At 56.9% G+C, this 132700-nt stretch overlaps 3 protein-coding genes across 3 annotated transcripts; 1 reads left to right on the top strand and 2 right to left on the bottom strand.

Moving 5' to 3' along the window:
* Positions 1–1012: 1012 nt before the first annotated feature.
* On the bottom strand, positions 1013–81379 carry LOC119105404 (nuclear hormone receptor E75). Its single transcript, XM_037228870.1, has 8 exons — positions 81133–81379; positions 18047–18135; positions 15013–15157; positions 11167–11405; positions 8318–8524; positions 6400–6978; positions 5841–6300; positions 1013–1191 (listed from the first exon to the last, which is right to left on the bottom strand). Exons 1-8 carry the CDS (start codon positions 81377–81379, stop codon positions 1013–1015), a joined length of 2145 nt encoding a protein of 714 aa, XP_037084765.1.
* A 6518-nt stretch (positions 81380–87897) lies between these two features.
* LOC119105405 (putative protein phosphatase 2C 21) lies at positions 87898–100423 on the top strand. Its single transcript, XM_037228871.1, has 11 exons — positions 87898–87979; positions 93580–93699; positions 94236–94488; positions 95173–95355; positions 96046–96305; positions 96396–96448; positions 96503–96655; positions 97054–97225; positions 97794–98028; positions 98718–98941; positions 99220–100423. The coding sequence occupies exons 2-11, from the start codon at positions 93589–93591 to the stop codon at positions 99403–99405; spliced, it is 1830 nt and encodes a 609-aa protein (XP_037084766.1). The 5' UTR covers positions 87898–87979; positions 93580–93588; the 3' UTR covers positions 99406–100423.
* A 654-nt stretch (positions 100424–101077) lies between these two features.
* Positions 101078–121406, bottom strand: LOC119105406 (vicilin-like seed storage protein At2g18540). Its single transcript, XM_037228872.1, has 14 exons — positions 121363–121406; positions 115994–116161; positions 114695–114860; positions 114254–114372; positions 113200–113214; positions 112693–112768; positions 109807–109891; positions 109402–109489; positions 108377–108391; positions 106751–106766; positions 105841–106150; positions 105137–105241; positions 104763–104785; positions 101078–101238 (listed from the first exon to the last, which is right to left on the bottom strand). Exons 2-14 carry the CDS (start codon positions 116144–116146, stop codon positions 101078–101080), a joined length of 1332 nt encoding a protein of 443 aa, XP_037084767.1. The 5' UTR covers positions 116147–116161; positions 121363–121406.
* Positions 121407–132700: the final 11294 nt, after the last annotated feature.

A 132700-nucleotide genomic window follows, 5' to 3' on the forward strand; every position in this document is an offset into this window, starting at 1 on the left:
AATCCACAACAAAGTCAACAATGCTTGTAAATCGGCCAGAGCCAACATAAATTTACATGAACATAACGTAGGTACAGGGGTGTAGTCACCTATTCAGTTGGGGGAGGGGGGGGGGGGGCTTCCCCCAACATGGGTTTAAGCTCCACAGCTTTGGGAAGAAAGTGAACAAAGTTCGAGGAGAACCCTGTTTGTTGCCATATTTTGGGGACAGCTTGAGTCATTTTTCGCTGTTCAGCCACACGAACTCATTTTGCGAAACTACGCCCACCGTTAGCAGCCTGCGTAAAAGGATCCAAAATTCGACCACCAAAATCCAGTCGACCGTTCGGCCTAGTTATGACATCCCCCTTGGCAATGACGGAATGTATGGACTGGCCGGGTTCGGAGCGCGCACTTCTGGTGGACCAAGCTGTTCTGTCCGTCGCGGTCGGAGCGGCCGATGGCGTGCGATTTGTTTCATTCTGAGAAGCCTGGCGCCACACTGGGACTGGGCTTGGTTTTAAAAATGAAATGTCATATTAGTTGCGAATATTAGCCAAGCATCTGACAAACAGAAAACAATATGAGGCAATAAGTGGATGCTATTTTCCGTCTTATATCCCACATGGCGATAAGATGGACACGACGGACAGGAATTGACTGTTGCAAGGGACTTTCTTACGGCCTCGTGGCCACCATGCATGCAGAGCGAAAAGACAACCGCATTCTAAATTTTTCAAGGCTCCATTTCTCACAGGTGCATTCAGTAGAGTTCGCCTGGTCGTTCCGATACGCTGTAAAGACCCAAGCTTCGCAGTTCAGCTCCATTTCTCACAGGTGCATTCAGTAGAGTTCGCTTCGTCGTTCCGATACGCAGTAAAGACCCAAGCTTCGCAGTTCACATATGTATCATCTCTCACATCAATTGCTTCACTACGCCCATTACAAACGTTTCCAGAATGGGTCCGGATCTTCTCCTACGCCTCTGTCCAAAACTGCGCACAGCCACACAAGCTGTTTTTTTCGTCCTCGCTTATCGACTATTCGAAGTGCGCAGCAACGGCGGTCCTATGGTGCGCAGCCACAGCCGTCCTACGGTGCGCAGGGACAGCGGTCCTATGGCGCGAAGCGACAGCGGTCCTATGGTGCGCAGGGACAGCAGTCCTATGGTGCGCAGCGACAGCGGTCCTATGGTGCGCAGCCACAGCCGTCCTACGGTGTGCAGGGACGGCGGTCCTATGGCGCGAAGCGACAGCGGTCCTATGGTGCGCAGCAACAGCAGCCCTATGGTGCACAGCGACAGCCGTCCTATGGTGCTCAGCGGCACCACTGCCGCTGCCGGCCGCCCACGCCGCTCGTCCCTCTGCGGAGAAGCCTCCTGCGTCGTTCCCGACGGTGCACCGCGGTCGGAGCGATGCCGTTGTTCGACCCGTCCCGCCTGGCTGCGCGCTCTGATGACGTCACTGCCGCCATTTCCGGAAAGTGGGAGCGGGGCGGCCGGTCACCTGGCGCGAAGGCTCTGATTCTCAGAGACCAGGAGACCACCCGGGGGGGGGGGGGCAGTATATATATATATATATATATATATATATATATATATATATCAGGAGACTGCTTTGAGGGAACGGGTGGATAAGCTTGGGAGGCCAGAGAGATCTCTTTTGAGATGTGGGAGACCGCTCCAGGGAGACAGCTCAGAGGACCCAGGTAGAGAGTTGGATGAGACGAGAGAGACCGCTCAGGGGACCAGGGAGAGCGCCTGTTGGGGCTAGGCAAGTTCTTGCCCAGACTGCTGTCCGGACATGGAGTTCGTTCACCGAACTCAGCAGCTGATTGCCCAACAGGCGAAAGTTGTACACCGCCACACGCACATACCAGGCTCAGTGCGGGCAGCATGCGTGAGTTCCCGATCCACGTGTTTTACATTCATGACGCTCGGGACGGGCTTGGCCGCCCGCTCAGCACTAATACCGAAGCAGATGTCGACAGATGGGAACGATGATCATGCGCAAAGCCTTTTGCGTTCGGAAAACTGGTTATCCGCGGTTACGAGGAGCAGTCCGGAGAGGCGCGATGCGGGGGTCCGATAAAGTGACGATAAAAAGGAGGGCGGGGACGGCCAACGCCGCTCTGTTGGTGAGCAAACCTCCACGTATTTCGTGTGATGGCCTGCATTGCATGCTGAGTTGTTACAGCGCATCATGGCCCTTGTGTAAGGTGACAGAGGTCGTCTTGTTCCTGGAGATATAACTTGACGTTATGCATGTCGTACGCGTCGGCGTAATCTGGAATTTCGAGACGGAAAAACTGGGCGTTCCAAGACATGGGACGCCCAGAAGGCCCAGCCCATGGCTTTCCATTTAACTGTTGCAAGATTGCCGTAGTGTCATGTGCCTTCACCTTATGGGAAAGAGTTCACTGCACGTAATCCTCATGCGTCGACCACGTGGTTCTCAATCATTTCAAGCACGCGATTCATTCCGAGTACGTTCTCGGAAGATTGCCGGTACCTCCGAGCATGCGCCGGCGGACGCCGCGGCCAGCAGCGGCGATCAGAGAGCCATCAGTGTCTTGATAAGGGAGGCCATGAGGGAGACCTTCCGTGAACAGTTCTCGTTTCAAGGACGGAGGTGCAACAGCGCGCACGTTTTGGACAAATACAAAACAATGCAGCATCTTGTGCTGCAAGTGCCGCAAAACGCGTGCCTTGTGGTAGACGTCACGATGTCATGATGTTTAGATATCACCATTCAGACAAGTGAGACAAGCACCCTGTGTCGACAAGTAGATTGTAGCAAACGGGGAAGCTGTTGGTCACACATCAGCAAACTGTTTGAAGAAGTTTCTCTTATTTTTCTATTGTCTCTGAGCGCTGTGTGTTAAGCTATAACAAATGTCAAATTTAAAAAAAAAATAATGGATCTTTCCTTTTTTGGGTAGGTCTTAACGACTTGTAGAACTAACTGCTCTAACTTAGAAACGTCTCAGAACTAGGTGGCCGACATCTGAAGAGTTAGAGCGGCTAATTCTATCCTATGAGGCGAAAACGTATCACAACAGCATTCATCATTTATTTGAGCATCAGACGTACGACGGTTACACTAAACATTATGTACTCGATGTATTCAAGCTGTACTTAAAGCCCCAATGCGCTTGTGGTGTTCCATGAATTGGTCTATTTCTGTTAGGCAATATTACCGTTTCTGAAAACGCTCGTGGCCTCAATTGCATTTCAAGGGGCGCCCAACGTTTACAGTCAGGTAGCGTAGTGATGATCATGTTGCAAATATCATATGAAACGCCGTCCGCGTTACGTGGAGCACCTAACCTTACCTCAAATGCCAGGTTACGCTAAACGCCTACGACATGCATGCACACGGTGCTTGCCCACATTGCTCGGAGCGCTCCCTCCACGCCGCCGACCACGCGACCCGATGATGTCAGACCGGCTCGGGACCGCAGCCTTCAGCTCAGCAGGGCAAAATGCCGACCCCCGGCCGAAGTGCTGAGCACCGCTCGCCGAACCGGGCTTCGCGGGGCGAGATCGACCGATCTCCGGAAGCTCTCCGCCCGTGGGTGGTGCAAATACCGACCCCGGCCGAAGTGCTGAGCACCGCTCGCCGAACCGGGCTTCGCGGGGCGAGATCGGCCGATCGCCGGAAGCTCTCCGCCCGTGAGTGGTGCAAATACCGACCCCGGCCGAAGTGCTGAGCGCTGCTCGCCGAACCGGGCTTCGTGGAGCGAGATCGGCCGATCTCCGGAAGCTCTCCGCCCGTGAGTGGTGCAAATGCCGACCTCACCTCGCTGCGAGGTCAGCCCACCGGGGCTCTGACCCAGAGCGGTGCGCTCCTGACGTGCGTGCGGGAGACGCGAGGGAGGGGGGGGGGGGGGCGGCAGCTCATCAGCGCCACGGGCTGACGAGGAATCGGCCGGGTTTCCCAGTGAAGCACGCCGCGCCGCGTGGCCGCCAGACCTCGCCACGTAGCATGGGAAAGACCGGTCTGGGAAAGAGCTGGTCACTGCTGTTGGCTCGAAGCCCTGCTCCAGTGGCTTAGATGCCTGGGAATGTAGCGTCGTTGTACTCCACACGGCTGCGGGGGGGGGGGGGAGATTGTATGAAGCGCTGAATCGCCAAACATTCCTTTACACTTCGGACTATTTACATGAAGGGTATGAAGGGTACGTACGTTACCAATTAGTAAATATACTTATAGGTCCCGTCACAGCTGATGTGCATCGTCATTCTTCAAACAGCCACTTAATACGTAGTAGACGTCTGCAGACTTTGGCACTTCGTGAAAAGTGAACCTGCAATTGCTTCGAGCATTGAACACTAGCGAACGTCTGTGAGGAATTTTTGACATGTCTCGCACACTTTCTCGCGGGTAAAGCAGCTTATCCCCGCAGCTTGACGCCACGTAACATTGGCTTGCTCTACGCAAATGTCTGTTGATCATCGGGTTCGGCACCTGGAGTGTGTGCTTTCCAGCTAGGCATGCAGCGCCGGCGAGTACCGCAATACATGTGAGCGTGCCTCGAGATGAAGAACAGCTTCCTCGGGCAGGTGTGGCGGCCAGCTTCATCGCTGTGGCGCTCGTTTCGTGGCGTTTGTACTCTGCATCGACTTGGAACAGATTCATCTGCCTGACAACCAACTCCTTCCATAGCAAATAGACCGTTCTCGTCGTAAGTAACGCCGACGCGTTCAAAGGTCCGGTTGGTCTTATCCGGCTCCACCAATGCCATCTTCCTCCCAGCGTCCTCTCTGTCTTGCCGAGTCGCTGCTTTTAGCTGCTTCCGCTTCCGATCGATCACGGCTGCCGGTTCAGGCCTCCCGCCACCCCATGACAAACGCCGCTTTGTTTGTACACGGTTTTGTTTTATTTATGATGGTACACCAGCACGATATAACCAATCGAGTTCGACGCCTCAGCCACTGCTCTAAGCGGGAGATCTAGTCCATTCTATGTACACAGAGACAGGGGCGGGCGGGCGGGGCGGTCCATGACCGGGTCAGAGGTCTGCCCCCTCCCCACACGCCGCCAGTCACGGCACTTCGGCCGCCACAACTCCTGTAACAAAACCATAAAGCGATATATGTATACAGTGCGAACGACCAAACCGCGACAGCTACGACTTGTGGATTCACCGAGAAGACGACACACACGCACACGCACACACGGCGGGGCCGATCGCTTGCACAGGCGCGCCCGCCGGACAGTGCCGGGACACTGCCGACGGCAGCGCGCCAGAATGAATGCCCTGCAGCCCGGCTGACCCGGGCCACTCCCCGCCTGTACAAAATCACGCGCGCCCGCTGCGCGCTCACAGCACGCGCCTTAAAGCCTCGCGCCGGCCAGCCGCCGGCCGCGCGCCCAACACGTATGCTACACTGGTCCTCCGCCAACACAGCCGCCGCACCTTAACATAAATACGCCGATAATTTTGGTCTCCTCGCGTGCACGCGCGCCGCATATTTGTACTCGCCGACTGGCTCCACTGACCAACAGTTCAAAGACAACAAATGAAAGTGACTCGAGTCGCCCGGTGGGGCGGGACACGCGCCGCTCGCAGCGGCCGACCTTACACCGCCTCCAGCGACACGCGTGGGCTCATCTTCTTGGAGAGGTTGAGCGGCTGGACTTCGGTGAGATCGGTGGGGGCCGCCGCCGGGCTGCTGGCGGGGGGCGGGCTCACGCGCCGCGCATCGGACGGCGACGGGCTGTGGGCCGGCGCCGGCGCCGGTGAGAGCCGCGGCGGCGCGATCGTCACCGGCGCCGGCGACGCGCGCACGTGGTGCGGCGGCATCGGCGGCGCCGCCACGGCCACGTGCGTGGGCTGGCGCGCCGCCGCGCGGTACGGACAGCCGGCCGGCGCGGGCGCCGGTGCCGGCGGCGGTGGCGGAGGCGGCGGGGGCACCGGCGCGCCGCCCAGCCCGGCGTGCATGCTCAGCAGGTGCGCCACAGCCTCGCGCTGTCGGATCTGCTCTGCACTCCAGCCTCGCTGCGGCGGCGCGCCGAGGATGCGGCTCAGCGTGGGCGTGCGCGACGCCTTCTCCTCGTCACCCATCTCATCAGACGACTCGGTCGGCTCGGCGTCGTTCTCGCGGCGCATCCAGCGGAACTTCTTGTGCGGCACGAAGGCTGTCTCGACGAGCGCGCGGCCGCCGGCGTCCGCCACGGCCAGGCTCGGCTTGGAGAGCGCCTGCTTCAGCAGCGGCATGTACTCGTCCGACTCGGCCTTGACGAACGGCTCGCCGCCGCGCTCGTCGAACAGGCTGCGCGGCGACGAGCAGGGGCTGGCCGGCCCGCTGGCCGACGGGCATGGGCTGGCGTCGCGCGCCGCCGGGCTCTCAGCCTTGCGCTTGAGCGGCGGCGGCCGCGGCTGCAGCGCCGCCACCAGGTGCGGGTGCGAGGCGGCCGCCGAGCCGCCGGCCGGCGCGTCCGGCGAGGGCGACGAGTCGGTGTGCCGCCCGGCCGGTGACTGCACGCTGCCCTCCTCGCTGCCCACGTAGCCGGAGCTGAGACTGTGCGGCGAGTGGTTCGTCTCGCGCACGGCGTCGGTCGGCCAGGCAGGCGAGCCGGCCGGCGCCGCCGGCCGCTGCCGCTCCTCGGCCGGCCGCTGCCGCTCCTCCGGCTCCTTCAGCGAGCGGATCATGTCCGAGTGCAGCGTGTTGAGCGTCTTCAGATCGTGCACCTTACGCGCCAGCTGGTCGTACAGGTCGGGCGTCTGCGGATGGTTCTGCGCCAGCACCGCGCGCAGCGCAGCGTCCATCTTGTGGTGGATGCGGCCGATCAGCTCCAGGTTGCGCAGGCCGGGCCGCTCGGTGGTCAGCACCACGCATGCGCAGAACAGGCCAATCTCGGCGTCGCTGAGGCGCAGCGCGTTCAGCTGTTGGGCGAAGCTGAACATGGAGTCGAGCAGGAATTTGGGTTGCGAGCCGGCTGGGAACGCGTCCCGTCGCACCAGCTGACCGTTCAGGCATGCCGCCGTATTCGTCTGCAACAAATGGAGACGACTGTGAGTGTACTGCGCACAAAAACCACTGCCTTCGCAGAAGACACGACACGTCTTATAAGACATCACGTAAATCCCACTTCTGCACTACCCCACATCAGCCCGCTCCTTGTTGCAGCCTGTATCACTCCAGTATCAACACAAAGTCCCCGTTGTGGGGGCACTGCAATCGTCAACGCCGCGGTAAGAGTCCAATAAAGAGTGCAGCCGCCGGTCAGCGTCCGCCCGCCCGCAGTCAAGGTCAGCCCCCCCCCCCGCCCCCTTCCGACAAAGGCGCAGCGACATGGCCGCTGACCTTGGACCTCGCCACTGCAGCGCCGCGACATTCCAGCAGCGCATGGCCCGGGCAGTGATCCACCCCCGGCGGGGAGGGAGACGCGGCGGTGACAGGGGTCGGCCAGCGCCCACCAGCCCTCGAACAGGACCGGCACATCGGCTGACGCCAGTGTCGGCCCGCCGGGTTCGCTTCGAGATTCTTTTATACCGAGAGGGGGACGGGGTCGATTATCGAACATCCCACATGCTGCCTGCACCCGTGGTGTGCGACAAGTAAGGTCACCAGCGCAGCCTCTCGAGGCGTTCGATCGCTGTGAGCAGGCCCCAGCCTGGGAACGGCCCACTACGACATTCCCGGGTGACTGGATGCCGAGGCGCCTCCACGAACACCTCTGCACGTCAGCAGTTGGTCGCCCCACCCCGCCCGTCGTAGGCCACCCCCCCCCCCCCCGTGCAGTCCGCGGTCGCTTCCTGGTCACCACCTGACAGCGCGCGGCCTGAATCGCCGCCCTCGACTTTCCGCGCGGGCCTCGCCGCGGAAACGCTGCAATCGGCGGGATTTTTGCGGGACGTGGGGGGAGGCTATCGCCGAGCGAGGCCACAGGCTATTTCTGCCGCGGCGCGGGGGCACCGCGGCGGGCGCACATGGACGCGGGTGGGGGGCTGTCCGGGTCCGCCGGCGCCCGGGGAGCGCTCCGGCCGCTCTCAGTGCGCGGGCGGCCCAGTTGGCTCGCGCCGGCTCCAGATGTGGTGCGAAGGTCGTGTCGCGGCCCCGCCTGCCAGCCAGCCGCCCAGCCGTGATTGACAGTCCGCAGGTGGTGCCGCACCGTTGCAGGGTGACCTCGAGGTGCTGTTTGCCCCCCCCCCCCTCCCAACCTGCTCGGTGCCAGCGGGAGGCCGAATCGCTCGTGCCTCCGCAGCCTCTGCCGGCCGACCCAGCGCGACGAGGCGACACCACTCCCCGGCCCCGGCCAGCCAGTGCTTGTCAGCCCTCCGTGTTCGCGAAGCGCGGCGCAGCACACCCGCAGCTCGGGCCTAGGCTCACCTTGCTGTCAAACATGCAGGCGAGCCAGACCAGCAGCACCTCGAACACGCTCGACTTGAGCAGAGTGACGCGGTCCTCCTCGGGCAGGCGCAGGAAGCCGGGCAGCTGCTTGGCGAAGTCCACCACGGCTTTGATGTGCGGCCCGAACAGCTGCGAGTCGCGCAAGCGCCCGTCGACGCCGACGATGCGCGGGCTCAGCGGGCACGCCTGCAACGGGAGAGACGGCGGTCAGGTCAGGTCAGGTCAGGTCGAGTCGTGGCCTGTGGACTGGGGTGTCCCATGGCGGTCACTGCAGGGCGGCGCCGGTGGTTGTGGGCTTGGGGGTTGAGCGAAATAGATGTTGCCTTTCTCAGATAGGTCGACACACGTCAGGGAACGTAGGCTGTTTGCACAGGTCACCAAGGGTCAATTCTGGCGACCTGGGATCACACCAGGGGTCAGTTCAGGTCACCTTGAGGTAGTTCAGGACGGGCAGGCCCAAGCAACGCAGCTGCGGCCTGCGCCGGACACACCAACTCTCGCGGCGCCCAGTGATGCCCCCCCCCCCCCGAACTCCTCTCCGATCATCCCCGCCGCCTGCCGTGACTGAAGACGGACGGGGGGCCGCTGGCGGCGCGTAGGCGAGCCGTCGGCGCCGTTTCCGCGAATCGCTGATGCCATCGGCTCGCGAGCCCAAGGTCACCGTCAATCGGCGCGCGGAAATGCCCGCGTTTTGGCGCGCCGGCGCGCCGGCGCCCGCTCAAAGCCCGGCCTGTTTGCAGCCTCAAGGTCCCGGCTGGCCGGTCCTAACGGACCGCCGATGCGCCGGCTCATTGTTTGTTCAGCACGCGGTGACCTTTGGCGCGCGCCCGGCCGCTGCCTCGTCACAGAGCCGCCGTTTTTGTCGCACCGGCCGGCAAACAAGCGCTACAGGCGCTCAGGTGGTGGTCACCCGCCAGAGAAGCCACACTTCCGCGGCCTGCCGCCGCACGAGCACCGCTGAGGGACGGGGGACGGCCGACGGCGGACGGCTGCACGTGCCGGGCGGCCGGCCGGCCCGGGAAGACCCCCGTCTCGGCGGTCGCGCGTCCGGTGCACAGTTTCGCCAAAGCCTCCGTTTCATAAGAGCGCAAGGTTCCCTGAAGGTCACCGCCAGTGAAAACATGTTTACAATTGATCGGTCGGCTAACTGCGCCTGTTGATTCGGCGACTCGCGTATCTTGCGTCGGTCGTTCGGCGTGCGCGCGGCGAACTTTGGCCGCAGGGCAGGCGTCGAGCCGGCGCCGCGCGCCGACGCCGGCTGGCTCGCGTTCATACCGAGCGGCGAGCGCGCGCCGACGCCGCCCGCTCTTTCCGGACGGCCATCGATTGGCTGGCCGACCCGAACCTGCGCATCGACGTCGTCTGCTTTCGTAACGTGACCTTGGCCTTTCCACCGCGTCGCGCGCGATCGATGTCCGCCCGGCACGAAATAGCTCCGCCCGGCGAGCCAGGCTCCGGCGCCGGTGAACCCATGGCAGCGCGCGCCAGACGGGGGACCGGGCCGGGGGCGCGCGCCGCGAGCGGGGTGAACAGAAGGGGGGCGGAGAGGGGGGGGGGGGGCCGACAGCGGCGGCAGCAGCGGACCGTGCGGCTGTGCCTGCCGCTGCCAATGCGGCGACCCTGGGGTCGGCTGAAATAGCCGATCCCAGGACCAGAAATACAGCGGGGACGGAGCCGGAGACGTCCCCGCGGTCGCGTCTCGCCGCCGCTCCAGTCACAAGTGTCACCCAAGGTCAGGCGCGTCTACCCCGCGACCTTGATGCCGTCGCCAGCCTTGGCTGGTTTCCGCCGCATTCAATAGGGGTGCGAAGGGGGGCGGTCGTCTGGCCGGCGCGAGGGGAGCTGTCTGGCGGGCCAGGTGTCCGCGCCGCACCAAAGCCCGGCCGACTTGCGATAATGGTCGTCTGGCCCGCTCTTTGAGCCGCCCGCGCCACTTCGGAGCTCGCGGCCCGACGCCAGACGCAACCACGTGCGCCCCGCACCCCTCCGCCGATCGCGGCGTTTCAGCGTTTTGGCGGACTTATCAGCAGCGCGAAGGTCGCGCGTCAAAGGGGCCCACATGGCAGCCTGCCAAGGTCAGCTGTGACGTCACCGGGGCGGCGGGCGGCGCGTGTTTCGTCACTCGGGACGTCCGGACGGGCGGGGGCGACGGCCGCGCCTCTGCGCGCCTTGACGGGGCCGCCGACAGACCGACTGGCAAGCCGAAGCACGTGCCACCGGCTCCACGCCGGCCGGCCGGCCGCTAGCAGCGCGCCATGGGCGCAGATGGGCGGCCGGGCCGCTACGCCGCTACGTGCCAACGCAGCGCAAGGTCATGAAAGGTCACGTGAGGTCAGGGGTCAAGCGTGGGATGTGCTGAGGTCGTTGGCCCGGCACATGCCTGATGTTGGGGATGGCGGGGCAATTGACGCGGTTACGGGGGAGAGGGGGCAATTGACGCGGTTACGGGGGGAGGGGGCAATGGACGTGGTTACGCAAGAACACGTGTGGAGGCTTCCAGTTGCAACACCGGTTGCGAAATACGGAAGGAAGTCCGTGGTTGCAGAAGACACTGGGGGTTCCTCAGGGACGTTTAGTACCCTGTATACCTAATACGTGCAGCTAAAATTACTGAATGGACCAGTGGCACTTCTCGCCCGTGGAGGGCAGTGACAATTCGCCAATGACTGTCAGCAATAATTCGCATCGATGCAATCAACGTTATCTCAATGCTCATCTCTATGCAGAACCACCCATCATCTCCATCCCCAGCATACCACCGGTGACTGCTCGTAGCCATGAACATCAGCCCCCCCTCCCCCGCCCACAGGCAGCCGGAAGGTACTCACATAGCCGGAGGTATTGTGGCTGTAGCTGGGCGCCTGGCGCGCTGCCTGCAGCATGGCGCCCACCTTGGCCCACGTGAAGTCGCACGACTCCAGGTGCGCCTGCACGATGATGCGGACCAGCTTGCCATCGTCCTCCAGCTCAGAGAGAAAGGCGCGCTCCTGGTACTTCTGGTTCACCGACTGCATGGCCGCCAGGATCTTGGCCTTCTCGCGCTTCGGCACGCGTCCGAACCGGACCGCTGCAAGGAGAGGAGGCGGGCTGTCAGGCATGCACACACGCACACATGACCACCGGCCCGCGCGCTGAGAGTGGACGCACGCAGGGAGCACTATCCGGCGCAACGGTCGGATCCAAGGCGTCCCGCCTCCTCCGAATTCGGTTGATGAGAGGTGGATGTGGAGTCAGACGCGCGCCCCACCTCACAAGCACGCGCGCACACGGCTAACACGCCCGGCCGTCGCAAGAGAGCCACGCCGTCACGCACGCAGTCACGCGCGCACCGACGCTGACGCAGACATCTCACACGACACCGAACCCCACTCCCACACGGGACCGGCCCCGCCGACACCGGTCGGCGCTCCACAGCCGCCACCACTTACACGAGTACCGACTTCCGGTCTGGTCCTGCAGGATGCCTTTGAGGATGGGCAGGTCGTTGGAGATATCCATGGCGGTGGCCGGGCACGGTCACGAGGTCACCGGGTCAAGCGCACGAGCGCCGCGGGCCAGCGTCGCCTGCACTGTGCGGCCGCTCCGCCTCTGCCGCGCCGCGCCGAGCAACTGCGCGCGGCCGCCGCCGCCCGGCCGTCTAACCTTGAAACCGGCGCCGGCGGCCGCGCGCTCGTCAATAGTGGCGCGCGTACGGCGGGGAGACGGCTGCTCGGCCGGCCCGTGTACAATCGCTGACCCAGATTGGCGGGCGGCCGCCCCCTCGCGCACAACTGGGACACCCCCGCAGGTCGCCGAGAAACCGGCGTGTTTGCGAGACCGTGGGAGGCGCGGGGCGGGGCGAGAGGACGGGGGGGGGGGGGGGGGGGTTCGGGGCCGGACAGGCGCCCTTGATGTCGCGGGGTGGCAGGGCCGCGCGTCCTGGTTCGACAGGCCATCCTTCCGGGTTGTCCGGAGGGCGGGACGGAGTGACCGAGGACAGCCGTGCGCCGCGGAAGCGCGCCTGGAGGTCCTCGCACGCCGCGCGCCGCTGCACGACGATGTCTTTGTGTGCCACTGTGCAGTCGCCGGCCGCGCCGACCGTACCGCGGGGCTCGCCGGGCCGTTGGGGGCACAGCCGTTGAGAGCGCGACCGTTGGGAGCACGGCCGCTGGGAGCGCGGCCGTTGGGAGTGCGGCCGTTAAGAGCACGGCCGTTGGGAGTGCGGCAGCTGGGAGCACGGCCGTTGGGAACACGGCTGTTGAGCCTGCAGGCCCGCAGAGCACGGTCTGCACCAAGGGGCAGCCGCCACAACCAGCACGAGGGCGGGAGACGGTCTTGGCACGGCTCCGGCCAGAACGCGGACAAGGACCGGTGCGAGCCCGAGCCAGCCACTCGTCCGCTGGCGCCGCTGCAGCGGTACCCGTCCGCCGTATCGCCTCAGTGCCCTGCACCCGTACCGGCCGTCGCCATCCGGGCTAGCAATATACCTAACGGCCCGCTTCACGGCGGCAGCGGTGACGGGCGCGCGGACCGCACCGAGGTCACAGTTTTTGCCGGCGCCGCGTCCTTCACCGGGCAGCTACCGCCAAGGCAGGCAGGCAGGCAGGCAGGCAGGCAGGCAGGCGGGCGGGCGGGCGGGCGGCGGACGGCCGCTTCCGCGTCGAGGTCAAACACCCCCTCCCTTCCGGGTCGTCCGACGGCCGGCGGAAGGGGCGCGGGGTCAGAGGGGCAGCGGGCCGCCGGGGCACTGGGCGACCGCCACGCCCAGGAAATGGACCCTGCATGAGCGAGCGCATGGGCGGATGCTGCCGCGCGGCTGGGCAAACACCGGAAACAGCGCGGTGCGGGCGCGGCACGGGTGTGAGGACGCCGCACTGACCCCCTCCCGCGCACGCTCGGGTCACCGACTCCACTCACCCTTCTCCGTATATCCCATCGCGCCGCGCTGTCCCGTCCTCTCCGTGTCGCTCGCTCGTCGTCACGCCCCTCCTCTCACACAGCTAACGTGGCGCGGGCGGCGGCCGGCGAGAGCGTCGGACCAGGTGCGACCGTCGCGGCGTCTCGGCACCGTTCCACTGGCGGGACCGGTGCCGCGGCGCCGGTCGCGGCGATCGCGTACGCGGCCCGGCCGTGACGTCACAGAACTGGGGCGCGCGCCGCCGCCGTGACCCCGTAACCCGGGTTCGTTCACCCGGCCGGCCGGCCGGCGCTGAGTCAGAGTCAGAGTCAGAGCCGGGCCGGGCCGGCCGCCGAGTGGCCCATGGCGTGGCTGAGGGGAGGGTGGGGCGGGGTGGGGTGGGGGGCATGGTATGATTCGTGGCTCGGTGGCTCGTAACATGGACGCACTGGGCGGTCCAGCGCGTGCGGTTGGCATCGCCTGGCCGGTCACTCTGAGCGGCTCAGTGGCGGAGTCGCTCAGGGTGCGGTGGCTCCTGTCGTATGGCGCCTGTTGTGAGGCTCAGGGAGTGGTGACTCATACCGCACCATGCCACACCATGGAAGCCACATGGGGCGACATGGTGCGGGAGTGGCGAGATCGAGCCCCGATTTCCTAGTTCGCTGCACGCTCCCGGTGATCAGCAGCAGGTTCAACGGGTCGCTGCAGGATTGGGCAAGGTCACAATCTATCACTTGTCGATAGCAGACCTTCTCTGAGACCGTGTATCTTTGTCAATGGTACACCGTACACTTTTGAGTGCAGTTTCAATTTCGAATGAAAGCCAAAACATATGAAACAAAAATTACTATTTTTCGTCCGACTTGTCGTATTCAGGTGAGTTTTGAACTTGGTGATTACAAAATTTACCATAAATAAGTTTTAAAAATTACTCATAATTCTAAACTCAACTGAAAAAGGCGTATCTTCAGCGACTATTACTGTTTGTTTATTGTCTTTCATTTGAGTTTGGTACTGCAGTCAAGAGTGCGCGGCATGATGCCACACATGGCTTACCGTTAATCCGCCCCGCCGGACACATACACAGCGCCGGTTTATCCGGCTGGACTAATCAGCTGAGCATTCGGTGAACCCCGCCCCTGCGGCGCCGCCCCTTCCAGCCGGGCGCCGGCGCCGCTGGGCCGTCTGACGGGCCAGTCAGGACCGGGATCGGCAGCGGCAGCAGCAGCAGCAGCAGCGGCAACGGTCGCCGGCGGCGGGACAGGTGGCCCGGTCATGACGACGGCGACCGCAGGACCGCCCCTCTCCGGGGACGGGGCGCCGCTAATGACAGGCGGGACGCCCCGTCTCCTCAGTGCACCGCCGACGTAACGGTGCAGCGACGGGGGCTTCGACCTCTCCTGCTGCCGCCGCGCGGCGGAAACCCTTCCCCCTCGGAATGCACGGGGCGGCGGCTATTTCCGGCGCCAGGCCAGGTCACTGACCCGCATCGTCGGAAGTGTGCGCACCTGGGCCGGCGGCGGTGCGGCCGGCGTCACTGGGGTTCCCGTGAGTGGGCGGGCGGCGGGGTACGGGGAACGGCCTCGATAGCCGGGCGCTGACCCGGGCGCCGATCGATCCACCGATCCCCTCCCCTGCAGATATCCGGCGTCGCGGCCGGTCACGTCAGCCACGCTGCATGGGGCAAGCCGTTTGGAAGAGCGCCAGCGGCCTGGCCGGAGACTGATGGGTGCGGCAGGGCTGGCGCGGATGAGTGCGGCAGGATCAGACAGGCGCCGGGTCGCTGAATCCGACTCACCGTCGCGACTCATGCCGACCGTGATGCATTTCTTCAGCCGACAGTACTGACACCGGTTGCGGTTTATCCGCAGGATGGAGCAGTTTTGGTTCTTGGTGCACGGCTTGTACTGGATCTTCTGCTGAATTGAGCGGCGGAAGAACCCCTGAAACCCGATAAAAACGGTCACACACGTGATACAGGACCGGTCGAGCCGCGAGCGTCATGCAAAAAAGGTGCCACAAGACCAGGGACTGCCAGACACCACCACACGACTCCAGGCTCATCCGCCGGGCTCGTGACATGAGACGGACCACGGGGACGGTTGCGTGTGTGAGCCCGACTTTGCCGGCAGGAGATGGGCGGCTTTGGACGGCCGTCTGCCGGGGTGTTTGACCCCGGCCGTCGCCGCGAGACGAGCGGCGCCCCGGCCGGCGCCTCGGCGGTAAAACCGTTCCGCCCGCGCGCGCCGCCGCTAACGGTCCGGACGCAAACAAAAACAGCGTCGGTGGCGCCGCTTCCCACGTCGGCCGCTGCCGGGCGGCGCCGTCGGCCGCCGCGGCGCCGCCCGCCCGACCCAGATCGCGCACGGCGAGGTCAGCCGACAGCGAGAGTGCGCGTGCCGGCCGCGGCGCGCGGCGGCACAGTTCGGCTAACTGGGCTACGCGGCGACCCGGAGCGGCGCGCCGAACTGACCCGCCGTCGACAGGCCGAGTGACCCACACTGACACCCGTGGCGGCGGCGGCGGCGGCGGCCGGGTGCTCTGCACCGGGGCGTCTGTCCGGCCGGCCCGGCCGCCCAGCCCAGCGGCCGACCCTGCGCCGGTGCCGCCCCGGCGCCGCACTGGGCAGCCGCTGGGCGGCGAGCCGGCTGCTGGCTCCTGATCGACTGCGTACACTCAGCGCAATATATCCTGAATCCTGAATCAACGGTACTCAGACTGAAAGGCAACAACGCGACGATGGGCTCCACAATAGTTGACCCGTGCCCAGTACAGACCTGACGCCTGTGGCTAAATCGTTCTACATCAATGCGTGAACGGGCAAGGAAGCTTCGGGGCCTGCAAGACTGCTCGGTGAATCAACAACTGCAGGTTGTACACACGTACTGCGGTAAAAGTGCTAAGTTACTGCAATCGGGCTGGATGTATCACCGCTCAGCTCCCGCTGTTGAACATCGTAAGCCCGACACTACCACAACAATTCCGCCCGACACACCCGGAAATGGCGAGACGCATGAAATGAAGTGGAATCAAATGGTGAGACGCAACCCGGCAAGGACCACTGAATGCACTTTGAGAGGACCACACGGGCGGAGAACGCAAAGCTTCAGCTACAGCGGGATATATCTGACCATCACTTCATCTGAAACATCTGCTGACAGAACATTTCCGGACACGTGCCGACGCCGCCCACCGCCGGACGGCGTCCATCCCGCGGCCTCACTGTCACCCTGTCAACAGCGTAGCGGTCGGCCGAGGGCCCAAGGCTACGCCAGCAAAAAGCCTATGCTAATGACCCCGGCGTGGCCGAGCCCAGCAACGCGATCGCCCGGTGCAAAAACCCCGGCCGGGAACGCGGCTGCGGGCCGCCGGTGGACCGTGTCCGTCACGGACGGCCGCGCGGAGCGGGCGGCTCCCGAGGCGAGGGGCGACGGCGCGGGGCTATTCTGCGCGCGGGAACTGAAGCCCGTAGCTGTCCAGCGGCGTGTGATACCTGCGATACCATTAAGACGGCAGACCGGCGGCCGCGTGGGTCGATGCCCTTGACACTGTTCACCGTCGCCGCCAGCGCGACGCGACGGTGGCGCCGCCACACCCGACGGCGAGACCGGTGGCGCCATCTGCGACCGCACCGAGTCCGGGCCGTCTCGAGCGGGACGGAACAAAGATACACCCGGGCCGTGACCGGACACGGACATTTCACACGAGCGCGGCGCGAGAAAGGAACGGAGACACGGCGCTCAGAGCGTGCACGCCCAGCCGGTCTCGCGGGATGTTCTGATCAATCTTCCCTCCACTACACCGCACGGGCGAGCGCGGCCAGTCCCGACCCGAGCGCGCGGCCGGCGAGCGAGCCGCGGCCGACGGCTCCTCCGCGGCGCCGGTGAACGGCGCCCTTCATGGCCCGGCCGATTCATGGCCAGCGGAGGACACAGTGGCCGGGTTGAACGACTGGGCCGCGCTGGCCTTGGCGGCCGCTCGCCCGCCTCCTGTCGGCGGCGGCTGACGCTGACCCTGACAGGACGGGCGCGCTGCGGCCCTGCAGACCGCCAGCCGGACGCTCCGCAACGCGGAAATACAGCGGCCGGCCGGCGGGAGCCTGGCGACGCGCGAGGGCGGCCCGAGGAAGTGCCGAGCTGAGGCTGGGCGCGCAGCAGTGGAGCTGATGAGACGGTGCGCGAATCAGATGGACTGTTGGTAGCTCCGCCATAGGGATGGGTGGGGACTTGAACCAGCGGTCAAGCCACCCAAATTTGACGGAAGTGAACATCATGCCCATGACGTAGCATGCAAAGAAACATCCAACAACCTCGATGCTCATCCCACCTCGCCATATGCGATCGGGTCGACTTGCTATTTCGGGCACCACTACGGCAACACCTGTTCACGTTGGCTTACGAGCAATCTAGCCTCTCTACCCGAACTATTTCAGCCAAGCGATAGCCCTGAGCACGCACGGCCGTCCGAACACCCGCTAACCCAATGCCGGCAAACCGCTGGCAAGGCTACGTGCCGAGTCTGTTTCGGATTCTCGCCGGCACAGTGAACCAGGAACTGGTCAGCTTGCTCAACAGCACGCCGTTTTCCTCATGGCGGCCAATACTACGAACGGCTGACGCCTCAGCACTTCGCAACACATTCCCGCGAAAACAATGCCGACTCGCCGCAAAAATCGGCCCGTTCATCATTTGCTAGCGCGCTGCCCCCGGCGGGCCGACCAGCAGCGCCATGCAGCCGGCGCACTCGGGGTCGCGGGGCACGCAGCGGTGCCGTCCTGCACATGGTGCCGCATTCCGGCGCGGGCGCCCTGGGGGAGACGGCAGGACACTGACCTTGCATCCTTCACAGGAGTGGACGCCGTAGTGGAAGCCGGATGCCTTGTCTCCACACACCTGGCAGAGCACGGTGGTCCCATCGAAATCTGCAACGGAGGTGGTCAGACGTGAGACGGTGGTGACGGAAGTCCGGGAGCTCTGTCCGCTCGACCATACACAGCAACAGACGACATGTGACCGGGCGATGTGTCCGCTGCCTCCCAATAAAGGCGGAAATCCCATATTTGACAAAAACATTTGGGAGCTACGTGTATGGGATCACGCCCTATTCACAAACATGCACATTTTAGGACGACTCACGAAAGTTTTCTACCGTCAGGACACGTCATCGCTTGGATTAATATATATATATATATATATATATATATATATATATATATATATATATATATATATTTGGGGACGGGGCCCAAAGCGACACGCGTGGAATTCAGAACCTCTTCTTTTGTGGGGCGACAGGTATGATGTCGAATACTGAGGCGGGACGTTCAATCGCGCGAGATCCTGCGAGGACAACAATCCGGTGGGGAGAGATAAACAACGAATGTACTCCAGACAAGCCCCAAACGGCGAGCCCAGTCAGGCAAGTAAAGGTCAGGTCACGCACAGATGTCGAGCTGCCTGGATCTACTTTGAGATAAATTATCGAGAAGAACTTATAGGATCCACACGTTGCCTCATGAGCAAGAAGCAAGACAGCGGTGGCCAGCGTAAGACCAGAGAATACAAAATGCTGGTCTTTGCCGATCAAAACCCCACGCTGGTTTGACCAACAGAGATGCACCGACAAGACATTGATCCAATGTGACACAACAGTTGTGTAATTATGGGCTAAGGTCAGCGCGGCATCGGCCACACCACCTCTCCTCGAAACCAGCAGCCCAAGCACTGCCCTCCCGAAAAAGTCGCCCCAGCAGCTCGGCTGCACCAGCTTTCTGCGTCATTCCCAACCACGATCACACGGAATTTTCCAATCATTCGCGCTCTTCCTGAAGCTTGGCCTCAATGCTGGCGGCGCTCTCAAAGAGGGGGCTACCTCCCCTCTGCTTCAGCGCCAGCGGCGTTCTCAGAGGGGAGCCGATCTATTTCCGGAGCGGCGCAGGCGTTCACCCCTCGTCCGTTTTTGTGCGTGCGTTCACCTGCGTTACGCAGAGGGCGGCCGGCGCCGGCCGTTGAACCGCCATGGGAGGGGGGACAAACATTCACAGCGCTATTACCGCGATCGAACGCGCCTCGCCGACCAAAGCCGCGCCTCTGTGGGGCCGTATCGACCTGCTGGGCCCGGCCAATACATTGCAGCGCCCCGCTGGGCCAGCGGCGAGCGAGTCCAAGCCACGAGGCGCGGATCTGCGTCCGCTGAGAACGACATCTTGATGCGAATGCAGTCCATCACGTACGCATGCCTTCAACTCAGCCGAAGGCAGACGTCTGCACCGAGTGCCAGCCACCGCGTCCTGCTCGTACCTAGGGTGGGCGTGCTGCCGCGGAAGTCCGTCGTCGTGCTGGAGACGTAGCCGGCCGGCTCCGGACTGCACATCCTCTGCCGCACTGTTGCGCCCTCACACGCACCTCAGATCACAGCTCAGAGTCCCCTCCTACACGCCCGTCACCACGCACTCGCACACGGGAGCGGCAGCGCAGCCACTCGCGATAGTGAAAGTCGAAATGAGACTGCATGAAAATTTGCTATCTGCCAGCGTCGAGCCGGGCGGCAGGTGCCGGCGGCGGGCGGCGCGCGCTCCCATTGGTCGAGCCGGTGAGGAAGTCCATTGAACCAGAGGTTAGCCTTGATCTTGGCGGCGCGGCGCGCCGGCCGTCGCCGCGTCAGGTAGTTAGCGCACAGGGACCAAGGCTGCGTCGCCAGGAAGGGATCTGGAGGGCCTTGGACCCGGCGGCGACCGCGCGCCGCCGGGCTCGGGCGCGAACAACCCGTCCAAATATCGCTTCCGGCCGGCGGCACGGCCGCGCGCGGCGCCGAAACAGAAGGTCGTCACCTCGCCTCTTCCTGTTGTGCGCGGGCGGGGGGTGCCCTCGCGCGCGCGGAGGAGGCATCTGTTCCTCCATGGAGGACGCCGCTGGTGGATGTTTGAATTCGGTAGACGGCGTGATCTTCCGGGATGGGTATGAAACCGGGAAATGGGTGGAAACAGGCAGCTAGCTTGTTGTTGAAGACTTATGTTCACTGGACACATTCATTCTGTTTTTTTCCGGGGTGTGGTCTCAAAACACCATTCTGGTACAGGAATATGAACATGAGCGGGTCGATGTTGATGTTTGCGAAATAGAAGGTAAAAGGAAAATACATGGCTAAGCAGATACACAATCGGTTCATAAGGTCCGAAAAGACCCAAGAAAAAGCTAATATTAAATTTCTGTTTCGCGTATTCGTTTATTCACAAGGCAATGAAATAAAGTCACTATTTGAACTGCTAGTTGTCTCCGGCTTCAAATGACTGAAAAGTCAGGAGGTACTGACTGCTTTCTCAAGTGTCAGTCAGGAGGCACCGCTTCCTCAGGAGGCACTTCTTCCCCAGCAGTGCTTGCTCAGGGAAGCACTGCTTCCTCACGAGGCAAATACTCGAAAAATGTATCGGCGGCTTTTAAAACCCCAATTGCTACCCAAATAGAAAACTCCACAGGCTGCATGTCAAGTGTATACCAAACAGTACCAGGCCATACACCCACGACTACTTCAGCACTATTTGTTGACGCCTCGTGCCACGTGCCGCGAGCTGGGGGCCATCTGTCCGCCAGAGCCCCTCTCTCCGATGGCGGCGGCCTCTGCGCGCGTCCGCGCCTCGTGTCGAAATCAAAAGGCGCCCGCCTGCCGTGCAGCGCTCGAGTCTGCAGGGCCGTGTTGCACAAGGTCTGCAGTGGCGCCGCACGTGTGCCCCCGCCCCCTCCCCGCGGGGGGCAAGCGGCCGCGGGGGCTGACAAGGTACGCTGACCGGAGTGGGGAGGAGGGGACACGGGAGGAAAGGACGGGCAGCGGGGTCCCACGAGAGCGACGTCGGATCAGTGTAGGATGACGGTACCACAGACAGAGACGAGGCTCACGACCGAATGACAGACGCGGGACCAGCAGACTGAGAGTGACAAGACTCTGAGCTCCAGCCGTGACGAACCAGCCCCGGGTGACCGGCACGCCACCTCAGACCGGCCGTGGGCCACTGGCGGCGCCGGGCCCACCCGTCGCCCCCACGCCGCCACGCTTCGCACTACGCCGTCTGACGCGCGCTCAGCTTCGGCGTAGTGGCCTGACCTGACCCAGAGTCGGTGCGTCGTTCGGGCGTGGCGTTCGGCGAACCGGCCGGACCGGCGCGGTCGCGGCCGATGCGGCGCACACGGCATGACTCAGGCGGCGCTGGAGCGGCGCGGCCGCGCCGGGAACGCCGCGACCGCGCCGACTTGTCGACGGCCAACATGGCCCAGTCACGGGCGAGCGCGGCCATGTTTCATGACGCACACGGAACAGGTGAGTAGCAGGGAGTGAACACAACATATATTTAGACGGGTGTCATAGAGCTACTTCGTTCTGGGGTTTTCCCGGGTGCGAAAGATCTGACGGCCGTGCTCCGACAGACGCCACAATCGAACAAGCACAGTCTTTTGTCTGTACGCACTGCGCCCGACAGTTGTCCGTTACCACCCGGCAGTGAGATTGTTGAAGCGATGCAAAATAACAGGGTCTTGCCAGCCTAATTCTATCATCACGAGCGCGATCTTGATCGGGTGGCGTTCAGAGACCTCGTGCGTCGATTCGTGGTGAGGAGCGGACATGTAAGCACGTTTCACGACTGGAAACGTTCGCAACCAGCTCGGCGTTTCATAATCCCGCCACCCGCCCGCAAGAGGCTGCCTTCAGGGGCACCCGGAAAACCTTCGCTGACGCTCGGCGATCCGACGTCATTTCCAGCTGTAATCTCACTTTTTAAAGCGGCTCTGTATCGCGCACGGGATCGGCACGACCGTCCAGGGTGACTTTGACGCCCGCTGCCGGCCCGCCCGCCACCCGGCGCCCGCTAACATAGTCCGACCGCCACCCGGTCGCGCTGGGCCGCCACTAATCTGTGGCGGTGGGTCATGCACCCCGAGACGGTCCGACCGCTTGGCCGGCTGTTAATTTGGCGAATGGTGGGCGGAGGCCGCCCAGACCGAAAGACCTATCGAATTCTGCGTTGGGTTGCTGGAGTCCCCGTACGGTGTGCCGGGCTGATGCGCGAGCGTCGTCACTACGGGCAAGTGCCGGGCGTCTCCGCAAAGGGCATTTGAAGAGCACGTAGAAAATAAAAGTTGAATAACCGCGCTCTGGCCAGCCAACTTCCTGAGACCCGCCGCCGCACATAATGGGGTCAATGTCTCTCCTGGCCGCCTGGCGGCGCATGCGCAGTCGCCGCCTTCAGGTTACACAAGGCCGTCAACCCGTGGCCGCCACCAAAAATACCGCCCCGCCAGATGGCGTCCGGACGGCGGCGAAGGAGGAGGGAGGCCGTCCGACAGCTGACGGAGGAATAGGGGACGGGCGGTCACTGGAGAGGGGACATGACGTGAGGAGTCGACGGCACGAGAAATGACAAAATAGGCTGACGGGGCAGAGACGGGGCACGAGGTCAAAAACACTGCGGATGAAAAAGGGAGGGGAAGAGCGAAGGCACAGAAGAAACAAGGAGTGCCGGTGAGAGAACGAGGACCGGGGGGTGCACGCGCTTGACGTGGTGAGGCACGTGGTACAAGAATGACGAAAAACAGCCCACTCGTGACATGCGATGGTCTAAATACACAGGAGTCTAGACGAGCAGGAGCTTCGTTGTTAGGAGGCAATAGGGTGGACACATCCACTCATCGAATTCCAGTGCAGCCATCCCAACGGTCTATACCCAGTTCAAAACTGACGACGGCTCCACCCGGTGGTCGTCCCTGCCCTCCTGCGCTGATCACGCCGGGCGCACAGCCACCGCGCCCGTCTGGAGCGCGGCCGGCGCGCGCTCAAGGCGCTGGGTTCGTTCACTCTCCCTGCTCGGCAGCCAGCCGTGACCGGGCCGCCGGCCGGCAGTTCGACCGCGCGCCGACAGGTGGCACACCCGGAGCCGGACCGTCATGGCGAAGGGCGTATGCGTGAGGCACGGCGCGCCACGAGGGATCATGTGAAGGCGGGTGGACGTGGCTACAGTTATCGAACTACTCGATGGAAACGCGTTCAGAAATACGAAGCAGGATTGTGGCGGCGATTGTGGCCGCGAATTGTTCGGACCCCTTCCGGCCAGGTTGCGTCCACTCCGTTGCTCCCATTGAACCACATTGTGGCTGGCTTTCGGACGCCACAGCTCCTTCGATCATTTGCACTACGGCCGTGTAAGTTCGTACGGAACTTAGCCAGTTGACAACTTAAACCTGAATCGCTGTCAGATCGTGTGCGTTCAGTACGGCCTGGTGCACGTGGTCAATCGACACCGGGGTAATGCCACACCGCGGGTGCCGCACGCGCCTGCCAAAGCGCCGCGCTTTGTCGCGGTACCTCGAATGTCCAGTGCGTCAACACGCCGAGACAAAGGCCGCTCTCCGTGCACGGGGCGAAGCGCCGTCTCGAGCACCGGTCACCGCTCAGGCACCCGCCGTCGGACACAAGGCCGGTTCCTTCGTGCCGATCTCCGCGGGAGGGGGGGGGGGGGGTCGTGACCCCGCCGAGGCCAGCACGGGTCGCTGGCCGGCAAGCGGGCGCTCTCCACGAGCTGACCTTCACCGTCGCCGCGCGGCCGCATCCTTCAACTGGGTCATTGTACCGGCGGCCGGCCGCTAATCGGTATTCAACGCGGCGTCTGGCGGGCCGGCGGCGGCGCCGGCAGGCCGCCGTGACCTCGCTTGACCCCGCCGGCGCGTCACGCCAGCTGACGCTTCCGGAATGGCGCGCCACGGCCGCTAATGGCGCACCATGGACGCCGCCGGAGCGGGGCGTGCACCGTTACTGTGACGGCTACCGACCGCGGCGGGCAGACACCCTGTCTGGCAGACATGCCAGGCGCTCAGACAGGCGGCAAGCAGCGCCCAGACAGCAGGTGAATTAGGGCTCAGGCAGGACACTCCGCAAATACCCGACTACAGGGTACCCTGCCCAGATCACATGATGTGGGGAGGGGTAGGGAATATCCGATCCATTGTCCAACACACATAGGACATATCGTCTCCCAGACAATACAGCCTCATACGCTATGCACAGCCCCTGGCGAGAGCACTTCCTTGCGGTGGCTAGGTCCGTGCATGGGCAAGCACAACCGTTAGTGAAGCGCCCATCTACCGACGCCCGCTCAGCTGGTTAATTACCCAGACGTTGAGCCGCCGGAGCCGGGGGCCCACCCCCCGGCCCCAAGTCGACATATCCCCGCTACATTACCGCCATACCGCATGCTAAACATCTCCACTTCCCGGATGGACCGGTTGGGGCCGCCGTGCCCCTGGCTCTGTGGACGCCCTCTTCGCCGGGGTCCGGGCCTCCCCGCCCACCACAAGGCCCACCCCCACGCGCCGGCAACCGGCGGTCCCACATTGCAGCCAACACTTCCGCAACACAAGTCGCCGGATTGACTCGGTCACGTGGTCACCCGGTGTGGGACTTTCCAGCCGGATCGGACCGGTTACGCTGCGCCGCCGGCGCTGCCAGCGCCCCTAGCGGCGGACAGGCCGAACAGCTGGGTGTTGACCCTGCGGCAACAGCGCCGTCACCGCCACGCGCACGCGGAAGGGGGCGGGTAGAGCGTGGGAGGAGCGACAGAGACGCGGAGCTTGGAGTCCACGCATGCAGTGCAGTCGGCAAGCAAATCCTAGAGAGCGGACAAAGGACACGCGCGGGATCTTGAGCCACGACCCCTCGGTGATCTCCAAACTTAGGTCCCTGCTCGTGAGGGCGAGGGGACGCGGGCACCACGTTCCCCCTGATCCCCACAGCCCGCAGAAGCAAACCCTTTCCCCCGACCTCTGACGAGCCCATTAGACCAGGGCGAAAAACGGAGCGCCAAAACGTTCCGGGCTCCTCCATGGCCACGCCGCCACGCTGGCCAGCGGCGCTGTCGCCTCTTTGCGTCGACGGCGTCTGAGCGGCGGCGCCGCCGTGCCCGGCTCACCGCTGGGGGCCCCGCAGGGTCAGCGCCGGCCGACCCGTGCAGCTAACGGCCGCACGCCGCCAAGGTCACGCAAAGTCACCGCCACATGCGGGGGCGGCGCCCTCAGCGCCCATCCTGGGCCTGCAGGCGCGGGGCACGACCGCACTGAATATTCGCATGGCAAATGAAGGCGGTGAACGGTAGTACTTGCTTTTGACGGTTGGCGTTTTTTGATCAGGTACGCTACTTGGCGTGCAACGGGATACTCGAGCGGTTTCGCTGGAAGGATTGCATCATCTCATTTCAGTATACGGTGGTGGCGCTAGACCGCATCAATACGTAGGGGTGGTGCTATCAACGTTCGCACTGAACTGTTCCAGTACTTTCCAGCTTTGATATTATATAATGCCATGCGATATAATGTCTGCCACGCTGTGATTATGGCTTGCATTTCATAATTGTACGGCGGTAAATCTGACACACATTTCACAGCCACCTGAAAAATGCGCAGACGTACTAGTCAAAGATCCAGCACTACTGGCCTAACAGCGATGGTCGTTTACTGTTCCATCTACCTGCTGCCCCGAAGACTGTCCATGCACCACCTAGCGGTAGCCGCCAGAAGCTGCCGCGCGGCCTTGGGTTGAACGAAAGGTTTTGTCGCTCGCCGCAAGGTGTCTCACCAATCAACTCATCGGACGGACGGAGCCAACAGGAAGCTTGACGAAGCCGGCCGGTCGCCAATGGTTGATGCTACTCTCATTCGTCGGTGACAAAACCGTTTGCTTGAGGATAGGTTCAGCACAGCACGGAAAATCTGCAATTCGCCTTCACTTTAAGCAATCCATAAAACATATAGCAACCAGTGCGGCCGTCTGACAGAAGCCGAGAGGTCACCAATGACACGATCAAAAACGCCATGACCCATCTGGGTGTGCCTCAGTTCCCCCAAGCTCCACTTTACCCTCCACCGCCCCTCTTCCTTAAAGGAGCCAGTGAGGTCCTTCCACGGGCCGAGACACAGCCCCGGACCCGACAACACCACCAGGACAAAAGAAGACAGCTGTGATGGTGCAGCGACGCCATTAACTCCGCCTCAGGAGGGCAGGCGGAGGGGAGCAAGCTCCCAATTCCGGACGGAGTAACATCAAGGCTACGGCCGTTGTTCGGAGCAAAACGTTTCCAATGTCTTTGACGTCTCCTCCACAGCTCGGGCGCGAGGCGGGGGGGGGGGGGCGGCTCTGACCTCCAACCTTGGTGGCCGAGTCCTGAGGCCGGACACGGGAGACGGGCCGACCCGGTCAGCGGCGCGCGGGGGCAACGGCCGGCGAGGTCACGTCACGGCCGCACTTTCACTTTCACTACCGCGTGGCCGCGTAGCGCCGCCAAAGTCAGGGGCGGGTGTGAACGCACGGGCCGCGGCCCCTCTCGGGGGGGGGGGGGCTGACCCAGACTACGACGGATACGATGGAGCCGTGAGAGGGGGGGGGGGGGGTCGTGTTGACACGGAGCCCGCGGGTAAACTAATCGCCGCTTATCCCGTCGGAGAAGCCTTAGTGCAGGGAAAGAAAGCAAATAGCGTCGAATCGTGAAGCCCTTCCGACGGGCACAATAGGCTGGCATGAAAGCTCCCAGAATCAACGGGCCGAGACAAAGCTCATCGCAAACGTGAGGTTAAAGCCGGTCCCAGCATATTCTTTGTCTAATGGCGTCCTCCCCTCTCACGCATGTGCAGCCCTCATAATTTGCTAGAGGCGCGGCTGGCCGGTGCTGTCACCCGCCGCCGTCCCCACCCCTCCGCGATGCAGGACAGACTGGCACCAGCGCCGGCCGGGACCCCCGCCCGATCGTCCTGCCGCCTAGCGGCCGCTGACCCACTTACGCCATACGCGAGTTCATTCACCTGACCCTGAAAATGAGGCCAGCTGGCACCGGCGCCGCCAGGAACGACCGGCGGGAGGTAGCCGGACGGCAGCGTCGACCCGACCCAACCGGTCCAAATGGCTAAATGTAGGAGGAAAATATCGGCAAGTTGACCCAGATCGAGCACAGAACCGAGTTGCACCTGAGAACGCTTCATCCGTGGCATAAACACGAGCGTAACCGGAGAACAAAGTCCGTTGTCACGCTGCTGCAGACGTCCTTGAAAAGGAACGGGTCGAGCGGGTCCAAAAATGCCGTGCAACTCGAGCCGCCGCACGGTCACAACAAGGGTCGCCGCCGCGGGAGTGCCCGGGTCGAAACCAGATCATGGCTTCCCAAGAGCGTGCAAGGTCAGCCGCCGGCGACGAGACAGCGCGGGCCGGTCGCTCCGCCTGGTCATAGGAGCGGCTGGCACGGGGCTATCCGTTATTCACACCAATGCTGTAGCTTAGAGAAACTAGAAAGATGCGGGTGGGGGCAGGCAGCTGTCACCCAAGTGGTTTCATAGTTTCTATACACCACCAAACCGAGGAGGCGGCCGGTATTTATCCCGGTTTCACCCGCAGCCGCTGCTGAGCAATGTCATAAACAACCCGATGTCGCAACCATCTCCGTACTACGGAATGGGGCTATCGTCACAAGTGAAACGCAGCACAGTGACCCGGCGTAGTAAAAAGCTCCGCTCGACGGCCGGACGGCGTCGACGAAAGTAAAAGTTGAAATCGACGAGCAGGGCGACACGGCGTTGGGAGAAAGCTGCCGGAAAGTGAAACTCGGTGCCTCACAATGCATCACCCGGCGCCGGTAACGGTAACATCGATGGCGTAACGCACCCGCAGCCCGACGACACATACTACAAAAGGCAGATGCATGCTGGCCACATCACAATACGCCGCCGGAATTTCGCACCCGCGCTGGGCGAAAAGATGAGAACAGATGCCAATTTGTTGGGAAGAAGCGAGGGAAACTAAGGCGCATCCAGTGCACCCACACACTTCCAACTGGGCGGCCATCCAAAACCTCAGCACAAGGCTTCTCCGTGACGTTAAGACACTCCAGTCCTGCGTAGGACTGGAGTGTCTTAACTTTGAGATTTCAGCTTCGAGGCTTAAGCTCAAGACATGGGCTTTTAGTAAAAGGGTTTAAGAAGCAAATACCTTTACAGTGGGCAGAAATAGTTATTCGCCTAGCAAACCGCCTCTGGCGAAAGCCGCGAAGTCGCTGACACTGACTCGGGCTGAGACCGTGCCTACCTGTCACGATCCCGGGCACGGGGCTGCTGGAGCCGCAGCTGTCCCTCTCCAAATCGAGCAGCATCGCGGCCCGTCGCCGACTAGCGCTATCACAGACCGAGGCGCGGCCGTATCACAGGGGCGGAGTCGAGCTGCCGGTGCCAGCTCCCGGCCAGGACTGCCGGCGGCGTCCTCGGCGCGCGCGCCGCCGTCGTAAGCGCGCCAGTAGTATCGGCCGGGGTCAACGACCGCCGTTCGCCAGCTGATCAATGAGCTGGCGCGCGTTTTTTTGCGCGCGGTTTTTGCACACCTGCGCGCCGCGCAGAGCCCGGCAGCTTTGTGTCGGAGATGTGTCTGGCGGCGGGAAACGGCGCGGCGCGACGAAAAAGCCGCACCGCAGGTCACCCGCTACCGAGGGCTGCGGAAGCCGGCGGGCAAAAACGCCACGAGCCCCCGCAGGCCGTCGCAACCCGGCTCAGCGCGCGGGTGCCCGGCAAAAAGGGGAAAATAGCCAGGAGGAGAGAAAACAAAAACGGTGGCTGTGTCACTGTGAATTAAGCCGGCTGCAATGCACGCAGAAGAAGGCCAGCAAAACAAAGCGATTTGCGAGCGCCACGGATGTGGTCTTTGTTGTTTTTGCCCGGGGCTTTTCTTCGTTAGCGAGGGCAACGAACTCCGTTTTTCTCCCAATGCAAATTATATCGACACCGATCGAGCCGAGGACGGGGTGCCAACAGCCGACAGATGCGACTGCACGGACACCATTGTCCCCAGCTGCTGCGTGCTTGACAGACCGCACCACGCCACCGACACGAATAACTGAGGGTGAAATATTCAAGGGGCGGAACTGAGACGCGCAAGTCAATGCCTTTCAACGGATGCAGCATCGCTCGGATAGAAATGGAAGCAAGCTAACTCGCTGAGCGAGGACCGTGTTTTTCAAAACATGAACCACAACAATGGATATTGAGGACAGATGGATATTTAAAAAAAACACTGGCAAAATGAAATACGAATGTTACATGTGACAAAAATATATTTTCACGGTATCTAAGTCAGCAATACCGCCTTTTACCGCAAGTTATGAATGAGGAGATTTTGAACTTATTTTTACAACTTACCTTTGCAACAATAAGCATATGAACCGTAGATGAAACCTTTCATCTCTTTGAGGGGTCACGTTCCCCACCAGCACATCAACCCCAACGCTAAGAGCATTCGAATGGACCCAGGAAAAATCCTAGTCCACCTCCCGTTCAAATGTGAGATTCGACCCCCAGCAGTTTTGCACGGTTCCACCGCTGTTCTATGTTAATCACATCATCTCCCTCAAAACTCACCAGTGATTGATTTCGGGCTGTTGAAGTCACATTGCTAGTCCATAAATAATTCATGAGTTTCTGCGATATCACAAGCACATCGTCCAACAATCCGCAAATTACGTACAGACACCCAGTTTAGGTGCGGTGCCAAACATACGTCCTGATTCCAGCAGGTAGTAGCCTGTGCCGCAAGACACCGGCGCGCAGCCGAACAGTATACCGGTCATCAATTGTTCCGCTGCCGCCTCCGTCACCAAGCATGCCCCGATCCTTCACCTCCCCTCCACACCTCCGACCGTCCGATGAAAGGCTCCCGCCCGCAAGATGACAGACGGCGCGCAGACGTCGCCCGTCCTCGCGCGTGCCTCCCCTCCCCCCTCCTCTGCCGCCGCGGCGACCGGCCGCGTCGTGTGGCCCATATAGCGCGCGTCGGGAGAGCGGCGCGGCGCGCGCGGCGCCGGCCGCCGCCGGCCCGATTCTGGTGCATTCACCCGGCCGACGCAAAGTCGGCCAGCGGCGGCAGCCTCTGCCCGGGTGCCACCGCTCTCCATCGACCCTGGCGCCGCGACGAGCCGAAAGTGGGTCAGCGCGACCGCGCTGAGGCTAGAGTTCGTTGCACTGTGACGTCACGCGGCCGATTGGGGCCGGGAGCGGGCGTTTCACAAGAGCGGCGCTGTGGGCTCGCGAGCGCGCGCGCCGCCGCTACGGCACGCCAGCCTTGCAACAGAAGGTCCCGGCCGCTGGAAGTGGGTCAGCCGAGCCCGCGCAGAGGCTAGGACGTTGGCCCGCCACCGAATCACCTTCGGAAAATAGGTTGCCGCCGCGGAAACACTTTCCTTGCTGGACGCGAGGAGCGCTGGAGGACAGATAAGGGTCGTTATCGGGGGAGGAATGGACGGCCGGCGTGGCAGAATTTCCCTGAAACCTTTCGCCCTGGGGCAACAGGCAGCTGCGTGAATGCCCAGCTGTACTTTTCGCTAGAGGTGTGCTAACCTCGGGCTCGCGCGGCGCGGCGAGATCTTCCCCAGCTGGCACAGCTAGCGGGCCGTGCTCACCCTGGGCGCAAGGAAAGTTTCCGTCGCGGAGAAACAGTGAAAATGAGGTCGACAGCACGGGGCATTTCGATTTCGGGCTCAGGTGGCGCGCCGCCAGTTACGGCATGGCTGGCAGACGATTTCACTTTTACGACAGTTGAGTGCGGGGAGCAGGGCCTTGTCCGGGCTAACGGATGAGCCCAGGCTGAGACAGGCGTGCTGAGGGTTGACTGGGAGTGCTGAGGTGGTGGGACGAGATGATTATGAAAGATCGGGTGCGAAGGGGGGGGGGGGGAGCCGATGCCAATTGCATCTGTTTGACAGTAGTACAAAGGGGAGGGGCGCTGCATTACTTTGTCTGACATGAATGAAGATGGATAATACTTATCGTCGACCATACTACGGGCTGATGATTTTATTCGGGCACGATAAAATGTGATCAGCGATCAGATGCGTAGAACGCATATTAAAACCTTGCACCTTAATGAAAGAGGTGCCCGCTTAAACACACCGCCGCAGACATACATTTCGGAGATGCGATACGCACATTCAAGGCCCTCTGACCGTCCACGATTGGACGATCAGCCTCGGCTGTGGTGTACGCATGTTAAGTACATTATCGACGTCGTTTTGTCACTAATACCTGCAGCTGGGTGCAGTTAGAGAAGAGGCGACACGGTCCCAGGTGTCCACGACCTCCTCCCCACAGCGGCCTCCCTAGGGGTCCCACGGACTCCCGACGACGAGGTCTCACAGGGCCTCGGAGGGGGGTCTGCCGGACTCTGCCGGCGAGCTCCCGCGGCGCCGATGCCAGGAGGGGAATAGGGGCAAAGCTTGCGGGGGCCTCAGCCCCCATTCAAGGAGGGGGGGGGGGGACGAATGTCGACTACGCCGTCCTCAAGGAGCAGCGGATTCGGGATATGATGCATGGCTCCATAGTTGGATCTACTACGCACGGTGGAGATCACGTCCACACAGCTTCTTTAACCACAGTGCGAAGACACCATGTGTGTGGGACATGTGACACACATGTGTGCGGAGCAGACTCTATAATGTGCACATCCGAGCAACGGGCAGTTAGCCTCCCCAGCATGGAGTTAGAAAACCATCCGTGCAACGATGGCACCCAAACAGCACCGATGGCACCGATGACACCTAAATGGCACCGATGGCACCCAAACAGCCAGCAATCTCGTCTCCACAGCTGAGAAGACCGCATCCTCTCCAATCATAGCCTCAGATCATCCCTCACTCCGCAGCGCCCGGCGCACGACATCCAGCCTGGACACAGCTTCCCTGTGCCGACAGCCGAGGTAGCACCGACACCTTCCAGGGTGACGGGGTCGCGCCGGGAGCCGACGTACCTGCGTGAGGTGGCACCGGCGCAATCGACGGCACCTCTTGCGGGGGTCCAGGGGCCCGCGGAGAGCCGGCCGGGCTGTCCACCGGGCTGAGGCAGCCCTTGACCGCCTCGTGCACGGCCAGGTCGAACTCGGAGCCGGCCAGCGCCGGCGGGAACGCCAACAGCAGGTCCTTCACCGTCATCACGTCCAGCTGAGCCGGTGCCAGGGCGGCGGCTGCTGGCTCAACACAGCTCAGCACGGCCAACAAAACCGAGCGCGAGCGCTCTGTCCGCGCGCCGGTCCGAAGCGAAGCGCAGTCACCGCACGAGGAGCACGGTAGAGCTTACGCAGCCACTGAGTGGCCGACGCCGAGTCCGCAGCTGGCGCCCGACCAGACTCGACTCGCCTCGCCGCCTCCAAAACCCAACTGTATACAAGCCGGCTGCAGCCGCGCAGCAGACACCGGAGCGCACGCCTCCACCTGGGTCCGAAACGGCGACGATTGTGGCGCACTGCGCGCGGCGGCCGGGCAGCGGGCCGCGGTCAGCTGACTCGCCGGGGGCGGTGGAGCGGCGCGGCCGGCACGAAAGCGGCGCGCCGACCCAGCCGCCGGGTCACAAACCCCAGCCGGTCGTACTTTTACCCGGCACCCTTTCGCTTTCGTCTGCGTGGCGGCGCGTCGGGCGGTGGCCTCGGCCCACGCCGGGCCGTTGACCGCTCCCCCCACTGGAGGGGGGGGGGGGGCGGCCTAGATGGCCTCGCCTTCCCGCCGGCTTATCCTCGGTAGTGCGGAGAAAAAGTGCGCAACAGGGAATACACGGTATGCCTACCAGGGATAGCCTAAGGTCTACGATCCCGGGATCTAGCGGTCTGCTCTTTGGTAGCGTGGAGAGTCCAGGGAAAAGCCTTCCTTTTTGCTTTATCCAAGGCCCTGGAACCACGGCTTTAACGGCCACGGCAAACGGCTAACACCCACAACGGAAATTGTAGACCAAACCGCGCTATGACTACGTCTGTGCTCGACCAAGTGGTACTGGTGAGTATTACTACTGTCATCGTCAGGGATCCTGGCTATTTACTTAATTAGGTCTGTGAATTCATCTGTTCGCAGCATCATACAAGAGCTAATACTTAAGCATCACAGCGCCAGGTGTCTACTTTTCAGGGCGGGACACTTCTTGGCATTATGACATCCTATTACCATTACATCTCTGCCCGCCTGTTAATCGGAAAGTAATTTCAGTAAGAAATCTGTGGTAGTATGCAAAAGGAGACGGCACTTGTTTGCCGCCATCATGCAGGCACATCGAAAATGTTTAAAATGAAACGTTGAAAATGATTAAATAACGAGAGCGGCTTTACAGGTTGAAAATCTCAGCACCACAGTGACTGTGACAGTTTGGCCTGGGGCACAAGCAAGGCCATTTGAGACATTGATAGAGCACATACGGGCAACTCAGCATAAGAAGTCAATGTATTGGGCGTCTCCCGTAAAGGATTCTTTTCACATACATCAAATTTTGTTTGTCACACTAATTCAGTTTACAAGATCAAAACTAAAGTATTCCCATGCCCGCAGCTAAATTAACAAGCTTTATCAAAACACTGTCGCATTTGCTAAATTTGCTTGCTTGCTAATTTGGTTCCATGTTGCAGAGCAGGCACCTCCTCCAAATTTGTATTGATTTCACTAATTACCCAAAAATTTCCCGCCCCTGAAACGTTTCATCAATATGATCTACTTTAACGCCAGCTCAAAGTCAATTTGAATAAATCACATTTAAACCTATCTCTAATCTATCCTTCGATCAGTTTCACGAACTTCCGTGCATAAATCCTGTTCCATCTTTGCTCCAGTTCGTTTAAGCACTCTCTAATGACGGAACAAGCGGGCAGCGATCTTCGACAGCGAACGTCACTTCCACATCAAATGTATCAAACATGGCCAAGTAGTTTCACGTTAACATCCACCTACGAAATATGCCGATCTCTCTCTCTCTCTCTCTCTCTCTCTCTCTCTCTCTCTCTCTCTCTCTCTCTCTCTCTCTCTCTCTCTCTCTCTCTCTCTCTCTCTCTCTCTCTCTCTCTCTCTCTCTCTCTCTCCTCTCTCTCTCTCTCTCTCTCTCTCTCTCCCCCTCTCTCTCTCTCTCTCTCTCTCTCTCTCCTTCCCATCCCCCTCTCTCCGCCCCACCCTCTGCCCTCCTTGGGGCCTCCTCCTTACGCCAGCATCCCTCCTCCCTACGCGCAGGGGCCGGCCGGCAGGGGCCGCCCGCCGCCGGTGTTTTCACTTTTGCCCAGCGCTGACCCAGTGCCACGGTTTCCCAGGCGCGGCCGCTGACCCGCGCCAGCGTACTTTTACTCGCGCGCGCGCCGGCCGCGCCACTTTCGGTTTCCGCCGCGCCGCCGCCGCCGCGTACGGAGAGCGTACCGTAGAGCGGCGGCCGCGGAGGCGGGCGTGGCCTGCGGTCGCCGAGGAACCGGCTGCCGGGGCGCGGGAAGCGGGCGGGGTACGGTGGGGAGACCGCCGCGCGCTGGTACGGTGGACGAGTAGGTACGCTTCGCGCGTGGGGATATCATATCGCCTGTCGGGGTTATTTAGAGCATGATGAGTCCTGCGATGTGCGCTGCGCGGAAAGATCCGGCAGTCTGAAGAGGACAGCTGAGTGGAGAGAGAGTGGAGCTTGTGAGAGGGAAGGGTGACTGTCGGGGTGGAGAAAAGATGAAACGGTGGCTGGGTGGCTGGTTGGTTTGATGGTGGTGAGATCAACCGTCGGGCGTGTGGTGGTCGGTCGATACCCCGGGTGCTGGAGGCGAAGCGGTCGGATCACTCACACAACTCGGAACGGATACGAGCTGCGAGCTATACGCGAGATATGAGCCGGTCGGAAATCCGTCGCCCTTTTCTGCTTCTGACCTATGGGGCCCTGATGACAGTGACTGGAGCCTTTGGGCGCACCGGCACCAGCAAACATGATCATTTGTCGGCAGCTACAAGACTTTGAGACCCTTAACAACGCCCAAAAGCGGTCGCAAGCCTTGGACGGAGAAGTAGGAAATGGTGGAGACCAACAGTGCGTTACCTTGAAGGACCCCTCCCTCTCTCCTAACACAGGACATGGGCAAATTCGTCCCGAGGACAACAGCGAATCCTATTTACGGACCTGATTTGGGTCAACGAATAAATACCGAGGTCGCGTATCCTTGACGAAGATGTATGCAACGCTTGCTGGCTCTCGGCTCGAGGCTGCGCACATATCTAAGTGGTTCATGGCCTGGGCAGGGCGCACGCAGGCGCACGCACAACGCCGCCGTCCAGGGTCATCCGGTGTGCGCACGCACCCGCGGCGGAGCCTCGGTCCTCGCGCTGAAGGCCTCCCACCGCTCCGAGACGCCCCCCCCCCCCCCCCCCACCAACACCCACGCCGAGGCCTCGGTCGCTGTTATCGGTTGTTTCTAGGCCGGGGGGCTTCCGCCGCTGCGGAGCACCACTGTGTGAATAGTCGGAGCGTCGTCTGTCCCTCTCGCAGCCCTCGAGCAGGCCGGGCACTCTCGCCGCTGTTCAACGTGGTCCTCTCCACGAGGTGACAGCTCACCGCTGCCTCCTCATCCTGTTCCGAGACAGTGTTTTCGTTCCTGCTCCCGCTATTCCAGCAGTCGTGTTCTCTGATCCAGTCTCCCTGTTCCTGTTCTGGCCGCGCTGCCCCGTTCTCCGCGTTCCCTGTGGCCCTGGCCACCACGCGCGCCGTCCAAGCGACTTCCGTCGACTCCCCGGCCCTTTTCACGGTCCGATCTCACCCAGGGAGCCGGCGTCTCCCACTGCGCCCGAGATGCTCGCCTCCCCTGTGTCATCGCCCCTCCTTATAAATAAAGCACACTGTCCCAGATACCAGAATAAACACCGTGCGTGCGAGTGCGTGCGGGAATACCGCCACCCGCGCCCGCCGCCGGGCTAATTGTGCCCGCGCAGCAGACGTGGCACGTGCGGCACGTCCTGATGAAGCACGTGGCGTGCCGCGTCCTCCGCCACCGTGGCAGCCAGTCTGCCGCGTGCTATTACGCCTGTTCAGTGTTCGTCACGTTAGGAGAGCGTCGTGAATGTTTAAAGAGCCCGCGTGCGTGTGCAGTCGGACCCCGGCGGAGCTACGCCCAAAAGTAGCGACCAAATGAGCAGCTGCAGCTGCAAGTGTTCGCCTCGCTTGCATGCCCGGTTGGCTTGGTACGCCAGACTGCGGGAGACACCCAGGTGTCCGCGCCGTGCAGCGACAGAAACATCGAAACTGGGCCAGCATGCACTTGTTGGCGGATGTTTGGAGGCCGTTCCGTTCCGCCGAGCTGATCCATTTCTGGGGCGACCATGAACCCGACGCCAGCTGCGACCAAGCCCCTACAGGCCTGGAGAGGCCGCCGGCTTGACTCACGGACGCGGCGTCAGGCAACGGAAATGACGCACCTGTCCGAGGCATTTCGCGTTACAGCTAATGCATTATCAGAAGACAGAGGGTTTAACCCCAACAGATAAGATGGGGTTGATGAGTCAGAAGTACAATACCGGTTTCCGCTTTTTTAACCTCAACGTGAGCCGTTCTCGTGAATGCTTTCCTTTGCAATCGATTGAGGTCGTGAACACGGGTGGCGACGACCTTCCAGACGTGAATGCAACGCCAGACCAGCACACATGGTGTCGTACGACTGGCCAACTGCCTATTCGGTGCAAATATCTCGGCGTAACAGCGGCTAGCAGCGCACATCCGACGCGGTTCTGCTGCTGGCTCGCCCAAAACACCCAGACTTGTAGCAGGTTAAGGACGCTTGTCCGCCCTATTCCCAAGGGCTGTCTGACAACTTTAAAGGTGTCGGTGGCCTCAGTCGTGCAGACCCACCCAGCCACGTGACTTCAATCGTGCCGCGACTGACCTCCGGCTGACCTCCGGCCGCGCTGACCGGTCAGCGGGTCAGGCGAAGGTCACGACGCTGCCGACCGGCCGACCTTCGCGCCGACGGTGCCCCCCTCTCCCCCCCCCCGAGTCGCCGTATGAACGCGTGACCAGGTCAGACAGGCTCACCTCCGCGCCCGTGACGTTGGAGGGGGGGGGGGGCTTCGGCGGGAACAGGGGGGGGGGGGAGAGAAGTGAGGGAGAACAGCCATCTCCCAGTTGGATATACTTCACAACATTGCTTTATTTAGCGAACTTTGAGAGGATCCCTGTCCCTATTTGGAAGTTTCCACATCCCACGCGCTGCTCACGCAGGTATACCAACTTGATCTGACCCGTCAGAACGTAGGGGCCATGCGCATCGCTGCCAAAAGAGCGAGTCACCCGTACCAGATACACAAAGGCTGAAGCTCTGAGCGAGAATGCTTGTGATCTTTTACCTCGTCCTCCAACCGCAGTTGCGGGCTTGTTTATGCCTGTCAGACTGCATTCTTGAGCCAGTACATGGCGTGACGGTCGCGGAACTTTCTACCTAGCACTGCAGCACAATACAGCTGATCCAGGTGCGTGCCAAGTTCTTCAGTTAGCAAACAAGACTTTCTAACGCCCCAAAACTGACATAACACGTCACGTACTGTACTCTGATCCCCCACCCGCCTGCTCCACGATCATCTCAACCCGACCGCGACAGGCAGAAGTCGTGCGCGCCACCAGACACGTGCCTGCCCCCGATCCTCAGCCAGACTCCGGCCGGGGTGCCCAGACCCGCGGCCGCGGCCACCTCTCGGCCAGATGGACCCGAGGACCGGTCCGGCCGGGCCGTGACCCAGATCCGGCCGCAGTTCGTCAACCCCGCGCGTGACGTAACCGGTCACGTGACGCAAGCGGCGGGCGCCGACAATGAAAACGAGGACGGGGACGGGCCGGCCGGCGGCGGTACCAGGCCCGGTACGACTGCGGTACGGCCGCGGTACGGCGGTGTGGCGGCAAGGGACACGAAATGACGCGGCACAAGGGCACACACCTCGAAGTGGACCCGCGATGCGCGCAGGACTGATCCGGAACAGCACCGGGTCAGTTCTCAAAAGTAAAAGTGTGCCCCGGTGATGGGAGCCGTCGCTTGCCTAACACAGGCAGGCGGAAGTCGGTCCACTCGTATAGTGAGATGCGCCAAGGCCACAGGCAGGCATTACACAGGTCACTACGAGATAGCACGGAGCAGAGGACGCAACAGCGGCCAGCGGTCGTTGAAAGTTCCTCCGCCATACAGTGGACTAAAGGTTGGATTCAAGCGCTTTTCTACAATTTGTAAGCAATGCGCTTATTTTCCAGATCAAACTAATACGTGTAGCCTATCAATAAAACACACGTTACAAGGCTATGGCGTTCTAGCGCAGGCGCCGTCGACTATTTGCGTCGCTGGGTCTGGCCAGTTCGGCGACCCGTGGCGCAATTGTTCACCGAACTAAGGGGGTGGGCACGGCGTGCAAAATGCCGGATTCGGCGTAACGGTGAGCCGGGGTGAAGGTATCAGGGCCCGCGTCACACGGATCGGCCGAGTTTGCCAGGTGATAATCCCCTATCACGGCTTGTATGCCGTTGTGAAATATCCTCCTGAAGACCATCTTGGGCGTTTGTTCGTGAGAAGCAGGGAATATGATAGAACGGGATTGGGGACGATAACGGGTAAATGTTGCCGTAAATCAACGTGAAAGTCGCCGTCACCTCAGGCGTGAACTGTCACATCACGAGAGCCGTTTTCCTTGGGTGGTTCTTAAAAGCAGAGGAAAGGAATGACAAAATTCACACACATAGGCTGTATAATATATATATATATATATATATATATATATATATATATATATATATATATATATGTACATATATCGCTTACCATGTTGAAATGTAAAAAATTGAAAGTGTACTAAACAGCCTTATCGTACTACAAAGACGGTGTTTTGATGAATAATTTCTAAACTGTGCGGAACTTTTGACCCGTCATTCATAATTCGTCTGCCTTAATTAAAGAGACCGAACTCGTCGACCCCTGGCTAAAAACACCAAGCGGTGTAGCTTCCCCTGCTGATTCACGTGCTATCTTTTCCTGGCGCCGCCCATTTATTTGTGCATTTTTTATCTGATACGGAAGAATGAGAGGCTAATGTCACGTAAGGATACTGGCGGCATGGCAGCAATTTCAACCGCACTTGCGCAGAACATAATTTTCAATACTTTCCCGGCGACGCAAGCCCAGAACCGTGGAGAGAGCAGTGAAGATGGAGACTTTTGTCCGCTATCAGTAAAATTTATATCTGAAACCCTTGGAAATGAGTTTTTGAATCACAATTTTCGCTACGTTTTGCAACGTTCGAAGCTCTTAAACATAGGATGACTCCCAGGTCCTCATTAAGCTCGCGCTCGCTTCAAATAGGAGACTTTGCTCCGCGATCTTGCGTCCAGACCCTCACCGCCAGACGGTCCCGTGTCCCCAGCAGGGCGCCGCCGCCTGACCCCCCGCTCGCATGCGCTTGCACAGTGCACATCGGCCCAGCGATGGCGCAGTTAGGCGTATTGGGAACTGCGGATGGGGACGGACATGGTCCTCCGTCGCGTTTCTCTGCTCGGCCGTTGCGTAACGTCGCGTCCCCGGCGACGAGGAGGTCCGTTTCACGGGAGGAGGATCTCTCCCGCGGCGGGTTTCTCTCCGAGGTGGCGGTAACCCCTTTCACCGAACTGGCCCGGATCGCCGACGCGCTGTCGACTTTGCGCAACGCGCGGACGTTGACCGTCCTCGTGTGTACCAACAACAGGGCCATTGTGGCCACGGCCGACCCGCGAGCTGAATGCATCGAGGGCTCCTCCTCGCTTCCCAGCGGCATCAGGCGCCCGACCTGACGTCGTTCGCCTGCCATTGTTTCTGGTGGCGCGGGGGAGACGGCCCGGTGGCAGGCGCAGCACCCCGGTCGCAGCGCGCACCACGCACACCGCTGACATCCAGTGACGTCGCACGCTGCCTGAGGGCCCTTGAGCTCCGAGTGCCCCTTGCAAAACGGCCAGACCGTTCATTCGTGCAACGTCTTCGTCGTCTCCTCTGTCGGACTTGCGCAAGAGCGTCGCCTACACCTTTTGACTCCGACGGCCTGGCGGCTGGCCGCCGCCGACCCACGTAGCACCGTCCGCGGTGAAAGTAAAACCGGCAAGCGGTGTACGCGTGACGTCTGCGCTCCACTTGGAGTGCATTCACACCGCTGCCCTTGTTCCAGATCGTATTTTGAGTCAGAGCCGCTGGCACTAGCTGCACGCACAGCTGAGGGAGGTGCGGTGGATACATTTGTAGGGGGGGGGGGGGACGGGACATGTTACGGAAAAGTTAGCGACTTTTAGGCAACGCGAAACGAGCGAAATCCTATTCGTGAGTCACGCTCAAAGGTGGACGTGACGGAGTGTCAGAGGGCGTGACACACCTTCGGTGAAAAATTTCATCTGCAAGTCTATGAAAAAACCAAAAGTTGTGCAACGACTTGAATGGTTACTTGATCGTTACATTCACCATCTTTACCGCTCGTAAGTTCAACGGGACGGACATGCTACACCATGCGACATTTAACTGCGATACCGCACACGTGATGCAATGATACAGCACGCAAGGAGCCTGCTGGCCTGGCGAGTCATTCTACCACAGGTGGAGCAGCTGGACTGTGGATGGAGTGGCTGGACGAATGTGCTGCGTGCATATGCAGTCGATGCTCGTCCGGGCTCCCCACTTCGACTGTGTCTGCAGACATTAATACCGGTCGCACGCGGGCCCTTCCGCTTTCAAACCGGTGTGGTTTGAAATTGGCTCATTCGTTCATTCGCTCATTCTATATTCAGTGGTGTAAACTTGGCCTGTCCGTTTATGCGTTCATTCATTCTATATTCACATACGATTTCCGCTGAAGTTTTAGTTCAAACCTCGACACATTTCGCATCTCTTGGTTACGCGCACGGCCCCGGTCGCACCACCGGAGGTTTGTGGGCTATCACCGGTTATAAGCCCACACACAAACACAGACGCGGACTGCGCGTCTGGTCCCGCGTCCAATGTCATTCCGAGTGCCGTATGACGTGCTGCACGAGTCGGCACTCGGTGATGATCGGGGGGGGGGGGGGAGGGGGGGGGGGGGGCAGGAGTCGGCCCGCAGGACCGCTCTGATGCAAAGTCGCTGCCTGAAGCCATCCACCACGACCTTCGACTGTTTTAGACATGAGATATTGTCATGTTTGGAGAGCTGCCGGCGGGGTCCAGCACGTGGCACCGGCTCCCTCAGCAGCACACCCACCACCATATCCTGTTTGGGGAGGGGGCAAGGTCCGTTTCGGGTCATTACTCAATGTGCTGCCAGCTGTACTTGACTTAAGCGCAGGTTGCAGAGTACTACCCAACATTTGCACCACAGGGCAAATTTTAGTTTTTTTAGCACTCAGATGAGATATGGCTCCGCTGATCTCCCCATAGATACGTCCTTTTGATTCCAGCACACAAGCTCACTGGAACAAAAATATGCGCTTGCTGATCCCGCGAAGGACAGCCATCAAGCTAAAAAAACAACTGGAGAAGAGTCCAGATTTTGAGCAAGACTGATGGCCACGGTATCAAAGTTGTCGGCCTAATGATCCCAAAAAACAAAACAAAAAACAAACAAAACAAACAAACACGTCGTAACGTATGTCGCCAGTTATACGACGCGTTGAGCCGTTCGTTGACTACCTTTACCGGAAAAGTGCTGCCATTCACGTAGTAATAGCATTGCTCACGCAAGTAACCATACGATGAGCGTTCGATTCGGGCTTTCGTCGGTTTAAGGTTTTTCCTCAAAAGCTCAATCGTCATTCAAAAAGAGTCATTTTTGCCCACTTTTTCCACCGGACTCCTTGATCGCCACTACCAAAAAAGCATATTTCCTCCCACGATATTTCGTTTAGTCTTATCCACAGGCGGCCAGCGTGTTTGCTCAGCAGACTGTGGCTGATCGGCTACTGTCGTAAATCGTACGCATCGTTATTGTTACTTATTTCAGTAAGGACGCGCTATTCGAAACTCTCCAACCCAGCGAATCATTTTGTGATTAGGCGCCAGCGCGTGGGAACAGCTCAGCCGGTCGTCGGTAGCTTCAGCGCCTCGCCGATCGACAGCGCCAGCGCCCCGCCGGTCGGCAGCTCCGGCGCCTCGCCGGTCGGCAGCTCCAGCGCCTCGCCGGTCAGCAGCTCCAGCGCCTCGCCGATCGGCTGCTCCAGCACCTCGCCGATCGGCAGCTTCAGCGCCTCGCAGGTCGGCAGCTCCAGTGCCTCACCGGTCGACAGCTCCAGCGTCTCGCCGGTCGGTAGACCTGGCGCCTCACCGGTCGACAGTCCTGGCGCCCCACCGGTCGGCAGCGCCAGCGCCTCGCCGCCATCCACGCACCGAATACGCTGAGTCGTTCGTACTAGTCGGCCGCCGCCTGAGGTTCGACCCGGCCGCCATGTCAAAAGCAAACAAGATTGAATGCCTGTTTACAATTTTGTTCGGGCTTCTTTCCTGAATAATCTGTCACAGGCCCCGACAGCACCGCGTCCAGTCTGTCCAGTCTGTCCAGTCTGCTCAGCCAGACCGGGGCCGGGCAGTCCCCGCCCGCCGCTGTCCACGACTCTCCCAGTCCAGTTTCAGCTCGCCGGACCCCCAGGCAGGCCATCTCGTTTCGTCGGTGTTGTTACTACGCCGCGAGAAAGCTGGCGTCCGACGGAGGATAGCTACTGATCTGCCCCGGCGGAGCCCCGGCGGACGAGCATGCAGGCAGAAAGGTCTATGGCTGGGCAGGCAGAAAGATCTATGCCTGGGCGGGCATACAGATCTATGACTGGGCAGGCAGACAGGCCTATGGCTACGCCCAAAGACAGATCTATGGCTGGGTAGGCAGACAGATCTATGGCTGAGTAGACGAAGTGCGTGTTCGGGAAGACGCACATGTATCCAAAATGCAGGCATGCAACACACAGGTATAAAATGTAAAAATGTCTACAAGTCGACACGGGCATGCCCGTGTATGTCCGAATAGCCAGGAATCCGGTATGTTTGTATCCGGACCGACAGACGGGTACGTATCCGGACCGATAGTCATGCCTAGATCCGGGCAGAGTTCCGTGTCGAGGTCAACAGGCAGGCCAGCGGGCCCGTGTCCGGGCGGACAGGCGGACAGCGACTGTCCGGACAAGCATGCCGTTGTCGCCTGTCCCCGGCTAAGGATGCTGCGTCGGCTGGTCCGAACCGCGTAACGCCCACCCACAGGGCTCACATCCCCACAACAGAACACGTGAGAACTGATCGCACAGTCCCCAGGGCAAAGCACCTACGTCGTAGTGTTTGGCTGGTGTCTCCTCGTACACCCACGCGAAACGCAAATCCATGCAATGAAAGCCTGCGCGCTGTCGGTTGTCACTGGAGACCACAACATGTGCCTCATACTGTCGGTTGTCACTGGAGACCACAACATGTGCCTCATACTGTCGGTTGTCACTGGAGACCACAACATGTGCCTCATACTGTCGGTTGTCACTGGAGACCACAACATGTGCCTCATACATTCCGTAGTTGTGTGTGTGTGTGTGTGTGTCAAGCCATGCATAGACCGACTGCAGGAGAGATTCTGTGGTCAGTTTATATCCAACGCCAAACACGATCAGGCAAGCGACCTTTGGTGGAATCTTGAGCGAAATCGTCACGGACGCAGAGAGGAACTACGATAACGGAGGTTGACGTCGATTCGCATGTCGTCTTGACAAACAGGACGACGGCGGGGATCAAGTGTCGACAGACAGAACGACGCACGAGCGTACGCTGAATGCAGTATAATTTCAAGGCGGAGCATTCATGTGCACTGCCAAATGTCACCGAAACTCTCACGCCGCACCAGCGGGAGCATGCAATCGAGTATCTTTTCGTTACAACAGGCACGAGTCAAGCTGCTACAGCCCGCCATGCGGATCAGAGCAGCGGCGAAAGTGACGGGTCCCACCAAACTATCTTGCATGCAGGCTGTCAAGCGATTGCACTTCTTGTCGTGATCTGGAGCAGGCGAGCGAGGCGGGGTCGCTGACACGGCTCCGAGCGCGAACGGGAGCTGGCGCCGCGCCAGGTGATACAGCGGGGAGACGAGAGGCCGGCGCGCCGAGTACGCCGGCACCGAGTCTGTGCCCTGCGGCTACCGAGCGAGGGGCGGGAAAGTGGCGCCGACCACGTGGACGGCCGAGCTCTCGCTGGCGACTGACCGGGGCTGTTTCCGGGGGAAAACAGTGCATCAACATCGCGCCTGTTTTCAGACGAGCGTTTTGCGCCGGCGCCGAAACACCAGACAATGTCCCGGGGCGGGGCCGATAAGCCAAAGCCAGAGTGCGTTATCAGTACCTCTGATCCGCCGGCGGGAACTTTCGCCGCAGTATTTGCTGTGGCGTTAGGAGCATGAGGTCACCACTCCGCGGACTCCCTCCCCCTCCTCCCAACGACGGAGGCGCCGAGACGCACCCCCGGCCGGCCCTCTACCCACCGCCGCGGGCGGCCCGAGGGGTCGCTGTCCATGGCACATGGCGCCGCCCTAATTACGCGGGGCTGGGGCGTTGCACCACGAAGGCGCCCCTGGACCGCCGGGTCGACAGTACCCCCCCCCCCCCCCCGCCCCCGGCGTTCCGCCACTGCGCCAGCTGAGCGCGCGCGCCCGAGCACACGAGCGGCGATTGAGCAAGGCCGGTGACGTCATTGGTGACCCATTTCCCGGCCGTCCGTTCGTTCACCCCTGCCCTTGTTCCAATATTTTTATCAGTGCCGTCGGCGGTCGCCTGGTTAGCGGGGTGGTGTCCCTGCACGCCGCGGGCGGCGCCACCGTCGCGCCATTGCGGCAGTACGCGAGTCGCAGGAAGGCTGGTCGTCGAACCGGCCTCGATTCATTGTCACACGAAAGGTCAGCGCGCCCCGATAAGACAGCGCGACAGACCGGGGAGGGGGGGGGGGGCTCGCCCCCCTCGCGTGCGATGTTGGCGAATCGGGGACGACGGTGCCGAGCGCTGCTCAGTGACGTCAGAGGCCAACGACCGATAGAGTGGTCGCCGACGGAGGGGGCGGGGTGGGGAGCTGTTGACCTAGCTGTTGATACAGTTATCCGACGGGGCGGTGACGGCGGTGAGGGGACGGGTCACTGGCCGGTCTGTAACGTCGAGTGTGAAGGGGATTTAACCGTTATCACAGACCTGCGATTGGTCGAAGGCAGGCAACCGGTTTAGCAGGCCCAGATTCATGTGCAACGGTGCAACAATGCAGGCTCTACTGCATAATGAACGTATCCACAGGCGTGTTTTTGTGTTAATATGTGGTTACGGTGCAAAAATGAATCACTGAGCAATGCAGTGATGGCGAGACTGGCCATCATCGACGCCCTGAAGGCTGCACCTCGCATGCCTTGGAACATAACGGCCGGGACAAGTCAACGAACTGAGACTGAACAGCTGCGCCGAATGACGACACTTGCCATGCAAAATTGCACACGTGCAGCATCGGTGCGCGGCGCGGCAGAGGAGCGCTCCTGCCCATTCGCACACGGCACAAGCTCCTATACACAACAATTCACGAGGGTATCATTGGAATAGTGCTGCCAACTCGACGAGAACGGTTTAGGACGTTGCTCAGCTGATTGGAGCGTTGACCCGCGACTGCACTCAGACAGGTGTTCGCGTCCGTTCACCGGACTGGGGTTTCTCCTGTCTTTGCCACAATTGGCGCAGCCATTGGGACATAAGGACCGCAGTCGATAACCTCACATCGTTGTGAAACGAACAAACAGATGCGATTCATCACACCATCCCAAGAAATTCACGCCTCGCTGGGACAGCTCTGCGCGAGGACGAGCACTGGAGGCGCGTAAAAAAACAATCAAGAACGACGCACAACGTACTCGTGTGTACACGCGACACGATTCATTTGCCACTTTCCTTCTGACACTGGCCACGCACGGCGGAAAACAACAACCGACCATGAACCACGTTGGGAAATCCTCGTTTCCTCGTCACTTTCATTTGATCCAAATTTCACCTGTGTGGTGGCTCTCTAACTAGCCAACCCCAGCTAGACCGGACAGCACTAGAGCCACGGCCAAGCATTGCAAATGCGGCGCCCGCCCCCCCCCCCCCCCCCCCCCAGAAAACCGCAACGCCGCACACAAGTAACATGACAGCAGCGGCGGGCAACGAACGGTGACGTCAACGGGTCACCGCCCCCCCCCCCCCACTCCTCTCCCGGTAGGTCGGACCGTTACGCGGGCCGAGGGGGGGGGGCAGTCAGGTGGTAGCGCCAACGGAACAACACAGAATGGTGGCACGACTGTGGCCTTGACTTCGGTCAAAAACCCGGCCCGCTCACCGCGATGGGAAAGCGGTGTGACGCGAGCGACCGCCACCCCCCCCCCCCCCCTCGATGCCAATGTACCGCACTCGCAGGGCTGGCCAGCATTCGCTGCATCGTGCACGGTCTGCCAGAATCCCGGCGCAATTAATCCCAAGGATGACCTTTTTGCAACGCGGACGCGGGTCACTCTCACGGCTCGGTTACGGCAGGTCAGCACGGCAAACGGCGCACGCTGACCTGACGGGCCGACGAACCGCACCCGACGTGACGCCACGGCTTTTCCAGAGCTGTCACGCTCGGCGGGTGACGTCATAGCGTCACGGAATTCGCGTCACGGTAACGAGAGATTACTTTACCGACCAATCACGGCTTCGCTGTCGGGACCGACTGACGCGGTGAAGCAGCGTAACTTACACTGCAGACGAGCCTCCGTTGGCTGAGCCGAACTTTCTAGGCAAAGTCAGTATGTACAGTATAGTAAGTTCCCTCGCAGTCAACAGGATTTGAAAGAATGCAAAACTTCACAGCCGCATTGAGGGAGACGCAGATCGAATACTCCCGCTAACAAACGTTTGGGACGGGACACAGGCAGCGCAACAGAGCCTTTGCGCAGCGTTTTTGTCTACTTTACAACACAAACCGCGTGTTAAATAGATGAATTTGATGTTCTTGACGGCGTCCCCCACTGTAAATAGGGGCGAGTGGTGCGACGCTGGCATACGGACCGTTGCTTCGCCGCGGCTCGCGGGCTATCACGCGGAACAATGTCAAAGCAGTTGGAAAGCAAACGAATAGTCAGTTCAATTCGCTCGATCCTTTACAACCAACCAGTCGTTACCTGCCGCTTCTGCGCATCGACACAAGCCAAAGTCGTCCTGACCATTTTTCCTTCTTCGTTTCCCATATCTGCTTATGACACTGCGAGTTTGATTCGTCTTCACATAGCCAGCGATCTTCCCACACAAAATCAGCCCTTGGTACCTTTCAATGCATTTTCGAAACCCCAAACATCTGCTCAGGTTGAATTCAGAGGCAGGTGCACACATGCCGGACAGCGAATCCATGGCACATCCGGAAACGACGTCAGGACCAATCAACGCACTGACAGCGAAGACTTCAGGCGGGTCTTGATGGTGACGAACTGGTGGTGATATGCCGTTAGACAGTGAAGACTCCAGGCGGGTCTTGATGGTAACGAACTGGTGGTGATATGCTGTTAGACAGCGAAGACTCCTGGCGGGTCTTGATGGTAACGAACTGGTGGTGATATGCCGTTAGACAGTGAATACTTCAGGCGGGTCTTGATGGTAACGAACTGGTGGTGATGTGCCGTTAGACAGCGAAGACTCCAGGCGGGTCTTGATGGTAACGAACTGGTGGTGATATGCCGTTAGACCAACAAATCCTGATGTCAACGCACACACGTGCAGGGAACATGACTTCTATTTACGGTGAGTCGCTACACAGACCTGTTGACCCAGTACCCCATGCACACGTACCGGTACCGGAGCAAATGCATATTCGCCACCAAAGAAAAAAAATCGTGAATCTATAGCGTTAAAATTTAGAGACGAGAGAGCTAATAATCTCAAAGCCTTTAAAGAAACAGGGATGTTCTTTCCTATTCAGTTGGGGGCTCCATACCGCCTCTCCCCCGCGACTTCGACACGGAAAATTAGGCCCCGGCCAAAGCCGGGGCCAAAGCCCGATTCTTTCAGCTATTTGCGACAGGTTCAGCATTCTTTCATGCTTGTCCCACCAACTCAATTCACGAAACTACACCGCTGAAAGGAAGGTATCACCATCCAACGCCACAAGCCACTCAGAAACCCCCGAACAAGACGCACAGTTTTTGAGCGTCACAGCTTTCGCAAAATGGCGGCTACCTATATAGTTCTGGAGTGTAGATCGCGAAATGTCGGCCACGCGGCGCCACCAGCCTGTGACCTTCCGCGCCGGGGATGGCGGCTGTGACATCACAGTCTGACCGCGATGCCGGTTAGTCCTCTCTGACCCACATGGCTGGGTTTTCCTGGCGCTTTTTAGTAGCCCGGCCGATGACGCTGCGCGGGTGGGCTCGGCCCCACCCGGGCGCTGTGCCCACGCCGACACCGGCCGGCGCGGAGCGGGGCGATAGTGGGAACATGACGGGTCCCCCGCGTGGCAATCAGGGGCAGGGTTGCTCTGTGCCGTTTGTCCTTTGTTTCTCGTTAATAAATGATGACCGTAATACTGATGATGTACTGCCCGCTGCTTGACTGCTTCCCATTTGTGGAGCACTTGCCAAGTGCGGAAATAGAAGCCAGCTAATTAACTGACACTTTCCAAAGCGCTGCTCCAACGGCTGACGAGACCACGTACCTAACAGAGATGGGCATCACTAACATTGTACGCATGCACGTTTTTTAAAACTTCTGATGGTACTGATGCCGTTCACGAAAACACAACAGGAAGCACTTATGTCGGCATATCTCGTTCCATCGGTCCGGAAGCCGTCGCTTCACTCTCGCCCCGGGCGACAGCACCGCGTTCGCCGCCGATTTCTACGGTTTCCATGGTAACCTTGCTCCCGATTTCCGAGCGGGCGACGCGCCGTTTCGCCGCGGCGCCAGCGAAAGTGGTCGGTGAACCCTGGCGAGGCGCGAGCGAAGGTGGTCGGCGACCCCCGCGGTACGCGCCGGCCGCGGGCGCTGCCCACGAAAAGAAACAGCTTGCGGGCTCGTTGAGCCGGGCCAGGCGACGAATGACTTTTTGTGGCCGCTGACGGCACTCGTCCACCGAGCGTCTGGCCGAGGCGTGATGCTTTTGCTTTCTAGTTTCTCCCGGTGAGCCGGCCGCGGAAGGTGAGGGGGCACGAAAGGGAAGGGCATTGCCCCGTGTGGCGGCCGCGCAGCAGCGGGGCGGCGTGGTGACACGACACGCGTGTGTCTCAGGCACGCTGCTCTGGAGGCAGCGGGCGGCACGGCGGCTAGCGGGAGTTTCAACCTCGGCCCAAATCAAACGGCGGCACAGCTAGCGAGGTCGGTAACATATTCAAGATAACTATAGGCCATTCTGTGTATTGCAGACCCTGCAAGCTGGTCTATTGCTGCTTGTTCAGCAGCAATAAACCAGCTATTTATGCCTTTTCACTGACTTAGTAAATATGCAACTGAGCAAATACTCTTGTCTAACTGGCATGCATCATGCCTTCTTTAATATTCTGGCATGGATCACCGCTATGTTTCGTGTGCCAAGCATCGCACACAGCAGCCTATCCAGAAATTGAGACAGAAACACCATTTGTCCACCGGATCACGTGCGGCCGCAAGGTCACGGCCTCTCGCATTAATGCTGGGCTCACGCAGTAGCAGGCGTTAGGGAACACTGAACAACGTCCACTTCATAGGTCATTGCACCCGCTTGTCACCAGTATCAGTATGACGGTGATCCTTGCAATCAAGGTCGACATGTCGCTCAAACATGACGTGAGTTACCCTGTAAAAAAACAACGTTTGTGCTAGTTTTCCGCATATGGGTGGATCAGAAACGCCCACGATCCTATTCCGAGGAAATTCACAATGCAACTGTGGTGCAAAATGGACTATAACCGAAAAAAGCAACGCTCATTACACGAAAGGTTCATAATTCTCGGATAGCATCTAATAAAAGTCACAACAAAACGTGCGATTCACGCACCCGAGCAAGAAAACACAGGAAAATGTTTAGGGATGACAGTTGTTTGTACAGCCTGAGTGCCTCCAGCCAAAGGGCACGTTCGGTGGTCGCCATCTGCACTTCACGACAGCCGCCAGAACATCCGGCTGCGATTGGGCGCGGCCGAAAGTGAGTCAACACCGTCACTAAATGAACGCGCGCCGGTGGCTGCATGTCACGTAGGTCATTTTTGACGCTTATGAAGAAACCTTAAGGCTACAGACAATAGCAGGTGCCACCACGCGAGGGGCATACGCCCGTAAGAGGATCGCTCGCAGCTACCCACTGAGCTCACAGCACAGCTCTTCGCCGACCTGCTCCCCGAGAAAAACTGATATGGTCGCGAATTGGGATTCGGGATTCAGCATCGGCTTTTTGCTCCCAATGTGTTCGATACGTTTTTGCACCCACAATAGTTTTTAGACTCCGTACAGAGGCAGGTACCGGTCTGCTCAACAACAGTTTTAATCGCACGGTTCTTGGGAATGTAAATAATAACTACTGGCAGGGGTCCATTCGGAAATTTTAACGTCTTCATATTCTATATGCACCAGTTTGCAAAAACTTTTCTTAAAGGACAGGGATCAGCATTGCTTCCCTAACATTGTACAGTTGTAACCTACAAGAACAACCAAGGTAGCTGCCGTAACCAACGGAGAAACAGCGCCCTGACGGATGCTATACCGGCAGAAAATACCTTCCCCCTACCGCAAAAATTACCTGCAACGTTCCTCCTAGATTCTCGCAAAAAACGACTCCCGGCTCTTCGACCGGGCGCCAGCAGTTGCTTTCTGGCCAGCGCAGGCTAGCCCCCTCACTCAGCCACCCACTAACGACAGCTCTGCACGGATGCCAGGACGAGAGAAGGGGTTCAATTCACCCGAAATTTATAGAAAACTAAGTTCCAAACCACGGTGGCGCACGGAAGAATAACAGGCAAAACGACCCGAGCCCCTCCCCGTGACCCACGCCAGCCTGGCTCGTTCGTCGGCGGCCGAGGACATCGACATCGGGGCTGTCCAGGCTCGCGCGAGCCATTACCGGGCGTCGACTCCGGCGACCGACGTGACCCGGGCAGCCGCCGACGCCGACGGTCGGCGCGGGAGGGGGGGGGGGTCGATGAAAGGTCGCCCGGTCGGGGTCGGCGCACTCCATCCGGGTCAGTTGTGAAAGGAATCGCTCGGGTGTCTAGCCGTGGCGGGCCCGCCGCCACTGCCGCCGGCGTCCGGAGGTCAGAGGTCAGAGGGGTCAGAGCCGGGAGCGATGACCCAAACCAGTCATTGTAGGACGGAACACGTTCACTGACGACGCTCCTTCCTTCCGATTTCAAATCGTGCGCTATCATAGATAAGTAATGAAATAAATATCCAGAAAAAATAATGATGACTATTCACATTTTACGACTATCTTCCAGCGTACGTACACATCAGAGCAGCTTGAGATAACAAACACCGAATATGGTATGAAAATTGAATAGTCAGTGACCAAATTTTTGTAATAATAATGGTCTAATGATCTGAGAGCTAAAATGGCAGCCAGCTGTAGTGTGCAATGGAAGGTGAAATTGAAATTGTGAGAATACGGTTGACAGTGGAACAGAGCCTAAGCATGGTCAATAGTTACATACACATTCAGCCACATTCGTGTACGCGTCCCCAGTGCCAGAGCTCCACCACGGGTCGGAAGTCAGGGATACATTCCCGGCTTTTAGGAAACATCTTTCCACGCAACGCACGTGGGGGAACTGTTGAATTCCAGGACGTGGTGATACCCTCTGTGGTGAATACCATGCCTCGGTGTATAAGCATGTCCACAGACACCTTGTGCGCTTGAAGTTCGCAAAATGCAAATAGATCCACCCGGAAGGCTTGAATCTCAACCTCCATATTCAAGCTCATGCAAAAGCAAACATGCTGAGCCAGCTGCAAATGTAACGCGTTCTCGGGAGGTTTTTTTACATATATAGGGGCACACCCTGCCCACAACAGCTTGGTCTTGTCGATTCTCCGCAGGCGTATCAAAAAACAGCCAAACAATCGCATCTTGGGAAAGTATTGCACAGCATTAAATAGAACCCACCAGTCACGTCCGTCCGACCGGACAGAAAGACGAGCATCGACAAGCGGATGACTAAACAGCAGAGGTGCGACGCACATCAATGCATGCACCTTGTATGCATCGCCGGTAGCTTTGGAGAGGCCGCGTGGCCTAATAGGGGGAATACCTATACTGTTCATGGCCTAAATCCACGAACAGAAAACACCCTTATTGTATCAATTTGAGCTATTTACATTCAGGCCAGTGACGTTCGCCACCAGATTTAACGTCTGGGCTTGCAGGCACTGATACTGACGCCTTTTCATGTAATGTCATACAGGTTAGCAAGTATAACAATCCACGTGTGTGGGTTTTTAACATAATTTATTCAATACTCTTAACGTCCTTTCGTCAGTCAAAATGTTGTCAACTGAGTGCCGCCGTGAGCACTTAGCAATCCGCAGTTAAGCTCAGCCCAGCACGTTTCTCTTGTCTACATTTGCCTGGGCACAATTAATTTTTTCAAGTCAATGTGTACGTTGATTGCTTCTTCCTTGGCTCTTCCATTACTATTTCAGCCATGCCGTTATTGTCCTTCCGTGGGCGCTGGGCATTCTCAACGCCCGAGTCTGTGGGTCGAGGAAGACTCCGCCGGTCTGACAGCCATCTGTTGACCATATTGGGGACTATACATTTCTAGATGGCACCACTCTCGAAAACAACTCACACCAGGTGGCAGCACGCACCGCGCACGAGAATTCCAGTTCGGAGACCATTCCGATGACCTTCAACTTGAATCTGCCAATGGCGCGGACGGTCATAAATCACCGAGCGCTAGGAGGGGCGGGGTACTTTGAGTCAGATCAAACAAAGGGATGCACTAAGCGCTGCAGCATTGCGCGGCCCTGCAGTGCGAAGGCTATGCGGAAACCCAAACCGCGAACTGCCATGATGACCTAGTGCTGATGGGATTCGATAACAACAGGAAACAGTAACGTTTTCAACTGGTGTCACGAAGAAGCATGCAAATCATGTGGACGCGTACCAAGTCTCAGGTGTGCAGTCTCCGACGTCGCGTAACCAGGTGGACGTGAGCTGTGACGCAGTTTTTGTTTCTCTGAGAGATAATGGTCTGCTATTTCCTGCATTGTCTCCAGTACTCCCCAGGCTCAAAGCTATGATCCTCTCCTTTCTTGTCCTGGCTTTCTGCTCTGTCCGCTGCTTAGCGCACTGAGTGGAGCATCGGCGAGATGTAGCCACCCGCTAGGCCGTTTGACAAAGGTGGCAAAGCGGGCCACCGCACCACCCGTGCCACGCTCGAGGCTCCTGCACTTTCCGAAGTCTGACGCGGCGCCACGTGCGTGTGCAGTATCTGGAGGATGGAATGCACACCATCACAGGACATGCTTATTTGTTTTTTATCCTTGCTATCCAGTGGTGGGTCCAGAATTTCGTTAGGGTAGCAGCCGTGCAACATTGTGCCCCTCCCCTGGAGCTTGGGGCCGCTCCATAAGTCTTTGGAGGCCTGCCATTCCATTTTATGATATTCATGCTCAGTTTTTCATTAGGAAAACCATCTGTCTGTACGTGGCTCTAGAAATCCTACGGCCAAGTGTTTCGGAAAACATAAGTCAAAAGGAGGTCGAAGTTGAGTGCTAAATGCCATCCAAATCCATCAAAATCATAAAATATTAAATAACAAGACAAGCACGACACTTGATCGCACCCTTGGTGGCAGCCGGCCGGTTCCCGGCGACAAGTTGGCTGGTCGATGTGATCAGCTGTCGGTAAATGACTAATGAAGAGTTCGTGTTGTACTATATGAGGGAGTATTAAACATGTCAGCTCTTCAAACGGTGTTAAGCATGTGATGCTCAATTAAAATGTTCGTGAAAAGTTTCGCAACCAACGGAAATAAAACATACTACGTCAGCGGCGTGTAGCATTAGCTTAGGCGATTGCATGTACAACTTCAACGGAACATATGTGGCGGCTGCTGCCCGCGGCTTAACTAAACCGCTAAGGGAAATCCTCATCGGGTACATATCAGACTTCTGTATGAAGCAGTCCAGCCAGGCTTGTAAACGCGGGCAGACGAACTAACATGATTGACGGAGGCGCTGGCGCTCGCAAACACAAGCGGGGCTTTCCCCAAGAGGGTAACGTCCTTATAATCTTATGAGAAAAGCCAAGACGAATGTGGGGGGCCCTGTGCCACTGAGAGTGCTCGGACAGGTTAACAAAAAGGGCGCCGACAAGGGTGTAGGGTTTCCGCAAAGGAGAGCAAATGGAAAGAGCTCTAGACCAATGCAGAGGGCCCCTGAGCATCGAGTGCCTCAGTAAATTTACTTATAAGGCCCACAACAACAGCATAGGGCCATCTGGGCAAGAGGAAAGAGCCAGAGACCGATGTGAAAGGCCCCGGACCGACCCTGAGTACCCTGGCAAGTTAACACATAAGGCTCCTGGCGATAGCGTAGAGCCTTTCGGGCGAAAGCCTAAGGCACGAGTGGAAAGAGTTCGTGGCAGGCCATTGGTCTATCAAGAGTGCCCCGTTAGATAGCTTAGGGACCCGGCACCAGCGTCGGGCCCTCGGAGCAAATGTGAGGAAACCAAGGGCAACACGGAAGGCTTTTCAACGATCGGAGTACCGGGCACGTAGACCTACAGGGTACCCGGCAACAGCGTAGGGCCTCAGGACAGCGCAGTGAGTCCTCAAGCCTCCCCAAACCACCATCCTCCGAATCAGCGAAACAATTGTCGGCTTTTTTTGCTTGTGGCCCTTTCTGGTTACTTTCCGGGCCAAAGACGTTCATTTTCGCGTTTTGTGTTAAAACTTGAGTCTGTTCGGACGGTTATGGACCCTGCGGACTTTATGGGCCTCTTCAGGTCCCAAGAAGGGGCGGGCCTTCTGAGCGTAGAGCCCCGTGCCCTCTCGGGATGAGTCACGCCCACGACCACAGCTGAGATTGACCGGTTGGAGCGACGGCACTCTTTTGACCACCGCATTTAAAACTGTCAAATCACTCGGAGCTGATCCCTCGCACATCATGCATCAGCAGAATACAGAGAGCTTCTCCTCAGCTCATGCTGACCTTCCCCCTCCGCCCAAGTGGTCACACAGACGGTACCATAGCCCCTTCCATCTCCACACGTGGCGTCCAGGCCCTCTCCGGTGGCCCACGTTCTCACACGTGCACGCTCCTCTGCCGGGGGCCCCGCTGTCTCCGGCGCGGTGCAGCGCAGGGGCGTGACCTGCAGGGCAGATGAAGCTCCTAGCAGGGCAGATCCAGCTCCCAGCAGGGTGCTAGCACCCCTCCTATCTAACGGCTAAAGGCGGCTTCTATATCCACCGAACAAGCGAACACACCGCAGTTCAACGCGTCGTTCGTCGCTTAAGGTTGTCGTATTTCGATCAAGATCGGCCGAGGCAGACGACGGCCTCCTGGCGCCGCCTCTGCGACCTCGCGCAGACCAGCGGAGGCGGCGCTGCCACGTATTTATACCTGCCCTTGAACCTCAGCGGGTCCAGCTCTCTCTCTCTCTCTCCCCGAGTGGGGAGGGCGGAGGACGCTGGAACAAGTGGAGCGACACCCGAGCGCGCCCCGGGAGGCGGTGTGCTCTCCCGCCAGAAATGCCCCCCCCCCCCTCTTCCTCGCCGCCACATCGGCGGCGGAGGACTCCGCCGCGAGCGCACCGGCGCTAGCTCGACGTCGTGTCGTGGACCTTGAGAACACGGCCCGGCGATTCCCAGGGAAGCGAGGTCTCGCAGCCGGATCCGGAGGACGCGACGCCTAAGGCCATAGCTTCTCTACACGGTCTCATGAACCCGTGCACAGGTGCGGGGCCGACGGGTGGCTCGGCGGCACCCCTCCCCCCGCGCACCGGGCCGGGTTCAAGGTCAGGGTGGACGGGAAGGCGGACGGTCCAGCACCCTTGCGCCACCCGCCCGGCACGCCGCTCGTCTCAGCGCGGGGGCCGGCGGGCAGCAGCGGGGAGCGTGCCGACCCACGCTCTAATTACGGGCCCGTGGGAATGGCAGTCGAGTGGGCGTTTTTACGCTTCACTCATTTAAGGTAGGAAGCCGTTAACCAAGTCTCGACCATGAGTTGGTCACCGGCGCAGCCGGCAAGGCTGGAGAGTTACAACGCAACCGACCAGTCGCTGGGGCTACCAGGTATTGTTAGCAGCGCCTGGAAGACTGCGGAATGAGTCTGGTGGGCCATCGAGCGGGACAGTCGGCCAGCGTTCAGAAGCCCAAACAATCGACGTCATTCAACTGCATCTGTCAAACCCGGACTGACAGCTGAGGGCAAACAACAAACCGACGAACGCCTGGGACAACTTACGAAACATTGTCATCTCACTCAAGTACTAGGCCCGTCAAAGCTGAGCACTTCAGCGCCTGGTGTGGGTGCGTAAAAACGGCTCCCGCCCTCGTCACGCCGGCTAACTCCGCTCATGCCTGCGTCTCAGCTGTGCTCCGCTGCGGGTGGAAACCCCGCGCCCACGCTTCCGACCTCGGCCAGGCAGCTGTCGGATGGACGCAACCCGTCCTCACTCCCTTCCCCTCCCCCAGCCCCCAGCCAGTGCGGCCGTTCGTCTGTTACCGTGCGGAGTCACGTGCGGTCCACGCGGTTCACGGTCACCGGTAATGGCCTGACGCAGGCCGCCTGCCATCTGGCGTCCGCGGCGGGAACTTGTGACGCTCGCCGGCGGTGCCACTGTCCGCGTCGCCGGCTGGGCGGCCGGGGTCAGACTGGGTCAGCTGCGAGAGGTCGTGACCGGTTGACAGCCTCTGGCCAATGGGGATAGCCTTTGTATCGCGCTTGCGATGCGAACCACAAGCGTGTAGCGATCAGAAGTTATGAGGGACATACCGGGCTGGTAGGATCATCACCAACATGGCATCTGTCTCCTTCAAGGCTGTGCAGGAACTACTGCCGTAGACACGGATCTTGCATTCCACGATCGCCATGCCGGTAAAACCAGGTTTGAGTTCACGGCCAACGTAATTTTAGCATCGTGGCTTCGGACTCTGAACATACACACTTAGCCCATGCATCTGGCGTGTCTCGATGGACTCGCCGCAGACAACAGCGAGCGGCCGGCGCCCGCTCGTGGATACAACGCGCGAGGTGGCAGGAGCACCGCCGAGTTGCCCGCTGGGTCCGCAGCCATCGGACAGGACTACCGCGGCTTTATTTAGTCTCCTGCGGTACCTCGCTCAGCTGTATGCACCACACCAGACCAGACGGGGAGGGGCAGCGGACACGCAATAAACAGCGACACGCGAAAAAGCGGCGGCAACGGCGGCAAAAACGCCGTTGAGCCGACGAGGGGAGTTTTTGCCGGCGGCGCGCGGTCCATGTGGGAGCGTGTGTGACCGACACTGGGAGTTTCAAGGGCACGGCCAGGCCAACAGACCGGGCGCTATGTATGCGGGCTCCGGATCACCGGGGGGGGGGGGGGGGGGGGGGGGAGGGGAGGGGGGGTGACACGAACCTGGCAGAGCGACAGTGCCCGGCCAGCGAGCGAGCGTCAGGTTCCGACCGATCCGGGCGAGCCCACCGCCGTTCCATGGCAAACAAGCGCAAAGTTTTGCCCACAGTGTCGTTACACAGTCCAAGGCTAAACCGGCTTTAGCTTCCTTTCGATATGTTGGTAGGAATATGCTTCAACGCATCACAGATCGCCTCAAAGATCAGCTGTCAAGGCTAGCACATCGCCTCAACCGTCAGCTATGAAGACAGGCTGGCTGCTGGTGAGGACAGGCCGGCTGCTGGTAGGTCGCGTTCACCAGTCATGTCCGCCCGTCAGCCAGTCCGCCAGGGCGGGGCGGCGGTGCTGACGTCAGAGGCGGCCGTTTGGACCGACGAACGACTGAAGCGAGGTCGGCGCTGGCGGAAGAGGCGCCGTCTGGCAGCGCCCATCTGGCAGCTCTTGACGACCGTGTCCAGGTTGGCGCGGCCGCGCGCCAGCCTGGCCAGATTTGGACGAGGTCATTACTGCCCTCAGCTACTATACCTGAGGCCGCATGCCTGGCGCATGGGCTACGCCGCAAACGAGCTCATTAAGTGAGTCCGTGTTTTGGATTGTTACAACCAAATCAGTTTAGCGAATCACGTTTTTATATTTTATTCCCTACCCAGCGCGGAAGACTCATGCACGTTTGTTTGCACTATTACACCTGAATAGGATCACCTCTTCGGGTCTCGCCGCATCCTAGCCTGAAACCCTGTGATAGGAATGCCCAAAATGGAATTCAATCAATAACTCGACACTTGGTTGTTCGAATTGTGCCTTACCTGTTCCGAACTCAGAATAACATGCATGCTGCCACCAGCCACCCCGTGAAAGAGCTGCAGAGGATGCCGGCAACGGTGCGCCGTTTGTTACCAGCCGGTGGATGGCACGGCCTGAGTCGGTGCACGGCCCCTCCCGCACCTCCCGGCACTTCGGAACAGACGTGCACCTGTGCCGAATCAGCGCAGTATCTTCAACATGTCGAACACGTCGTCTGCGCGATGTAAACGGACTATCCCAGAAGCGGAGTTCTTCTGAGGAGCAAAAAGTTGCCACCCTGGCTAAGCATTACGCACCACTAACGCCTGATTCGCTAGAATCCATCAGTCTCTGATCTTCAAAAAACAATTTTTTTCGACAGACTTCTGATCAACACCATGCTTCATTCCCCGATCTGTGCCATCCCCCGCGAGCCAACGCTCGTTCAACCGCACGGGCGTGAGTGGCGAATGTGGCGTGGAATTGGCGACTCCATTCTCACGGAAACCTTCACACAGTGCTATCGACGAAGCCATCTTTTGAAGACGTGGCTGTTGGGGGACTCTCGTTCTGGCAGCTTTGCCACGCCGACTTTGCTCAGCATTGACCAACCGTGCGCGTACATTCTTCTGTCCAGAAATTGGGTATGTCCACCTGGTAGTCCGCGGCACATCCATCATCATCGCGCCACCGAGTCCCACTTCCCTCCGAGTCCCACTATCATCCCCCGGGGCAGTGCCTCATCACCCAGCGCACCACCATCCCTCGAGTCAGCGCCTATCACCCAGCGCACCACCATCCCTCGAGTCAGCGCCTATCACCCAGCGCCCCACCATCCCCTGAATCAGCGTCTCGTAACCCAGCGCCCCACCATCCCTCGGGTCAAAGCCTCATCACCCAGCACCCAAGCATACCACGAGGCAGTGCCTCATCACCCAGCACCCCACCATCCCCTGAATCAGCGTCTCGTAATCCAGCCCCCGACCAGAACCCCGCCCCACTATCTCCAGAGCCAGCGTGTGGTGGACAACCGCCCCACCATCCCCTGAGCCAGAACCTGGTAGGCAACCGCCCCACCAGGATCCCGCCCCACCATCCCCTGATCCAGCGTCTGGCAGACAACCGCCCCACTTATCTCCTAACCCGTCGCCCCGGCCGCCTCACCGCCACCACTTGCTAACCCAGCGGGCCACCGGTGGGCCGACCTACCGTCTGCTGACCCAGCGCCGCCCCCTCCCCTCCCCCACCGGCGGCATCTGTCAGCTGACGGCCTCGCTCCCCTCGGCGCCGCCGGCTGGATCGATGCTACGAGTTCCCTGACCTACGACAATCCGGGGAGGAGGGGGGCGGGGGACTCTCCAGGCGAGCGGACCAGAGTGACGGCCCCACGCGCTTGCATCAGTTGTTGATCCGCGCCTTGGCGCGGCCGCGTCTGCAACAGTTGTTGACCTGCCTTCCAGACGGGGCCGCGAGAACTGGGGATGGGCTGAATGTCAGCAAGATGCATGGTTGTTAAGCCACGGCGGAATATGGAGTGTGACTTTGTTCGACACATCTAACTAGTCGAATCTCTGTCAGGCATTTTCTTCAAATATAATTGATAACCTCTCTCACCATGAGCAAATTATAGCTACCTGACATGAATTGCTAGCAAGCAGCGAAGGGACGGAAAACGCTCAAATAACGCGTTTAATGCTTCTAAGGTTAGAGACCTTTCTTGCTCTTCCCTCCCGCTTTTTAATGAGTCACATTCACCAATGCTCTCTCGCTCTCTTTTTGCCGGGCATTCATCTTGCATTCCGACATCTCCCGGTTCCCATCGCCCTCTCGCTGCCCGCTCTCTGCCCCGGCGAGCCGCAGCATCCCGGCTCGAATGACACTCCCTCCCGTCCCCGTCCCCCCCCCCCCGGCCCTGCCCCGGCACGCATCGATAGTGCGTACGTTGACCCAGTGCGTGTGTGTGTCTGGGTGCGCGGGTGTGTGCGCGCGCGCGAGAGGGGTGGCCGGCCGCCGTCTAGACTCCAGACAGCGGCCGATCGATATACGCGCGACGGCGCTGCCCGACGTCGAAAAACCGCCGGTTTCGCTCATTTGAAGGGGCTCGACGACCGGCTCAATACGGGCCGCGGGCCGCGCCGCGTGCGGCCTTTTTTTACCGGCAGATGGCCGCGGGGCAGACGGTGGCGGTGCGGGCCGTGAGACGGTGCGACGACGGCGAGGCCCGGCGCGCCACCGCCGATGGCGGCGTCCGAGGCAAAGGAGAGGCGCCAATGCATGCTCTGTGACGGCTCTCTGCCCCACCGACGGGACACAAGCAATCTCGTCCGGGTGTGGCCGTGCCTCCTCCGCCGGCTGCCACTACAAACACGCGCAGGGTCACGCTCTGAGGACGGTGGGTGGGAGGTGGGGGGGGGGGGGGGGAGGGGGAGCGCGGTTGCACCGTTCGCCGCCTGTTTACGCGTGAACCAAGGTCGCCAGATATATCACTGTCAGGAGCGAGTGTACGTTGGTCACAGCACGGTCGCAGCGCTGCGCTGGGTCGGACATGCCGGATGAGGGCCGGGCAGCCGCGGCGGCCGCCGTGGACGGCACGGTGTTCGTGTGGCGGCGCAGTATACCGAGCCAGGGACAGACTGCTTGTGAGGCTGGAATGCGATAGGCATCGACGTCTGCTATTCAGTATTCAAATTAGTGACACATTGTATGCAGTGATTTGATGCAAGCTTGGACAAGCAACTGCACGTGGGACGCCGTGCATCCTAGTTAATTAACAGAATCCATCACGAGGAAGCAGTGCCATCTAAATAATCCTCCAGGGACGTCAAACAGCTAAACAATACTTGACGCAGTATTACAGAGCATACCCCTTCGAAAAGACACACGCAACAAATGAAAAAGTCACCCTGGTATTCGTTTGCGCATAATCACCCTTGCATCTGTGGCATTTATGCACATTGTCCTAATAAAGTTATTGGCAGTGACCGTCGCCAACGCCATCGGAGAGCCAACCAATCCTACACTCAGCAATCGCACAACCAAACCTTTCGTCTATCGTTACCAAAACCCATCGGCGCCGGTTTCACACATTTCGCAACGTTTGCACCAACTGAGACGGTGCCCGACGTAAATGTTTGCTTTCGAATGCGGAGGTGATCCTCTCGACTGCCGATAGTGCTCCAGCCCAGGGAAGGAAAGGGGGGTTCTGTCGCGCAAGCCACGGTAAATTTGGGTGAGCGGGCGGACTTGTGCAGCGCCTGCCGCCCGCCAGGGGTCATTCAAAGGGCACAGTGACAAGGTCGATGACACCCCGGCGGCGGGACGCCTGCGCGCATGCGCCGCACGGCGAGAAAGGGTGACTGCGGGCGGCGCAAATCGATGCGCGAGCGGCGGGCCGGGCGACGCGGGCGGGTCACGTGACAGAGTCGGTCATGGCGGTGACCCCTGACCTCTAGCGTGCCCGGGGGCGGACGGTAAACGGCCAAGCCAAGAACTGCACGTGATCGACCAAGAGACAAAACCTGATGAAGGGGTGGGGGACCAATTTGGGCCCTTGTTTTGACACCTACCGACATCACTGCTTCGTTGCTGACACCCCGCCGAGCGAAACACCGACAAATATCCGTCAAGCCCTGACACGGAGCACGAGAAACATGAGACCAGCTGTCCATCACAAAAGTGTTGACAAGTTACGTTTGAGCTGCAACGCACATTACACCAAAAGCAGGCAGCAAAAGCATCCCACATTTGCTCAGATGTGGAGCAACATGAACGCAGGGCTCAGCTGAACACAGGGCTCAGCTAAACACAGGGCTCAGCTCGCGCCACGCTGTTGTCGTTCCGCGTCAAGCTCCTGCCTCTTGCGCCGTCAGTCGGACTGCTGGTGAACAAAGCCGCGCCACGTACGCCGCTTACCGGTCAAAGACTTGTCGTAAATTTCGGCGGATGGGCTCGAGCGACGCGAGGCCCGAGTCGGGCCCTCATCTGCTGTCGCGGATCGAGATAATGGGCCAGAGATACTGCCTCGGAAGCGCTCGGCAGACTTTGTGCGTTCGCTAACCCTGCAATCGGTTAGGGGTCGACACCCGCCGGGGAGCGTTTGAATCGGCCTACAACGGGCGTGAGGCCTCGTCCGCACCGCCTTGGCAGTCATCGGCGCCCGTGTTTGACGAACACTATCCGCAGCATCAGAAAGTACACCATCATCCGTTGACGGCCGCACTATCCTGCAGCAGTAACGTATGCTTCATTCGAGACAAGGTACGCTCGTCAGGTGACGAGGCACTTTGCCTCCCGCTTATTCATTGCAACACCAATCGACATCAATTATGGCCCCACATGCCCGTCTGGGCGTCCCTGTTTATCCACCTTATGATCAGGGTAAAGAGTTCGATGTCTGCTCGTAATTCAAGCGTTAAGTGGTTGGTCGAATCTCGTTGGTCGAATCTTGCTTACGTACGCACGGGAGCATATGTGACACCTCACGGCATACTCACGGCTAGGACACGTGTCACCAGATGCAATGCAGCTAAATGATATGCAATGGGATGTAAATGCCAAACGCAGATAAAATCGCAAAAACTCGCTCACAACCACACCAATAAAAGCCGATTTGAACGGCTGCATCATGAGGTGGCTATATTTGAACATTTTATGACGCTAACAGGTTCATCCGCAGTCAAGCTTTTCCATAAATGAAGCAATCCCTCATGTTTTCTTGCCGTCTGCAAGGCACAGGCAGGCTAATCCGCTGCCCTGGACACGCATCACTTGTGTGGCAGGCCCATGAGCCACCTGACAAGCTCTGCTTGGTAAGCACCTGTTCCTGATCCACTGATAGCCGTGCTAACTATCCCCAACACATCCAGGAACTTACAAAAACACCGCCATCTCGCGGAACTCGAGCCGGAGCTCAATCCCAGTGCCCAGATTCCCCGTACGGAAGAGGTGTGCATGTCTAATGCTTGAGGCAGGTCTAATGGAGCCGCGCATCATCGGCATACATCACGCATGTGCGTGCGCGCGCGTGCGTGATCGCGTGACTGGACACGCGCCGGCCCGGCGTTTGGACATCTGCGTACATTCAGCATTGCTGGCTGTTTGTGGCAGGCCGGCAAGATGCAGGATTAATCCGGACAAATCTCGTCATACGTGGACGTCCTGCCATTCTGGTGCCGGCGCCCTTGGCACTGGCAAGTATCAAAGCGAGAACATGTTGAGTCCACAACTTGCACGCTCGCTGTAGGATCAACTTTCGCCCAGATGGCGTTTCGCATCGAAATGAGTGACAGCGGCAACCTGATAGGTTCCCGAGCTGAAGTGCATTCCCAAGTTCCTGGCCGTATATGAGATGATGGATGGCATCTTCCCGACCGGGCAGCGCGGTCAGCGCGCGTCAGACGCTTACAACGTCGGCTCATAGATGGCGGTGGCGGCGGCGGGTGCGGCGCCAGCTCCGCAGCCGGCAACCGGCTCCAAATGCGTCATATCTGGGTTAAGTTCAAGGTCGTGCGAATTCAAGGCCGTCCACTTGGACGCTTCCTAGCGGTGGGCGCGGAACCAGCACAAAGGAGGGTGCCTCACCGGCAGACGACTGCGGGTGGCGGGGGGCGATAGGCGAGGGGGAGGCTGCACGCGGCATACACGGCGACCGCGCCGACGCGTGCCGTCCAGCGCCGTATCGCGTATCGCGTCCACACGCCGTGACGCGGCAACAGCAAGTGTGTCCGGCGTCAGACTGTCGAGCCGCCGGCGTCAGGCGGCGGCCTTCGGGCCCGGGCGCGCCCTGTGCGTCACTTTGGCCACGCCATCGCCACTCAAGGGTAACTGATCAATGATCCGGACATACCGGCAGAGATAACGCATCACCACGTGGGCCAGCTTGTGACGACCTGGCCTGGCGCGTGGGGATGCCCCGGTGGAGCGTGTGAATCGCTCGCTGCATCGCTGGCCATACGCGCCATATAGCCGGTTTGGCCCGCATGGGAACGAACTAACCGACGTCGAAATGAAGGTTAGCTTTACAAGGACATCCCGGTGCCTGCCTTCCTGCCTTTGTACTGACGTGGGGCTGTGATGCTTACTTGTTTGACGCGCACCAGGATATACATCCATGGACTCGTGACCTTAAGCGAAAGACGGCCTGTTTGGAAAACAGACATCTGGTAAATGTGACCTTGGAGGTGAAAACCACGCCGAGGCCTATCCTTTAAACGCACTACCCTGCTTAAATCAGGGTTCGTCACATAATTCCCTACAGCAGTGTTAATAGAAATGCTCCCGACAGCTGGCCGTAATTTGCGCTGGACTTCTCCTGCAGCCCGAGCGGGGCCTGGGTGACATGCGCGCCCCACGTCAGCCCGTGCGGGGCCTGCGCGACATGTGCGTCCCACGTCAGCCCGAGCAGGGGCCTGCGCGACATGCGCGTCCCACGCCAGCCCGAGCGGGACCTGGGCGGCGTGCGCACCCCCCGTTGCCACCCCGCCCATGAAGCAGCCAGCGAGACGGCGGCGGCCGTTCGGACGGCCCTGAAACATTTGATATCCCGCCAACTTGACAACGCGCCGGCCGTCGGCGGCGCGCCGCGGCCGCGCCCCGTCCGGCCCAGCCCAGTGCCCTCCACGCGGCTCGGCAGACATCGCCGGCACCAGCGCAGCCTTGGAGCGGCGCGTCCAAGGTTGCGCCATGATAACCGCGCGATAGGCGCGCGCGTTCATTTCGCGCTGTTCTGGCCATACCCACCCGCTCGCTTCCCTTCACTTCCCCCAACCCCTCGCGGCAGTCGAGGGCGCAGCGACCCCACGCGCAGATAATTCATGTCGGCGGGCGGGGCGCACGCATGGTGCGTGGGGCGCGGCGGCGGCGGCGGAAAGGGGTAAGTAGTGCGCTCAGAGGGAGGGGGACGGCCGTTGCCCCCGTGCCGCTGGATCAATGCAGCGGCGGGGAAGGGTGCGGTCGCGCCCCAGCTGATCCGGCGCCGCCGACACCGGCCGGAGGGAACGACCGTGCTGGGGGTCGCTCGACAGGGACTCGCTGGGGGCCAATGGGCTTCGACAGGCCAGGGTAGATAGGCAGGGGACAACCGGGTTGTAGCCGATGGGGGATGCCTTTTTTGCTCGCTGAACTGCCGATAACTGAGCCGGATGACTAGGTTCAGCAGACGTGTGCCTGGATCCCCTATATATACCGGGATCCGACCACGGGATCCCATCAACACGGAAGCGTAGGGCATCCTGAATCCACCCTTGGGATCCGGGCACGTACCTGCTGGGATGGAGCTGCGGGGCAGGCAAAGATCGGGCTGCGGACGGTCCAGCGCCAGACCATGCCGGGCTGGATGCCGCTGTCCGGCACGGAAAGCCCAAAGATCGTTCAAGGTTGGTGCAGCTTTCCGGGAGACTAGCTTTTGAAGAGAAAAGCAGGATAATACGACAGATAACTTTGTGACCGAGGAATTAGCGCGCATTATGAAAGATGGGTGGATAACCGAGTCTCCTGGGTGGAGGATAATCTTAGTTTTCCAGGAATGGGTGTAGGACGATAGCGGTTTTCAAAATTAAACGCCAATGGCATTTGATTGACGTCATTGCATGAAGCTCTTATAGCGCACACGCGAGAATACTGTCACGCTTTTATGCCGCGGGGGGAGCCCCGTAAACTAAGCCAAACCATAACTGATAAAGTACTAGCTCTGTACTCTGTTTCTTTCCACGAACGAGGTTCAGAGTATACATACACTTCACAGACATCGCACAAGTCGCCTGAAAACTTTGGTTCTTTTCAAATATTTGCACATCTTGCGGTTAACCGTATCACAAAATGTGCAGTTGGATCTGTCGACGGTGGAACTAGTTCACGAGATACCTGCGCTTGTCACGCACGCGCCGCCGAGCGACGCCCCTTGCGCTCGCGGCCAATCGAGACTTCACCGGGGCCGGCCACATCCCAGCCCAGGTGATCCCGACTCGCCCCTAATAGTCCAGCACCGCCTACAGCACGTACTTTAAAGGAGCGCTCGCCTTGAAACGAACGCCTTCGTTCTGGGCCACCACGCCAAATTTCCAGAGCCCCGCGGCGACCGGAGCTTGAATCCGGGCGCGGAGGGTGACCTCCAACAGAAGGACACGGGGGCGGCGGGGAGGGTCAAAGGCTCCCTCACCTTGAGAGCCAGCAGAAGCAAAGGTCAGGCGTGTTTAAAGTGTCAAACGGCGCGTCGGCCTCGGCGCAATCCCTTCACTGCGCCGCCCCCGCCGTCCGAGCTGACCAGGAAGCCGCCTGCCCTCCGCGGCCTCCCAACATGGTAGCGGGGCGGAGCGTGCCGCGAGCCGCGTGAGCAGGCGGCGAATGCGAGCCTCGCTCTCGCAGACGGAAGCCGTGACACGTGGCGCCACACCGTCCAGACTTCTTCACTCACACCGCTCAGCACGCCACTCACAGCTAGTGATGGGAGTGAAGGGTGCTGACGGTGTGGCGCAAGGTGCCATGGTTTCCTTCCCGATAACGACTCTTGCATCCGTCAACTGTTGCTGAGACACAACGGCTACGATCTGGCCGTTTCGTGGAGGCGTCCTACCGCACCAGGCGGCGTCCAGTGTGCGGCCGCATCCCCCTCCTCCCCCTCCGGTGGAGGGACAGCAGGAGCTAGCTCACATGATGGGACACCGCACAAATCAGCGAACAACCCGAGCTCCAGCTGAACACGCTGATGAGCTACGTTTGTCATGCGCTAAGTCATCTTTTCTCTTGTGGGGAGGAGAGAACGCATGACTAGATGCCATGCATTTGCATGCAGTAGCAGCTAAAAGTGGCGGATCTTTTTAAACAGCATTAGCTACTGCCATTTGCCGCAGGACTAATTTGGTATTCGCATCACATGCATTATTCACAACCAGGAAGCGGATCGTACTTGACGCTGGTTAAGCGTAGTACACGAATGAAGCGCGATGGTGCGTCCGCTCACCTTAATCCTGCCATTTCCACCATTTGAACCATTTGTCGACTCACGGTACCAGAGTTTCGCATCAAAAGGTCACTTACATAATAGCAAATCTAATGGGTAGGATGAATTGATGCCAATGACGAGACGGACTTCAGAGCAGGTTTCAAGTCTCATTTGCGACGGGGCTGGGCCGCCCATGCACATATCGTGTTGTGCGTTCAACCCCCCCCCCCCCCTGAGATGCCTCAGATATCTAACCTATCTCTATATTTATGGCTGTAGAGCGTGTGGACTAAATTGGTTATTTGTTCTAGATGGATATCTCATATCATAAAATGTGTCCTCGTGATTCCGCTGATTAATGCAACCCAGAGAAAATATACCTCAGCAAGCAAATCGGATATCACGTCATCGGATCGGATATCATCCCCTGCGAGCAGCCAACAGGGTGCGAGAAAACTAGTCATCAGACTTCTTGCAGACGGGCGCAAACGATTCAAGTGCCATTGCGTCAATCAAAACAGTAGCCACTTCTAAATCGGGAGGTGCTCTGAGCTTGCGCAGGACATTAACGTCGACCCATCCGACAATAAACACACCCGCAACGCCCCAGTCGGCGAGGTTTCACCCAAACGCAGCCCCTGTCCAAGCCGAACACAACCTCAGCCCAAGCCGAACACAGCCCATGTGCAGAACGATCACAGCCCCTGTCCAAGCCGAACACAACCTCAGCCCAAGCCGAACACATCCCATGTACAAACCGAACACAACCTATGTTCAAGCCGAACATAACCCATGTACAAACCGAACACAACCCATGTTCAAGCCAAGCACAGCCCATGTTCAAACCGAACACAGCCCATGCACAAAACGAACACAACCCATGTCCAAGCCGATCACAACCTACGTCCAAGTAGAACATTCCCCAGCGCAAACCGAACGCATCCCCAGTTCGAGCCGAACGCATCCCCGGTTCGAGCCAAACGCCTTGCCAGATCGAGCCGAACGCATGCCTAGTCCTAGCCGAACGCGGCCTCTGCCGCCGCCCGAGGGCAGAGGCCGCTCGCCGCTCGAGCGGGTCGCGCGTGGGCCGGCCGGGAGGCGCGCCGCCGCGCTGGCCCGTCGGCCCCCGGCCTTGGCAGCTCGTAAGTTGCAGCAGTCAACACTGCCGGCCAGGCAAACAAGGGCAGGAGGGCCCGGCGCCTCTTCATCCGCCGCGAGGCCCGGACGAGGAGCCCCTACTCCCGGCCACCGGTCGCCGCCTCGTCACTGAACGTCCTTGCGCATTTCTGGCCACTGTGCGGTATGTGCACTCCCTGTACACTCATGTGCGTTGTCTGATCTGTTCAGTAAAACCTTTACACTGTGCATTCCTGTAGCCGATTGTTGCGCATTTCTGGCCACTGAAACACTTAAGTTTTGTGCACTCTACAATTATACGACTCTGTACAAGCCTGTTCACTGTGCACTTATGAGGACCGTGCAATGTTTACACCGGATAGTCAGGGGCACATGCAGTACGTGCACGGCACGTGGGAGGGGTGAGATTAGATGGGGGGGGGGGGGGCGGGCAGAAGAGGCATCCCTCAACATTTAACCACAACCTTATAGCCCTAGGCGTTGCAGGGAACGGAATAACTCGAAATCGTTTTCCCGCTAACAGAACAATGTACCGCGTCATGTTGCTGTGCAAGCGCAGATATGTACAATGCCTACTCCTCAGCGCTGCGCGTGCGCAGCCCTGTGCACCTAGGCGGCAGTGGAGCCGACAGCAGCATCACCGCAGCGGCTCTTAGCCGCGGCCAGCCAGGGATGCACCTAGCCGTGCACTGATCTGGCCGCCTTTCAGGGGTGCACACGGAGCGTGTTTGTCTGCGTGCTGGCGAGACATTAATCTGACACTCTCTGAACACTCCGGCGTGCAGCGCGAGCCTGCCGGACCCCGCGGAGGACTCGCGTGGCGGCCAACAACACCAATGGCGAAGCGACGGGCTGGAGGCGGGGAATAGTGAAGATGATGGGAGCTGGGGAGGTGGGAGGGGACGGACACGCTACGGGGGAGTCGGATGCACCAGGGGAAATGACGTGTCACGGCATTCGCCTCGTCGACCTCAGAAATGGCGAGGCATGGAAGAGCGCAACATGCCATTCCTCCTCACCCAAGAAACGCTGCGGCAGAAGTAAGCACTACATTCGCGAGCGACGGTCCCTAGTGTGACACCGCACCAAACGTGTTCAGTCCTTCAGCCACAACCACCGACGCTGACGCTTCTTAAAAACACAATTCCTGCAGCAGCTCAAAAAGCGTAACCTGCTTGCCGCACACTTTCTGAGCCAGCAGGGCATGCGAACCGGAGGGAGCCGTGGTTGGAACCGCTGGTGAACAGCGCGCGCTCTTCCTGCCGGCACGGGCGCCACCGCCGCCCGGGGCGCCGCGGCCTTGGCTGCTCGCACTCGATTCAAGGCCGCCGCCCAGGCTTGGAGGTCACCAGTGTCGAACCTCGGTCCGGGCGCCCGCCGAGCGAAGCCGGGCCGGATTCGGTCCAGTGGCGCGTCCAGCGACGACCGGCGGGGCAGACGCGGCCAGGCGCGGAGCCAGACTTTTGGAAACGGGCGTGCATGTAGGCGGAAAGCATGTATGCGATTTTCAAAGATATTTGAGGAAAGGTCAACGCCAGGTTCAAATGTTGCAGAAGCCTGTAGACGGACTTCCTAAGCAGCCATCTTACGCCATTCATTCAAACACCCCACTTCGTTCGAATTCCTCCAAAGAAGTGTTTTCATCTGCCCACCGTGAGCATGCGACTGCTGTGCGCCTAACGCCCCTGGCACCACCTGAGGTCACCACCCACGGTTTGCGTAAGTCGGATCGAGCGATGACTGCTGCAGGATGACTGAGGCAAATCACGTGCCGCGGGTGGCGCGGAATGCACTCTGCAGAGCATGTCATACAAGAAGGTGAAATTGCGATAAACGTCCTATTGCGATGAAGCAAATCTCGAGCCTAGCCCATGCACACGTTGCTGCGATTTTTCCGCGTTTCAGAGGAAGGAAATCATAATCACGGGAGTTGGACATGTCAGGACAGTTCGCTGCAAAATTTGCGTCCGCGACAAGAACATGTTTCATGGTACGTTCACGGGGGGGGGGGGGGAGGGAAAACGCAACTTTTTACCCGATCATTTGCATGCAACACCCCAGAACAAGAGTTTCATTCCCTAAACAGAAGCGGAAACAGGTTCTTCTGCCCTTCCGCCGCCCCTGGTTGCAGAGCAGCTACTTAGCACAGCAGCGCGAGACGCTTCATTGAGAAAAGCACTGGTGAAGTGATCAATAAAGGGGCGAAAAAACGGCCCAACTTGGCCTCGGCGGTCTATATTGGCACTCGTAGCGGCAGCGCCTGCTGTAAAAATAATATCCCAACAAAAACGCACGTAATCTGGTCATAGCCAGCTGCAGACTCACAGTCCCGCCTGAAAACTCCATTCTGTTTGTGGCGAAAGAGTACTTCCAACACGCATCGTGGACTTAGTGAAGTGACATTCCGGGCACTGCGTCAATTGCCAAGTCCTGGAAGATGAAAAGAAACAGTTCATAGTCTGTAAATTTGGTTTGCCGTTTTACATACGCGATGAACGTGACTAAAAACTATACATACTATTGGAGCACCCATCCAAAACGAGCCTTCGTCTCGTTCAGCTCACGTCGAGCAGGAACTGCAGCCGTGTAAGATGCCACGCGTGGGCGTGCTTACTCGGCACACCCCGGAGGCACGTGCTCTCCCCCATCCCTTTCCAAACCGATGGCACGTGTAAATGGTGACGTGACCAAATGTCTACAGTTAAATTTGCCACGTAGACAAGTAAAAATAAGAAGATCGAGAACGTGTTATGCTGTTTTAAGACCAACAAAAATTGCGCGCGTTTGCGGCGCGCTAAGCTAGGTGTTCAGTGGCTTATCTTGTGTCTTGCTCCCCGATTGTCAACTCTCGCGCACGGCACTGATGCTATGCAATTAAAACACAAACCCGACGCTAATTTGGATATCTCTGGGTAAATACTAACTGCTAATCAATGACAACGGTGCTTGAATCTGATATCCATAACGCAATGGTCGAGACACGCCGATGCACTCCTACCAGCCTGCACGCGTGCTTCAAACTGCAAGCGAGCGAAGCAACTTCTTTTGCGATGCGAAATGTTGGTTGACGATCACAAATAAGTGAACACAATATCAATCCAGCTACGGTGCGCCGTCTGTTCTAAAACAGTGTACGAACCCAAGAACATATGCGGTACTCAGCCACGGACAGCTCGTAACGACATCCACCGGGCATGAGACGTCTTCCCGGAGCCTGATGGATCCAGCACCCACCATACAGACTAATGAGTTATGAGCTGCCCCGTTTGGAGAGCTGGTCCGGCGAGACCGTAAACCAAACTTTCCGCATACCAATGGGCAACTGGTTCCTCGCGTGAGAATTTCCGTTCATGTGCTACCAACCTGGCGATGATGATTGGGAGGTTTTACAAACACATCGGCTACGGAGGCTATTTCGCGCTCGGTAATTACGAGCAGCCTGGGCCCTGCGCCATCCCCAAATATAAGTATGTACAAGCAGGCTGCCTTTTTGGCCAGTCGCTCCTAACTACGGTCAGCGATCTTCCTTCCATGATCGACCCTTCCTTCCTCTGCGATCAGTTATTTTGTCCATCCGGCTTTTCTGTAACCCGTCATCTCTCCGTGGTTGTTCCCCGTCAGTATCTGGTGCCTCTGTGGTCCCCCTCTCTCTCTGCACCCATTACAGAGTAGTTACCTTGCTCCCTCCGTACCCAGTCACTTCCATATGGCCTTCCCCCGTGACTTCTCCGCCGGTGACCTTTCTTCGCTCTGCGACCCGCGCCTCCCCGTGACCCCATCTGTGATCCGTCCACTGCCCGTCCAGCCCCACCCCGTCCGCAAGCGGGCCGCCTGGCCCGGCGAGGAGCGTTGTCTTCTGCGCAGCTCCTGTCCTTCCAGTGTCCATGAACCTGGTGCCGTCGACCTTGAGCTCCGGCGAGGGGCGGCGCGCCCAGGGGGGGGGGGGGGGCGGAGGGACGGAATGCACCGAGATCTCGGCCCTCACAGCTGGTATGGGAACGAGTGTAGACCGGGAATGGTGGATGGGAGAGGAGGGGGGGGGGGGGAGGGGCACGCCGACCCCTGGCAATGACCCTGGCGAGGAGGCGAACAGGCGGGGCACGTGGAAAGACGGACGCCGCGTGGCGCACGGGAAGGGCGCCTGGTTCGGGCGAGGTAGCCTTCGAGCTGGAGTTCAGCTCACACTGCCAAATGCTAGCATTATTGACCGCGATGACGGCTACGGACAACTGGAAGGGTAAAGCCCCCGGTTGATCTGGCGCCCGCAGACTTCCGTGACTAGGCAAGTTTGGCGAGAGCTATCTGGAAGACATCGCGCCGGCCGGTCCCGTCGCAGAGGCGGCATCACCCAAGGTCGACTGACAATGTCGGTATCCCAAAGAGCGCGGGCAGAGTGCTGTCTGCCCCTTCCCTGTGTTGACACTAGCACACGGCGGCCTCAAGGGCAAGTCCAGGTGCCTGCATACATAAGGGCGTCTACTGCGGCCGACGGTGAGTATGTCGCCTGTCGCGGGATGCATACCTAAATGGCTGGCTGCACCCCAAGTTCAGCTGAAGACACGCGATTCCGTACTTCGCAACCGGCAATGCATAATCCGCAGAAATGCCGTTGGGGGCCGTACAAGGCCCCGGAAACCCATGCAGCTAGATCGCGGCAGTACTGTCGTCTCTTTTCCCGGAATAAAAACAGTGCAGTTGAAATCCCAGCCATACACCCACACACACACGGTGCCTGGTTCCGCAAAAACTACGCCGAGCTGGGTGGATGTTTGACACGGGAATGTTCAGGGATGACCTCAGGGAAATGTCAGCATTGAGGTCAATGGCCTCATGCGCCGCCAGCTGAAAGGTCACAAGTCCCGACCCTGACTTTTGAGGTAACAGTGTGGTTTCATATCCAAGCGAGTCCTGGCAGGGTCGCGAGCACAGAGACAGGCATGCTCTGGTATGGTGGCGGGCAGAAACTGTATCTGTGTAAAAATAGGAAAATGCACAGCACGCATGTACAAAAGTCGATGCTGTTTCCACGGTAAAAAGGCCACGGCGTCCACTTCCCGGTTCTTTTTTGCCATGTTTTTTGTCAGTCGGTGTCGACAGTTTTTATGTACATTCAAAAAATCGGAAGCGTTGATAATTGCTCCTAGAGTAACGGTTTGTGCCCAATGCATTGCCCTTGGAATTGAACTCCACGCACCCTGGTCACACCGGACCATTCAATCAATGTGCTCCAACTCATAACACTCGCCTGACTTAAAGCAGCAACGGATTCATTGAAAGCTAATCATTGTACAAATACTAACGCTGCCATCGCTGCGTCATATACGTCGGGCTATCTCCAGACAAACAGCGTCTCCTTTACGCGTTAAGCTCGTCTCGCTACACAGGGCAAATCCTCACACCAAAGACATCTGTCAATATCCTCACACTTCAGGCAGCGTCGCCACTCCACGCCACTTCATATGTATCTATGGGCCGCTTCTTGTGCTAATGACCTTGCCTTCTTGCACCAGCCTGCCCCGACCGTCTGCAGCCACGTTTCCAAGCCTGCTCTGACGCAGTATGTGTCGCTGATAAGGTTAAAGGACGGGTGACTGGGCTTCTGCAAAAACGGCCAGACAAGCCGGCAAAAAGTTCAGCCAGCTTTTTCTGCCCAGCCGACCGGCACCCGCGTCGGGCGGCGGCGTGCCGCAGATATGTGTCAGTAGTCGTGTGCCATGGCTGCCAGCAGCGAGAGCAGGGCCGACGCTGTAGCCACGGTGACCCAATCTCTGGGGAAGCCGGGAGAGGGAGGGAAAGTCTCAAGCACCGGGGCGGCAGGCGCAATAAACTCCACGCCGCTCAACAGGTGGGCAATGTAGGGACATTTTTACAGCCCCGATCGGCCGGCTTTAAATGCCTGGCGATATGGTCCTGAACGCGAAGACGAGCCTCGGTCCCGGCCGCGTCTTCGACAGCACGTCATGCCCCACAACTGGTCTTCGCGCTAGCGTGCAATGAGTCCCCAAGCGCCCGTCCACGAGCGTGGCCTGGTGCCGGCCAAACCGGGCCGCGTGCGGTCACGTTAAGTCCCTGATGTCCGCCGGCGGAGTCGTCTTCAGGTGCAAGGCGTTACGCAACGGCTCGTGTGACTGGCTGACGTAAAGCCGCAGTTCCCCGAAGAGCCGCGGCCGTAGACGGCGTTCTGGCAGAACGGCTTCCCCGCACCAGGACTTCCTGTGTCCTCTCGCGTTGCTGTGTGAACCGTGGCTGCCGGCTCAACAGTTACGTGTTGATGGTCGGTCGGCGCGGTTTCCGTTTTGCCAGCGCGGCGAGCTGGCTGGGCACGTCCAAGCGCACGCTCTTGTCTAGCTCTAAATGACTGCATGCATTGAGAGGATAAAAGCCGCCGACTAAGCGTCACATTGGCGTCTTATGAACACGCCTATGTAGGTTATACAAATGAGGTAAATGCACACTTCTAAGTAAAGTGTCTACGTCCCGTGGAATCTTGGATTCATTCTAATGCTGTGACTATGTTTGCGCCCTGCCCATGTTTCACGGGGATAAGCTATGGATAAATACAGATTATGACGAGCGTTTTATTCGCCATCGAGCTTGATTACGTGAAGACCACCAAAAGCATAACTCAACCTCAAGAGTCTAGGTTTGAACGTCATCACAAAACGCTAAGGTACAAAGTTTGTGAAACAGTTAGGTACAGAACGATTTACATGACCTTCCCGGCTTGTATTCGTGACGATTGGACCCGGGAAATTTGTGTACGCTTGTTCTGCCTCCTTTGACGCGCGAAAAATGACTTCTAAGCCGTCATTGACCACCCAACATACCACAATTGAAGGAGGCTCACAAACCTGGCCAACATGCTCCAACTGAAAGCGCCAAAACCAGCCAATCAATGCAACGAGGAAGTCCGGGCGGACTCAATTTCTACAGCTCGCGCCGGGCGCTGCATGAGAAAGGCCCGAGACCACAAGGCCACCGCGGGCAGGAGGCGGGCTTTAATCCGGCCGCTCTGACCTTCGCCGGCTGGGTGCCGCCATGGAGGAGGAAGCGACTGGGCGGAACGCGCGCGACAGGTGCGTTCGCCGGGACCGAGCGCCCGGACAGGTGCGGGAGACGCCCAGGGCTACCGGCGGCGTTCTCCCGCTGATGGGGGACGAACTGTGCCACAGAGGGCTCGTGTGACTCATACTGATGAGGTCAGGTTTCCCTCGGCCGGAGGCGGGTTTGACGAGGACCGTGATGACGGGATTGCCTGGCGGAGGGCGTCTGGCAGATCGGCTCGGAGTGACGCGTGTGCCAACACCATGCGGTGCTGCCATAATCGATCACCACAGGAGACACCACGCGAACTTTAGCTTATTATTGTCCGCTTCCTATAACTCGTGACGGACCAGAACAGACAGACATAACTTTGCATGCACTACATCTCCTGGCATCTTCCTACCCTTTAGAGAGCCTGTTACGTTCTGAACACTGGTTTTCAAGCGTGTTCATCATGCTTTTCACGACTCAGCACACCGACAGCAACGTTCCAGCAAAAATACAACAGTTACCGGCAATTGAAAAAAGACGGAATCTCTGATGGGGCAGTAAAAATCTGCTTTGGCTTTATGCATGAGGAATGAGGTGGCCGGCGGACATACTCCTCACAAATGTGCTTGGCATCGTTTACCCTAAAGCTTCCCTTCAACTACCAGTCAGATCCCTGGGTGGGAAATGCGACATGACACGTACGGCGCCAGCCACACCAGTTTTCATTGAAATTAGCATGATACAAAATTTCGCCATTGCAAGACGCCGTCTCCAGTGGCCGCGTCATGCCAGCTTTTCTCAGGATACTCTCTATCCACGGTCATGTACATACATCAGCGCTGTATGATACAGCACGTGTTGCTCATCAAATGTACACAAATGCCTTTGTGAGAAAGGTTACAGATGAGTGACATCCGCGAGCATGTCATCAGACGGACGAGACAAAATGTCAGGCCGCACTTGACAGCCGCGCCCCGCCAACAATGGGGTCATCGCGAGCACTAGACAAAATAACGCCGCGGTGACGTGCCGCAAGTGTGTTAATGAAGAAGTTCGCGCTGAGCTCAGTGTACTCCAGGTCGCTCAGTTTTAGTCGCCGTTTGGCGGGGCAAATTCGTTACCGACGTGACATTTAACATGAACAGTGGGACGAATGTACTGAATCGATGTTGTTCAGGAAAATGGGTGGAGTCCAGAGACATGGGATAGCAGCAACCCACAATAATGGAGTCACGCATGGTTGCTGCCGCTGGGGAGAGTGACCAGGCGACTGACTGGTAATAGTGATTATGTCCCATTGTCAGCCAACGGGCTAAGTACATCTTTACCTCAATGGTCCTAGACAGGATACTACCACTTCGTCTTCAGGTGCCGGACATATTTAAAAACAAGACGCTCCATTTTCACCTTTCAAAACAACGAGCGTCAAAAGTATCGATATCGGTACGTGGATTGATCGCTGAGCGTGCTGTATTTGTCATGAAGTCCAGCCGTGCACATGTACATTATGATCGTCACGAGCGATACATAAGGCACGTAGTGATGACACTCACCACGCTCTTTCAGGGTCGCAGCAGAACGCGACTGCTCGCCAACGGCGATAGTGCACCTTTATCTTTCTCCGAAAGCTGCTGGCATATCAGCAACTACCAATGAAACCGCACGTGTACAACGGACATTCGCGGTCCGCGGCCACATGACCCTTACGATTACGATCCACGGCGACAATGAGTCCCCAAGAGCCAATGTACAAGAACTCAGCGCCGCCAGCGACCAGCGGCACAAAAAAGACCAAAGACCACGTAAGCAGCTTTCAAAGACAGGCATTCTTACTCCCGCAGACTCACACGGGGGCGGGCAACACGGATGTTTTAAAGGCGTTCCATTCCATTCGTCTCCCACATGTTCGGTGTTGACGTCTGAGAGGCCTGGGGACTTGTGCCGCGTCCCACCCTCTGCTTCGAGACCAGCGGGTTGTGAGTTGTACGCCTGTGGTCCTGATGTCGTCGGTTACCCGCACCGCGATCCCAGTCCGAGACCGGAAACCGGTCGCATCGCTGCTCGCAGCACCTGCTGATCCAGAGCTGAGACAAGCTCGTCCGAGCCGAGACTCGCGTTCCACACGTGAGGCAGCGGTCGGACAGCTCACCGTCATGCCAGCCGGGCACACCACTACGCTACCGGTGCACTGGACCCGTGCCGTGGCGCCGCGCGGTCTGCGACACGGCCGCCGTACGATATGCGACAATGTGCCATGCGGTCCGCGACACGGCCGCCGTACGATATGCGACAATGTGCCATGCGGTCCGCGACACGGCTGCCGTACGATATGCGATAATGTGCCATGCGGTCCGCGACGCGGCTGCCGTACGATATGCCACAATGTGCAATGCGGTCCACGACACGGCTGCCGTGCGATTTGCGACAGTGTGTCATGCGGAGCGCGAGCGGTTCCGCACGGCGACAGGGAGTGTCGCCGCGGCTGCAGCCTGGCCCCAGTGACCTGCGACGCGGTGTCGCGGTGCGGGTGACTCCCTGCGACATCACGCGACCCGCCATTCGCAGGGCGTGCCACCTGGATGCCCTCTGAGGAAGTCTTTGAGAAGGAGGGTGTCTCGCAAATGCAGGTACCGGACCCTTCCTACGGTGCCGCTGTTTCTGTGGGGGTCAGCTCTTTCCCTCGCCGAGGTGCTATTCCCAGGCATGAGACCACCCTGCGGCCGCCAGGGCACTGGGTGTGTTCCCAACACCAAGCTCCGTTTGCATAAATCTTACCGCACCCTAATGCGCTGCAGAGCACAGCGGAAACCACGGCCAAAGCTCTGGCGTCGGCAATGAACGTAATGGTGCTCCTTGCAGTTATGAGCTGATTAGGTGCGCCCCAGAGGCGCTGGGGCGGCGCATGGCCTTCATTCCTGTTTTGGACCAGGACTCTTCTGGCGATTGAAATAAATTGGTCGACTGCGCCAATGCCGACAAGTAACAAAAGGAACGGAGCACACTGCGGAATGAGTATGTATACTACGTACCTTTACACTACTGAGCATCGCACCACTGCTTACTCCAAACTTGCCTGATGCACAACACAACTCGGTCCATTCGGGCCAGCTGAGCCTGCATTCAGTCTGCCAGCCGGCATATCCTCGCTTGTCGAAGAAATACGTGCGATGATTTCAATGCCGAATAAGGATACCTTTCCTTCCATTCGAATATTTTTCATACAGGAATGTTTGCGTTCCAGCCTAGGATCCTGTAATCGCGTGAATCCATTTGCAGTACACGTGCAGACTGGCACACGTACGCCACAAAATCGCTTGAGACGCCGCCTCCGTCGCGAACTATCTTTAGAAAGCAAAATGGATTATCATATCCCACGAAACCAAAAACGGTGGTGGCGTGGGGTGTTCATCCAGCTGCACAACATTTCTACCTACAACTCTGCACCACGTTAGTTCACACCGACGTCCCGTGCATAAAATGGGTCGCGAGGTAATGACCTCACAAAACGAGCATGCAACTCAATGCTGTGATTCGTTAGTAATCCATATTCTCCTCAAAAGTAACTTTGAGGCAGATAAGCAGTGATACAAAAGTATAAATCCGGCAACACTAGTTTCTCCGAACCCAATCACATCGCATTTCGTTAATGTATCTCAAATCATAGTGCAGTGCGCTATGCACGACATAGTGTACGCTGAACACTTACACTTAGCGTTCTAGTCACGTCTGCTTTGACTGGTGCTGTAACACCTGCTGCTCGCATTATCGGCGAGCGCGTCACCCGGAGACCCCCCAGGCTACGGATATCATCATCTCATCTCTCACCACCCCATCTCAGGACTCCATCGATGCCCGTGAATCTCGCGAAATGATAACCTATTGCCATCGTTTATCTGAATCTTGAGGCTGGTGACGGTTTAGGTCATGTTGAGCCTGATAAACCGCATTCACCATTATGATTTATGGAGCGAATGAAACCTCCTGTACTTCGGGGAAGTTCTACAACTTTGCCGAGGCAGGTTCCTAATCCAATACACTTCCGAATTTTAACCCAAGTCGTATGAATGTCAAAGGAAGCACATTGGCAGCATAACTCTGGCAGCGCATTTCTAATAACCACCGACTTTCAGAAAGCAACACCAAAGGCCAAGGACGCAGACCCGGCAGAGGCCGGGTTCAGGCCGCCAGGCGACAAGGTACAACGTTCGCGGACTGCTGTCCGGTCCGGGGGTGCAAAGCGCGGGTTCCCACGCTTTGTGGTCAGTGCGCGGAATGCGGGATCCCTTTCCGGTTTATTCGTTGTTTGTAAATCTTGCGTCACCACCCCAGCCAGGCCACTGGACTGGTCACCCATTACTGACCAAGGTCTGGTCTGGTCTGTCCGTCGGCATGAGCCCAAGCCACAACACCAGACCAATCGGCAATCAGCCTCAACGTTTGTCCAATAACGCCTCGCCGGCCAAACCACGGTATGCAATGTGGACATCACCTGGCCGCGCGCGGCTCTGGCTTGGCGCGCCTCCAACCGCCCGCATGCGGTAACGTCCGTGAGACACCATCCGCATACCGCACCTATTCACATCCTATGACCATAGACCGTCCGCGGTTGACAAGATCTCATCCGACCGCGCGCAACACCGGTCTTACACGACGGTCCCCGTGCAACTTCATAAAGCCACTCGCATGCCGCTGACGCACGGCTCCCGTCGAAGCCAACGGCGCGGTGCCCCCCCCCCCCCCCCCGCCCCCCCAACACCATCACCCAGGCGATCCACCTCCACCTGCCCGCAACAACCTGATCCGTGCGCCCAGACAGCCGTCGGTTTGTTTTGCACTGGCGGCGCGCGCAGCCGCCGCCGCCGCCGCCGCCGCCGCCGGAACCTCACCCGGTGAGGACGGTCCCCGCATGATGTCGGCCGTGGCGCGTGACTGCACGCCCCCATCGGCACGAAGCCCCGCAGCGTGGTCAGAAGCTCGAACGCCGACGGGGAGGGGCGACGGCGGCTGCCGCCCACCGCCAGCGCTCGCAGGCGTGCAGCGGGCGCCGGGACTGAGGCATGGGTACGCGAGCCGATGGGACCGCCGAGCGCCTCCGAATCCCAGTTACCCTCGTGCAGGATGGGCGATTTTAGTGTTTTGACGTGCAAAACCACAGAAAAAAGACCGGGATCCTGTGTGAAACGGGATCGGTGTAACACTGGGGATGCGGCTGCAGCCCTGCACTGTCGCCTCGTGTTAGGTGGACGACAGCGGATACATATCCGCCAGCATCCCGCAGTGAGCACGGAAATGCTTTCCATCCAGGGGCATCCAAAGCAGCATAACTCCGAAGGCATGAACAAGGCACCAGGGATGGTGTGTTTGCAAACGATGCATCAACAGTGTTGACGGCGGCCGTCTTCCACGTGCTCCGCCTTCTGCCCCTCGGCGCATGACCTCTGCCCGGTCAGTGGGTCAGACCGGCGCCACGTGTTCAGCCGCACCTGGCCGCACGCTGACCTCGCTCGCCGCGTCACGTGTCGTCAGCGAGCCGACACCTCTCCGCATGCGGATCCCAGACCCTCTCGCGACGTGCTCTCGTCGTTACGAGGCAGACCAGACCTGCAGCACGAATGCCTCACATCCGGCCGATACCGCCCGCGGCGGCGCCGCCTGGCGGTGACCTACCTAGGTCAGGTATAGAGCTGGACGGCTCCTCGACCCGCTCCCGTTTGATGGAGCCGCTCTGCCGGATGCGTGGACGGGCCGGCGCCGCCGGAGCCCGCATCGTCTGCTGCGTTGACGGTGGCGGCGGCGGCGGCGGAGGCGGAGGCGGAGGAGGTGGCGGCGGCGGCGGTGGCGGCGGGCGCATCAACGTAGTTGAAGACACCACGCCCACATCGCCGGCCGCTGCGGCACCTGCCCGACACGACATCTCGGCCACGCGACTCCAACTGGCGGCGCGCCGCGCCATTCACGGGCGCGACATTGAAATCGCCCTACGCTGGCCCCGCTTGGAACGGCGCGCGCCATTGGCCGCCCGGCCGCGCCGCGCCGCCGACCGACCAATCGCGGCGCCGCTTGGAATCGATACGCTTGTAGGGTGAATGCCCGGGTTCCCCTGTCGGTCGACGGCAGACGGCGAGGGGCGGGTGGGCGCCGGGAGCGATGGGGAGGGGGTTGACCCGCTGCCGGTGCCGGCGGCGTTTGGGAGTGACCTAAGGTGGTGGAAGGGTGAGCTGACCAAGCACGATGTGGTCCTGTGCGGGTTCGTCAGGGTCAGGGGTTTTGGGACCACTTATTCCGTGGCCTTGTCCTTGAAATTTCACGCGGTCCTCCCGCGGGTAAATGGCGATGCCCCTTTCCTAGTGCTGCCACCTGTTCGCTAAGGCATGTACTGAAGCTTCGTGTGCGAACCGAGAGGTTTACACAAAGTACGTAGCGAATTCTCAGGAATTCGATCCAAATTCGTACGAGTTCGGAGGAAAATTGAAATTTAGCCCAGCGTGAGCAAATAACCGTTCCATACCTGACTTAGGTTACTACTTTAACCATCTTTCACGATGTCCCGATGCCCATGGGACGCCTGTATTGGAGTAAACGGATGAGCTGATGTTGGCCGCCGCCTTCCGTTTTCTGTCATGCGCGTGGCGGTAACTAATGTACGTAATGACGGCTTAGTAAGGCTTGCGACATAGCCCAGAGACAACGCCTGAAGTAAGGAGCTTGTATTGCTGACCATATCGTTTAAGTACGCTGCACGCGCGCACCTTGCCGTCACTCAGCCGCCAAAGCCACTCGTTCTACAGTTTACATTACTCTTCCCAAATAAGCAGCTGTGCAATAGAAGACTCTTGCTGCAACCGAGGGGGCTGTAATGAAATTTCTGCCATACGAATGTGCTGGATAATGTGTTCACTTGACTATTAAACTCACCCGTCGTCCGTTACATTCACCTTTATGGTGCATGAGTCGAATCAAATCACGTGGAGCGCGTGCGCACGCCTCGAAAACTGGATCTACCGTTACCGTCAGCCCATTCAGCACAGCCCGTTGCCCTCGGTTGGTGTGGCGGGATGCTGTCTGGAAAGCTGTTGCCAAGTTTCTTAGGATCTGCGTAAAGACGTTTCCGTCGAAATGGACGACCTTATGAGGATTTTTTTGCCGAACGTTTGCGATCTCTAGTTGCTGATTACGCTTGTACACATGAATGCGTGTTTTATCTTCATTTACGGCTTGACGACAACGAGATTGAGTAATGGTCCGATATAGTAATGACAAAATAGATTTACTGTTCAATAAATCCAGCCGGATAATAACACCGAACTCCTTGATCCCAGGCAGAATAACAACTTGCGATGTGTACTGGATGTCCACAGATAACTTATGAGAGCTCCGATTTGTCCTCAAGATATCACTGAGCTGCTGATGTTCGTTAAGACGGCCAAGCTTCCGGCTCTGTTGAACAAGATAGCGAAGCGGCCTTCCAGCAATGCCAAGCCATACTCCTCAGGGCATCTGTCTTAAAGATATCCTAGCCCATTGCTTAAGGTATTAGACTGTGATATGGGTTTTGAGAACATACGAATGCTACATATAGTCCAATTGCTTAGAGGCGTCTGTAATTCGATATCATCTGAATAATTACTCACTTGTTATCACATCTTCTTGCGCCTCATCATGATCAAATGTCTACGCCCGAATAACGTCCTAAGTATTTACCTCCGTCTTAACGTGTGCTTGGCAAGCTGATCTGCATACTTGTGTAAAAAGCTTACTGGCTGTCACTGAGTGACTTCAGCTTATTTCTACTTCCAAGTTGTCCTGCAACAATCTCGAGGTGTCCTTCTGGCCAGCGGACCCTGAATCAACTGAAATTTTGGCATTTGCCGCAAAGCCGCAAGTTTCTGGTGGAGTTGTCTATCTCATGAGGCGTTTTCAGCGTAAACCAAACCGGTTGAATGTCTTCAGGTTTTGCATGGTCCAGGGTCTTTGACTCGGTTTCGAAGCCTTTGAAGGCCGTGGGTCTTTCGACCGTGTTGAGGGTTTTCAAAACCCTTCAAACATTGTGTTGACCCATGTGCATATGCTGCGGGAGTCCATGGACCGCCATGAAGCCATGTCTGAATCTGGACATCGCGAGCCTTGCTAGCCAGACTGGCGAGCTCTCACGATATTTAAACATCATTTATTCTCCATGGCAGGTCGTAGATGTTCCGATATTGACTTGAGCCTTTGGTTCGAGCCGATGAGCCCTCCAGGCCTATCCGATCCGATCAGAAAATGATCAGAACCTGCTCATCAGGCCTGTTAAATCGACATTCAGAGACGCCAAAGAGGCTGCAAGATTATCGCGAAATTAAAACAATGCAGGTGTATCCCGCTTTGGCACGAAACCCCAAGTTGCACAGGAAAAGTGTTTGATGGGGTCGTAGAGGAGCACGAAGGGCCCCGCGAGCAAAGAACCGGATGGAGAAGGGCCACTTGAAAGGCTGAAGGGCGCGAAGTGCCGAAGGGCTATCTGTAGGTCACATTAAAGATCCCGGTCTGTAGGGTTGTAATCTCGAAAGTCAGTCAGAGGGCCCTGTCCCACTAAGAGAACCTTGCAACAATCCAGGGTCCTTTTTTCGCCAGAGACCACCAACACGGAACAGCCGAATCCGTCTTGGTCTAGGCCCTGGGGCCATTTCCTCAGCAGGAAAGAGGTCAGTGTCCGCGCTTTGCGTTGGCCCCTGAACCAGTGAGGGGCCACGAGGTATCGATTGAAGGCGTATCACAAGGTCCTACGCTGTAAAGGGTCCCAGAGTCGGCCAGGGGAACGTTCGCTTAACAGGAACATGGACAGAACCCCGAATGCCTCCGGGCTCCTTGCGGCGGCTGGAGCCTGGTAATGATCGTTGGGTTTTCAGGGCGTGCATGCCTCTGTGGCCATGCCTGCCATGCCTCTGCGACTGGGGGTCCCCCGACAACTAAAGGAGATACGAAAACTGGTGATGCGAGTCCATAATGAGACAATGGAAAGGCCCTGCGTCACGCAGAGTACCCAGCACAAAACGAGGGTCCTCCGCCCCATTTCAGCCAAGTGAAGTCAGTCAGATTAAGCTAGCCGAACGTTAAGCCGAAGTGCAGAGCCCAGAGGATCTCCTGCGTCAAGGAGGGGTCCGATGCACGCTGTATCCTTTTAAGAGCCTCCGGAGTAACCAGGAGACCCTGCCCATGTGTCACCAGAGTGACAGCCGGTGGGCACATCGCCCTAGAACGTAATGGCCATTCAGCCCTTGGCAGGGAACAATAATGCGCACCCTAGTTTTCTTCCCAGGTGGACCTGCCCGAAGAAACTCAAGAGGTGTCAGTGTTCAACACGCGCTCGGATGGGGGGTCAAATTGACCTCAGAAGGTTGTTCCAGAATAGTTTCCGAACAGCGCTGTAAAGCCATACCAAATTTTGCATAGCTGCAGATAATTTAATATCGGATCGTCTGGCATCAGAAATTTAGATGCACCTTGCAAGGCCGCTGACCTATGGCGGGTCAAAGTCAGGCCATGGTTTCAGCGAAGGCAATATCCAGGGAATCGTTCAATCTGATCCAACAACGGAGTGTTAGACGAAGCCATACATCTCTGAGATACTTTCTTAGACAACACAACAATAGAATGAACAAATTGCATTGACCTAAGGTCAGGTATGAAGGTTAAACCAAGGTCAAAACCAACCTGTTTTATCACTTAAGCGCTTGCTGCATGGGGTAGCTCCTGGTGCTCATTTCGATTTTATTGATAACAGGAATCGCATTATGCACCTTCCATAGACTTGTTAGATGTCAGATTAGGTCACTCATCTAGAATGACTCAGGTCAACACTTTGTTTTTAGAAACGTACTGCCTAGCGTGATCGTTGTCGCTTATCCAGACGCAAAACTCAAAGCGGTCTTGTATGATTTTGGTCACCATGACCTTTAAAAGGTCAAATAAGGTCACTGACCCTAGGTGAACATGTGACCTCTTGCTTAGAACAGTTATATAGGTTCTAGAGGCCCTTTGGAGACTAACCTGGAATTTAACCTTGTCTGACCTTATTTGACCCGAAGGTCATGACTTGCGAACCTCAAACTTTGACCTAAGTGAGCTTACGTACAGGTAACACACACTGTGAATTTGGTGTCTCTCATTCCCTTAGTTCCTGAGATCTCAGGGGGGTCAAATTGACCCTCCACCCGAGCGACGGGTATCTAACCGGCCACCCGGGCGCGTATTAATGGAGAGGATCGAAGCAAAGCCGAAAATGGAAAAGGCCAACCATGTTGGTCTGAGGACGTCCATCCTTTTACGGAGGCGTCTAGTAAAACAAGTTTTGAGGCTGCGCGCGCACAATCTTAGGAGCAAGAACAACGATGGCCGAAGTGGCAGTTTCCGTAAACTGTGCGATGATGGCCGCTGCATATAACACTGAGCGACGGGGTCGGGTGCGCGAGAACAACTGTCGTGAAGTAATGCCTCCGAAAATCACTTAAAGCCGATTCCTACCGTTCAGCGGTTATCTTGAAGCGTATAATGCACCGTTAAAGATTTGAGGTTGACCTTTGAACGGGTTGATAGTTACAATGCAAAATTACTCGGCCTACCTCCAAGCTATACCAACAAATGGACTGCTCCCCGGATTTGGGGTACTTTCTCCACAAAGCTAGGGGAAGCCCAAGTTGAGGGGTGGGGGTGGGGGGTTGAAGCCTCCCAAGTGAATGGGAAGCAAACAGCACCCCAGATACAAATGCACCAGGTTAGTGTCAATGGCTCACTAGAAGTCGCAGGTGGACCTGCAGTGATAGCATTGTTAGCACTGCATTAAAGGCATCGTCGCAAGCAGCATTGGTTGCATTGTCATCCCCACCACGTTTTGTGAAGTAACGCTGTCTATGTCAGCTGAAATTTGCGGATCAAAACAGGTAAGCGGGGTGACATTGGGCTTAGATCCATTATCTATCGTCCATACTTGAGATGAACTGTATAAAGACAATAAGTTCATGTTACCTGATATATATTCTTATCAGTCATAGAAGATCATAACTATTGCCGGCGACTTTCTCCATTTAGCTTATCTTCCCTAGGTTAACTTCGGTTGGCCTGTTTTAAGTATTTTGTAATCTTGCACCACCGTGCACTCAATACAGATAAATACTTTAGAACGTCTGTTCTTCGACAGACTTGCGTTGTTGGGCGTTTCAGAGGCGTTCAGTGAACGCTAATTACAACTGACATGGCCTCGACAAAGAAGTCATTCGTGATTTGTTAAAGCTACAATCTTTGAATTTCCTTAAAAGATGCGAAGTTGTTAACAACTAAGATACCAAAGATTCCAGTGTCACGCCTTAGTCCGAAAAAAGTCCGAGAAATGTTTTAGCAAAACCCCGGGGCCTTCCCTGGGATCACCTGCCGAGTGAGTGCTAAACTGGGTTCGAAACTCAGGCTTAAAGAGCAGACTTCACTGTGATTAACACTCAGTCAATGATTTCTTCTTAAGTGCCTTGTTTACCGTTATCACCGAAAACGCAAATGAACCCCGGTTGGTCGTTTCGGCTGGTGACCAGACCTGTCCAGTGGCCAGGCATGGCAACCAGTCATTTTTAGACATGTGCTTTTGGAATTGAAACTATCAGTTACTCTGCCCACTCCGTCCCTTTGCTTGCACTCCAAAACGTGTTTCGCTACCATTTGCCTAAGGCTTTATATCAACCTTATGTTCGGGTTGATGTGTTGGAGAGACGTTAGTGTTATTGCCGACGATAACACTCATGCGCCTGTTATCACCTTGCCCGTGCCACATCTCTCGGCAGTGGTGGGTCCAGAAAAAGGTGGGGATGGCAGGGGCACGAGGCCCCGGGCTTGGGCACCGACGGGCCTCAGGCTCCGAAGGGACCTGTTACCAAACGCCCAACGGACGCAGGTTTTTAACACAAACCGCCAACAAAGGGATGTAGCAAAAGTTGGGGCTCCTAGCTCTCGCGAAGAGCCGCAAGATAAAATAAAGGGCCATGAGCAGACACAAAATAGTTCTTCTCTTATTGAGAGGATGGCTGTGGAGGTCCGTGTGAAATTCGGTAAGAAAAAGAACAAAGTTCCTTGATGAAGCGCCGACACTGCCCAGTTATTACACCTAAATTTGACATTTTTTTCTCAGTGATGAGATCGGCAACCGACCAGAAGTTAGCTCCGCAACCGACTAAAAATTGGGGAAGCATCGATGTCTTCCGGGAATTGGAATTTAAAATCTCACAGACGTAATGAATACTGCGAAGTAAATTCTTGCGATCCTTACCGTTATCACTCGACCGGTAACGGAACCTATGCCCCCACAAAAGCCGGATCAAGGTATAGTGATCCTATTTTTAGCATGGTTTGCTATTTAGTACCCTTATCTAACATTCTTGTTGTCGGCTTGCAGGTCATATTTGGCGCAGCGCCAGGAATGTCTTAGCATGCGCCGGGTCGGAGCGTTGGGGTCTTGGCTGGATCTTTTCCTCTGCTAATCGCGATACACAAGGTAAAGCGGAAGACTACCGTTTCATATGCATAACTGGCACGTTGCTGAGCCATCTGTCGGTGTATAGTGGATTATTATTTTTTTCCGATTGTGATTATTCCCTCAAACGCCCTTTAGGAAGCACTCGGTGTCTACATTGGATGCTGCGTGTCACAGTTCAAAGTCATTGGCCAGGGGCCGGGTTTTCTGCCCTCTGTATGCTGTGTGCGGGCTCTGTTTGAGCTTTGTGACACCCGTGGTAGTCAGGGTGCAGGTATATATCATTTAGGTCAATTTTGAAGTGAGTGTTGGTAAGGATCATAAAGCTAATTAGAGTATAATGAATTAATGATGCTTATGTAGTGAAATACATTTGCTTATTATGCTTTTACAGGTATGAAATAATGTTTTGTGAACAGTTTCAATGATGGTTTTATGCACATAATGTCTTAAAATGGTGCTGGTCAGCTGCCGCAAAATGTGGTCACCACAAGCATCTCAAAGTGAAGGATGAGGATAATGTGTGTGTTTGGGGTTATGGGTTTCAAATCATTTGTAATGTCCCTGAGCAGTCAGATAACTAGGTTATGTTAGTAACCTAACTGGTATTGCTGGTAACCTATTGAAGATCATGCAGATTGGAATGAAAAGAGGTAACACAAAGGATGGCCTTTGACAGTTTTTGGAGATAAAAATCTAATCATTTTTGCTCTGTTAATTTAGAGATCATATTTAGCTGCCTGTCAACCAATCATTTACTTTGATGAAATGGCTACCCTTGGCCTGTTGGTATATACCAGCATCATTAGTACTGGGATAGCCTTTTTATTTTCACTTTTTCAGTGATATTAGAAGTGACTTAAGACATAGTCCTGGTCTCATGTTTTAGCACCACGAGGCTAGTGGCATAATATCATGATTAATTTTTAAGGTAGGATGATGTAATCACACTGTTTTCTGATTACTCATGGTGTTTTGTGGTTTGGAGAAGGGAATTAGTGTGGAGTGAGCTCTTGTAAAGCAAAGTATTGTACTAGACCATGGCCTATGCAGTTGTTGTCATTCTTATGGGAAACAGAATTGCTTTTTGCAAACAGCTCTTTGGATTTTAGTATGTGTACCTGTATCACAGGAAATGGTGTGGATCTTTCAACAGCAATATCTGCTATGCAGATCATTGGAAAGCATTTTAGTTTTTTTTGTTGTTGTTCCTTTCAGAATGATTATAATCTTAATTATGCACCTGAAATCAGTAACCCACTTTATCACCAGTCAGCACTGACCAGGCACCTCTCAGTGAAAGTGGCTTTTCCATCCAAAAGTTATATTGGCTGTTGCTCATGTATTCCATGATGTATACATCATGAAACAGGTGTACCATAGTGAGCAGTAGAACACAATTTACTCTTCATTCCTTCATAGATGACTGAACACAGGTAATTGCAATAGCAAATATCTTGCTGTGAATCATCTGTCCATTTTTGCCACTCAAAATATGCTTAGTGCATGGACTGTGATGTTGCGGTATAGGGGTTGCTCCCTGCAGCTTCTCTGAAATTTATGATGCCAATGGATTTGCTCGAAAGCTTCCAAAGGAACCACAGGTCTCCAAATTCTAAACTTAGGTTGAGGTAATGAATAACATGAATTTTGCCTGAATGTTGAACTGTTCAGGAATGCAATTGATGCACATGAGGTATTATGCTTTCCCATTTAAGTGAGATTGAGCCTGACAGGTGGAGTTGGTGAATGACCTCTTCAGTAAGGAGAGGTAACATTCAGCATATTATAGTAAGGAAAGCTCAAGTAAGTCTGTTCCGAATGAAATGACAAATTGTCATCAACCTTCACCAAGTTACAATAGCCAGTGGTGACAGTCATACATTTGCAGCTACAAGTTTGTTTTGGCCTCTGGCCGAGTGAGTTAAAAGCAAAACATTTGAATTATGTGCCCTGTGGCTTAACACCTGCATTTTGCTTCTTTCAAATCTTCAGTGATCTTACATTTGTTAGATCAAATTCAGTCTTATTAAGGAATTTGTCACATGTTATCCAGATAAGCTTGCCCCATTGTTCAAAGAAATGATATAACCACAGATCTGTATGATCAATGGTTTCATTAGTTCTACCTGCTGTGTTTTTGTATTCCCCTTGTCAAATTTAGTATCAGAATATTTCTTTCTCAAGGTTAAAGCCATTTTGCTTTGCATGGTCTCAGGAAAAGAGCTTTACATCATGTTCATGTGAGAACATCAGTGACGGAGTTACCCCTATTGCAAGGGGTCAGAAATGAAATACCCCATTCAGGGTTCCTATGAATATTTTTCTATGTTTTCATTAGGAATAGGTAGCAAGCTGAAACCATTCCAAGCTCTTAGAACTGGTGACACAACATGTGGTCTTAACCAGGTACAGCTCTATTTACCCGCTCTGGATTTTACAAGCATGCAAACAGTTAGCAGTCGTCCCTTTTGTGGGGGCTCAAGCTCAGTTGTGGTATCTCCTGTGTGTATCATTAATCCCTGTTTGTGTCTCAGCTCCACTTAAGTGGAGACCTCTTATTACAAATCATATGATGTTAAGCTACAAATCCACACAATCCACTGTGATGGAATCACTTGTATTTATGTTTCTTATGAACAACTGTGCAACTTGTTCAAAGTTTACTTGTGTTACCATGCAGCTTCACTATTCTTATGGGTACCAGCAAAGGTATTGAAAAGCAATGCTCGCTGATTCAGAAACATCTAGCAAAAATATAACTATTATGCATTATTAGAGTAGCCAAAATAGACTTCAATGCTACAGCATCTTGAAATGCATCATCATCATGCTACTGAACAATATCTGATCATTTGCAGGAGGTGGGGTTGGAAGGAAGTGCAGACAAAAATAGCCAAGCAATGTCAGTTTCATATGATTTTGGTGTGTAGAATATGTGAATGAAAGTGAGATGTTCTGTTACAGTCAGGTGTAGGAAAGGCCCAAGTTTTTCGTGAACCCACTTTGACCTCATTTCTTAGGTTTTAGTGTAATTCAAAACACTGGCTCGAGTCCTGTTGCTTGAATTAGTTGGATGAACAGTTTGAACCAACATTAAGTCATAACTGACACCAAAGACTGAAAGTGGTTGCACTGTCTGGTGGGAATAAATGACAGCATGCATGAAAATATTGTTCAACTAGCTGATCTTTTGTTGGATTCTTATAGCTGATTGCAAATGATGGTTTATGCTAGAGCAATGAGAACAACAGTTATGACAATAACATTATATGTGGGTAATGCATTTGAGAAATGGAGTAACAAATGCTTCCATAGGTGTTCAAACATTTCCAAAATGGTTCAAACATTTCCAAAATGTATTCATTCCAAAAGTTAACACTTCATAAATGAACGTTTGGGGCTTGAAATGATGTAAATGCTTCTTCACACACATGCGCAGGACTGCACTTTGCCTTGCTGAAAACACTTTGGTTTAGGTAGTCAAAAGGCAGTCTAAAACTTGAACAGCTCAGCTGTTTGGCCGATTTGCCTGAATCAAGAGTTATTTATAGTTGATATTTTAAAATTAAAAATTGATTCAAATTACCTTTCAACCTCCAGGGATTTTTGGTCAGGACTGGTTCAATACATGCAAAGTTAAATCAAGCACAAGTCATGCATGTAGCTGTTGCTCCCCCATCTTGGATAACATATTACACCAAGGTGATGAGGTGATGAAGTCTGGGTCCTGCATGAATGGGCCGTATCGTGCCATTGAACAGCACAGGATATTTCCCTTCACAGCCCTGCAGTAAGACTAGCAGTTCGAAGGATGCAGACGCTGGTGGCAGGGCCAGAGTACAGAGAACACGCACCAAAGCCGGAGGTGCAGCCGGAGCAGCGGTGCAGGATGTCGCAATGGGCTCAAAGGGAAAATCAATGCAAGGCCTTATACAGAAAAGGCATTTTAGCGCGCCGCAGACGCGATGCATCGTTAAGCATAGCGTTTCACGTCGCATGCTTTTAATCAGCGTATTGTCAGGCGTCTGTCGCGATCCCTTTATTGTCGCATTTTTTAACGTGGAGGGCCATGCTCCCGTTACTCCCTTAAATGCGCCCCTGGTCCGGTGCATACCGGCCATGAGGATAACAGTGCTTCGGGGAAGCTGCTTAGAATAATTTCCCTGGTTCTAATGGGACGGACAGGTTAGACCCGGTCAGCAAGAGCTGCGCGGGCCCATCCAGAACCGGGGATAAACGGCTGTCACGCACCTATGACCCCCCGACGCGGTCCAGGTGGCGGCAGAGTTGCGTGCGCGCCGTCTAGAGTGGGTGCAGATCTGCCTGTAGCGCCGGCTGGAGTGTGTGCCGATTGGTCCTGGTACCGGCCGGAGAGGGTGCAAATCGGCCTTGGTACCGGCCGGAGTGGGTGCAGATCGGCCCCTGACTCTGGCCGGAGTGGGCGCAGACCGGTCCTGGCACCGGCCGGAGTGGGTGCTGATCGATCTTGACACCGGCCGGAGTGGGTGCAGGTCGGCCCCCCTGACCCTGGCCGGAGTAGGCGCAGACCGGTCCTGACACCGGCCGGAGTTGGTGCAGATCGATCCTGACACCGGCCGGAGTGGATGCAGATCGGCCCGTGGCGTCGGCTGGCGTCACCTCTGACCTTTGGTGGGGGTGAGCGTCTCGCTCGAGCAGCAGCGAACGGCGGAAGCGCTGGTGACAAACACGTACATTGCCCTGTCTCTTTGAAGTTCAGGGAACCTATGGCGACCACCGCTGGGGAGAAGCCTGAGTGGCCTATGCCGGCAGCCGTTAGGGTGTTCGTGGATACCGAAATCGACGTGAGGCGTACCGTCCATAGAGAAAGGAACTTGAGGGATTTTTTTTTATCGAATTTTGCCGTCATTGGTGCGGTTGCTACGGGCTGAGAAACATTTTGCAAGGCGTGCAAATTTTCTTCAGGCCTTTGGGCCCCGAAAGCAGTGCGGTTACCAAGACTGGACCAGATCTGTTCCTGTCTGCCACCATGCCGATGCATGGGCCATGGCGGAATTGAAAGAAGGTGTAACTTACCAACACAGGAAAGCTGTTCTTTATCCTAGCGTGGCACTGATGGATTGCGTGTTCCTAAATTCACCGTTACAAATCCCTTGCGGATCACTCGCATGGACTCAATAGTCGCAGGAAACCAGCATCGACTTTAAAAACAATGAAGCAGAATCATTGCGGATGGACCCCCCGGGAAATCACGTGATTGAGCGACGGACATTGTCATCACCCGTAGCCGCCGCATTGATGCATCGAAAATAGCGCCGGACTCGTCTCAACAGCAATGGCGCCACTAGCTGTTCCGGGAGCTGAGCAGTGACCTTTACAGTGTGCTGGTCATGAGGCGCGGCGTCCACCCCTGTGCCGTGGCCAGTACATACGCTGAAGACCTCGAAACGTTATGCTCTTAAAGATGCTTTGGTATGTTGTAATACACTTATGGATGTTAGGCTCGTGAAGAAGGGATGTCGGTCCTGTCTCCTTTTGTCTGTCGTTACCTTTGTGAATGTAGTTGGATGCAACTACACCCTAAGATTGTGCGTAACATGGCAGTGACGGCCTAGAGCTGACGTTCCAATCTGCTGCAGCGCGCAGCGATGGGCGCCTACCTGAGCCAACCCGTCACCAAAAAGGTGTCTTCCAACGGGCAAAATGACTACCTCAGCTACGGAGAGTCCTCAATGCAAGGATGGCGGGTATCACAAGAGGTGAGGGTTGAGGGAGGACTTGGCTGTATAGCGATTGGTTATGGTTCTTGTGTATGAGGCGCCCCAGACTCCTAGGTGTGCTCAGAACACCTACTGATGTTGGACCTGTGGTGGAATGAAGGCGTCGACCAGTATCTGTTAGTTGTTGTATTGTGATCATGAAACGTGTGATGGTCGTGCTTATTTCAGCACAGAGCTGTTTTCTGGTGGATCTTTTTTGGTCAGCATAATAATACGTTGGTGTAGGGTGACTTTCAGTTTTTTATTTTTGCCGTCGAAATTGGTAGTAAATTTCACTGTCAAGCAACATGATTTCCTGCTTTTAAGACCTGAGTCTAACCTGATCTTTCCCAACCCCTCCCGACCTGACTTGACCTGACCTGACTTGACCTGATCTGACCTGACTTGACCTGACCTGACCTGATATGAGGTGACCCGGTGTAACCATACTTTACCACGCCTGTCCCGACCTGGTATCAAAATGACCGACACGCGCGCCGTTATTTGATCTGACGGTGCCTGCCGGCTGCCCACAGGACGCCCACAACAGCCTGCCAGAGCTGCACCCCGGCTGCGCGCTGTTCGCCGTGTACGACGGCCACGGCGGCCACGAGGTGGCTGCCTACACGGCTCAGACGCTGCCCGGCTGCATCCAGCGCAACCCGCTGTACAGCGCCGGCCAGGTGCGCGAGGGCCTGCGTCAGGCGTTCCTCGACTTCGACGGCACGCTCACCCGGCCGGAGGTGATCGAGAAGCTGAAGGCTATCGCTGGACGCGACGCCGACTCGGGTGAGCGCGCGGCGGCGGCGGCGGCGGCGGGTCGCGGCTGGGCGTGCTGAAGTCGAGCCGCGCGCCCGGTGCTGGTCACTTGAAACCCCCGGAGAGTGTGTCCCCGTTTTAAGCAGGCGATACACGCTTTCATAATTATATGTAACAGGGCATTGCTGCTGTTGAAAGCTGGGGGATCGTTATTTGGGGATCTGGTTTTGCGCTTTCGACTTGTCTAGATATGTCAGCTTGACACGTGATACCCCCTGCTTCATTATTTGGACAGCTCGCTGGCTCCAGCATCACAATAGTCCCAAAGAAAAAACGTGCGATTTTTGTGGCATGCTGCGCCAGCGAGAGATGGTCGGATTAGAAGGAGGCGTGAATGAGCGATCGTGCAGACCGCGCTGTTCTGTGGCCGGTTTTCAGGTTGGACATGTTTGACTTTGCACGACATCCGCCTGACAGCACGACGTCGCCTTGCACACCCGCGAGCGCCGCTTCTAGGGGAGGAAGGCGATTAACTGGGGCGTGCCATGTCCTACTCCCCCAGGCCGGAAGCCGCTGCGTCTCCGTCCCTGTACGGCGAACACCTGCCATTTGTAAACTCCCATGTAAACCAGCGCTCTCATGTAAACCCATGTCCCGACCTTGTTGTGCCAAGACGAGCACAGACGGCGACGGCGCCCTGACCTCGGTCGGCAGACGAGGAGGACGAGGCCGACCGCGAGGTGGACGAGCTGTACCAGGAGGCGCACATGCCGCTGGAGGAGCTGGTCGCCCGCTACCAGGGCGACAAGCCGGCCAGCGACGCCGTCGGCCGCCTCAAGGCCAAGGAGAAGCCGCTGTCACCCTTTCTGCGCGCCAAGCCGGGCTCCTCGGGCGCAGGTGCGGCGTTGGCATGACTGGATTGTTTTTGTAGTGTGGGTGGCTGACATTTTCCGCGAGCTTCATGTGTCTTCGGACGTTGTTCCGTAAAACGATGCTTCTCTCCTGGCTCGACGAGAACACGTAGGTGTGCGGAAGGGGGAGGTTGAAGGTGAGGATGGCTGTTATCATAGGTGTAAATAATCATTGGAAACTAGACTAGATCTAGCTAGTGTTTCTCGAGCCACTGGGGTAAAGCTCCTGTACTGAAATAAGTTTTGCGCGCGGCAACGTCCAGGATGGACACCATTTGTGGGTGGCGAATTGACCCTGTTCCGATCGCGAAAACGACCTTGGCGTGGTACAGTTGAATTTATCATAGCTACGGATTCATCCGAGTACGAAACACACACTCCACTCGTTTTGTAAGACATCATTAGTTTTACGCATTGGGCTTCTCCGCATGCTCGTAGCTACTATATTGGTTCATTCTTTCTGCGCGGTTCTTAGGCGCACTCAACTTCAGTTCCCGACTTCCCTTCCCGGTTGAGTAGATGTTCCATTATCGTGCGCCCTTGAGCAATGCTTGTGCCATCTATGCCGCCGTGCCAAAGCCATGATGTAAAGTTCATGGATATTCAAGCACTGCATATTCGGACACCGCACTGGCACCGTTTTCAGGCGACACAACTTACCCGGACGATGTTACAGGGACGGCATCCAACTCGTCGGTCGGCGTCAGCTCGGACGGCAGCGGCGAGCCTGTGCAGAAGGACCTGGCGGCAGAGCTGAACGACGCCGAGTCGAAGCCAGAGGCGGACGCCAAGTCAGAGGCAGACGCCAAGCCGGAGGCAGACGCCAGGCCGGAGGCGGCAGCGGCGTCGGACGTCAAACCAGAGCCGAAGACGAACGGCGCGGGCGGCGCCGCGCCGCCCGGTCCGCCAGACTCGAGCGGCGACGGCGGCGGAGGGGCGGGGGACGCCTCCTCCTCCCCCGCCGCCGCCGCGGACGACGCAGCGCCGCCGGCCTGCAACGGCAACGGCACGCCCTCCTCGCCGGAGACGGCGGCGCGCCGTGGCAAGGGCGGCAAGGGTGCGCGGCCCGGCAGCGGCAAGTCACCGGCGCCAGCGGCAGCGGCGGCGGCGGCGCGGCGCGCGCCGGCGGCCAGCCGCGCCACGCGCCGCATGCCCGAAAGGGCGGCGGCCGAGATCTACCGCGATGTGCTGGAGGGTGCACGGCTGGCGCGCGAGGCGGGCCACGCCGATGAGGAAGCAGAGGACGAGGAGGAGGAGGAGGATGACGACTTCAGTCTGGAGCAGAGGTGGGGGCGCCGCGGCGGATGGTGGGGGGAGGGCTACAGAAAAAGGCACCGTGGTGTTGAGCTGTGTGACGTGTTTTATCTTCTCCGCCGACGGCAGAGTCGGAAGTTGGTGGTGGTAAGATGAAATGACAGCTAGTGCAGGACGCAGGGTCACTTGCAGCGTGTGTAGCGATGGTAGCTCGGGGCATGAGACAAGGGCTTACATTAGGGGATTATGCGGCTGAATTGTCTGGGTGCTGGAGACATTGCCCCGTGGGGTTCTTGTGACTTGTCGTGCTGTCGCGGTCAACCGTATGCTGGGCGACACACACTACGTTGTAATCTAGGCCTTAGTGATTTGGCGTGATACCTCTGGCGGGCCTCGGTGATGCTTGCCTGTGAGATCGGCCGGTTCGCAGTGATAGTCTGGACGATGACGAGGACGACGCAGATGGTGGCGAGGATTCGGACGAGGAGGAGGAGGAAGAGGACGAGGAGGACAGTGAACAGGAGGACGAGGACTCGCTTGGGGACGAGGAGGAGGCTGGGGATGATGAGGATGGTGACTTCATGCTCAACATGAAGGATGAGGTAAGGACCTGATGTCTCTGTGTGGGGTGCCTGTCCTGACATTATTGGCAACGATTCTCGCTTACTTGTTACGGGTCAGGCGTTGTTATTTCTAGTGAGCACAGGCTTTTCAGCCGTTTACAAGCCGCGGTAGTCACTGAAAGCTGTTATGGGCGCAAAGCGAGCACAGCGGTCGGCGCGCCGCCCCGTTCATCATCAACTGCCACTGCTCCTCCCCGCCGCCCCCTCTTTTTGCCGCTCCCGTCTGCACGGCGGCTCCTCGCTGACCCGCTCACGCCATCTTCGTGTCCCCCCCTTCTCCGCTGTCGTTGTTTGTGCGGCTGCATGAGGCCTTTCTCTGTGCGACTTCGTGAGACCATTCTCTGTGGGACTGTATGAGACCGTTCTCTGTGGGACTACGTAAAGCCGTTCTCTGCGCGATTGCGTTGGACCGTCCTCTGTGTGACTGTGTGAGAACGTTCTCTGTGCGACTACGTTAGACCGTTCTCTGTGCGGCTGCGTGAGACCGTTCTCTGTGCGGCCGTGTGAGACCGTTCTCTGTGCGTGAGACCGTCTCTCCGCTCGACAGCCGGGCAGCGACTCGGGCTGCACGGCCGTGGTGGCGCTGCTGCACGGCCGCCAGCTGTACGTGGCCAACATCGGCGACTCGCGCTGCGTGCTGTCGCGCTCGGGCCGCGCCGTCGACATGTCGGCCGACCACAAGCCCGAGGACGAGGCCGAGCTGCAGCGTATCGTGCGCGCCGGCGGCAAGGTCACCATGGACGGCAGGGTCAACGGCGGACTCAACCTCAGCAGGGCGTTCGGTGAGGTCTGGTGGGGAAGGAGGGGAGCGGGGACGTCCCGTCCCGGCGATTGGGGAGAGGGGATTGTGGGAGCGTGATCCCCGTACGCTCCCACAATCCCCACAAGCGGCTGGAGCGGGCGCTCTAACCGCTAAATCGGTTAGGGCGCCCGCCTCCCAACCTACCCGTGGCAGGGTGGTGGGGTCGAGTTGCCTCGGCGCCCGCGGCTGGTAGCAACGGCCAGTCTAGGTCAGATGACGTCAGAGAGCGGGGCTGCCTGTGCCGAGCATTGCGGCACAGTAAACGTCCGCCACAAAGTTATGCCGTTGATCTGGGATTTCAACGATGGCACGCTGGGTTCAAGGTCTAAACAGCACGCTCTGTGCAGTGTGAGCTCTACCTAAGTGCGAGGCACCCGGGGTCTTTTCCCGAAATCTAGCACATATCTTCTGGCTGGTATGTGTGGGAGTGAAGCAACACACCCGAAGGTCAACATGGTAGACCAGGCTCGAATTCTACCGACGGCATCACTTTCATCCGGCAATCTGGCGACACCACGCGCTGGAGACTGCGGCGTTCGCGATCAGAGCGTCAACAAAGGCCGATGGTGATCATGACCTCAGGACGCGCTGACACGCGTGGTCGCTGACGCGTGTCGTCACACGCGTCGGGAATGGCCGGCCGTTAACAGCGCCGCCCTCCCCGGCCAGGTGACCACGCGTACAAGGCGGACAAGAGCCTGCCGGCGGACCAGCAGATGATCTCGGCCTCGCCGGACGTGCGCTGCGTCACCGTCGAGCCCGACACCGACGAGTTCATGGTGCTCGCCTGCGACGGCATCTGGAACAGCAAGAAGTCGCAGGAGGTGGTCGACTTCGTGTCGGAGCGCATTCGGGAGCAGGGCGAGACGCAGCTGTCCAACATCTGCGAGGAGGTGAGGCTGGTGGGCTGGGAAGAGGTGGGGGAGGGAGAGGGCAGCCAGAGAGGCTATCTTTATGAAACACGGTCTTCGTATGTCAGTGTGACTGTTACCACGTCCGTCTGCACCGTATGCTTGTCATGTTATGATCACTGATTAATTCGTACCGGCACGTTCTGCGCGCCGTTGCTACAGCATCGAAGCGCGGTTCGTGCCTTGCGTCCATTGGTCAGCTATTGCTCGCCGCCCGCCCGCCTGCCCACCCGCCGGTGACACGCAGTCCTCCGTCGCAGCTGTTCGACGAGTGCCTGGCGCCGAATACGATGGGCGACGGCACCGGGTGCGACAACATGACCTGCATCATCGTGAGGTTCCTGCCCAGCCTGGCGCACGTGGAGGCGCCGGCGCCGACCGCCGTCGCCAGCGCCGCCCAGCGACCGGCCGAGGAACCGCCCGAGAAGCGGCAGCGCACCGAGTGACGCACGCAGCGTGGTTACCTCAGTCCCCGACGCCGGCCTCTAGCCGCCGTGTCGGAGTCGGCGGTCTCGGCCGCCCAGCGGGGCGCCGTTCCAGCGGTGATGCTGGTGCTGCGCGGCGATGATGGCCCGGTCGTCGCGGTCATCTAGCTCGATTTTCGGGAGCTTGACACTAGCGCCGCCTCGCGGGTGACCTGTGGACGCTGGGGCGCGGTGGCCGTGACCCCGCCCCGCTGGTCCCGGGTGGACCGCGCCCGAGGGCGGCCGCTCTCTTGGCGAGGCCGACTTGAGGGCCGCTGGGGTGTGCCGAGTGAAGTTTGAGGACCGCTGGGACGCGACGGATCTCGGTAGGGGCGGGTCGCAGTGCGGCGCCGCAGCCGCCTGGCGGCCGGCTGCTTCAGGACAGACCAGTGTGGCGACCATCGTCCGCGCGCCGCACCGCGGTTCGAGGACCACTCATTCTCGAACTGGGCCAGCGTGGGTGTCGGGACGGGATTTGAGGACCACCTGGCCGCCATCGCCACCGTTACAGGGGTCGCATGTGCACCTGTGAATGGGCTGGGATCACTAGACGCGCGCCTGCCTGCATTTCGAAGACTGCTCCGCGTCCGCCGGATCGCCGCGGACTGACTGTGGACTGACTGCTGGACTGGCGCCGGGCTGCTGGCCGTCGTGCGTCGGACGCAGCCCCGTGTGTGACGGGCATTCGGGGGACCGATTCAGCGGACCGAGCAGACCAAGGTCTGCTGGCGTCGGTGTGGGAGACAGCGTGGTGTGCCTGGCACCCTGTTCGATGTACGCGTGGTGTCAGTCCGAGAGCCGTTCGATGTGTGCCTGTCAGCAGTCCCAGACGCCTGTTTGCGTGAAGATCGGCTCACCGCCGTAAGGATCGGTGTCCTCCGAAGGTTAGCGAAGCGGTCTGTACAAATTGTTGGCATGTGCACGCTTTGTTCACGTTCCTCGTTTGTCCTTGATGTGAGAGCGGGACTATATTTTCTACAATAAACAGTTCAACACGTTTTCCCCGTCTACCGTTGGTGTGGTTCTGAGGGTCGGAGTCAGTGACGACTTACGGGTCTGAATCAACGTAACGTTGAGCTTTGGAACATGCTCAGATTTCCCGGAAGCTGGCATGTTTTATGGTAGCGAGAGTGATAGAGTTTGGTTCGAATCTGTAACACTTGCACTGGGAGTCCCGGAGGTACCTATATGCCATGGCGAACATTAAACATTCAAAACACCTGGGAAGCTCGGCAAGTGTATTATCCGTGCGCTCGGGTCGCATACCGGACGCCCAGGTTACAACGAAATGTGTGCTGTGGGCGAGTCACTCGGGTCTCAGGACAAAAATACTCAATAGTTTGTAAATTCCGGTGCACCACCGTGCTCGCCACACCGGTAGTTAGGTCAACGACAAACCGCGACAAACACCAGGCAACAACGCTCCTCCATGTTTCGCTTTCCGCGTGCCATACTCTTCGAGGCTCCGTAGATGCGGCGAAGAATAATTCACGCATTTGAGAGCTCGCCAGGACCTCGCTGACTCCTCGCCAGATAACCGCGTGACGCGCTGCTGGTGGTGTAGGTTTCCAGACGCCGCAGACACTGCTGGACGACGAGGGCGGCCTCCCACGCTCGGCGCCGCCGAGCCGCGCTGCCGGGCGCGGCCGCGGCATCACTGGCCCCTCCTGCGCTCCTCGAGGCGGCGCTGGCGCTCACGATTCCGCTTGGCCAGGTCGTCGAGCTCGGGCGAGTCGAGCCGCACCTCCTCGCGCTGCGAGCGCTCCAGCTCGAAGCCAATCGCCAAGTCCGAGGTGTCATGCGACGGGTGAATGGCTGCCGAGCAGAGCGGCCGGCTCAGAGGGGGAGGGGGAATGGTGCAAAACACGCACGCCGATTCTCCATCGTCTCAGTGCGGGTCATCATTCAGTGACGGTAAATGTGACAGGTGGTGACAAAAACAGGGAGGCCGCATTCCTGGAGACCTGAGCCGATTTCCGTGCCATAAACAAACTTTTTTTTTAAAAACTCAGCAAAACCGATATCACGACGACAACGCTTTCTAGGCTTTTCTATCAACTTGATATCCAACCGGTGTCGAACTGTCATCAAATCCACATTACACCCAGCACCAACCACCGCCCAACGGTGCTCTGAGGGGTTACTGATCCATCTCAGGCAGGGGCTTCACCAGGATTCCAAGCCTGGAAAGAACAGCCGATGAACTGGGTCCGATCCGACTGGCACTGAAAACGTTGAAGCGGGGGGGAGGGGGAGGGGGGACAAGACGGCACAAAAATCATCGTTCAGCGAGATCAGGGCACCTAGAGAAGAGGATAGGGAAGTCTGTGGACGGCGAGCTACTGACAGCTGCAAGCGGTGAGGTTCTGCCGCTGAAGACGCAACGAAGTATGAAAACCCAACAGTTAACGGGGATGTTTTTCGGTGACAAGGCAGCCTACAAAGATCCCTGTTTCTTCGGCTTCCGCGCAGCGAGCACCGTGAGCGCGAGCACCATGCACATCGATGTCTCAGAGAACACTGTATTGGCCAGCTAGGTGCACTTCCACCTAGTGGTCGTCTCGAACATTCGTAAAGACACATACTGTCTACGGCGGGAGAAAACTGCATTCCGGTGGCGAGAAGGGACACCGTTTGTAAGTGGGCTGATATTGCCTGTCCATAGCGACTGAGAGTACCTTACGCTGATAGGAGGGACGATGGAGGGGTCATTTCGGTGTTCGGTACTTGTCGGCGACGTGGTCGCAACTTGGGATAGATTTCAGCGGTGGGAGCAGGGTATTTATCGGTGGCGAGGGAGGGTACTCTCAGATGAAGCAGGTTATTTGTCAGTGGCGAGGGAGGGTACTCTTGTCTGGTGCTGGGTTTTGTCAGTGGCGAGGGAGGGTACTCTCGGATGAAGCGGGGTATTCGTCAGTGGTGAGGGAGGGTACCTCTCGGCTGCGGATGCCGAGTGCCTGTCGGTGGTTAATCCCATGCAGCTCTTCATCTGCGCGATCTGAGCCTCCAGCTGGTTCAGCAGCTGCTGGTTCTGGTACTCGATGGAGGATGGAGGAGGGGACGCACTGGGTTCCGAGCGCTCTGAGGATCGGCACGGAGACAGCCTTACTTCACTGATGCGTCAGGTGCACCAGCTTACGCTACGTATAGTTTATATGCTATATCATGTTACCTACGTAGGTGCCATGTTACGTATGTTACGTTACGTGCAGGTTATGCTACGTATGTGGGTTACGTTCAGGTACGTTAAGGCTGTTCCAGACCAAGCTCGTACCATGAACAAGAAAGCACATGTAAAGAGCCGCCATGCACCGCGCTGCTATGCCATCATGAATGACGGGACATCGGTGATGGACGTTTTGAAGGCGGAAACGATGTTTGGTGTGACGACAAGTGGTGAACATAATCGGCTATGTGCGGAAAAAGATAAAAAAAACAATCATGGAGGCAATGGCGCATCATGTGGCCGCGCCTGTTTTACAACATCAACGCACCTGCGTTCTGCCGGCAACCCATTCGCGCTTCTTTGTCGGCCAGTTTCGTATTGAGAGCATCATGCTGCATTTCCAGCGTCCTCCGCATGGCCTGAAGCCGCCGCAGCGCGGGCGTGTCCGACCGGCCCGGCTTCAGGTCGACCCCGCAGATGCGCGGGGTGGGGACCGGGGAGTCCTGCTGCCCCAAGGTCAGAGCGGGCAGGAGCCGCGGTGACCTGTCCTCCGGCTGAGCTCGCCCTCGGGTGAAGGTTGAGGTTTGGTTGGTTCGGTCGGGGTGGCGGTTGGTTTGATGCGGACAGTGGTCGTGACCGGTTTGGCTGCTGGATGGGTCAAACCTCTCCGGGGAGGCGAGCAGCACCTGAGGCTGCTCCCTCGCGCCTCGAGGTGTCTCCTGTCCGCTGCGGTCAGGGTGAGGACTGCTCTTTGGGGCGAGGTCGTCCCATCTCATCACCTTCCATTCCCCGGAGCGGGGTTCTGTGCCGGGTGCAGTTCTAGCCCGAACGTCACACAGCTCTGGACTACCGCCGCCGGCCTCTGGCTCGTGGCGCCCACTCTCTACCAAGAACCTCCTCCGTGGAGTCACCACTGGGTGCGGAGGTTTGATCCGCGTGATCTCTGGTGTCTCGTCATGAACCGAGCCGCTTTCCTGCAGGCTCCAGCGCCGTCTGCGTGCAGCACGAGGAGGCGCCACCTCGGGCGGCGCCACCCCTTCAGCGTCCGGACACGCCCTCTCCGTGACGGCCCGGGGACCGTCGACCGGCTCCAGGGCCGACCTGCGCTGCCTGCGGCGCTCCCAGGCGGCCTGCGCCCCCTGCGGCACTGGGATGTGGGACCTCTGTGAGCGGCCACTGACGGGCGCATGCGCCCTCTCGCGACGTACATCGCGGGACGTCTCCGAGTTCTCCGGCCAAAGGTTGAGGGGAAGCCGAGACCGCCCTGCCGGGTCATGTGATGACCCTTCTAGCCTCTCTGGGCACATATAAGTGGGGACAGTGGATTTATCTGGATATGTGGGAACAGAGGTCTGTACCCTGCTTTGGAGGTCGGACGCTTGGTTTTGCGCGATACCCTGACAGACGCCGCTGGGAGTGTGCGCTCCCTCCTCCCGGCCGCTGGCGGGGCTCAACGACCGCTCCTGTTGGCCGCTGTCGGACGTGCTAGGTCTCCTCTCGAGGCAGACGGTGGCAGAGGTGTGCGGCCGCTCGTCGCTGCCACTGGAAGGAGCCCTGGCTCCCCCGCGGCAGGTGACGCCGGGCGTCTGTGGCCTTTCTGCACCGCTGCTGACAGGTGTCTGTGACCTGTCGCGTCCGCCACCAGACGTCGCGCTGCATCCCTCCAGCAGGTCGCTGGTGCGTATCTCAGACTTGTCCGAACGGCCAGTAGTAGGAGTTTGCAACGTCTCCAGAACCCCGCCGCTAGATGCCCTTGAATTCTCTGCGTGACCCGCGACGGAAGCGTGCAGCCTCTCTGTGCAAACGACGGCGGGGGTCCGCGCCCTCTCCCACCCTCCTCCGACGGCAGCCTGCGACCTCTCCAGCCACTCAGCGGGGGGCGTCCTCGACCTGTCAGGCCGAGCCGTGTGCAGGGAGCGCCGGCGCGGCGCCGGCCGTGGCCGCCGCTGGCGCGGCATGTCGAACGGGCCGGCGGCGGCATCGCCGGCCGGGGAAGCTGCGCGGTGCGCCAGCGCCGGCACCGGCGGCGAGAGCCGGGCGGGGCTCGGGGCCCGGCTCGGCCGCCCGCCGCTGCCGCCCAGCACGGGCTGAGCCGCCGGCACGCTCGCGCCTGATCTGTCGGGACGGCAGGCGGGGCTCATGTGCTGCGCATTGGCAGGGTAAGTGAGCTCACCTGGAGGGGGTGTGTTCGGCTTGCTGCATGGGGACGGAGACGCTCCATTAGAGTGTGAAGCGCGATGAAACATAATCAGCATTGCCACGGGCTTGTCAGCTCGACGCCTGCGGCCATCTATTATTTGCTGATTGTTTTCACTCGTGCGCGCAACGTTTCTCATGTCAGACGAATACTGCACTCACGAGACAGTCAATTAATGCTCACTTTAAACATATTTTCGGCAGCCCATATTTGATCACATGGTGCATGTGAAAAGCACTGCTTTGGTAGAAGCTAGACCAGCCACCACAGAGTAGGTGCACCAGAAACCTACCCCAGCTCTGCTGGCGTGTGTTGAGACTCGGACGTGCTTATCCCAGGCTTTGGCTTACCTTTCTACTGGCGGCGGAGGCGGAGGAGACGGCGGCTTGTAGACTTCCTCCTTAGGCCACAGGTCCTCCAGAGGTGGCTCTGGATTCTGAGTCCCTGCTGGGCGACTGGAACCGAGGTTACCGAGGTCAGTGCAAGTCACGTCCGGTCACTGGCCGCATAGCACACCTGAGCCATAAGATCAGTGAAATCTAGTGAAGGGGGGGCATGTTCGCTGGCACCCAGGTTGGCAATCCACGCTAGATACGGAATCAACTGTCGTAATCACACAATCGCGCAATCATCCGCCCACGGACGGATCCAGGACTTCGCCAAGGGAAAGGTCATTGACAGTGGCCCATAACTGGACAGCCATCGCCGCAAGGCCCGATAGAGCCCCAGCCCCCAAAGGTCCGATGTTCTGGAATTTAACTCACGATACCACTCAAGCCAGATAGCTATGTTATCAGGTTTTCAGGCCAGGTTTTCATATGTTTGGACCACGTTCAAGCCCTTGCGGACAGAAAACGTTCCTATCTTGGGCTGCTGCGGGGCCACGTATGATTTTTTCCTCTCGAAGCTCCAGGGGTTCCGAGGAGAGCCACGGACCGCCATGGTCTCTTGGATCCACCCGGATCCCGGATCCACGGATGCTGCGCTTGTCCAGCAGGCGCATGACACACGCGGTGATGGCGGCGGTGGCCCTCCTCCTGATTTCAGCACTCACTCGCTGCCCCAGGAGTCCCACTCGTTGGTGGTGGTGGCGGCAGTCTGGCCGGCACGCAGATCCCTGGCCGCGCGGCGCATGTTCTCCGCCTCCTCCTGCGAGCGCCGCTGCTGCTCCTCGATCAGCCGCTGCCGCTCCAGGCGGTTGCGTTCCTTCTGCTCGCGCGCCTCCTGTTCGCGCGCCAGGTCCTCGCGCACCTTGCGCTGCTGCTCCTCCAGCCGGGCGTTAAGCTGCGCGTCCTCCTCGGCCTCGCGCCGCTTGCGCTCCATCTCGCGCTGCTTCTTGTCGGCGATCTGCTGCTGCAGCTCGGCTGGCGGCGGCGAGGTGACGGAGTTACGGACGTGACTGCTGGACGAAACAAGGCAGTATGGAAAATCACGCGAGGTTAGCAAATGCTTCGCGTGATAACGGGATGTGACGATAGGCCAATATGTCATGACGCAAGTCAATATGTCATGTACGGGACGCAATATGTCATGAAAGGTTTCTTCAAGTAGTGAGATGCGGCAAGAGACCGCGAAATGTCACAACAGGTTATTCCATTTTGTGTAATGTCATGACAGGCTATGACCTCGGGCCCTGTTATAGGATGTCAAGTATGCACTTTGTCGGACTAATAATTTAACATAAGAGAACGCGGCAACTTCATCCATTTAACAAATGCACTCAACGACAAGCACAATAATTTGAAATGGTATGATCGGTTCCATGTAGCGAATCATGCAGAGGCAAGCTGCAAACCGCGCGAGGGCACTAATCTTATATTCCACATTTCGCTACAGCGCTCGACTCCGACCGGCATCACAAAGACTCTACGTCTTCTCGCTCATCGCGTGTCGCCGAAGACTCTACGCCATCTCACTCATGGCTTGTCGCTGTGGAGGGGGCGTGGCTGCCCGCTGCCGCTTACCTTGCACGGTGCCTGCCTGCGAACGTTGGGCTCGCTCGTAAGAGGTCTGAAACACAGGCCTCGGCATTAGAGGCTGACAAAGGTGCGCGACTCATGCCCCGATGATGACCTGCACGACCACGCGCTTCTCGAGCACGGATACACTGTTGCGAGCCCAGAAATACTGCTGAAGCTCAGGTTACTCTGCGCACAGAAGCAACTTAACCGGGATAATATCTATCTAAGGAAGTCAGTGAACTCATTCGGTGACATGCAAAGGTTTTCCATAGTCTTTCAGCGCTCAGCATGTAATCATCGTTCTCAGTGTCGACCTTGCTTGGGATGAATAGGCCTTATTCAGCCATGCCGCGAAACGCGCGCTAGCGATGCGCTCGTATCTGGCAAGTTGCAACTCTTTGAGATTGAGATATAACACGGTATACTAGAAGTGTGTCCTAACCGGGTCCACTTTAAAGAAGTCAGATACAATTTGCGACACCAATGGCGGATCCATAGGAGGGGCCATGTCTCCCCTGGGTCCTGCAAGGGCTCACAGGCTCCGAACGGATCTGTAACCGGCCGAATGGAAGCAGGCTTTTTAACACAAAGGCGCAACAAAATTAGGCGTTTTCGGGCCTTTGGATATCCGAGAACAGTCGGATGCAAAAGTGAAGGGCCCATGAGCAGACAATCATAATTATCCGCTGACTGAGAGGGCGATGCTTGGGCAGGTTAAAAAGCTCATTACGCCGTCCAGACGCCCCACGCTGCTGCCGCCGACCTCCCATGTCCACCTGCCAGGTGAATCTAATCGCAAGGGAGCCTTTCTCGCCGCCCTTGCTTTCTTCGCATTTGCTCGGAGGGCCTTACGCTGTTGTCGGGACTCTGTATGGTAACCTGTCGGGCCATTACTGATCGATCAGAGGCCCTCCGCGATATTTTCCCATCCGCCCAAAGGCTCCACACTATTGTCGGGAGCCCCACATGCTAATCTAGCTGGGTACTCTCCGTTGCTCAGGGGCCCTTCACGTTGGTCTTAAGTTCTTCGCACTTGCTCAGATAGCCCTATGCTGTTGCTGTGGGCTTTATAAATTAACATACCGAGGCACTCGTTACTCAGGACTCTTTCTACACTGGTCTAGGCTTCTTTTCTTGAGGAATAGAATGCAGACAAGTCAATAATATGCAGCCATGAACTCATGATTTATACAAAGCAGCTCACAAATGAAACAAATTATCGCCAAAAGATGGAAAGCAATCTTGAAATGAGTCTCATTGATGTATATGCCATGAGCAGCGTTTGAAACTCCGGATGTTCATCAGTGCTGCACACATTTCAATATGTGTGGTGAGGGAACGTCAAATGCAATGTTTCTTTTTAGTGGCATGCAGATGAAACGTAGCGTGAAGTGAATCATTCGAGAAGTATCGCGCGGCTCAAATATAACACTCTCAACTTTATCATCCCTGGCAGTCTGTGCCGGCTTCGAGACTGAAACTCATCGCTGAGTACCATTTTGCAGAACATTACAAGCAAGCCATCTGGCCATTTCGCACAAAAGCATGTTGTACCCGAAGCAAGCAAACCGACCAGTTTGTGTGGTCTTTTACATGCAGTCATAAAAATGAACAGGAGTTACACTTTACCTCACGGTCCCAGGTCTAGAAGGAAGCGAACGGGTTAATCATAGACTACCAACTACAAGGGCCACCAGTAGATGCATAAGCAGCACATTCCATGACGAGTTTTCCCGATCCAGTCGTTCCTACTATTGCGATGACATGGTGGTAAATGTACGTGAAACAAACAAAACTAAGGTCTGCAAGCATGAAACCTGGTAATGATGATACAAATATTGTCAAGGAAGTATTCCTGTCCGAAGCTTATGCTCTACCTTGGGCATGATCACAACTGTGTGTTGCCGAATCATGTCTCATGGTCGCAGACAGAAAACAGCACAATGTCCCAATCACCTAACAGTTTACTGCTTCGTACTGAAGGCTCACACTGCTCCTTCGGCGGGACGATCCAATGAAAGAGATTCAAAAAGAGTAGCTACCACCAAGACCAAGTGTCCGCGTGTTTTAAAGTTTCGTTCAGATCATTTCATAAGTTTAAACTTTCTCATTTACACATTTTTGTGGCGGTTTATGGTACCAACACAAGGTATAAGCAACAAATGGATGCATTTATCATGCCAGTAATGAAACCAAAGAAGCACACTGACTGTCGACAGCCGCCAATATGTCAGGATAGTAACTGCGAGCAGGCAATATATCATCACCCAATATATTCAAAAGACAGGATGATTTAACCCTTGAAATCATTACCGAGGAAAACGTCTTCTGTCGTCTCAAGCCATACCGGAGAGTTTGCCATGTGTGTCCTCCAGCGACACCTACAAATTTCAGCAAAAGGCCTCCAGAGACTGAATCGCCAAGGGTGACCGGCGAATGGGCAGTCGAGGTTGCTTCTATTCCTATCTCGAAACAAAACCTGCCGACCGGCCGCGTGGCAGCGCATGGCCGGAGAAACAGCCGACTACGGCGCGGTAACAACGACAAAGAAAGCTGGCTGTAAGGACACAAATAGCGAGGGGGCTCTTCAGCACGGTTCGGCCGGATCAGCGGGAGGGCAGCGGAGGTCACGCCGGGTCATGCTCCCCGCTCACCTCAGAAACGTGGGGTCGTCGCCCCCGGGCGTTGCCGCCGTTGTCACCGAACCTGAGGCCAGTCTGCTCATTCTGCTGCTGGTTGTACCTGACGAGCCCGAGACCGAGGGACTGGTCAGAGGTTATTGAGTCAGAGCAGGGAACACTGCGGCAGACTAGTGTGTCAAGTTGCAGGCTGCAAGCGCCAAATTGATGCCTGAAGGATTTGGAGGCTCATTTACCACGCACCATTGCATTACACCCCTAAAACGCCAGTACAAAAAAGAAAGCTAGCGGAGCAGAAAAAGGAAGATGAGAGAAGGAGAGAGGGAGAAGGGGGACAGGGGGGGGGGGGGTGAGTCAGCTCAATCATTGCCAGGGTAGCCCCAGTTTTGGAGGGAGGAGGAAGGGGACAGCTATGCTCACATAAGCAGGTTGTTCCTGTCCCGCTCCTGCCGCTGGCGACGGTCCTCAATCTGCTGCGCCAGGTCATCACCGTACGCGTTAACCACTGTAACAACCGGCCGCCCTCAGTCACTCCACCAGGCGCTGCAGACCGGCCCAGGGCAGAACAACACCACACTAGGCTGGAAGAAGCCTCCACAAGTGCCTGCACCGGAACTGGGCCCAAACGACCGAATATTTATGAGGGAGGTAGGAGTAAAATTACATTAGCGGCACCCACAGGCTATTCGGCCCAATGCGAGTGCGCTCACACAGCGCCCGCTGGCACCATCAGTCTCGCGTCGAAGCTGTGTACCTGCTCGGCAGGCGTGCTGGAAGCCGGGCGAGGAGCCAGGCTGGAGCGAGTGCGACGAGGAACCGGGCTCGATCGGTTGGGACGAGGCGCCGGTGCCGTCGCACGCGATCGGGGGCAGGGGCGGCGCCAGGTGACAGACGGGCGGGGGCCGGGGCAGCTCGGGCAGGTAGTGCACGTCGCCGACTGACAGTGGCACGGGGCAGCGGCATGCGCTCTGCCCGGCCGTGGCGCAGGCGTGCGTCGGCGGCTCCACAGCTGCGCACGGCGGGCCACGGCCGGCCGCGGACGAGCACGGCCCGGAGCTAAGGCCGGCGGCGGAGGAGAGCACCGCCGGCGCGTGGTCGGCGCAGCGCCGCTGCTGGCTCCACGAGAGCGGGGTGTTGGGGTACTGCAGCTGGCGGGCGTAGTGCGGGGTCAGTGCGTGTGCCGAGACGGGGCTCTGCAGGGTAGCGTGCTGCACCTGACACAGCCCAGTCAGTGCCCCAGCTGCCTGAGCTGAGCCGGCAGCCTGCTTCTGACACGGCCCCAGTCCGTGCGCTGCACAAGACTGGGTCAGCGCTGGACCGTTCAGTGCCAGCCCTTCGAGCACGGCCGCCGCCGGGACGGACGAGGCCGGCGCGGCCCGAGGCTCGGCCCCTCCTCCGGTGATCAGGCCCAGGGATGAGGCCAGGCGGACCAGGGCCTGACGCGGCGAGTACTTGGCATTGGAGGCCGCGGCGGGGTCGGGCTCGCTCGCCCTCGGAGCGGCACACGGAGCGGCGGCTGGTGAGCTGGGCACACACAGCGCCGCCTGAGGCGTGCCGGAGGTCACGGAAGGCTGGCCCGGTGCCGGGGCCGGCGTGCCGACCTCACGCGGCCCCGCCTGGGACGAGTCGGCGGCCGCGGTCGACTGGAGCGAGGGGCCGGTGAGCTCGCCTCTCGGCGTTGGACGCTGCGGCGGTGCGCACGAGGTCTGCGGCTGGACCGCGGGCTGCTGATCCGTCGGACCCCCCGGCCTGACCGCACAGGGCGAGGACGGCCCGCCTCGACGCCCGTGGGGACTGCGATTCTCCCGCGGAGGCTCGAGGCCGGGGAGGATGGAGCGGCGGTAGGGCGTTGTTTTAGGTGGCGAAGGATTGTTGGGAAGGCCTGAAATCACCAAACTTGATCACAGCACATCCTGATTTTCAGGCTGCTCATATCTTACCCGATAGTGCAGGAGGGGCAAGTTTTGTGGCTAAGTGGTAAAAATTGCTCCATCCTTTTCTTCCACAGTTTGATTCTACTTGTATTCTTGGGTTGAGTTTGGTTGGGTTAAGCTAAGAAGAGTTTTAACAAGCGCCAGCGTAGCCAGTTGAATGCGACGCACTCGCACGAACGGAGGTTGACTCAACCCCATAAAATCTAAAGTAAACACCAAATTTATAGAGCAGGTAGGTCGGTATGTAGACAAACCTGTGCCAAATTTTAACATGCCTAGGACATAACCTTCGGGACAAATAAGGCCAAACAAGGTCAGAATATAGTTCAGTGTCCCGAAGTACCTTTAAGACTCGTCATGTAACCAACTACCTTTAACAATGATCCCTTTTCTTAGCAAAATTTTGTTGGTGTTTTTAAGGTCCGTGCCCTATTTGACCTTCGGAAGGTCACGTCGGCAAAAACGTGTGATATTCTGATTTCAATGAAAAATCAATAAGCGTCAAGGATTACGTTAGGCGGTAAAAACACAATGTTCATTGAGACCATTTTAGAAGTGACCTCGTCTGACCTTCATAAAGTCCAAACAAGATGCCCTTAACATGAGCTTGAAAAACTATCTCAGAAAGCAAGTTCTACAATAGAAAAAATTATTTGGTTTGAACCTCGGCCTCATCTTCATACCTGGTCCAAGGTCCATGGCGCTGGTCGTAATTCTTAATTCGATTGTCCAATGGTCGAAGAAGCCATCTCAAAGATGCATGGTTTTGTCTAACATTCCGTTGTCGCAGCAGATTGAGCTAGTCCCTAGGAGTTGTTTTCGCTGACTGTCATGTCCTAACTTTGACCTGCTATAGATCAGTAGCCTTACAATATAATATAATTGTTTAGTGCCAAAATTATTTACAGTTCAATTGGCTACAGCTGTAGAAGGTTTTGCATGGCTATACCGTGCCGTTCGGAAGGCATTTATGAAAAATCTTCGGGGGGGGGGGGGGGCAGGCAACTTCATGCTATCCCAAAGAGTGTTAATTCACACCTTACATGATGAATTAACATATCACGTTTATAATGAGTGCAGATGTGAAATCATTATTATGCTCCCCGGAAGATATAATACTGATCCTAGGTCAAGCAACCTAAGTTTCCTGCGATGTGATATTTCGTGTTTTTGAAGCGGTAACACATGCCTCTCATTGACAATCAATATAATTTTGGCATTGGATCGGGATCGTCTCACACTTTGATGATCTGCACGTTTAGCTTCGGCCCGATAACTATCTATGTAGGTAGGGTCTAGACTGCGGCCTCGACGAGAACATGCGCGATGGGAGGCATCGTTTATTCCCGTCCCTCCTCATCGAAAGCCTTACCACTTTTCCTCCTGCCGTTGCTGGGCTGCGCGTCCAGAAAGCTGGGGCGATATATGGTAGATACTGGGCCGGTCTCCTGAAAAACACGTCATTCGTAGGTCACGGTCCGGCGTGACGAAGCAACGACAGCCAAGCAAGGCATCAAGGTTGATGCCAGAACTGTGGGTAGCAAGTGCAACATACAAGAAGCTGCGGTGTTGGGGAGCGAAAAACGTAGCCAAATAGTTCTAGCAGAGATGAAATATGCAATGGCTACGAAATAGAACGAGAATGTCAAAGTCATCCAAATGGCTATTTATACGAGTTTCGCAGCAGTGCGTTACGGTAACCAACAGTTAACAGCCAGCTTTTACGACAGGACAAAAACAAACTAGGGGTAACACTGGTGCATGCGCGATACATGCCTGCCTATGACATCATTTTCTCGCAACATTTTAAGTGTGCTAGAAAACAAGGAGCTCTAAACTGTGCTACGACAATACCAATGAAAGACAACATTCAGCGTACCTTGGCCAATGGGTGCTGTATGCAGATGGAAAGATCGGGATTAATGATGTTGTAATTAGGCTATAATGAACAAGCGATGCGCGTATCTGCGTACGGCAATATCCACACAAGGAGCGCAATCACCCGGGAATATAAATGTGCCGACAAAATAATGTTCGGCAATACCGAAGAAGGCTGGTAGGGCCTTATGTGTGTCTTACGTGACTGTTCAAGGTTATTCTACCAAAGTTTTTCGTAAAGGCCTTAAAATCAAGGCCTGGCGATGGAAAGTGATACATCATGCAATGATCTGAGACGCGTCCGACAGTGTGCTGAGATACACCATTTTGTCCGCAGCGTCATCGCAAAGCACGCACTCTGCCCGCACACGCTACTAAATCAATGCCGAGTTGCAATAGATTAGGCTGTTACCAGCATTCAGCCATGAGAAACACGCCGATACCACATACACACGCTAGCACCACTTCAATGTCCTGTTCCAAGTGGTGTTATGTGCAGATCTCCATACACAACAAGGGTCGTGTGCAGCCCCGTACACCATGTGACGGGTAAACGAACCTTACGCTGGTATCTCGCATACGCACACATACAGATGCAGGTGGCATATAGTAGGTATATACATACATACATACATATATATATATATATATATATATATATATATATATATATATATATTATTCAAAGGGCACCGATGAAAAGTACGGCTGTCGTACTGCTTGACGTAAATCGTCTCATAAAACGTGACAAAACAATTGCTGCCTTTGCAAGAGTGGCCAGCTATGAAAATGAAACGAAACACTCAAAGTCGTGACGGGACTTATTTTTGGAATACGGACATTCTAATTCTTAAAACGATGTTCCAAATATCCTGTTGGAACCATTAGTCTGATAAGCATTTGTAAGTCCATCTAATAGAGTAGTTCTTTGAAATGCGTCAGCTTTATGAAAAGTAAAGGTCTGGGCAGTCTCTTCCTATCATGAGCGCATGCTTTCCATCAGCGACAGCCCAGTCGCCATCATCGCGCCGCTGCCCGGCCGCGGGCCTGCTGACCTGCTGCTCCCTCTGCCGGTCGGCTAGCTTCCTGGCCCTGTCCTCCTCGGCCTGCTTCATGAGGTCGCGCCTGTAGTTCTCCTGCATCTGGCGGCGGGCCGCTCCAGGGTCGCCGGCGTCTGGGACACATCGAACCCGGGCGACGCTCAGGCAGCTTTCTCACAGCGCTATCACTCCGAACGGAAGCACTTCTCACCGGTGTACAGGCTGCGTACGGCGAGGCCTCGGACTCGCCGTGCCAGTGCTTTGCATGACTGCCAAATCATCACGCTCGGCCGCGTCATGGTAAGAAACACGCAAGTTAAGTAGCGCACGCATGTTAAGAAGCGCAAGGGACAACCGCCGCGACGACGGTTCAAGAGCACAAACGACGCGGGGTCGAGTCCCCGCGCCAGCCTCCAGGGACGTTACTGTACGTCGTATAGCGCGGTTTGCACTCACTTCCAGGCATGGACGGGCCAGATGTGGACATGCCACCACCGCCGGTGACAAGGCCGCCACCGAAGCTGCTGGAGCCTACGCCGTAACCGGTTGAGCCCGCGCCGTAGCTGTCGAGCCCTCCGCCGAAGCTGGTGGAGCCCCCGCTGTAGCTGTCCAGCCGCTGCAGCTGTCAGGCAAACATTCCGAATCTGGTCTGTGATGGCGCAGTGACGTGCGAGCTGTTCCGTTGCCATTACGGTGCAGGCCGCAGACCGCTGCTGCAAGCGTCACCAAGAGCACATATACTTTGCTTTGCAGCCATTGTGACCATACTATGCTACACAAACAACAATGATATGCATTAAAAGAGAATTAGCAGCCGATCGATGAAGGTTCACAAATACGTAACGTAACCAAAGTGCTTCACCTGACCTCGGCAAACGACGGCGTATTAGCGGTGAGCTTTACGGTCGATGGGCATCACACGCTGTGCCAACCTTACTGATTACAACAGACTTGCGGTCTTGCAAGAACTGCGTTGCGCAAAACCCGACTGAACGCTGGATAGAGTTATGCCAAAACGCTATATTCAGCGATGCTGTATAAGTAAACTGTTATTGTTTCCAATAAAATAGAATCATGGACGCAATATAATCCATTTTTGTCGAAGCGCGCCTATTTGTGTTGCATCAGAAAATATGAATGACTGTGAATCTAGCGTGAATCACATTCCCCACGGACTCACACTTGATGGAAGCTTTTGTCATACCACAAAAAAAACATTTTTAGTTACACGTGCTTCTTTGCAGCTCTTCAGTTTGTTCTTTTCACCTGAAAAACCTGAAGCCTTTAGCTCTCATCTCTATTTTCATGATTGAAATCCATGCATTGGAACCGTAGCGGTCCTTTATGCTCCACATGTGATGTTGGCGTAACTGCCACTAGGACTGGGCAATGTTGCGTCCGAACAGGACCTCAGTGACGTTTACGAAGAGAAGCCCACATTTGTGTTTTAACCACACGGAGCAATGTGACGACCTACTGGACCACAGCAGACCTTGATTATTGCGTGTTGATTGATGTGTGCTTACGTCCATGAGGGTTGCATCTTTACTTGCTTGCCGACCTGTTGTTTGACAGTGATGCTGGTACTGAGGTTCTGTACGTTCTCTGATTTGCTGCTACGTGCATGTCGATTTCTCATGCTCTGGGCCACTTGCTTCGGACTCGTACTTACCTACGATACTCAACACTAACCGTCTGGCTATTCATAGCCGCCCTCCAGTGCTATCCCCCTCTCCAACTCATGGCGGTGCTTACGGCTGACTCGGCCGACATGAGGCTGCTGCCGCCCAGGTACTGGCTGCCCACACGAGAGCGGCTCAGGCCCGAGGGCGAGCCGATCGGGTCCCACCCGGACCGGAAGCGGCTCTCTTCCGCCCGCTTCTGCGACAGCAGGCCGGCGTAGTCCATCGCACCCCGGTTCCGCTGCAGGCCAGCACGATTATCATTTTCAGCGTTGATTAGTGCATGACTCGGCAAATATGGGATATCTTGGGGTAGCCAGTCGCTCGTCTCGAATCATTTGCCCACGAGCCAGTAATGCTTTGTGTATGACGCTTTAGGTCGTGGAGCTTCCCCAGAAAGGCGCTTTTGGGCGTTTTGGTGATTTTGGTGAAGGGCGCTTTGGCGGCCCATAATGTTTAAAAAAATAAAGGCTAAAAAGGGAGTAAGCCAAATGATAACAAAACAACAAGGGATCAAGCTTAACAGGGATATTAGCTCAAGCAACAGACCAATTGACAAAAGGGCCCAGCATGTCGAAGCAAATAAAACCGAACTTTTTTCCGCTAGCCCAACCAATGAACTCTCCGAACTCTCATATCCCCTTAGATATTCCTGGTGTTCATTACCGTCAACTCCATGGTACCATCATGCATTTCGTCTGTCTCGCTCTTCGAAGCCTCCTTTCTTTGATGTTGGTTTCTGCTCAACTAACATTTGGAGGCGTTAGCTCAACAGACATGCAAGTCAAAATAGGAAAAGTTCAAGTGTCAGCGCAGTCAAAAAGGATCCAAGTGAAGGGGAATATCTAAAAGTCAAGCAGAAAGGAAACTACAGAAAGGTCTAAAATGTAAGACGTCTAAAAGAAAAATTGTCAGCAAAGGAAGTGCTCCAGATGGGCCGACACGATCCATATGTCTTTTTGGATAAGACGGCAGTTTTGCTAGATCAGCTGAGCGGGGTCGAAACTAAGACCAACTGAACCGTTATGAACCGGTCCTCACCGCACCAAAGGCGGGGCAGCAAGAGCGGCAGAAAAGTGAGCGGACCGGGCTGAAACGGACAGCACGAGAGCGGTCAGGGCAGGACAGGACAGGACAGGACAGGACAGTGCAGAATATGACAGGACAGGACAGGACATGGCAGGACAGGACAGAACAAGACAGAACAGGACAGGGCAGAAGATCACAGGACAGGACATGACAGGATAAGGCAAGGCAGAACGAGACAGGACAGGACATGATAGAACAGGACAGGACAGGACAGGACAGGACAGGACAGGACAGGACAGGGCAGGACAGATAATAGCAGGTTCGGGAAGGCCGAAGCAGGTCGACGACGGAGATAGTCAGTTCGGGACTGGACCGATCCATGTCAGCCAGTGGACCAGGCCCTGACAGGCCTTTTGCCTTTTCACGTTTTCCATTCTGATTTTTGTCTGCTGACTGGACTATTCGATTCTTCCTCTTGTTTTTTTCTTCTTGACTTTTGGTCCAGACACCACACTAGCACATATATCGAGCCAACCACGCAGATGATCATTCTAAATCATTTGGGACCAGATGGCATGGACAGAAGGCGACCTGCAGCCTATGCGCCGCTGCAGTACTGATTCTTTTTTATGAATGTTACATAGATAATGGGAGAAAAGTGTCTCACCACCCTGATGCAGACATCTAAGGGCTCGTATTTGCATGTCAATGTGAAATAATAGTTGGTTCACGTGAATATCCTCTCGACTGACTCAGCTATGGGCGCTGCAGATCTGCCGCGTATTCAATAGCATAGTTCGGATTTTGGAAATAAATTATGCCGGATAGCCCGGCTTATTTGGTCATATAACTCTGATATTAAAAATAAAAGATTTAAACGATCAACAAAGGTAGTCTCATCGCAGTGGCCTAAAAACTATATTGGGTAGATGCCTGAAAACGGACATGTCATATGTAAAAGGATATTCGTCCGTCTACTAATATCCTTATATATATATATATATATATATATATATATATATATATATATATATATATATATGTCACTTAACTGTCATATATGTCACTCGCCAACAACATATAAAGAGCGGCGCACCAACGTAATCCTTGCGAAGCCCGCCTGCTGCGCCTGTGTTCCCATGCAGCACACGGTGCCAGCCTGCACCCCCAGGAGCCGGGTGTGGGCTGGCGCCGTCCGTGCTGTCACTGACCGTCGCGCGGGCGGCGGGCAGCGCGGCCGTGGGGCCGTGGCCGGCGTTCGGCGAGAACTCGCCGGGCCGCACCATCCTCGCAGTGGCCGGTCGGCCTCGCCCCAGCCCCGGCTGAAACACGTGCCGTCAGGTGCAGCCGCTGTCTGGGGCGGAGTCGTCCGTCACACGCACGGGCGCACCCGGGCAAACGTGGGCCGAGCCACCGCTGGCACCGTCTGATCACAGCAACACAGCCTGCTTCAGCTTCAGTTACAGCACGGGTCCAGTCCTTACTCGGACAATGCTTAGTCATGGGTGACGGGTGTTGGTTCGATTTCGCTAGAAGCGGTTACGATTGCTCTGATCAGGAGCTTAGTTGTCCGTTCTCTCCCGGGTGCGTCCCTGCTGAACACGTGCCCACACGCAGAGAGAAGCCACAGGGCGCAGCCGCTGTCCGTGGCGGGCTTTGATAGGCACAGAGCAGCCGGGGGGGGGGGGGGGGGGGGAGGGGGGCAACCGCTGTCCGTGGCGGGCTTTGGTAGGCTCGGAGCAGCGTGAGGTGCAGCCGTGTCAGCGGCGGAACAGCGCCGCACAGCCAATCCGCCAGACCGGTATTTTCTCGGCAAAGAAACGGGGGAAAGCAAACCCAACAGGCTAGCACTCTCCGGATCAGGGAACAGTGGCAAGACAACTGGCAAAACAAACGCGTTCGGAACCCAGAAGCATATCGCGCGGCGGTCAAACAAATAAACGAGGCTGCCCACGCTCCGTCCCGCCCGGGCGCAGCAGCGGGTAAAAACAGGATGGCGTGACAGGCTGCTTGCAGTCGCCACACGCCCAACTGCTAGCCACCACGTCCGACGGAGGTGGACAGCACACGGAGCCGTGACCATCCTCGACCGCGCCTTGTCTGTAGAAAGACTTCCGTTCTTGACGCGACGCCAGATATATCACAATCAATACCAAAGATGACCTGGCCAGCGCCAACATTTTGTGTTAAATTCGTTCATTATGTAGTTATCAGTCATACGTTCAGGTGAATAAACACCTACATAGTCTGCACTCTACTCAACACAAGTATTCACGGCTGTCACCAGTGGGCCAAGGCCTGTGTGACACGCTACGGAGGTGGGCCATAAGCCGGATGGCTCAGACGCAACTAAGCCAATATAGGCATCTGCCAGACCGCGTGGCTTGGATTGGAAGCCGGTGTTGCAACCAGCCCCAATCTGCGCCCGTTTGCCGACTGGAAAGACAAAGGTGACCAACTGACTCGCGTACGCGCTATTAGCAGAACTATCCAGGTTCCCAAAGGTAATCAGAACATGGACACAAAGCGTGAATGCAATCGGCGTGATGCCGGCCTTTGGCCAGAGGATATTGCGCAGAGCATCAAGGTGGGTCAAGAACATTGCTTCACAATTATCACTGATATGCTTCACCGCTGCAGCTTTGAGGTCGTCGGACGCCAAGCAGCGATGAGCCGATGGCGTATTGTGTCGTTTTCTGTACATGCTCGAAAACTGAACGCGGCGAACACTAGCCCGTGGTGATGTGGTGTCCATCTGCTGGATTCAGATGTGACAGTTCAAAATAAGGCGATGACATTGAGTTTTTAGTTGCAGCAACTATCTGAAAGCTTTAAGTGTGTACAAGCGTACCACTGGCCAAATAAGTTGACTAAAGCTATTAAAAGACGCCGTGCCTTCCAAGCGTTGTAACGCACATACACACAGTGTTAATTTCAGCGAAGGTTTGCGAGCAAGCGACCGCCAGCCCATGCGCGACGCCATTATTAATGCAAAGGGACATCTACAGATGAAGCACTACCAAGTAATATATGACGCGTCGCTCCACCGTCTCATTTGCACAGATATGCACCGTCAGGTGGCACTGAATAGCGTATAGGTGGGAAAAAGCCGGGCAACGTGAAAGTTGAATGACGGGATTTTGTAAGCCGAGGAGGAGGGCGTGTGTGGTGCCACACCACATGCACGATTGCGCATCGCCCAATCTGAGGTATCCGCACAGCTAGTGCTCAAGCTCAGTCCGAGAGATCCCCACGGCTGGCACCCAAGCTATCTCCAGTCTGGGAGATCCGCAAAGGTGGTGCCCAAGCTATCCCCAGTCTGAGAGATCCGGCTGGCACCTATGCTATCCCCAGTCTGAGAGATCCGCAAAGCTGGTGTCCAAGCTATCCCCAGTCTGAAAGATCCGCAAAGCGGGTGCCCAAGCTATCCCCAGTCTGAGAGATCCAGCTGGCACCAAAGCTATCCCAGTCTGGGAGATCCGCAAAGGTGGTGCCCAAGCTATCCCCAGTCTGAGAGATCCGGCTGGCACCTAAGCTATCCCCAGTCTGGGAGATCCGCAAAGGTGGTGCCCAAGCTATCGCACCGCCTCAACCCGCACGCATGAGCCTCTTCGGACGCCTCAAAGCATCTCGAGAGCACATATCAGCCGATGCTTGGCCTTCTCCAGATACGCCTTGTATCTAAGTGAAAAAGCAGTGTAACGTAACGTGCTATCTAAGATAACCTAAGCTAGTTCCCGCTGCCCAGAGAAGGGTGGATGGGATAATCACTCACGCCACTGCCGAAAAGCACATCCGAATAAACGAAAACATCGCCGCACGATGACAAATATTGGCGATCGTGCTGATGGCCGACCGATCGGCACGTCAGCCGCTCCACGTCCGACCGGCCACTCCCACGTCAGCAGCCCCACGTCCGACCGGCCACTCCCACGTCAGCCGCCCCATGCCCGACCGACCATTCCCACGTCAGCAGCCCCACGTCCGACCGGCCACTCCCACGTCAGCCGCCCCATGCCCGACCGACCATTCCCACGTCAGCAGCCCCACGTCCGACCGACCACTCCCACGTCAGCCGCCCCATGCCCGACCGACCATTCCCACGTCAGCAGCTCCACGTCCGACCGGCCACTCCCACGTCAGCCGCCCCATGCCCGACCGGCCATTCCCACGTCAGCAGCTCCACGTCCGACCGGCCACTCCCACGTCAGCAGCCCCACGTCCGACCGGCCACTCCCACGTCAGCAGCCCCACGTCCGACCGGCCATTCCCACGTCAGTCGCTCCACGTCCGACCGACCATTCCCACGTCAGTCGCTCCACGTCCGACCGGCCACTCGCTCAACCGACGCTCACAAACTGCCAGACCGGCGTCACGTGTGAGCCCCTGAAAGGAGCTGTGTGTCTCACTCACCTCACCAGCGCCAGGCGTCTCACCACGCACCGTCCGCACACTGTTCGTCACCGCGGTCAATACGACACCTTCCTGGGCCCGTGCTGTGTGGGTCTGTGTATGAAGTCGTCTCGTAGCAACTTCGGCGGCCGCCCGCCGCTGCCGCCGCCACCGCTGCCGGCTGCTCGCCCCGGGGACAGGGCGAATGGGAGGTGGCCGCAGGGGGAGGGGAAGGACGGAAACGACAGGCTTTGGGTCAAGGTCACACAGGACTGGAGTACGTTTAAAGGTGGTCAGGAAGTGTGCTAAGCTGCATAAACCGCTGGATTATGCGTGAGCGGTGGCATCAGAAATTATTGCGGTCATCGCACACGCACACACACACACACACCACACACACACACAACACAGACGCACTAGCGAAGAGAGAGAGAGAGAGAAGAGAGAGAGAGAGAAGAGAGAGGAGAGAGGAGAGAGAGAAGAGAGAGAGAGAGAGAGAGAGATGAGTTAAGAGAGGAGAATAGAGAGAGGAGAGAGAGAGAGAGATAGCTAGGAGGAGAGGAGAGAGAGGAGAGAGAGAGAGAGAGAGCGATATACGAGAGAGAGAGAGAGAGAGAGAGAGATAGATATAGAGAGAGAGAGAAGAGAGAGAAGAGGAGAGAAAGAGAGGAGGGAGAAGATAGCGAGAAGAGAGATAGAGAGAAGAAAGAGATGATAGAGCGAGAGAGAGAAGGAGATCTCTCTCTCTCTCTGTCTCTCTACTTTCTCTCTCGTCTACGTTCTCGCTTCTTCTTCTGCCTCTGCCGGAGCGCGCTGCGCAGCGCGGTCTCGCTCTCGTCGCGCGAGCGCGCGCGCTCGGCTCTCCTCCTTCGTCTTATTCTCATCCTCATCTCCTATCTCTCTATATATATATATATATATATATATATATATATATGTTTATACATTTATTTATTTATTACTTCGCCTATACGGAAATATGTAATTCTGACTCTTACTCCCACGGGTGGCGGCGCGAGCTGAGGCTGACTCTGACCCAGTGCCGAATGACAGAGGTATGAGCCGTCCCAGATGCCGACTGAAATACGCGCGGCTCAATGCCGTCATCGATAAAGATATAATCGGCCACGGTCACATCAAACTGTGAGATAATACATTTTACCTGAACCCAAAAGCTGATATGACATGCACCGTAACGACAAGACAGTGATGCATAAATCTGGCGTTCCATGTGGTGTTTATGTAAACTGGCAAAGTGACGATGTCAGCTTTGATCTGGGGGCAGAACCAATTTCAAAATTGAGGGGGGAGCACGCAAGAAATGCCGAGATGAACCCCACCTGCCCCATTTTCTCTTATCCGATTTCGGCTACCTGACTTTAAAAATTCGTTAAAAAGGGTGATTTTGTATTACAATGTTCATCATCGACGTTAACACGTGCCCTGGCGCGTCAGGTGGCCATGATGAGCTGTACTAATCGATCTATTTACCTTTATAGGTAAATTTGCGTGGTAATTGTAGGTGTTCGCACGCATGAATATCACGGTGGAACCTAGCCATTTATCAATGATATTCTATGACAAATGAAATAATCTATGTTTCCATATACACCCGTAGCCCTCCCAGGATTTCAGGAGAAGAGCGAACACTTCCTAGGCCCGTCCACTTTTCGTTCAACTGCGTGCAAAAACGGAAGCAGTTGAACAGATACGCAGCCAAACCAAAATCACGATAAGGGATAAGATACAAATGTAGGCCAAGTGACTTTGTGATTGATACGCACGCACGTAGCCGAATAGATGAAAACACCTTACAAATAACTCGATCCGCTGCTATCTGGCTTGGTCTTCCCTGAGTGCAGGATGTTCTTTGACTTGGCTTGGCCACTGAACACGAATATACCTTATGAGTGAAGCCAAAGATTGTCAGGGAGCTTGGTTCCTCCTTAGGCTTGGCTGTGAGCTACTGTCAAATCGCCATCTGTTCCTTCGCATCCTGGGGTTTGAGTTTATTGAACGCACCTTTATGGTGTGGCTGTAATTTAACTTTTGTCAGAATGTTGTATGATCCATTCCTGAGCAGCGGATCAGATCCATTTCCCTCCGCAGCTGTGGCGCCCATATTATCGCCGCCCCGCTGCGTGACTCTGCCTCCATCCCGAATCAAGCACGTATCTGCCTCTTCGTGAATTCGATCAAATGACTACTTCCGCCAAAACATGGAGGCTTACGGAGCGTGCGATAGATGGCATTGTGCTGGAGGCGGGGTAGGTGGCGCCAGAGAAGACTTCGCATTGCGTAGCATGCCTGCCCCCAGACACACAGGCGAAGAAACTGTGGCATTCACCCACCTCTGACGTCTTTGAAAGTCTTGGAAGCCATACTGCTTGCGAGACGTGGGTAAAAAGGGACCAGCATACACGTCATGACATCCGCCGCCAGGGAGTAGCCATCACTCTCAGACGGCGCACATGGAGTCATATCTACAGGTACGTTCTGATCACGTGACCGCGCCAGGCAGGCTGTGGCAGGCAGGGCCACTGTACACAATCCAGGGTGGGATCCATGCCAGAACGCTCGCAGTGTGCGAGAGCAACAACATGTGGCGCCCAGCGGGTCGGGATGCAAGATAATTTGCAGCTGGTTTACACATGGCATACGCGCAGGAATGCGGGGAGATCCTGTGACGGTAATCTACCGCTTTCTGACACTGCTCGATACCAGGCTTATAGGAATGCATGGAAATAACCGACTTTTAAGTTCGTTTTAACCGACTTTCCGAGATGTTCATTCACCCATCGTGCGTGGCGAACGGACTGAATTTGTGACTTGAAAGATTGTAACACTCAAAGTTAACTTAACGCATTTCCAGCGGCTTTGCTTCACATCTGAAGACCAGCTGCTCGTGGGCAACAGATGACGGTTTGCCCTTTCCCTTCATTTTCACCAGGTTTGTAGTCTGCCGCAGCTGTAATAACTTTCCCTGGACATGTTTGCGGAACGCGACATCAGCAGTGCGTCTACGACTATGTAATGCACAATACACATTTCAGTTTCAGGCAAAGTCATCTTGATATTACTTCAACCTGACGTATCCTCACGCAGTTATCTTCCGAGTAACCTATAATAAATCATAGACAAATACTTAGCGCCGATATGAAGTTCACCGCCCTGCCGCAAAGTCGTGCATGCTTCGTAGGACATGCTTCGTCGGACAGAACGCTCCCGTTGGCAGCCGGCGGCACGCTTCAGTTGGCAGCAGTTTCGGCAGGGGTGTGCCAAGACAAATGGAAGCGTTCCGCGCACTGTCCACCGAGCCGCGTGGGAGGAACACCGCTCACACACCCTCTGCAGATGGCGCTTTTGGCTCCACATCGAAGCTTCTACGGATAGAGATGCTACCGACGAAGCAGAGCTGCTCCCGACAAAGCAGAGCTGCTCCCGACAAAGCAGAGCTGCTCCCGACAAAGCAGAGCTGCTCCCGACAAAGCAGAGCTGCTCCCGACAAAGCAGAGCTGCTACCGACAAAGCAGAGCTGCTCCCGACAAAGAAGAACTGCTCCCGACAAAGCAGAGCTGCTCCCGACAAAGCAGAGCTGCTCCCGACAAAGCAGAGCTGCTCCCGACAAAGCAGAGCTGCTCCCGACAAAGCAGAGCTGCTCCCGACAAAGCCTTCACGCCACGCTTCCTACACACTGAACTTCTGACGGAAAAATTGCTAAGGCTCACGATAAAACTGCGGCTGAAAAAATTATGGTGTAACTGCTACGTTTGCAGGCAAAAGTACCCCACGTAGACAGAGTTTCCAATGCCGTTGTGTGGCGTTCGCCATTTTGAGTCCAAATGCACCGTACAAGTTTTATCCGTAGAAGTTCTGTCATGTAGGAATCTGTCAATAAGTTTCGGTTTGTGGAAGTCTGAATCACATATTTTCTGTACGCAAAGCAATGTCGTGCGAAGGTTTGGTGCTCAGCAGTTTTGTCCGACAGAAGTAAGATCACGTGGAAGTTCTGTCGCCGCGAAGAGTTTTGTCTGTACAAATTTGAGGCCCAGAGGTTCTGTCGTGTACACCTCGTGTTGCAACAATTTTGTGCGCACATATTTTTGTAAAAACATTCGAAACGTTATACCGAATCCCTGTGCTGATGGCAAGGCTGCATTCGCCACGAATCCGACAACTCAAGTGTCAGTCAGTTTGGCAGAGACTATTCTTTTAACACTACACTTAGTTTTCATTAACTCTCACATAGTGTTCGCGTTCATAAGGTGCACCATAATTTTATGACATATATTTTCTGAATCATCAACAAACGTTGATGATTCGGTCTTTTAACGTGCCATGATTTGACATGGTGTGATATGACCGGAGATAGCTAAGATCCCATTATAAACGGTTTCAAAAGTAAAATAAAGCGTTTGGCAGTCATGGAGCCCCCATAGCGGGCCTCAGGCCGGTGATGGAGCCCCCATAGCGGGCCTCAGGCCAGTCATGGAGCCCCCATAGCGGGCCTCAGGCCGGTGATGGAGCCCCCATAGCGGGCCTCAGGCCGGTGATGGAGCCCCCATAGCGGGCCTCAGGCCGGTGATGGAGCCCCCATAGCGGGCCTCAGGCCGGTGATGGAGCCCCCATAGCGGGCCTCAGGCCGGTGATGGAGCCCCCATAGCGGGCCTCAGGCCGGTGATGGAGCCCCCATAGCGGGCCTCAGGCCGGTGATGGAGCCCCCATAGCGGGCCTCAGGCCGGTGATGGAGCCCCCATAGCGGGCCTCAGGCCGGTGATGGAGCCCCCATAGCGGGCCTCAGGCCGGTGATGGAGCCCCAGACCACGAGCACCAGCGTCGTCTTCCAGAACATGTCCACATAAAAGGCTATTGTTTAGACCCCGAGTGGGCACCGAGCCGCAAAAGAGCACGTCCAATTGCGAAACAATGGCCAGTCATTTCAACGCACGGGCGGGCGCCCAACTGGAGCTGCTCGCGCCAGTTGCCGGTGTAGCGCGCGAGAGAGACGTTATAGACATAGAAGATCCACACCCGTAAAATCATGCAGAGGCGGCGCATCCGAATTTGGGAGGGGGGGAGCAAAGATTTAACGAAGAGCCCCCCAAACCGATGAGCCCCTATTTTTAAGAACAGGCGCGCAGCTAGAGCCTTGGCAAGAGAGCGGCACAGGGTTAACAAAGAGCCCCTTACAGTGAAAAGGCCCCAAAAGAAAGGTACAGATAATGGTACATTTGTAATGAAGACTTGTTTTTCATCTTTTCATATTTACCTTGCATAACTGGAAACATAGCCAAAAGCTACCGCGAGATCAACTCTGCCCGAATCTTATGCGCAATCAATTGAAGAAATCATGCGTTTAACAGCTGTATAAAATATATCAGCAGCGCCCTTCGTTTTCAAGTGGCCCGATGGACTCCGTCTAACCAATAGAATTCAGAGCCTTTGTTACAATCTTTACCTGGGCTGAACAGAGATATCAAGTACCCCGTGAATGTGGATCGAAGTAAGTTAACAGTTTGCATCAACACAGCCGAGCCATGTTTGTCCGGAAACGTTTAGCATTCAGTCATAATTGGTTGGTAATACAAATTATGTAACGTAGTTTTGAGCATGTGCGATTGGCAAATCATAGCTACCAAGAGGACAACCACAAATTGTAAAAATGATACGCCCAGCCTCATCTTTGAAGGGTACGAATTAACTGCAGACATCCAGAAGCATTATTCCATGACGGTCGCTCTCGCGCGCACGCACCCGACGCCTGGTGCTACTTGTGTTGGCCAGCGCCGTTCGGTTAAGCAGAAACTGCAACGCAGGCTGTCGCTGTCCCTGCTTCCGCGGTTGCGGGCAAGCAGGCTCGCATCTTTTGATGATTTGTTTCACTAGTCGGTTCCGCAAGAGAATAAAAGTTCTCACGCAAACATGGGGTGGCTCCGCTGGTTTTTACCTCATTTTGACCCACCGTATTCAACACTAATGATACCCCGTATTTCTTTCCAGAAATGGGCCCCCTTGAGTAAAACACTAGGGGCACATTATTGTCCCCAGTCAAGGGTCATTACGGAACCATTCCGGGGAAGCATTCCGTCTTACCGCGGGGTGTCTTCCGGCTGCCATTCTGGCGGCGGGGTCCCCTAGCCGATCTGGAGGCCCATAGAGGGACACATCATATCACATTGATCCACTTCCTGACGCGGGAGGCCTTCTGATCTACGCACAGCGCAGTTCATCCCGGATTGACACAGGAACCCTCACTGACGCAACAACATTTCTGATCGCCTCAGGTGGTCCAAATATTGGCACATGGACCCAGTTTGGCTTGACGGGCCCTTGCTGGAGTTAGGCTGAATGACCCAGCGTTCGGTGCTGGGGCCCCTGACTGGCACAGCACCGTTCCATTGCCTCAGTGTGAATAGTCTTCCCAAGCCGTCATGTTTCTTTTCATTGTCTGGGCGCCCTGACCAACGCAAGAGGCCTCTGTCATTCAGAGTCCGTCCCCGTCTCTGTTGAGCACGTCTTCCTCTGACCGACTCGAGGCCCTTTGTTGACACAAAATTCCCTGTTCGGCACTGTGGGCCACTGAACGATACAAGAGCTCCGCATTGTTACAGGGGCCCCGACCAACATCAGTCGCGGGCCCGGCCATGTTCCTGATTGGGAAATAGGCTCCAGCGCTCAGTCCAATAAGGAGCCGGCTGTTTGGTGTCAGTACTCTCCGGCCGAAACAGAGGAATGCTTTCCTTCAGGGGTCCCCAATCGGTGCAAGAGGTTCTCTTACTGGCGTTTGAGATCACGGCCCTTCGGGCAGGAGTTGTCAACGCGAGCCAGTCGGACCGTACAATACAAGCCAATACAGCGAGCCCTTGAGGCCGTATAGCCTTCCAATCGGACCGTACAATACAAGCCAACACAGCCAGCCCTTTAGGCCGTATAGCCTTCCAATCGGACCGTACACTACAAGCCAATACAGCGAGCCCTTTAGGCCGTATAGCCTTCCAATCGGGCCGTACAATGCAAGCCAATGCAGCCAGCCCTTTAGGCCGTATAGCCTTCCAATCGAACCGTACAATACAAGCCAATATAGCGAGCCCTTTAGGCCGTATAGCCTTCCAATCGGACCGTACAATACAGGCCAATACAGCGAGCCCTTGAGGTCGTATAGCCTTCCAATCGGACCGTACAATACAAGCCAATACAGCCAGCCCTTTAGGCCGTATAGCCTTCCAATCGGGCTGCTGATTTTCGGTCTCAAGAGACCCTTCAGCCCCTTTTCAGGCCCCCTCAAGCACCGCCATTCAAACAGGCCAACTCCGGAAAGGGGCCTCAAGGGCTTAAAGAGACCCGGAGCCGACTGTTTGGCTCCGTGTCGAGGCCCTATATGTTAGGGATAAAGGATCCTAGTAAGAAGGCGTCCTAGAAGCCCTCTGGCTGACATTTCAGGTCATGGCGCTGCGGGTGGGGTCCGGGCCCGAGTCCAATCGAGCCTCTCACCCCCCTCCCACTGTTTTGGGGATCCAGATCAATGCAAATGGTGAACCCCAGTCTTATTCCTGCTTGGAAAATGGGCCCCCGAGGTTCAGACTGACAGGGAGCCAACTGTTCAGTGTTCGTGTCTCTGGCCGAGATAGGTGCCCGCATTGTCTTAGGAGGCCCTGAAGGGGTACAAGAGGACTTCTGGCGGATATTTCAGGTCACGGCCCCACGGGCCGCGATTATTTATGTGACCTACAACTTCGGGCCCTTATGCCCAACCGGACCTTTGAAAGTCTGTTCCGTTGAACCACCCGGGCCCCTCTTCGGATCTCATCGAACACTGCCCTTGGTCGCCTCGTGCCTCTTACGGGCACAGGATTTTCTGTCAGGCGCTGTGGGTCCTGACAGATACATGGGCACCGACCAGTGCAGATCACCGGCCTCGGCCCTGTAGATGGTTTGAAAGTGTTCCTCAAACCCCCAAGCCCACAACACCGATACGAGCAGACTGCGGTAGTGGTGTTGCCTGACCGTTGCATAGACCCAGATCGACTCAGGGCGTCCCTGATCGGTACAGAGGGCGCTCTGGCTGTCATTTGAGGGTCCGTCCCGCAGGTCTGGCCCCTGAATAAGACTCTGACCAGCCCTCCGTGTCCTTAGACCTTCCAATTGAGCCCTTGATCGTCGGACCCGGTGGGCCCTCCAGGCTCTGCAGGCCTTCTCAAACACTGACTGCGTCTGGCCGACTTGGGGCCCTTTGCTAGTACAGGGCCCCCTGTTAGACGCTGTGTGGTCCCGGCCAGTGTATACTGGTAGTGTCTGGTCAACACATAAGCCCTTATCGACTTAGTGGCCCCTGATCAGCGCACAGGGCCCTCTGCCTGGCATCGGAGTGCCAGGCCCTGTTGGCTGGGGCCCCTGAATACGACCTCCGGCCGTCAAATAGGGCCCTTAGTTATAGGTCCCGATGGACCCGATGGGCCCCTCGGAGCCTAAGGAGACACGTGTCAATTATTGGACTCACTGTGTCGATAAGCGGTCCGTTGGGTTCAACGAAACCCCCTGCGCCGATCCGGGATCAACTGCTCCGGCCTGAGGGCCTTCCGCGTCAGGGAGGGGACCGATACATGATGCATCCCTCTGCGGCCCTGGTGATCGACCAGGGGCCCCGGCCACCGTGTCTCCAGAAAAGTGTCCGGCAAGTATCCCGGTTGGTGGGTTAAAACGGAAATCCCCTTAAACCCCTGACCGGGAAAGGCAATAGGGCTTCCTAGTGTTCTACTTTCGGGGGCTCCCTGTCCGCGAAGGGCAAGGGATTTCTTTAGTGTTCAATCCACTGGGCCCCTCAACGAACGCATACGTCGTCAGGATGCTGCAAGTGAAGAAAGCTGGTGGTCCTCGAAATAAAATGAACCAAATCTGGTATTTTTGGGGGTGCCTTTTCACCGGGAGCCCTCTTTCTAAGCTGAGTGCCGCCCCCTAGTACCTTCTTACCAAAACTCTGGCCTCTCCCTTGGTATAAGACGGAGCTTGTGAGATCTGAGATAGGCTCTTCTAGGCTTAAGCGTTTAGATTGGCTTTTCTGGACCTGAGGTGCTCACTTTCCTCAGTCTGAAACGTGTGTCATTTCAGATTTAAGAAGGGCCCTACTTGAATCTTCTATGGACCTTTCGAGATCTGAGAGGGCTCTCTGTGTGCTTGCCATGGGCTTGTCCTGACAAGAGACGGGCCCTTTTGTGTCTATGATGAGGCCATTCAGACCGTAAAAGGATCCTTCCCGTGCCTGAAACTGTCATAAGGATTTCTTTCCCTGAAATTGATCCTTTCCTGACCTGAGATAGGCCCCTACACTTAATGTGATGACAACACCAGTAAAACGAATCTCGTCCACAAATCCGCCCAAGTGACCCATTTAGGGCCACTTGAAATATGAGGGAAGATGTAGCTATGGATCTTACTTCATACATGGGGACAGTTTGCCCCGCGGATACACCGACACTCAGCTGTCAGAGCTTACCATAGGTCCACTCCAGACCAGAGATGGTCCCTTCCCGGGCCCAAAAAGTGAGATAGGCCTTTTCCGAGCCCAAAGTTCTTCGTTGCTCGGCATGTGCTGGGTCCCTACTTGATTTGAGACGAGCCGTTTCTGAATTAATGATGGACCCTTTCAAGGCTTAGGAGGACCCTCTCAGAGCCTACGATGGGCCCTTTAACCACCCTGAGACGGGGCCCTTTTTGAGCTCACGATAAGCTCTTTCCAGAGCAGAGCGGGGCCCACACCGTGCCTGGAAGTGCCATGAGTGTTTTCCCGTCTTGAAATGGGCCATTTCCAGCCCAGATGGGCCCTTCGCGGACACGAAACGATTTCTTCTGAGTCTGAGATGGCCCTTCCCGGGACCAGACATGGACGCTCTAACGCTTTCTTGGTAACGTAATAAACACAAACGCACGACATGCTGGCTTTTGGTGCAGGTAGTCGATTGTCCGGTCGATTATCCACAGTGATGCGCCCCATCTTAAGTATAAATGTGGCCGTGAACATTTGGAGGTTCGCTGGCTCGCTCGCGTGGACGTGGTGTTTGAGGTTACCTTATACCCCCCGGCATACTGAGGATTAAGTTCAACATAGCAACTCACAACTCACATCGCATAAACGCCGAAACATGAAAAATGTGAAGTCTTTCTAGGATAATTAGATCATCTTTCAGTTACTATTATCTTATACCTTAGATTAGCAAACAAACTAACTTCTGGCTTCTTGTCTCCTACTTACCCGTCCACGTGCCGAGCGTTGATCATGCTTATTTTTTAAGATGGCGACTCTGCTGACCGGTCCGTTCATCAGTCTCTGTCCCTTTGCCTCACCATCCTTAATCCTTCCTTTGTGCCTCTGCCTCACCAGCGTCTGTCCTTCCAGTTTTCGACATGTCCGTTGAGAAGGTCGTGCAAGCTCGGTGCAAATAAAAATCCGCAACCCTTCGTCTGTCCATGCTAGCCCATACCACTCTCTATGCAGCTGTGTTTTGCGCTTCAGACACCTTTGATGAACGAAAAACTACACCTGTTCTCATTGAGCACAACCGCCCGAGTTACTGAAGCGTTTTTGTGTGTGAATTACACCCCAGTGTAAACTTTTTACAAAATGCAGCTCCACATCGGCTCGAAATGGGATCTCATTCATTCAGCAAAACAATTTTCGAATCGAATTTTTTGACATTGGGGACGCAAATGAGAGTGACTAAAGTCGGGGGGGGGGGGAAATTAGGTTTCGGAAGTAGGTTAGCTCAACTCTATCGACTCAGTCCCTCCCTCCCAGCCAACTGATTTTGGGAAGCCAAACACCTGCGTGCACCGTGCAGCATGACTTCGCAAAAATAGTCTTACCCTCCTTTCACTCCAATATACCACACAGCTTCTCGATGCTGCGACGCTTGTATGGCTTCAAGCAAAAACTAGCAAGTGATTGTCAGGACCAAACAACACCTGACAATGACCAGAGAATTAGCTGCCCGAAACGCTGTGTATCTGCATACTAACATTCAAGACGAGAAAGTTTTATTTGTCTTACGAGTCTCATAACCTATGCACCAAGTCTTTTTATTTTACGTTGTCATCGTATTTTTGAGTTATCACATTTTGGAACTAAGTAAAACAAACAAACCAGAACGAGATCTGAAAAATCTTCTTTTCGTAATGCTTACACTTCGACACGATGACTGCAGAATCCTGATGATGTTTTATAACAGCGTGCAGTTTTTGAGGACAGCAAAAGTTGGTTTGGACTCACAAAGAACAAAGAACACATAAATGTACGCTAAATTCGGCTACGGCTTTGGACTTGTGGCTTTCAACTGATATGTTTGGTTTTTTATTCCCAATTCCTAAA

Source organism: Pollicipes pollicipes, unplaced genomic scaffold (assembly GCF_011947565.3).
Source record: "Pollicipes pollicipes isolate AB1234 unplaced genomic scaffold, Ppol_2.1 Scaffold_6138;HRSCAF=7277_pilon_pilon_pilon, whole genome shotgun sequence".
Taxonomy (NCBI): domain Eukaryota; kingdom Metazoa; phylum Arthropoda; class Thecostraca; order Pollicipedomorpha; family Pollicipedidae; genus Pollicipes; species Pollicipes pollicipes.

Coding starts and splice junctions, on each gene's coding strand:
- LOC119105406 (XM_037228872.1), bottom strand. CDS start 116,146: ATGGACTACGCCGGCCTGCTGTCGCAGAAGCGGGCGGAAGAGAGCCGC. Junction 114,861..115,993: donor TCATGTCGGCCGAGTCAGCC/GTAAGCACCGCC, acceptor TTTGCCTGACAG/CTGCAGCGGCTGGACAGCTA. Junction 105,242..105,840: donor TGGGACTCCTGGGGCAGCGA/GTGAGTGCTGAA, acceptor CCTCGGTTCCAG/TCGCCCAGCAGGGACTCAGA.
- LOC119105404 (XM_037228870.1), bottom strand. CDS start 81,379: ATGTCGTGTCGGGCAGGTGCCGCAGCGGCCGGCGATGTGGGCGTGGTG. Junction 8,525..11,166: donor GCCACAATACCTCCGGCTAT/GTGAGTACCTTC, acceptor CTCCCGTTGCAG/GCGTGCCCGCTGAGCCCGCG. Junction 1,192..5,840: donor GCCCGCGCCGGCCGGCTGTC/CGTACCGCGCGG, acceptor TGCACACCGTAG/GACGGCTGTGGCTGCGCACC.
- LOC119105405 (XM_037228871.1), top strand. CDS start 93,589: ATGGGCGCCTACCTGAGCCAACCCGTCACCAAAAAGGTGTCTTCCAAC. Junction 95,356..96,045: donor GCCGGGCTCCTCGGGCGCAG/GTGCGGCGTTGG, acceptor ACGATGTTACAG/GGACGGCATCCAACTCGTCG. Junction 96,656..97,053: donor GACTTCAGTCTGGAGCAGAG/GTGGGGGCGCCG, acceptor GCCGGTTCGCAG/TGATAGTCTGGACGATGACG.